This window comes from Cricetulus griseus, chromosome 6, assembly GCF_003668045.3.
Source record: "Cricetulus griseus strain 17A/GY chromosome 6, alternate assembly CriGri-PICRH-1.0, whole genome shotgun sequence".
Taxonomy (NCBI): Eukaryota; Metazoa; Chordata; class Mammalia; order Rodentia; family Cricetidae; genus Cricetulus; species Cricetulus griseus.
In genome coordinates, this window is record NC_048599.1 from 90,426,525 (window position 1) to 90,568,645 (window position 142,121).

Below are 142,121 nucleotides of genomic sequence, written 5' to 3' on the forward strand. Positions count from 1 at the left end.
GATAATGGAATGTCAATCAGGTGACAAAAAGACTAGCCTACACTTGGATATCTATTCTCTCAATCACTTTCTCCATGGAAAGTCAACCATCATATTGTGAACTGCCCTGCAGATAACACGTGACAAGGATCCGAAGTAGGCCCCCTCCAGCCAACAGCTGGTATGGGACTGAAGACTTTATTTGAACATCCTGTAAGAAGTAAATCCTGCCAATCAGACTCTGAAATTCCAGTCAAGCTTTCAGATGACTGCAGCTCCTTAGTTGCAGCTTTAGGGAAGTTGTGAGCCAGATACCCAGATGTACCACAGCCAGATTCCTAACAAGAAAAACTGTAAGACACAAGTGCCTGTTGTTCTCAGAGGCTATATTGAGGAGTAATTTGTTTCTCAATATCTGTAATTAAGACAGAAGCCATGCCAAAACCTTGAGAACTCCCTTCCTTTAATGACTAATAGAAGAATATGAGTTTCAGATAATAACAAACATGGTCCAATCCAGATGTGGACCACAGAATCCTAGAGAAGATCATGACAACTAAGAAAGGGATGAGTAGTCAGTTGTGTACAGATTTTCTGATAGAGCACATAATTGAGAGAAAAATACCAGATGGACAGCGAGACATGGAATCCCAGAGATCGGGACATAAGGGAATGTCTCAGGATTGGTGGGCCCAAGAAATGTTTTTGCTATGGTTAGAAGGAAAGGAACATTGTTTTCACTAGAGTGATGACAGTTAAAACAAGAAGGAAATTAAACACCCCCTACCGTGGTTTGGCAGATGTTTTCATTGAGATTGTTTGTAAGTGGGGGGAGGGGGTGTCTTCTAGAATGGCAGCCTGAGGACTTTCCCCAGGAAAAATTATAACCAATGAAGGTCCTTAAAGTCAATCAGGTGAAATCTCTAAAAATTGTTCTCAAGTCATAGAGCACCTGCAACCATTGCTTCAAAGAGCCAAATTGCTGTTAGACCAGCCAAAGGCTGTGGAGCTTGGATCAGGGCATGCTCACTCTCTCCTCCTTCTCCATCTCAGAAAAAAATGGGATTAGCTCCAGTCTGGGCAGATGTAGCCAGGAAAACAGGGATCCCATTTCCAGACAAAGGTATAATAATTCATTATGAGGGATATGCCATCCTTGTTTTCTTTCCCCAAACTCCCAAGTTGCAAAGGTCAAACTCCTAGAACATGTCAGAACAGAAAGAAGGGCTCACTTTCTCCACCTCATCCCCTAAGGAGCAGAGTGTGCCGAGCACAGCAGACTGCTAGTGTGGGATCTCCAACTGTCCTCACCTGGTTCATTCCAAGATGTCGACTCATGCTGGGACAGGCAAGTCAAAATGAGCAGAGGTAACCACCCCTGCCAGATGAATCAGGAGTGTCACTCGAAGAAAACTGGGCCACTGCCTCTGCCCAGCTCTGAAGAAGAGTTTGAGGTGTTGGTGAGAGGCACAGAGGGTTTCAGAGATCATGTTAAAGAATGTGGTTTTGATATTGGTCTATAAATGTTGAACTTAATTTTCTTCCATTCGTACAGGGGTAACGCACTGTATTAAATATATAAGGTCTTATCTACATGGGTTTGATCACAAAAACTAATACAGTATTCTCTAAATTAAAAAAGAAAGAATGTTTTTTTGTTTTTTGGGTTTTTTTTTTTTTGAAACAGAGAGTAAGCCAAGTCAAGGTCAAGGTCACTCTCAAAGGCAACAAAGATTTTGGAGCTCTTCAGAAAAAAAAAAAAAAAAAAAAAAACTAGCAGGTCCATCAGAGCCAAGGAAATAAGCCTTCTAAAATACCAGTCATAACCAGAATGAACCAGAATGAGAGACAGCTAAGGACCTGAAATGTCAGAACAAACCAGCCTTGCTCTTAACACATACCTTAATCAGATTACAGGGCAACTGATACCCCAGGATATCAGCAGCAAAAATGTGAAAACCCAAGTGAATTAGTAGAACTGAAATTTAAAATGATATTAGCAAGGGTAGACTTTAACAAAGAGATCAAAGAGTCAAACAGAGCCCCACTGAAGTCTGGGTGCCCAAGGCTTGAAAGACATCACAAAAGTGATTCAAGTCACTAAGAAAATAAAAGCACAACAAAAGCGAATCACAAAGAGAATCTGTCTGCCGAACTCCTGTGATATATTACATAGAATGTCTAAATCTTAACAAATAAAGTAGAAGACTGGGGAGTATGGGGTGGAGAATCAAACAAGAATCTAAAGGGAGAAAATAGGCCCTGGTGTCAGACTTGACAAAGGTGTCAAAGAAGCCAATATCAAATCTGGAGAGATTGCTCAGTGGTAAAAATGGTCTTGTGGAAGACCCAGGTTCAGTTCCCAGCATCCGAATCAGGTGGCTCACGACGGCCAGCTTAACTCCAGTTCCAGGTCATCTGATACCTTCCAGCCTCTGGATACCTGCATGCGTATGGTACATACGAAAACTCATGCAGGCACAGACACACACATATAAATAAAATAAAGAGATCTTTAATCAAAACAGAAAAGAAAAGCATAACCAATACCACCATTCACAGGATACCAGGAATCATTCTTTATAAAATAAAATGAGAACATCTCATCAAAGAGTACCAAGGTGCAGAGAAAGTAATTAGTTAATAAATGCTGACCACACAAACATGTTGACCTGAATTCAGTTCCCCAGCACCCACATTAAAAGCTGCCCATAAAGGACCCTAAGAGAGACATACATGTCCCCTGGAGAAGCAGAAAGTGTCAAGATCCCCTGAGCAAATTGAGAGCATGGGAAGAGGGGGGGAGGGAGCTACAAGAATGAGAAGGGAAGAAGAGGAAGGATGCAGAGGTCATGAGGGAGCAGAAAGATTGAGTCAGGTGACGAATAGAAGAAATGACATGTGATAGGTAGGGTTTTAGTTAGGGGGGGGTGATTGGGGAGGACGGGAAGGAGAACTGGGATTGGCATGTAAAACGATCTTCTTTCTAATTCAAATTTTAAAAAATCTGAAAAGAAAAAAAAAGACAAAAAAAAACCTGCCCATAAGTCTGTTGGTTGCTTTCCACAAACTGGGCGTGAGACCCTATTGCTGAAGATAACACCTATATATCTCACTGAACACAGAGAAACTGAACTGGTGCCTAACTAGAGTCTTTACCCCTATGTTCATGTACTGGAAAGTACTCTGCATGACAGAAGACAAATGTAAACACCAACCAGCTACAAACCCTCCAATCTACAATAGTGACCTGCCTGCATAAATACACTGGTGCTATAGTGGCACAAACTTAGAAGGAACCAAGTACTCTCTGATTAAATTTAAGGACCACTTTATCAGATGGAACCCATGACTGACACTGCTCGGGTGGCCAAAACCCTGAGAGTAGATAGGACAGGGACCTAGGGTAAAACCAAACACTATTTCTGCTAAAGGAACATGGCAATAAAATTATTCCTAATAGTGTATCCATAGATTAGTGTCTCACTCATCCATCATCAGAAAGCTTTCTCCTGCAGTAGATGGGAACTAACACAGAGACCCATAACTGGACAATATGGAAAGAATGATAAACCTTGGATCCCTCCGTCCTGAATGGAATGTCTTCATCAAACCCCTAAAGGCTCGGAAAACTCTATGGGAAAAGAGAGCCCATAGAGACGGTGATCTCAAGGAAATAGTGTCTTCCAGGCACAACAGGACTGACACATACATGAACTCACAAAGACTGTGACAGCACACGTAGGACCTGCAGAGATCTGACCCACATGCTGCCCCAGCACTGTGACGGGGAGTGGACACAGGGTTATATCCCCAGCCACTGATGAAGGAAAAATTAGTGTTCCCCAGTAGAATCTCACTGGGTGTATAAAACACACTTAAGGCCCCATGCCCAGCTGCTAGACAGCCAACACAAAATGAACTCAGTGGTATTTTTAGGAGATATTTTTTTCTCTTATTATCATATTGCTTTGTTTGGGGGATTTTTTAACCTTATTGGTCTTTTGCTTATACATTATGGTTTCCCATTTTATTTTATTATTATTATTTTGTTTTGCTTTTCAAAAAAAGGGTTTCTCTGTGCAGCCCTGGCTATCCTGAAACTGGCTCTGCAGACCAGGCTGGCCTCCAACTCAAAGATCCTCGTGCCTCTGCTTCCCACATGCTGGGATTAAAGGAGTGCACCACAACCACCACCTGTCTTTTCTTTTTTTAATGGAGTCCTATTTTATTTTTATTGGCTGTGTGTGTGTGTGTGTGTGTGTGTGTGTGTGTGTGTGTCTGTATCTGTGTCTGTGTCTGTGTGTGTGTGTGTGTGTGTGTGTGTGCACCTTTCTGTCTGGCTGTCTAAGTGTGTATGTTTCCCATGCTCTTTGTTTCATTTTTCCCTTTTTTTCTTTCTTTTCTTTTTGTTAGTTTATTCATTTTGTTTTATCCTTGTTTGACTTCTCTAGTTGACTTTGTTTTCTTAAGAGAAAGAGAAAGAAGGCATGAAAGAGGTGGCAAGGATCTAGAAGATGAGAGAGAGGAAACTGATCAGGATATGGTGTATGATAACTTTATTTTCAATTTTAAAAAGGAAATTTAAAGAAAAAGAGTCAGTAGCTTCCTGGGCCATTAGTCCCAGCTCTAGGAGGCAGAGGCAAGAAGACCTCTATGAGTTTGAGGTTTGAAGCCAGTTTTAAGTAGATTCCAATCCAAGCTAGCCAAGGCTACATAGTGAAACCCTGTCTTAAAATAAATAAATAAATAAAATAAAATAAGTTTAATGATTTCAGGTTCTCTTGCTTTCACAGCAAGAGCAAGAGCTCTTACACACTGAGGCATGGCGCCTATCTACATTCATCCTTTTTTTTTTTTTTTTTTTTTATCCAGTAGCTGCTAATGCCTGCTGTCCCAGAGCTTGTGCTGTGTGGATAGAAACATGGTCTTCCTGCCCTGTTCATTTTCAGAGTCCCCATACCTAGGTGGTGCTGTTTCTCTCTGCCAAGAGCACTATTCTGCTCTCTCTTGCTGCCTATTTCAACTGCTAAATTTCCTTCTAGACAGCTGTCAAAACCACCTACCTCCCATAGCTCCCCCATCTCGAGGGGAGCAACCTCTCCCTCATTTCACTCCTACAATCACCATTTTTCTATAAAGTACTTGTCAGTGAGTGACATCCTGCTTGGTAGCCTCTCTCCTGTATTAAATTATTTTTCTTTGTTTTGTTATGAAATGAGCTCATAGGAGTAGCATATTACTGAATGCAGGTTAAATTAGTTGAGAAAGTAAAATTCAATGACTGCATGTATAATTATGTCTTGCTCGTATTTCACCAGTTTTGATGTGGGAAAAGAGAAGTTTCTTGTTATTCCATCTCAGTGTCACTGTCCTGTGCAAATTAGTCAATAGCTTTGGAGGACTCTTCCTTACTTGGATTTCTCAGGGAGAATACTCATGGTCTGTCCTTGAGAGTCCCTGATCTCTGCCTTTTCCTTCATTCGCTAGGAAGCATCTTCCTCTGCATCTCTCAGAGGAAGTCTTGGTGACTCTGAGGAACACAGCAATTTCTGGGGCATCAGCCCCTTTGAACCTCCTGACTAAGTCCTTCCCTCTCTTTCTGCACTAGCACCATTTCCAAAGACCTGGCAAAAAAGAAGAAAAAAAAAAGAAAGAAAAGAGAAAACAAAAAGAGGAGGAAGAGGTGTTTGAGCACGGGCTATGTCCCAGGTCCATAGCCCAAGTGTCGCTTGTACAAACAGTCTTTAAATGCTTTAGGACAGGGACAAGGAGTGGGAATCAGTGGTGGGGCCTTTTGCCTAGTATGACCAGGCTCTGGACACCATCCCCAGCACCAATTAATAATTAAATAGCACATCAAGTGTAATTGCCTACTCTGGGCCTACACAAGACCATCACTATCAATAATCAGTCAAGGAAAGGGGAGGAGCTAATGGGGCACTACCCTTTAACTCTAGCTATTGGCTATCAATAGATTCTGGAGGGGGGGGTCACTTTCTTTAGTTCAGTACCCTCTGCTGAAACCAACAAGCTCAAATGTATAGTTCCCACCTATGGTCATGCAGATGGCCCTAAGCAATCTCGGTGAGTCACAAAACAAAATGAATATAGATACAATGTGAGAGATTTGTGGGGAGTGTAGACTGGGGTGGTGGGGAGGTGAGGATGAGCATGGTCAGTAAATTGTGACTTTGTGTAACTGTAAATGTCAATAACAAGCATTTAAAATACATCAATAAAATACACAGAGACACCTTTGAAAAACTTCTCTGCTCTTGCAGAGTACTGGATTCAATTCCCCGGACCTATGTGACAGCTAACAACTGTCTGTAACTCCTGGGCTAGGGTTTTCAATGAACTTTCTGGGCTTCTCGGGCACCAGGCATACACTTGAGGCACAGATATACATTACAAAAAAACACCCATACACATAAAATAGATTATTTTATTAAAGTCAGTGTCCTCCATTTCCCATATAAAGAAACAGGCTTCCACATCTTAAAAAAAAAAAAAAGAAAAAAAGAAAAAAAAAAAAAAACATGCTGCACTATGGTCATTTATCAGCTAGGGCCAGTGTCTCCTTGTCTGTGATCTCCATGGAGACCCTCTGATCACTAGTCTCTGGGAGTATTTGATAGTGCTACAAAACCTCTGGCAGTCACCCCCACCCTAAGAACTTTGTCTTTGAGAGATATGAGCTGAGTCCCAAGCACTGCCTTGCCTCTTCCATCTCACGGACAGAGAATGGCAGGAAAGGAGCTTCGCACACAGGCTGGCAGCCTCATTGGCACGGCTGAGCTGGCAGCAGGATGCTCATGCAGGGCAGTTGAATAATCAGCACTGAGGCCTGGGCTTTAACCACTATCATTTTAAAGATGATTATGTGCAGTTATTTCAGCTAATTAAACCTTGAGCATCAGCCAGCCTGGCTTCCAGCTCACAGACGATGCAAGCAGTTGGTACAGCTTCTGCCTCAGCTTCTCTCTGCCTAAATGGGGAAGCAGAACTGGGGGCTAATTGGGGCGCTCTTAGTGCCAAGAAGGTGGGGAAGGGAGAGTAGAGCAGGGTTGCTTAACCTCTCATCAGGAAGGTGAGCGGTCCACCTCCTGCCACAGGAAAACCCTGCTCTTTTCACCTCTCAGGAAAGGGCAGTTATGGCCCATTCTTTGTCAGTTTGTCAGGGGAAAGCCAGGACTGGAGCAAAAGCTGGGACTGTCACCTAAGCATTCAGTTGGGGTACCAGCTTTATGGATGGAAGCTGTGATGAGTTGAAGACTGCTTTGTCTCCTCATCTTCGATGCTGTCTAAAGTGCAACCTTAGTGAGGCAGCAACACAACTCAGTACTATTTCTATCCAACAAGGTAGACAGACACAGAGAGACATTTTTATTTCAATTAATTCAAGGTTGAGAATGTTGCTCAGTGATGCATCATATACTTTAGTATGTTCTGGGCCCTGAGATAAACCCCCAACTCCAAAATCAAAGTTAAATTTTAATCAGTTAAAGTTAAACTAGGGTTGCTGGGAAGAGGTCTCTGTCAGTAAATCCCTTGTCAGACAAGCATGAGGACCTGAGTTTGAATCGCCAACACTCACACAAAAAGCAAAGTGTGCTGGTGTACACGTGTAATGCTCAGGATGCAGAGAGCAATGTCTTTAGCCAGCTGCTGGAGGCATGAAAAGAGATGCCTGATAACATTAACCTCTGGCCTCTACTTGCTTGTGCACACACATGGGAACCTGTATAGATTCATACCGCGCACATGCATGCATGCGAGCGTGTGTGGGCGCGCGCGCGCGCGCGCGCACACACACACACACACACACACACACACACACACACACACACTACAAACAAAGCTGGGTTCACTATCCATCATCCACAGGGCAGCTAACAACCATCTGTAACTCTAGTTCCAGGGGACCTAGTGTCCTCTTCGAACCTTTGTAAGCATCAGGAGTACGTGTGATGCACAGACATGCATGCATACAAAACATCTACACACATTAAATAAAAATAGATAAATCTCCAAAATAATTTTTTTAAAAAATCAGTATTTCTGCCGGGCGTTGGTAGTGCATGCCTTTAATCCCAGCATTCGGGAGGCAGAGGCAGGTGGATCTCTGTGAGTTCGAGACCAACTTAGTCTCCAAGAGCTAGTTCCAGGACAGCCTCCAAAGCCACAGAGAAACCCTGTCTCGAAAAAACAAACAACAAAAAAAATCAGTATTTCAGGCATATTAGCCACATTTCAAGCACTCAATAGGGCTGTGCTATGGTTTGTACGTGGAATGTCCACCACAGGCTCCCATGTTTGAACACTTTTGTACTGGTACCTAGCTGGATGCCTGGTTGGGAAGGTCTGGGACTTTTGGGCCATGGATCCTATCTAGCAGACATGGACCACTAGGAACAGACTGTGAATGATGTGATCACACCCTGTTCCCATGCCACTCCTGCCTCCTGACCCACCAAGATGTGAAAGCAGCAACTGCACATTCCTACCACCATGAACTCCATCATGCTTCCCTACCGTGACAGAAACAGTGAATCAAAATAAATCCTCCCTCCATCCATCCCTCCTCCACCTGTGCTCCCAGACTTCCTCCCCCTCCCTCCCTCTATCCCTCCATCACCTGTGTTTCCAGGCCCCTCCTCCTTCCTCCCTCCCTTCCTCTCTCCTTTCCTCCGTCCTTATTTTTCCACCACCATGTTCCCAGCCTCCACCTCTCTTTTACTCTCTCTCTCTCTCTCTCTCTCTCTCTCTCTCTCTCTCTCTCTCCTTCACCTGTGTCCCCAAGACCTTTTTCTCCTTCCATCATCTGTGTTCAAGGAGAGATGGAGGTTATTAATCATTATGATTTATAGTTTACTGACTGTCCTGTCCCCATAAGCCTGCCAAGAGTGTGTCATAATCCTGTTTTATGGATGAGGAAAATGACACTCAGAGTGATTTTAAAAGCATCTAAAGTGAGTAAGCTATGACATTAAGGACAGTAAGCACTGCTCAGTTAAACAACAGGATAATTCATTCTATGTGTTTGATGGTGTTGTAAAATTAATATTTTCCCACATAGAAAAATGTCTCAATAGCTCTCTCCCTCTCTCTCTCTCTCTCTCTCTCTCTCTCTCTCTCTCTCTCACACACACACACACACACACACACACACACACACACAATTTCATTCACTTTTGAAGTAAAGTGAAGCCATTCATCAGCTGTCACATACCTACAAGTGTGGCATAAATCTTGGTCTTGGATCCACCCTCTTTGAGGAAGCCTAAGGCAGTTAGAGAGAATGGAGCAGATGGAAGAGCATCAAGATGCCAAACGAATCACTCAGTCTCTGAGACCTTCCACAAAATCCTCACAGAATTTTGAGGAGTGACAAACCCTGTGGCTTTAAAACATTCAGGTTGAAACTAGCTAGTTTTTCATCAATAGTGGGAGTACTGCTCGGAGGAAGAGGACCTATGAGGGTGATGATGGTCTAAGATAGATTGTGTGTGTGCATGTGTGTGTCTGTCTGTCTATCTGTCTGTCTGTGTCATGTGTGGGGGTGGTACCCACAGAGACCAGAAGGGAGTGTTGGCCCTTTTGGAGCTGGAGTTACAGACATCTGTGAGCCTCCCCAAGTTGATGCTTGCACCTGAATTCTTCCCTATGATGGAGCAGTAAGCATTCCTGACTACTGAGCCATCCATCTCTCCAGCCACAGGATTTAAGAACACAGGCTATATTTTCTTTAGGCTAGGAATGGGACAAGAGCCAGCAAGAGAATGTCTCAGTTCTTAGCTGGAGTAACCAGATCTACGGAGCTGGCTATGGCTGGCCTCTGCAGTCAAACTCCAGACCACTGCCCATGCTCTTTCTCAACTCCTCCCTTTACACATGCTGCTTCCTCTTACTATCCCATTGTTCACTCACAAATCCTTCCAGATGCCAATTCAAAGACACACTTATGGTTTGAGTATGAAGTGTGGCCCACAGGCTCATGTGTTCTAGTTTTAGTCTTCAGCTGGTGACACAATTGTTGAGAGTCTGTGGACCTTTTAGGAAGCAGAGTCAACTACAGGAAGAAAATTGCTGGGAGGGAGTCCCAAAGAGTTCTAGAACACCCTCTCTCTCTCTCTCTCTCTCTCTCTCTCTCTCTCTCTGTCTCTCTCTCTGTCTCTCTCTCTCTGTCTCTCTCTCTCTCTGTCTGTCTCTGTCTCCATCTCCATCTCTCTCTGTCTCTGTGTCTCTGTCTCTCTCTCTCTCTGTCTCTCTCTCTGTCTCTCTGTCTCTCTGTCTCTCTCTCTCTCTCTCTCTCTCTCTCTCTCTCTCTCTCTCTCTTCATGACTTCAACACACACCCCTATTCCCAAGACATTCTATCCATGCTACTAAGTGACCGTGAAAAGTACCCTCTGAGTTTGTGAGCCAAAAACAAACAAACAAAAATCCTTTCTCCTTTACATGGTTTATGTCTTGTATTTTGGGAGCAATGATGCAAAACAGTCAATACAAAAGTCAAAAATATCTGAGGAGGCAGTAGCCTGGAGTCCCACAGGGTGTTGCTCCTTCCTGTCTTAGCTTTACCTCACACTGCCCCTCCTTCCTTTGTGTTTTAGGCCCCATGACCTCCCTTGCTCTTTTCACATCCTTGCATGGAACTTTTGCAGCTGGTGTTCCCTCAACCAAAGATACCACCACCACCACAGTGGCTCCATCTGTCCCACTTTATTCTGCTACTCCTTCTCCCATCAGCTGAAGCCTTTCACCCTCAGAAAAGCCACCCTTGATCCCACAGCCGAGTCTTGTTCCTCCACCATTTGATTTGTAGTGTCATATGCCTGGCCTGCCTCCCATAGGTCACCCTGATAAGGCTGATGCCCCTGGCACCACTAGACTATTGGATCCTTGAGGTCAAGGACCACACTGTTTGTGGGAACTACTACATTGATAGTGCCATTATATGGTGCCCAGCACATTATATGGCATGTGGACAATGGTCAAAGGAGTCAAAGAGTATTATCCCCTCAAAATACCTTTGATTGACAGTCCTTTCCTGCTAATGTTCAGGCCTCCTTTTCTTCTATTATTCTTCATGACACTTGTCGTTATTTTCTTACTGTATGTTTTTCATTTTTTAGAGTTACTTATTTTATTTTCTGTGTATGACTGCTTTCCTTGCATGTATGTATGTCCATTATATGAGTGCCCAATGGCCTTGAAGGTCAGAAGAGAGTGCCAGATCCCCTGACCTAGAGCTACAAATACTTGTAAGCCACTAGGTGGGTTCTGGGAACCAAACTCCAGTCCTCTGCAAGAGCAGCAAGTGCTCTTCATGGCTGAGCCTCCTCTCCAGCTGCCTATCATTGCATTTCTTTTTATATTGTTTATTATTAATGGTATGTGTGAAGTATGAGTCCATGAAAGTTCACTTGCCAAAGTGAGCATGTGGAGGTCAGAGGACAGCTCTCGGAAGTCAGGAATCTCCTTCCAACTTATGTGCATCTGTGTGTGTGTCTGTGTGTGTCTGTGTTGTGTGCATCTGTGTGTGTGTGTGTGTGTGTGTGTGTGTGTGTGTGTGTGTGTGTGTGTATTGTGCGTGTCTGTGTGTATGCATGTGGAGGTCAGAGGACAGCTCTCAGGAGTCAGGAATCACCTTCCAGCTTGTGGAAGCAGGACCTATCTAGTTATTTCTGCCTCTCTACATCCTCCAGGCTAGAAAGCTGACTTCCAAGCATCTAGTAGATTCTCTTATTTCCATCATCCATCTCACTACAGGAGTGGTGCACAGAGCAGTCTCTCCTTCCCTCTGTAGAGTCCAGCAGCAGGAAATAAATACACATGGTGGGGTAATGCCAGGTTACACTTTACACGAACCAACTCTTGAGTCTCGGTACCTTCTGCTAGCACAAACTGTTGTGAACCAAGCAACACAACTCCATCCTACAGGTGGTTCCAACAGAGACAGGGAGAAACGGAAGAGAGGTGCTGAGCCCTCCATCCCTCTTCCTAGAGGACACACACGTCATGGCTGCTCACACTTCACTGTTACAACCTACACTGGTGAACATTTGATGAATATGTCTTATCTGTATCCCAAGCCACCATCCTGTACCTGTTAAGATCAAGAAAAGGTGAGGCTTGGGCATTTCAGCCCACAGGTACCAAGGTACCAACCGAGGAGAAATGAAGGCCAAGACCCAAAGTGGTAGTTGAGGAGTCAGGAAGAACTGACAAGATTCTAAGAGTAAAAGCTCCAGAACCTAGAGATCTCTCAGTCAGTAAAGTGTTGCCACACAAGCCTGAGTACATAAGTTCAAATCCTCAGTGCCCACATAAAAAAGCCAGGCATGGCAGTGTGCACCTGCAACCCCAGCATATAAGAGAGTGGGGGCAGAGTCAGGAGTATGGCAGGGGATGAAAGGCCAGCAGGCCAGGTGGAAGCAGTGAGCTCCAGATTCAGTAAGAGACCCTGTTTTGGAATAGTAATAATTTGAGAGAGACACCTGAAAGCCAGCCTCCACAAGCACTAACACATACAGGGCAGTCACACCCTTATACACACATGCTCACACACGCATACATATATATGTTCACATACATATACACAAAGAAATAAATACATAAAAGAAATACATTGTTCTTAAAGTGGACTCTAAACCCAGTGCTTGGGCGATACCATATTTTTGTTGTTTTGGGTATTGCTCATGCGAAGGGGTCAGCACTGAACTCCCTGGCTAAGACTCACATGTCCTATCATCTAGATTTGGGGCTGTTAATGACAGGATGTGACCTGAATTAAGTGAACAATGTAATAAGAATAACACCCTGTGACTTTTCAAAATGCTGGAGTTGACAAATCATACTCCCAGCCACAATCTCATCTGACCTCACAATAACCCTGTTAACTTAGTCATGTTGTCCCCATTTGGGACAGAAACTTCAAGGATGATGTAACTGACTAACGTCACACAAAACTTGGCACTCCTCTATGGTGGTTGTTTGTTTATTTGTTTAATTTTCATCTTGTGTGTGTGTATGTGTGTGTGTGTGTGTGTGTGTGTGTGTGTGTGGTTACAGGTGTTCACCATGCCATGGCACATGTGTGGAGGTCAGAAAACAACCTCAGACGTTAGTCCCTAACTCTTCTGCCCTGTTTGAGGAATTGTCTCCTGTCATCCACTACTGCCTTCCTTAGACTAGCTGGCCCCTGGGTTTCAGAGATTTTCCTGTCTCCACCATCCATCACCTCATGAATCCTGGGACTATAGACACACTCTACTGCGCCTGCCTTTTGTGTGGGTTCTCCTGCAGGAAGCCCTTCAGCCACTAAGCTGTCTCCACAGCCCTCAGTGCCAGGTTTCTAATCCATGCTCAGGGTTCTTTCTTCCGAAGGTAGCTACCTTCCATGCAAATTTTGATGGAAACTGACAGTGTGAAATGAGCAGTAGGCTTTGGGTTCCAGAGCTTAGGTGCTCTGAACATCAAAAAGGAGTTTAAGAGTACAGATATTCGAATCTGACATCTCTGCCACCTACTTGCTGGGTGGCCACTGGCAGTTTTATTCATCCAGATTCACTTTCCTTTTTGGAGACATAAAAACACACTGCCTAACCCTTAAAGTTATGGCTGGGATTTAAATGGATAAGGAATATAAAATGCTTAGCACTGTGCCTGGCTCAACATTAGCGCTTAATAAACATTGAGTGAATTTGCCAAGATCCTTCTTGGAGACAGAAAGAGGCCACTGTCCTTTCCTTCCTCCCCAGGGTGTGATCAGCCTCACAGGGTTACACTCTGGCCTTAGTCAGAGAACAGCCTGACCAATTCACCCGCTTCACTGCCTGTGAGAAAGGAATGTCCCTTCCTTTGTCTGAGAATCAGCACTGGCCACACAGCCCATCTACCCCCAGGCCTCCCTTTCAGTTTCCTGGCCGCTGGGTGGCCCTGCCATGCCACACCTGAGCTACTCTAGAAGTGTTTCTTTTAGGATCGTTTTCAGAGGAAACAGGAGGAGAGGAGAGATAGAAAAGATATCCAACTCCTGGGGGTAGGTGAGGCATGGGAAGGCAGAAAGAATCCCACAGCTGATGAAACAGCCCCTGTACTCTGCACCCTGAGACCACCTTTCTGCCATAGGGAAAACTGGAGAGAAGAGAGGTGGGGGAAGGGAACTGGAGGGCCCTGTCTGTCCCATTAGCACCAGGCTGGCGTGAGTTGTTGCCTCCATAGAGACTGTGCCCATGTTTGAGCCAATGTTTATTTTCTGTCAATTCTCCAGCCAGTAAACACAGGAACCAGGAAGTTAGGAAATGGCCTTTTCTAAATAGCCTTAAAAGTAATCCAACATGAAGGACGTGGGGTGGGGGGGAGAGGGGAGGGAGGATATGAAGAATTTACAACTCTAAATGAAAGGAAAAATCAGCAAACAGTGTGCATCGTTATTTCTCCAATGATGTACCAAGAGGTTGGAGAGACAGCCTGCCTGCTGTTCTCACCAGGTGCCATCTCACACACTGCCAATCTCAGCACTCCATCAGGAGACAGAGGCAAGGGAGTCTCTGTGAATTCAAGGCCTGCCTAGCCTACATAGTGAGTTCTAGTACTGCCAAGACTACATAATACACTAGAGGGTTTAAATGAGAGCAGCCCCTATAGGCTTCTATATTTTAATACTTGGTCCCAAGTTGGTGGAACTGTTTGGGAAGGTGTGACCTTGTTGGAGGAAATGGGGTGGAGGGCTTTGAGTTTCCAAAAGCCCAAATTAGCTCTCTACGTCATGCTTATGGACCTAGATGTGAGCTCCGAACTACTGCTTCCTTACCAGTACCTGCCTGCCTGCTGCCATGCTTCCCTCCATAATGGACATGGATTCTAACCCACTAAAACCATAAGCCTCCAAATAAGTACTTTGTTTTATAAGTCATCTTGGTTGTGATGCATTAGAAAAGTAACTAAAACACAGACAGAACCTGTCTCAAACACACACACACACACACACACACACACACACACACACACACACGTACTTGCTGCTCTTGCAGAGGACCTGGGTTCAAGTCCCAGCAACCACATGGCAGCTAACAACCATTTGTAATTCCAGGGGGGTCCACTCCCCTTCTCTAACCTTCATGGGTACTGAATGAACATAGTACACATACCTACATGCAGGCAAAACACCCACAAACATAAAATAAAAACAAGTACATATTTTAATAAAATTTTAATGGAGACATATAAAAAGCCTACAAGAAAATTAGAAGGTGGTCTGCATCTTTTAGCCTCTGATGAAACATGAAGACATAGACAGGCCAGCTGTGGGAAATCTGAACTCTACTGCTGGTGGAGACAGGAAAGTAATGCAACTGCTGAAAACCAGCCTGGCTCTAGGGACTAAAAGTAGAGTTCTTATATGGCCCAGCAATTCTACTCTCAGGTATATGTCCCAAAGACATCTATGTCCACATAAATATACACACAAATGTTTACAAAAACATACCTCTTTTTGTTTGTATGTTTGGTTGGTTGGTTGGTTGGTTGGTTTTTGAGACAGGGTCTGTCTATGTAGCCCTGGCTGTCCTGAACTTGCTATGTATATTAGGGTGACCTGGAGCTCACAGAGAACCTGCTTCTGCCTCATGAGTGCTGGGATTAAAAGTATACACCAACAGAAAAGCAAAGTGAAAGCAGCCCAAACCCCCACTAAACAGAATGCAGTGTAGTCATACTATGCACTGTTATTGGCAATATAAAGGTATAAAGCCATCAGGTGTGGCAGCACAGGCTGCTCAGGAGTTGAAAGCAAAAGTATTGGAAGTTTAAGGCCTGCTTGGGACACTTAGCAAGACCATTATTGGGGCCCATAGAAATGGCTCCACTTCATCTTGACTTAAAGTCAGAGAGTTCAAACCCACTGTTGCTCTCTTCAGGTTAAAGAACAGGATATGTGGTGTAAGAAGTAACTAATGGATGACTTACTTTGACAACAGGATATTTAGCCTAAGGTGTGACTATTGTCTATCTTGCCTTGACAACAGGATACTTGGTTTAAGGTGTGGTTACTTGATGTTTTGGGTATTGAGAATGTAATGATGCTTGCTTGTTCTTTGTATCTTGATAAGGAACTCTCTTTCCCTTCCCCCACTTTTGATTGGGGTATATAAAGACTGTGTGTAATAAACTTGGGGCTTTTTTCCCAGTATTCATGGGAGTGTCCTCCCAATTCTATTCTGTCTCTGTCTTTTCTTTAATATCTATATTTTTTCTAATTGCCATTTCTCAATCCACATTCCCCCTCTCAGGTACAAATCAGACAAGTTGGCTGGTTCTGAATGTAGCCACCCCCACACACACACACATGGGTTCATACAGACCATCTCAAAGTACATATTTTAGTGGTTGTCGGTGTAGCCTAGAGTCCTCGCCACCCATCATGAGCCAGTCCTTCAGTATCCTTTTACCTTCACCCTAGAAAAAGTAATGAAACACTAACACATTGGTAATGTGGCTAAAGCTTAGAATCAGGGCTGGGAAGGTGGCTCAGTTGGTAAAGGCATTTGCTGCCAGGCCTGACAACGACCTAGGTTCAATCCCAGGGAACTTCATGGTGGAAAGAAAGAACAAACTCCTAAAAGTTGTCCTCTGACCTTCACATGTGCACCGTGGCATGTGTGTACCCACATTCATAAACACATGTAAAATAAAATAAATAAATGTGATTTGAAAATTTCTATGTAGCTAAAAAATTTAAAAACTTAGAATCATTGCACTAAGCAAAACAAGTCACTAAAAACTAATATTACTAGATTCTGTATACATGAAGGTCTAAAATTGACAAGTCGACAGTGCTAGGGCTGATGGCAAGAAGGGAGCAGGGAAACGATTATGCTAAGAGGTATAAAATATCTTTTTATGAGATGATAAAGTGTGCTAAAATTGCTTTATGGTGACAGCTGTACTACTTTGTGAATATACCAAATGTCACCAAATTACACACTTTCAATGGGTGTTTTAGGTGCTATATTATTTCTATCTTTAAAAAAGCTATTTTTTAAAAAGATAAAATAAATCAAGTCCTTCTTCCCACACCTGTTTTAAGGAAGAGAAGCTTGCAAGCCATTCCCTCCCCACCCATGGGGATCACAGAAAGGAGAGTATCAAAGCAGTGCCCTTTGGAGGGAGGCCAGCTGTGCTGCTCTGCAACCACCAGTGTCCAGGGACTCTTCAGGGCTGCGGATGCTCCCTGGCCATCACCAACACACCCATACTCACTGAGACTGGAGGTGTGTCTCAGGGTGAGAGACACAGCTACACAAGCCTAAGGCATGGCTACGAGTCCAAGCAGCCTTCACAGTCATGCATTCGGAACCATAGGCAATGGCACAAAATACAGACAGAGTGAAAACGGCATGCACTTTGGTGATAGACATAAACTGGTACCACATGTCTTTTTCTAACAGCTTTGTGACCTTGGGCTTATCTTTGCCTGGTTGGGGGGGAGTGGACTGGGGAAATGGTTCTCTTGGTAAAGTGTTTGTCATGCAAGCATGGGGGCCCAAGTTTAAGTCCCCAGAATCTGCATAAAAAGAGCAGGTGAGATGCCACACACTTGAGATTACAGTGCTGAGGAGGATATGATGGGTGGATCCCAGGGGCTCAGTTTCCAGCCGACATAGCTGCACAGCAAGTTTCAGGTAAAAATCAGAGACCTTATCTTAAAAAACAAAGTGAACACATTGAGGGACAATACCAGAGACTGACTTCTGACCCCCCCCCGCCACACACATACACAAATATGCATAGCTTTTTAAAAGTTGGTAATAATGAAACTCAGGTTTCATTTTGCTTGGTCAACATGTTAATAAAGGCTGCACAGCTCTTAAGCAAATGAGTGATTTTCTCTGAGTATCTTCAGTACAGCCCTAGACACACCCAGGACTAAGATAACTGAAGTTCAGGGAAGCCAGACAACATCCATTGTCACACAGCAATCAAAAAGCCACTATACCAACCATCATATTATTCCATGTCTATATAGTGAAAATAGGATCTCATAACACAGGAAAAGAGGTGGACACAAAACTAGGCCCTCAGAAAAGAATTCTCAAAGCCAAGGTGTTGTAATTTAAAAAGTAGCACAAGCGAGAAAGACATCATGCGACAGAGCTCACGTGGAGGGGTATTTTTATTAGGGGAAAGGGAATGGGAAAAGGAGGAGGGGAGGGAGGAGACTGGCCTCTGGGGGACAGGAGCAGCAGAAGAAAAAAGACAGGCAAGGTGGAGGGACAGAGAGACAGGCAGAGAAGCAGAGAGAAGAAAGGAACAGATGGGGGGAGTGTAAGGGAAGAGAAGAGGTGAACTGGGCCCTTTTAAAAGGGAATGTAGTGAATGTGCACAGGTGGTGCTCTTAATGACTGCAGCTGAGAGCATATCCTGTCAGAACCCCAAGGACAGGCCAGTACAGATGCCTGAACACTAACACAAGTCACCAAGGGCCTTCTCCCTGAGTGATATTCCTGTCTAGGTGCTACAGAAAGGACATCTGGTGGCCAGAGAAAAGGTTGTCCCCCGTGGTTTGGCCAGCCTTCCCAGCACTGCATACCCAGACATCGCATATACCCTTACTTCAAAAGCTCTGTTAAGAAGGCAAAGACTTGTGAGTGATGCCTTCTGCTTCCAGGGCCATGAGATCAGAGGTATTCTAGTTACTCTCTCTTGCTATGACAAAACACTAAACAAAACCAGCCTGGAGAGGAAAGAGTTTGTTTTACAAGTCCCAGTCAAAACTCAAGGTAGAAACCTTAGCAGAGACTATGGAGAAACGCTGCTTTCTGTATTGTTCCCCATAGCTTGCTCTGCCTATTTTGCAAACAACTCAGGACACCTGCCCAAGGGTGGCACCATCCACAGTGAGCTGGGCTTTCTACATCAATCATTAGTCAAGAAAATAACCCCCATAGACACGCCCATGACCCAATCTGATGGAGGCAATTCCTCAACTGAGGCTCCCTGTTCCCAAGAAACTCTAGTCTGTGTCAAGTTTACAAAAATTAATCAATGCAAGAAGGTTGACTCGAGGCTTAAAAGTGATAAGAAACTCTTAGGAATGGTCAGAGCACCGGTGGGACAAGCAGACAGAAGACTCAGGAAAGCAACTTTGTTTGGTTTGGGGTTTTTACATCTTCTACCCAGTAAGAAGACCATGGCCCTTCTAGAAGTCATCCTCTTTCTATCCTATTATACACACGTCATATGCTACCCCAAAACTTAGCTACTTAAGACAGCCATTGTATTATGTACCTGTGTGCTGTGGATCAGAGGTCTGGGCAGAGTACAAGTGGCATGACCAGTGGGATAACATATCTCTGCTCCATCGTGTCAGAGACCAAGAGAATGGTTGGAATCTGGAGTTATGGTCATCTTGGAGCTTATCCATGAATATTCTAGGAGTCCCAAATACTGATACCTGCAAGACTTTTATGCATAACCGACATGTCCATGCAATTTATCTCACAGTATGGTGGCCTGGGAGATACTAAGGTTTCTGAGATGGCAGCTGTCTTACTCTGTTGTCACCATGACTAAATATCGTAGAGTGGGTAATTTATATTAAAAGATGAGGCTTATTTAGTACTGCCACCCACAAGGCGTGGGTCCTGGAATCCTGACTCGGGATACTGAGGAAATGGAGAATGAATAGATACATGAACAAAAAGCTGAGTTCAGGAAGGCTGTGTGTATTCTGATGGAATGGTAGGGGGGGTCTCTATAGGTGAGCAGTCTCAGGCTGTAAATACCCTGGAGGAAGAGGAAGCTAAGTTGATAGTTTTTGTACACACTGGTCACTTGCTTGCACTCAGACCCCTAAGAAAGCTTTTGCCATCCCTCTTATCATGCAAGGACCATATGGGGAATGACTTTGCCAGTCTCCCATGGGTTCAAGGCTTCAGTCTTTATTGTGGCTGTCCCCATGTCAGCAATACATATTCATCCAGGACTTCAGTTACTCGGGGCTTCTTCTGCTCCCAATAATTTAGCTCCGAGTTTGTGGGTCTGGGAAATCCAAGGGTGGGGTACCAGCTTCTGGTGAGGACCTTATTAGTTCATCCTTACATGGTGCAGAGCATCACGTGGTGAGACAAAAGAAGCATGATAGTTTGGGTCTCCCTCTTCCTTCAGATGCATTAATACCTTCAGGTAACCCTTCATGGCACCATCTAATTCCAGTCACCTCTCAAAGGCCCCACATCCAAATACCGTCAATAAATGAGTTTGCCATTAAGTTCTTAACATTGACTCCCAGCACCTTAAAACAAAACTGAGAAGTGAAAGAGTACCCACCAAGTGATTCCTTTATTCAGTATCCGAGGAAAGATAGAGCTGCCCCCTGAAGTACAAAGGAGGCAGCTTGCTGAGCTGCTGGTCTGTTCTAGATCATCATGCAGTGGTGGCTACACTACTGTATTTGTACGTGAAGACTCCGTCAAGCTCTGAACTAAAATACATGCAGAGTCCACTGCACTTTATACTTTAAATACAAGTGCTGGGGACATAGCTCAATGACAGAGCACTTGCCTAATGTTCAAGGCCCTGGGTTCACTCTTCTACAGAGAGAAAATAAAGCGAAGGTGGGGATGGGGGGAGTAAGAGATGCTACTGAAAGGAAGAATGTGATCAAAGTATATTACACTATTATGTGTAAAACTGTGAAAGAATAAATAAGTAAAACAAAGAATAAATGTGATTAAACCCAGTGTACAAAATTCTCAAAGAACTAAGAAAAACATTTTCTACTTAAAAAAAAACAAAATAGCCAACACACATCCCTGTCCATCCTAGCACCCAGCCAGCCTTTCATAGCTTAAGAAAGCAGATACCCAAGCCTCTCCACTTTGGCCAGGATATAAAATTTAGAGTGCCTCTACCCAGAATGGAAACATCTTCCACCACCATCACTTCCTCTTGGTTCAGAATCTAAATTTGCCTGAAGATCCAGGCCTTTAGTGGTGTTAGCCTGACCCTCATTTTATGGAGAAAGAAAACAGTATGCAGTGAGGCAGAGGGAGGAAAATGAACCCAAGGGCATTGGAGTGGGGCCTTGAACCTTCTGAGACATGGGAAGTTCACAAAAGGCAGAAGTCTGATCCCTGGTTTTTCTCTTCCTCTCTACACCCATAAAACTCTGCACAGCATGGGTGTTGTGTAGTCACGTAAGTTAAGTGGGAGTTCCTGGAAAGTTTCTGATAAGCTTCCAGGGCCCACCCAGCTGGGCATGGATCCCATAGAGTCCAGGCAGAGGGCCAAAACTGACCCTTCCTTGGGGCGTGGCTCCAGCGATCAGCCCTAGGGGCCATAAGCTTGAAAGATCATATGCCTCCCAGAATGATCACAGCATGGGGGACAGGAAGCTGAGGTTGTTTGCTTTCCAATGAGGTTTTCCAAGCCAAAGCCAGCAGCAGGCACTTTTAAGTCCTAAAGGGTGAAACCCAATCCAGAGAGCCAAGGTGTTCCCTCATCTAACTCTGCCCATCACTACCACCTAGGCCCACTTCTCCCTCTTCCACAGTCACTCTGCTAGAGGCTCAGTTAGGTTCTCCAAAATTCATTTGTTGCAGCCCCTAGTGCTTGAACATGAGACTAGATTTGGAGACAATGCCTTTAAAGCCATGACTCCATTAAATGTGGCTACTAGAATGGGCCCTCCTCCAGCCTAACTGGTGTCAGATTCATCCAGGAAATGTGGACACACAAAGAGACACTAAGTGTGCCCACATAGCTGGGCAGTGGTGGCACACGCATAGCTGCCTCAGGAGACAAAAGCAGGCAGATCTCAGTGAATTCGACACCTGCCTGATCTACAAAGCAAGTTCCAGGACAACCAGGACTGTTACACAGAGAGACTGTCTTGAAAAAACAAAACAAAACACAAAAAAAAACCAACAAAAGAAAAGAATGTGCATGTATGCACACACATAGAAGAGACCCCATGAGGTACAGTAAGAAATCAGCCTTTTGGAAGCCAAGAGGAGAGGCCTCAGAAGAGGTTCAACCTAGTGACACATTGTTCTTAGACTCCAAAGATCCAGAGTCACTGGGAAAGTAGTTTCTATTAAGTCCGAAGCATAGTATCCCTAACAACCTAACGCAATCCCTGCCTTCTGAGAATTATACATTTTACATCCAACCTTTGTATAAACTGAATCCCCTCAGGGAGCTAGTCCCTCCCTCCCTCTCTGATCTAATGACTAACTACTCAGTAATCCAGACAGTTGCTCTGATTAGGGTATAGTCATTCCCTCAATCCCTTATCCATGGGAACATATTCCAAGGTCCCTAGTGGATACCTGCCTGAAACTACAAGTACCACTGAGCTCTGCATCTTTTTGAATATGTACAGTAAAATTTGCAGGTCAAATGTAGTGAGAGATTAATAGCGATAAGTAATAACTGGATGATGATGCCATTCAGTGATAAAAGTATATTTTCCCTACCTCAAAATATTTTATTGCACTTTACTCAACCACCAACTTATGGCATCACAAATTAAAGGAATCATTTCAAAGCATATCTCTTTGGCATATCTAAACTGCCAGCATCACTAGTCTTGTACTCTGAGCTAGCAAATAAAATTAAAGATTGCTTGAACACAGGGAACGGATAGGTAGTACACAGTGTGGATATATTGAACAAGGAGGTGATTCCCATCCCAGGCAAGATGGAACAGGACTACACAAGATTTCATACTGTTACACAGAATGGTGTGCAATTTAAAGCTTATGAACTATTTACTTCCTAGAATCTCCCATTTGCTATTTTCAGACCACAGTCAACTGCAGGCAAACAAACATATGGAAAGTGAAACCATGGGCAAGGAGACTACAACACATATGTTGCCATTCTAAGCTCTATGACATCATATTTTAGTTTATGTCCTGTAAGCACCTCCCTTACTAGACATTGACTTTTGAGACATGACTGTATTTGGCTCTTTGCCATCTCCCGGGGATGAATAATTGATGAACTAATAAAACAATGTTGGACTGGCTTGAACTTGGGAGCCTGATGAGTATCTCAGCTTCTCCTGGCGAGGTTTCCCTCATTAGACCCCAGAGCATACCTTTGGTGTATTCATCTTCTTCCCACGCAAATTTTAAGACCATTGTAGGGTCAGAAGAATTAGTACTGCTCTAGAGACTGCATATTAACAAAACAGAAGCCCAAGGAAGAGCAGTACTTAGAATTGTGGCTTGTCTACGATGGCAGTGCAGGACACCCAGGCACTGAACATGCAGACTTAGGGGAGGCCCTTATCACCATCCCCTAAGGCTTGAGTCAGCGGCCCTCTCTCACTCTGAGTAAAGCTCTTCCTAATCACTACACATCTGTAGAACTGTGCTTGTGTGGTGATGTGGCATGCCTGTAACACCTGTAACATCAGTGTGAAGCTGAGGCAGAAGCACTAGTTTGAGACCAGCCTGAACTGACTATATACAGTGGGATGTCTCAAAAAAAAGGGGGGGGCGAGGATGGAGGAAGAAAAAGATGCAGGGAGAGAAAAGGAAGAAAGGAAGATAGAAAGGGAGGGAGGAAGAGAGGGGGAGGAAGGGAGAAGGGAAAGGAAAAGCAGAAAAGAATAGGAGAATGGGAAGAGGTGTGTGTGTGTGTGTGTGTGTGTGTGTGCGTGTGTGTGTGTGTGTGTGTGTGCGCGTGCGTGTGTGTGTGTGTGTGTGTGTGTGTGTGTGTGTGTGTGTGTGTGTGTGTGTGTGTGTGTGTGTGTGTGTGCTCATGCTGGCAGATGCACATGTCCCTTCAGGCACAGGAGCACTAGGGGAGAGTTGGGAAGAGGGAATGTTGAATCTTGAGGTGGGGCTAGAGTCCTCTGGGGCCCTAGAAAGCAGGAGGAGCAGCAGTATTGGAGTCCAGAAAGGCTGAGTTCAAAGCTTAGTGCTTTCACTGATGAAGTGGGCCTGCTGTTCAGATGAAAGGGTCTGGCATCCGAGGCTCCTGGTCTTTGGTGGGTGCTCCTCTTCCATGGGGCGCCACTCCTCTCTTACTCACGACCCCTACTGCTGAGCCCAAATCACAGAAGTCATCTAGTTAGGGCCAGTCTGGCTGGGGTTAACAGGAGAAAGGAAGCTGTTTCCCGAAAACAAAGGTCTGGGTCAATAGATCTACAAAGGCGAGTATTGATTGGGAGGGCAAAGGCTCTCAGGAGAGCCTCCAATGCCTCTGTTAGCCCCAGAGCCCAGCTGCTGGGCAGGAAAGGTAGACAGTGGCTGGAAAGGCCTGTTATAAGCATGTCCTGGGGCTACCATACTAAGAGTCCCTCTCCTCACCCTTCCATCCTAAGAGTCCCTTTCCTCACCCCGGGATGCCTCAGGGTCAGACTCACAATCATAGGGCTGGAAAAGATCTCAGGAACTCCCCCAGTTCAGTTCTTTATCTGGAGTCCATGTTAAGAATTCAGCTGTAAGGAAGGGGCTATAAAAGATTCACTCATCTCTTTCTAAAATTTAGCATTTTTTTCATATAAACCTAGACAACAAGACACATACAAAATTAAGAGTGAGCAACCCTTTCTCATTAAGAATAACAAGCTGGAAACCATGGCACAGACAGGACTGCACCCCCCAGCATTTGGCCTGCTGAGACAGGAAGTTTGTGAATTTAAAGCCAACAGGGCTATTTAGTAAAACCCTGTTTCAAAAAACAAGCCTCCCATCCCTGAGGGTATGGTGGCAGTATCTCAGAGGAAGGTGGGTCTCTGTGAGTTTGAAGACATCTTGCTCTACATATCGAGTTCTAGGACAGCCAGGGCTACACAGACAGACCCTGTCTCAAAACAAACAAACAACAAAAACAAGGCTGGGTAGTGGTGGCTCACACCTTTAATCCCAGCACTCAGGAGGCAGAGGCAGGTGGATCTCTATGAGTTCAAGGCCAGCCTGGTATACAGAACGAGTTCCAGGACAGGCTCCAAAGCTACTCAGATAAACACTGTCTTGACAAACCAAATCCAAACAAAGGAAAGAAACCAAAAGGATGGAGTTTATCAGGAATGGGGAAGGATGAGAGACAGCAATGGGGGTAAAAATTACCAAAATAAATCATATGCATATATGAAATAGCAAAAACATTATAACTGTTTAAAAATTAAGGAGGCTGGAGAGATGGTTCAACAGTTAAGAATGCTTGCTGATCTTGCAAAGAACTCATGTTTGGTTCTTAGCACTCACATAGCACTTGACAAGTGTTCAAATTTCCAGTTCCACAGATACAGCATCCTCCTCTGACCTCTGTAGGTACCAGGCATTCGTGTGCCACACATGCATGCATGGAGGCAAAACACTCATAAATAAATATAAAATAAATAATTCTCAAACAAATAAACAAAAGGATAATGGCAGGTATTTGATAGTTCATTACAGTCATTGTACAATTCTCAAAGCATCATTATTATCTCAAGGTTACAATTCTAGATCTTAGTTTTGTTTTGTTCAGTCTTATTACTGTGTACATGTACATGCTTGCATGTGCGTCATGGGAGCATGTGCTATTGCACACATGAGGAGGTTAGATGACAACTTGTGGAGTTCTCTCTGTTCACCTTTATGCAGATTCTGGGTATGAAACTCAGGTCACCAGGCTTGCACTTTTAAGCCTTCTCACTGGCCCTAGATCTTATTGTTCGATGTATTTGTAAATAAGTACATGTCTCATTACATGCACTGCTATATTCCAACTGTATCTTTTAGTATTTTGGGAGCCTTCAGTATAATTAATTTGTTGAAGTTTTATTAGCATGTACTTACTATATACAATAATGGGCGTCACTATGATATTTTCATACAGGTATACAATGTATCCTGATCATACTCACACCACCATTACTCTTTCTTGCCCCACTGTCACGCTCACTGACCACCTTTCTCTTCTTAGATAGCCCTCCTTCTTATGGTATCTTTTACCAGATTGACACACATGCACACTCGCAAAAAAGAAAAAACACAAAGGCTAAAAACGTCTACAGCTTGAAAACAGGCGGTACTGCTGCTGGATGGGTGGCTTATACACAGATGGTGGATAGATTAGTCCCTAGAAGTGCAAAAGAAAAAATGGCATAATAATAGCAATCCTCCCCATTGCTTGCACTGAACCAATAATCTTCATAACAGTCCTAGGAGGAGGGAACACCATTGTCCCCACTGAACAGGTCAGCAAACCTAGGCACAAAGACTTGACTTGTGTTAACCCAAAGCTGCGTTCACATTTGGAACTATTCTCTCAAGTTTCTGTGAACCTGTCTGTCAAAGCATATTTTGGTGCTAACCTCTGGGACTACAGACCAAGGGTTGAAGTCCAGCCTGACCAGTACAGACTGTTCGACTGACTTCACCACACACATATCACCGTTTTCAGCCCTAACCTGAAGGCGATAATATCACCTCCATCCTGGGGTCAGATGTGCCTGAATAAGGCATGGGAAGGTAGAACACACTTAGCACCCAGAAAGTGCTGGATAACTTTATTTTTAATGAGGAAATGAAGCATAGACCCATTAAGAATGACTATAGATGTCTATGTGAAATAACTACCAGAAATAAGAAGATTAAGGATTAAGACTGGAACCCAGGCCCAAACAATAGGCAAAATAGATGGATGCTGGAGGCAAACAGATGTCTGGTGGAATTTTGTTCCTTTGAAGAATGGTGGTGGGGTGGGGGGAATAGGTTCAGACTGAAAGTAAATGCATGAAAATATTAGCCCTTCAAAAAAATTTCTTCCTAACGAGTACAGAGTGGGGCCAGCAAGACAGCTCAGTGAGTAAAGGTGCCTGCTGCCAAGCTCAGTTGATACAGCACTTGCCTAGTATGCAGGGAGAGCTGAGTTGGATTCCCCAGAATCATCCAAACAGGCTAGCAGACATCTGCAATCCCAGCACTTGGGAGGATGAGAAGTTCAAGTTCATCATCTGTTATGTAGCAAGTTTGAGATCAACCTAGGGCACATGAGACACTATTACACACACACACACACACACACACACACACACACACACACACACACACACACGAATGAATGAATGGGACAGGAAGAATAACTTCACAGTGGAAAATATTAGCAAGCACTCCATAGGTCCACAGGCCAGCTGGTCAAGGTAAAGTCAACTGATAAATCACTGTGATAGCAGGTGACATTGATGGGAAAGATACAAGAAGAATGTCACTTTGCCTCTGACTCCAAACACTCATAACCCCAGTCTAATCAGGAGGAAAGTCTCTGACAAACCCAAGTAGAAGAACATTCTACTAATGCATCCAGGTCATCAAAAGCAAAGCAAGTCTGCAAGCCTGTCACAGTCAGACCTAGGAGACATTATATCTAAATTTAATGTGCTATCTTAGACAGGATCCTGAAACAATTTTTAAGGATGTTAGGTAGGGCTGGGAGAGGTCTCAGCAGTTAAGAGCACTGACTGTTCTTCTAAAGAACTGGGGTTCAGCTCCCAGCACCCACATGGTGGCTCAGTAATTCCAGTCCCAAGGAAATCTTTTGACTTCCGGGGCCACTGCATACTCACATGGTGCACATACATGCATGCAAGTAAAACACCATGCACATGAAATAAAAATGAACAAGTCCTTCCTTTTAAAAGGAGAGTGTGTAGAAAGTAAGAGAATGTAAATAAACTACACACTTCAATTAGCAATGATGTGCTGACATTGTTTTATTTGTTATAACAAATATACCATGATAGTATAAGATATTAATACCAGGGAAAACCGGGGATAGAACTCGCCTATCATTTCAACTCTTCTGTAAATCTAAATCTATTCTAAAATAAATGTATCATTAAAAAAAAAAAAAACACTGACAGCCGGTTTATTTATGCATGTAATTATTTACTTTGTTTTCTTGAGACACTATCTGGTGAAGCCTAGGCTGGCCTCAGACTTGCTATGTAGTCAAGAAAGACCTTGAAGCCCAGATTCTTCCGCCTCCACCTTCCCAGTTCTGGGATTACAGGTGCATTCAACTTCCCCCTGTTTACGTGATGCTGGAGATGGAACACAGGGTTTTACGTGTGTTGGGCAAGCCGTCCGCCAGCTGAGCTACATCTCCAGCTCGTGCAGTATCCTTTCTTAGTTCTCTGTCTGAGTGTTTCCTCAGTTGTCTACGATGAATAGACTAGAATAGAATGTGCTATTCACCAGAAAAATATTCAATAAATATTGCTTTAAAAAATTAATGAATGGAGGTTAGGACATCGGAGACAGAGTGCTGTATAAATAAAAGTATTACTAGAGTCATTCCTTGGGCTGCGATTAAAACTCCATCCTGGCTGCTCTGGCCACCAGGGCTTGGCACCCACAACAGGGTAGGGTGGAGTGACTATAAAACTTACCAGCATTTTTTGTCCCTGTGATGGGCACTGAATGACAGGGAGGGACAGGAGCCAGAGCAGCTTCTGTAAGGGCCGAAGGGCTTTACAGGTGAGCCACAGGGACCAGAAACTAAATCAGCTCCCGACAAAATCACATCCCCAACCTCCAGAGCAAGGATCAGCATTCTTAGCATCCTAGAACTTGGAGGCAGGAGGGCTGTACATCTTCCGCAGCCTTCGCTATGTGAGCCAAAGAAAAGGCAAGGACAGCCAATGCTTTGCTTCGGCGACTGGGTTCCCCTCTTTCAGACCTCAAACAGTCCTGTCAGACTAACACCCTTTTCACACCCTTTTTATTTATGCATTTTATGTTATATTGAGAATTTCATGCATGCACATGTGTTTTGATCAAATCTACCCCATACCCCCTCTTCACGTTCTCCCCATTCCTCCCACCACCACTTTTCCCTCCCAGCTTCATGGGCTCTTTCTGAAAATCCACCACATCTACCTAATACTGCCATTAGGTCCCTGGCATTAGGGCCATCTACTGGAGCATGGGTAGACTATTAGGGCCTAATATCCCTCAGGCAAACTGGCTCCTCTCCTGAAAAACCCATCAGTTGCCAACAGCACCTCAGCTAGCCCTGCCTCATCAAAGCTTGGCTATTTGTCTGGCTTGATGTTGTTCAAGTCTTATGCATACACTCACAATACTCCCTCGCCTCATATGTATATTTTGCTTGCATATATACATGTGTGCCGTGTGTGTGTGTGTGTGTGTGTGTGTGTGTGTGTGTGTGTGCAGTGCCCGTGGAGGCCAGAAGAGGTCATTGGATCCCCTGGGACTGAAAATACATAGAGCTGTGAGCCACCATGAGGAATTTGGGAATTGAACCCAGTCCTCTGGAAGAGCAGCCAGCGCTTTAACCAGTAAATTGTCTCTCAAGCTCTCTCATTTTGTTTCTTTTCTTTTCTTTCCCTTAAAAATTTACTTGGTTGGTGGTGTACACCTTTGATCCCAGCACTTGGGAGGCATAGGTAGATGGATTTCTGTGAGTTCAAAGCCAGCCTGGCCCACATAGTGAGTTCCAGGACAGCTAGAGCTACATAGTGAGACCCTGTCTCAAAACACAAAATAACCAAGCAAACAAAAAGTTTACTTTATTGGGTCAGAGAGGTGGCTCAGCTTTTAAGAGCATTTGTTACTCTCACAAATGACTCTGGTTTGGTTCCCAGCACTCATGTGGCAGCTCACAACCATCTGTAACTTCAGTTCCAGAGGTTCCAGCACCCTCCTTTAGCTTCCACAGGCACTGGGCATGCACATGACACACATGTATTCACGACAGAAAACTGTCCTATGCATAAAATAAAAATAAATACATTTTACTTTATTTACGGATGTGTGAATAGGTGGGCAGGTGTACACATCTGTGCTCGTGCAGAAGCAAAGACTAGAAGAGGTGTCAGGAAGCCCCATTTGTTACGTGCATGTTACATGTGGTTATAAGCTGCCATGTGTGTCCGAACAGTTGTCCCCGGGATAGAACAGCAAACACTCTTAACCACTGAGTCATCAGTGTCCCTACCTATTTTGCCATTTGAGACAGAGTGTCATCTAGCCCAGACTGGCCACAAACTCTCAGTCGACAATGACTGGCCTTAAACATCTGATCTTTCAGCCTCTTCCTCCAAAATGTTCTGTGTGCAGGCTTGCCCCACCACACCCGGCACATACCTATTACAAAGCTGAGCTCCGAGAGGGTTCCCAAGGCTGTGAACTTTGATCTGTTCATGACTCCTTCAGAACTGTCTGCGGTAGGGATGTGTTTTTCTTAACTAACTCTCAAGGAACAAGCGGTGACCACAGTAAATAGCTGGACCACATCTTGGAGGTGGGATGCTAGAGGGGAGGAAATGGCATACAATGTGCAGAAATCCTTCAGGTTTCCACAACACCCTGCCACTGCCACCACAAAGGACCCCAGGGTCAGCTTCTTCACACAGCAATGTCTAGATCTTGGGAATGTGGAAGAGCAGCAGAGACTCCAGTCGGTTCCAAGAGCATCTTCCACCATCCGGGAGACCAGTTCGTACATGCACACTCTTCTCTTTGGCAAGGGCTTCAGAAGCAGAGGAGAGGGAGGAGAGGTTTGAGGCATTTCTTATTTTAATGAGATTAGGACCACATTCCCTCTCTGCTTTATCAGCAGGAGCCCAAAGGAAGAACAGCCCAGCTTTCAACTAGTAAGAGAGGAACTGGTTGTTTTTAGAAACATGCTGAGCTGCTGCCTTCATAGTGACCCAGTGACTTCCGGGGCTCACTCAGCTCTCTAAACTCCCTAGAAACAATCTTCAGAGCCACCCTTGACTCTGATTGGTCAGCTTGCTTGATGGCCTAAAGTCTTCCCCAATATGAGTACATAAGGCCCTATGAGGCCACCCCTTGGAACCCCGGGCACTGTTTGAGAAGGTCTGCATGAAAATAGTAACATTATTTTCTTGGGAGCACTGAGACACCTGCTTTTATGCTGATCCCCCTTCCCTGACTCCTAACAAAAGCCAAGTTATTCCCTGCTACAGAAAGAAAGTTTGAGACTCTGCTCCAGGGGCTCCTGCCTTGCCTTTCTCCCAGCTCCCACTCTGGCGCTGGGATTGACCCAGGCTCCATTTGTTCCCCTAATGAGTCTTAAGTGTTTGACTTGGGTGCCTGCCAGTCCTGCTCCCACAGGGAAAAGGGGATGGAAGAGAATGGGACACAGCTCATGCCAGCTCAGCCATGCTGGACCCTGGGAAGGGTTGCCTGACACAAACCAACCCAGGAATGCCACCAGGCAACCCCTTTAAGGCACACTGCTTTCCTTTCTCCTCTACTTCAGGGACTTCCCCAAATGCACATTCCTTAAGTGTACTTCCCGGTACAGGTTGGAATCCTGGGGGTGGGCCCAGGAAGGTGCATTGTTCTTTTCCCACTGTCAGGTGTGTCTGTGTGGTGAGCATGCATGTGTATATAGCCAGCTTGCTCATGGATTCTGTCTCCACCTTTCCAGACTAGAATTACAGATGGAATACCAAACTCACCAGACATTTCAGTAGGCTCCAGTCCTCGAGCTTGCTTGGCAAGCATTTTAACCACTAAGCCACCTCCCAGTTCTGGAATGTGAATTTTTAATCAGCAACCCAGAAGACAGTGATAAACAGTGAAGATTAAGAATTAATTCTTTAAGGACAGGGGAGACAGTTCAGGGGCTAAAGTGCTTGCCACCAAGAAGACAGGAGTTTGGAGCCCCAGAATTGGGTGGACATGTTTGTAATTCCAGCCTTGGAAAGGAGAGACAGGGGATCCCCAGGGCAAGCTGGCTACTGAGACTAGCTTGTGAGCCCAGGAACTGACTCAAAGACCTTGCCTCAAAGAATAAGGCAGAAGAGCAACAAGGAAGATTCCTGTCATCAGCCTCAGCCCTCCATACATGCATACACGCATGCACCCACACATATGCACATGTGCCCTCACACATACCGACATGCATACACACATGCACCTGCACATACGCACATGTGCCCTCACACGTATCAACATGTATACACACATACACCTGCACATATACGCATGCCCTCACACATGCCAACACGCAAACACACATATGAGAAGAAGAAAAAAAAGAATGATGCTTTAGAAAAATGTGGTATGTAACAACCTAAGATAAATTTATTCAGTCACAAAGAAAACCTAAATCATGGCTTTTGCAAAGAAATGGATTGCAACTGAAAATCATTGCATTCTCTGGAAATAAGCCAGATTCAGAAAGACAAATACCATATCCTTTCTCTCAGATGCAGAAACTAAATTTAAAATGGTATATGTATGTATATATGCTGGGAGATGGCTCAGTTAACAGAGTGCCTGTGACATAAGCATGAGGACCTGAGTTCTGGCCTCCAGTAGCATGCATCTGTAATCTTAGTGGGGAGTGCAAAGATAGGGAGACCCCTGGAGTTGTTGGCCAGCTGTTCTCCTTGAATCAGTTACCTCCAAGGTTAGCTAGAAAGCTAGTCTCAAAACATAAGGAGGGGGCTACAGAAATAGCACAGCAGTTTAGAGCACTTGCTTTTGCAGAGGACTTAGGTTTAATTCCCAGCACCCACATAGTAATTCATAACTATCTGCAACCATATGGGCTTGAGAGATGACTCAGAGGTTAAGAGCACTGGCTGCTCTTCCAGAGTTCCTGAGTTCAATTCCCAGCAACCACATAATGACTCACAAGCATCCGTAATGAGATTTGGTGCCCTCTTCTGGCGCACAGGGATACATGCAGACAGAACACTGTATACATAATAAATAAATAAATATTTTTTCAAAAAAATAAAGAAAAGATACAGGCAGACAGGACCATCGGCAACTATGGTTCCAGGAGATCTGACAAACTCTTCAGATAACCTCCAGGACCAGGTACCCACATGATACACAGATACACAAGGCAAAACATTCATAACATAAAGATTAACAAATCTTTAAAAAGGTGGAGAGCAATCGACAGAGTCACTAATGTTCATCTCTGGCTCCCATATGCATACACACATGTGCGTCTGCACACACATGAACACATATCAACATTTCATATGTGCATGTAGGTCATGAAACTAGAGTTGGGATGACAGGAGAGGAAGAAGAGATCAATAATGGAGTGATGGGTCACAAGCAACAGGAAAACAGAAGGTGAGCACTAAGGAGAGGAAGACAGAAAACCAGCTGGAGCAAGGGAAGAGAGTAGGGACAGGGAAGGGGAGTGCAAAAGAACAAAGCAAGTGACACACATGCATGATGACGTCGTGATGAAACTCAGTATTAGATTTTCTTTAAAGAAAGACCACTACTTTAGGAAGTTGAAAGTAGGGATGCTGAGAAGTTTGTGACATTTTGTCTAAATGCATTTGTCTCAGTTTGCTTTCTAGTCCTGTGATAAAACACTGTCCAAGATGAACTTGGAAGGAAAGGGGTTTATTTGGTTTACAGGTCACAGTTTGTCATCAAGGGATGTCAAGGCAGGAACTCAAGGTACACGACTCAAAGTACAAAGCTGGAGTAAAGGTGGTTCTAAAAAGACTAGTGTGGGGAGATCTGGATGACAGAGACCTGACTGAGTGACGGTGCAGTGTCAGAGGTAGGGGCTTAGGTGAGAACAGACAATGCCTGTCATTCCAGAATGCCTCTCTAAAAAGAACTTGAAAGGGCAGAATGAACCAATTCTCTGGCAAGAAGGATGATTTTTCAATCATTATCCAGTCCATGCTCTTACATAATGAAACTACATTTCCCAGTTGTCCTTGCAGTTCCTAAGAGCCATGAGTTGAATCCTGCCCAATTCAGTCTAATCTAGGTCTTTACTAAATTCCAGATGTTTGCACCCCCTACACCCAAGATTCATATGTTGAAACCCAGATCTCCAGTGTCATGCTAGTAGGAGGTGGAGCCTTATGAGAGATGATTAGGTCACAAGGGTAGAGTTCCCCCCTCCCTGCCCATGAAGGGTATCTGTGCTCTTATCAGGGGCCCAACGCAGCTGCCTTGCTCCATGTGGGCCAAAGCAAGAAGTGAACCAAAAAATGGGTTCTCACCAGATATCGAATCTCTCAGTGCCACTGTCTTGTGCATTTTAGCCTCCCACATTCTGGGAGCTGTTGTATATAAGCTATCTAGTTCAGTCTTTTCTATAGCATGTTGTGATATGAGACATATGTATTGTGGCTTCCAATCACGGTTTCTGGTTTGTTGCTTCCTCCCCAAAATGGAAGTTCTGACTTCCGCCAGCCTTTCAGTGGCCATAAAAGTACTACCTATTTGCCTTGTCTAGTTGTAGGTCCTAAGAGCCACTTTACTGCAGAGATGCTGTGCTTTAAAAAAGGAATGCTGAAGAATCTTAGAAGGTGCTGCTAGCTTTCCCCAACCAGTCCATTAGCAAAACTGCCTATACAATGAAGTCTCCATAAAAAAAAAAAAAAGGCAAAATAGGGTTTGGAGATTCTGGACAGCAGAACTCATGGAGGTTCCTAGAGGGTAGCCATTATGGTTTGGATCTGATATACCTCCAAAAGCTCACACACTGAAGGATTGGTCCCTAGTGCTGCAGTATTCATAGGTAGGACCTTTGGAGGTGGTTAGATCATGAAGGTTATAGGCTCATCAATAGATTAATTCATTGAGGTGTCCATGGCTCAATGGGCTCCTGGAGGACAATGGCAACTTTAGGAAGCAAGGCCTAGTTGGAGGAAGTAGGTCAATTAGGGACAAGCCTTTAAGTGTATATATTGTTTCCACCCCACCTAAGCCCCCTTCCCTGTGTGTGTGTGTGTGTGTGTGTGTGTGTGTGTGTGTGTGTGTGTGTGTGTGTGTGTCCTCTCTTCCATCCTCCTCCCGGTCCACCATGAAATAAGCTATCTGTCTGTCGGTATCTCTCCGCTCTCGTGTCCTGTCCACTGTGAGACAGGCTACTATCCTCTGCCACCCAACCACATCATGATGTATTTGATACCTGGCCTCGGGTACTAAAGCAACAAGCCAAGTGACAATAGGCTGAAATCTCCAGAACTATGAACCAAAATGAATTATTTTTGTTGTTTCAGTCTCAGATATTTGGCATAGCAATGGAAAGCTGGCCAAAACAGTAATGCAGAGAGGACAAAGAAGGTCCACACTTCTCCACACCTCAAAACAGGCACCTCTTTAGTGATGGTTTTTATAATATCCTTCATAAGAAATCAGAAGTATTTCCTTGACTTCTGTGAGCCATTCAAGCAAATTCATCAAACCTGAGGAGAGAGTTGTAGTAACCCCACCTGGCAGCTGGTTGGTCAGAAGCATAAGTAAAAAGACAGGATATTTGCATGAAGAAATCCTAAGCAAAGTGTTGAAGATACAAGTTGTCTTTTGCTTAATACATATAGTAAAATACAGAAAGGACTTAAGAATAAAATTTTAAGGCAGATGTTACAGTTTTTAATCTGAAATGTAACCCCCAACCCCCAACCCCCCTCCCCCCCCCCCCCGCCACCACACACACACACACACAGAGTTGTGAGCACTCTGATCCCAGCTGTGGGCTTATTTTGAAGGCTTGAAGCTCCTGAAATATGGAGCGTGAATCTGGTTCTGGCTCTGGCTTAGCTGTCCTTCTTCCAGGTCTATTCTATGTAACAAATTTGCCACCAAACATTCCTGGCACCATGGGCCCTGCTGCTCTGCTTTGCCTTTCCCAACAGGATAGGTTGGACCATATGAAACCATGAGGCAAATTTAGCCTTCCCTCCCTTGATTCTGTCACAGTACACAAAGGCATGGTATGTTTAGGAAAGAACACCAAGAGTGTGGTCAGGTGATCACCTGATACAGACATTAGTACAAACCAGCCAAGGGCTGCTCATCTAGACATATGGGAATAAATACTGGCCTGCAGCATTTCAGAACAGGACCAACCCTTCCACTGTAAGCCAAGCATTTCAGGGCCTGGGGGGCAGAACCTCTGACCAACCAGCTGCCAGGTGGGGTTACTACAACTCTCTCCTCAGGTTTAAGGAAGGGTTCAGGAGCACCATGGGGTGTCAGCACTCACGGCACAGTACCACTTTATGGTTCTACTCACTTCAGCACTGAAGTTGCTTCTCCGGGTTCAGCTCCAGTGGGTCTGAACCCAGTGCTGGGTTTCACAGCAGAAAGTTCAGGTGGTCCCCTTAAGTGCATCTGTGCAGAGCCATCTCAGCTGGTGCACAGAGAACAAGCCTTGAAGACAAGGCTACCTTCATTATCTGAATGCCAAAGGATGTCCAAAGGTGTCTCAGGACCCAGAAAGGGAACAGTCAAGGTATAGGCTTAACTAGTACCCCATGGCCCACTAGGACCATGCCCAGTGAGTGTAGCTATGGGCTCCATGGGACCGTACAACAGAAAGGTCATTAGTGTATAAAGCCAGTGTGTGAGCTATAGGGATACAACCCCGAGAGCCACAAAACCCAAACCTCAATGCAAGACCACCACCCAAGAACTTCTAGAAGGCATGACCTCTACTCCAATGAGCCTGGAAGGCAGCTCCTCAAGACCAAGCTTATTTTCTAGCTGTAAGATTTTAGACATGTTGGGAATGTTTTATTCCTGCCTTCTTGTCTATTTCTCCCTTTGGACTGGGAATGTCTAGCCCATGGCTGTCCTGTAGTGTATTCAGGAAGCATATAAAATGTTTGGCTTTATGGGTTCACAGCTGGAGAGCAATGTGCCTCAGGATAAACCGCATCTTGAACTGTCATCCCTATCTGATTAAGTGACATTGAAAAAAGATCTTGAGTGGCTGGAATGCCTGTCACCAGAATGTTGCAATCCTAACCTCCAAGTTGATGATGTGAGTGAGGAACAAGGGGCCTTCTGGGAAATGACTGAGAGTAGAGGCATCGTAAGTGAGATCAGTAGATTATAAAAGAGCCTTGGAGCTGCTTGGTCACGTCCACTGTGTCTGCACACAGTGGAAAGGTATCATTTATACACCATAAATTAATTCCACACCAGTAATGGAATCTGACAGCACCCTGATTTGACTTCCCAGCCTACAAATCCATCAGAAATAAATTCATTTATAGGCCACTCAAAACCTATTGTATTTTATTATAGCAGCTCAAAGTGACTAAGACTGACTCTCTCCTCTGAAAGTCTGGCCCTAAGAATGGCCAGCCTACAAGAGAAAGGACTTTGAACTCCAATAACTGAAACACAAGTTACTGTACTACCAACCCACACTGGACTATACCATAAGAAATAATCTTTGTGTCAAGTCACTGAGATGGGGTGGTGGTGTTTGAATCAGCAATAAACCCACTATACCCTCCTGTAGAGACACTAAGCCCTAAGAGTGAAAGGGAGGTGACATGTCTGTCTCAGTGAGCTCCTGGTAGCCAGAGTATGGTGGTTAATGCCATTGGATAGAGAACAGCCTAGATTAGCAGCACACACCTCTGCATGTCTGGGGAGGCATTCCCAGAAAGGGGAAGGAGATTTGACCATGGTAGAACCCATCGGGCTGGGAACCAGGTAGAATTAAAACAAGAGGGATGGCCACTAGTACAAAAACAAAGGGGCCTCTCTCTGCTTCCTAGACTCCATGTCTCTGCTCTGTTCTACCCTGCCCACCCCACAATGATGGAATGAAACCATAAGAAAAAGTGAAATTTTCCTCCCTTGAGGTGCTTATTCAAGTATTTTGTCACAGAAATGACAAGTAAACTAACACAGGGGAGAAGCAGCATTTTCCAAATGCGGTCCCAAACGGGGAATCTGAATCCCGCCACATACCACAGTCTCCTGGACAACACCAATTCCCAAAAAACTTTATTCATTGTTTCAAGTGGTAAAATGTCATTGGTCTCTGTGGGACATCTGGCGGTAGGGAGGGAGACCTGGGGTGGGGATTGGGATGGGGTCCACCCATTACAAAAATCAAAGGCTTTTATAAAAAATGCTATAAATTGGTATCAAAAGAAAACCCAAGGGAAGCTGAAGAAGGAAGCAGAGAGGGTGAAGGGAGGAGAGTGAGAGGACCAAAACCTCCCACCGCTAGGTAAGGGGAGCCGGCTGCAAAGGTGTGGGAAAATTTGGGACTGTGATACAAAGTGCATACATGTGCCTCCCAGACACTCCTCAGAAGCGGAGGGGAAAGGAGGCTGCAGTGTGAGCCGTAGTGGGGCTCCAGCTGTCTCCTCACTTGGGGACCCCACAGGAATGGCACTGCCTGAGACTGCCAGATGGAAGGACCTACATTGGGAGAGAGGACAAAGGTCAGAGAAGAGACAAGGCTCCTGCTTCTTCTGCCCTGTGGCCATCCTGAGTCCCTCATGGGAGCCCAGTGCTGAGGCTACTAGGAGCCCTACTAGGACCTCCAGTTAGGATCTCTAAACTGTATAGGCTAGCTGACCATACTAGGTCAACCACAGCAGTTGGGGGTTGTCCTAGCACACAGGGATACAGGTCAGGATGGAAGTCCCTTAACCTCTTCAATCCCAGGGTATATTCCAGCTCCATGAACCAAGGGACTTAACCAGGTCTCAGTTTGGCTTCACCTGTTTCTTTCCAGCCTCACAGAAAGAGAAACACTAAAGACTACAAGAGGGCACAGGACAGGGCCTCCCAAGTTCTCCACATCAGGCCCTACTCTCACCCAAGCCCTTACCCTTGGCCCCTGATCAGATCTTTTTCTTCTTTAGCTTCAGGGCTTGTAGCCAGTTGGGCGATGATCCTTCTGACCTGGAAGGCAGAGTGCAAAGGTCACAAAAGCAAAGTTTAAAGAAACTGGCTGTTGCAGGCCTGGAACCCCTAATTAATGTGAGGCAGCTCGACTTCCTCTCACAGCCTCAGTTTTCTACTTCTCCAAAGTGGGTTTCCTACTCTCAGGATAATACCTGAAGTTCAGGGGATACCTGGAACTCAGTGACTTACCCTGAGGATTTTTCTGGCTTGGGGGGTAATGTGAGGGGCTTCCCTAGCCCTGGGACCTTGCAGGACTTAGAACGCTGGACGGAGGACTCCTTCTGGCTTGATTTGCTCTCTGTCACCTCCCCCTCCTCAGCTGAGCGATTCCGGGAGCGCAGCTTAGCCTGGGAGATGCAGATGAAAGATGAACAGGCAGTAAGATACACAGGCCAGGCCTTTACCAAGAGGATGCAGCCCCCAGAACCAGGCCGGAACCCCTCTATCAATAGAAAGTCAAAGGTCTGCCTCCCTCAGAGCTGATCCTCATACCTTGAACATCAGAAAGATATTGGAGGAATAAAATTCCATAAACTAGGCTGAACAAAGAGTGATAACTTCCCACACCTATGCTTTTGCCTGTCTATCCTTTCTGCAGGCAATGTCCTTCCCACCCCAGAGCCAACTCCTGTGCCAACCTCAAGGCTAAGAGAAATGGCTTACAAGAAACCCTGCCCAAGCCACCTCCCATTCCCAGCTACAGTCAGGAAATAACTTCTTCAACCAAACAGCCCAGCCCATGGCTGAACTCCCCCCATTTATACCTACACATCTCTCTTCACCAGAGACACTCATGGGCATGGACCATGCCCACCCACCCCCAACCCCTAACTAATATGGTGGAGGCTATGAGATGAAAGAACATCCTGTTTTTTCTTCCAAAAAACTTGGCACACTGAACAAAGTTGAGCAGGGAACAAACGGAACCTTCCAGAATCCTCCTTAGCACAATAAGAAGAGATGGAAGAAGGGACAGATGGATAGATGGATGGACGGATGGATGACAGATAGATGGACAGATGGGTGGGTGGATGGACAGAGAGATGGACAGACAGACAGAAATGCTGGGTGGGTAGATGGATGGACAGACAGACAGATGGACAAAACAGATGGAGGACAGACAGATAGAAAGCAATGCTGGGTGCAAGGCTGGCAGGCCAGATGGCTGATTGTGTATATTGAATGATCAGATTGTACCTTCAAGGCTGATGGGCTCAGGCCAGGAAAGAGGTTGACTTTCAGCCCTTTGGTGCCCAAGGACATCCGTGTCCGGCGGCTCTGAGGCTCCTCCACTACCTCCTCATCTGAAGATGGCACCCGAGAAGTCCTCGGCTCTGCAAATGTCAAGGGGAGGGTATCACAACTTCAACAATATGCCAGAAACCACCCTTACCCACAACCAGACATTGACAGACTCCATTCAATTAATACACTGATCATACCTGTTGAATCTTGGAACAGCCGAGTATCCGAGTCTGCTGTCTCTGACAGACCCAGGGTACCCCCAGGCCGTATGGCTGGGGCCCGGTGTCCCCGCTTACGCCCTAGGTTGGCACGACTCCGATACATAGCACTATCAAGGATCTCAGTGTCCTGCTCAAAAAAAAAAAACCACCAACACCATTTACTATTGCTGAGCCATGCCCTGCTTCACCCCACAGGAGCCCCTCAACACTGAGGAGCTGATGGCTACTGCAGTTTCTTATTGCCATGAGGCACCCGCAGCCTGTGTCCCATGACTGTTCAGAAAAGCGCTGAGAATGGGGCTTTGACCCCATCATCCACATATCCTGACTCCTCCAAAAGCTCATCCACCACCGCAAGTCACCCTCCACTGACCTCTATGAAGGAGAAGTCCTCACTGGGGCAGCTGGGCAGAGGTCCTCTGGGAGGCCGCTGGGGGGGCAGAGCTGACCCCTGCTCATCTTGCCTAGCTCCCCCTGGAAGAGTCCAGGTGCCATCCACCTCTTCTACCTGGCTGGCTTCACCATCGGGCTGAGGCCTCGAGGAAGGCAAAGGGTCTCTGCTAGACTCCTCGGGCTCCCTTTGGCCAGCACCTGCAGTGGTTCCTTCCTCCTCCAACAGAACCCTGAGGCCTGAAGCTGATGATTCCCTTGGAGTAGTTGTCTTTGAGCTACTGGCTGTCATTATCCCTTCCAGAAGGCTCTGGGAGCCAGAAGGTGGGGAGCGAGCCAAGCACCTGCTGGGGCTGCAAAGGGGACAGGCCAGAAATCAAAGTCATTCACCAACCAGTGAGACCTCATTTCTCTTCCCTGAAGCACACAGCACACAAAGCAAGGGCTGAGTCTGCTTGGCTGCTTGGGAGGTCACAAGCTAGGCTTTCTCACATACTACAAGCTGGGTGTCCTTTATCTAAATGCTTGGGTCCGGTTTCAAATTTTAGACCTTTCCAAGTTTTGAAATATTTGCACATGCATAAAAAATGAGCTCTATTTGTGTGTCGATGCATAGGAGTATGTGTAGTGAAATGAACAACCTCAGACACCATTCCCAGTGCACACATGTGCACACCAGTGTGTGTGTGTGTGTGTGTGTGTGTGTGTGTGTCCAAGGACAACTTCTGGGAGTCAGTTCTCTTCTTCTACAAAAGATCAGACTTGGATAGTCACACATTGACAGTAAACACTTTTACCTGCCCAGCTCCCTTTTTCTATTGATAGGATCTTTCACTGGCCTGGAACTTCCATCAAGCAGGCTAGGATGGCAAGCCAGGAAGTCCCAGAAACCTTTCTGTCTTTGCCTCCCCAGCACTGTGATTACAAGTGTGCACACTACCACATGAAGCTTTCCTATTGGGTTCCAGGGACCAAACTCAGATCTGTAAACACTTTACTGACAGAGCTCTCTCTCCAGCCCCATAAGGAGCTATGTGGATAACAAAACCTAAACAAAAATCTCTGTGTCTCATATTTACCTTACACATGTAGACTTAAGGTAATTTGATGGTAATTTTGGTTTACCTGTACTTTGTGACCTGCCACTGGGGCCAGATATGAATTTCTGTGTGATATCATGCTGTGCTCAAAAACTTTCAGATTTGACGGAACTGGAGAGATGACTCAGTGGCTAAGAGGACTGAATGGTCTTCCAGAGAACCCATGTTCAATTCCCAGACCCCACAGGACAGCTAATTCTAGTTCCAGGGAATCTAACACCCTCTTCTGACTTCTACAGACACTGCATGCACATGGTACCCAGCAATACATGCAAACAAACCACCCATACACATAAAACACAAACAAACCACCCATACACATAAAACAAAAAGATAAGTAAATCTGCTAGGCAGTTTTAGCGAATGCCTTTGATCCCAACACTCATGAGGCAGAGGCAGACAGATCTCTGTGAGTTTCAAGACAGCCAGGACTACAAAGAGCAACCTTGTCTTGGGAAAAACAAACAAACAAAAAACCCAAATAAATAAATAAGTAAATCCAAAGAAAATTTTTTTAGAGTTTCACATTTTGGGTTTCAGATCTTTGGGTTAGGATAGATGCCTGTACTTATATCCTTGCACTGTAAATACCCTGTGTTTCTCTACGGAGTCACTAGGGAAGGAAAAAATAAAGACTGTCACCTGTCAGCATAGCGCCCAGCACTCAGGACATCCCAGAAATCACACATATTACTGCTGCTCTAAGTTACTGCGGTTCAAGCCCCATTCAGGAACATGTGCCTAGATAGTCACACTTCCTGGGATAAGCCAAGAGTCAGCCCATCTGCCTCCACTCTCATCTCATCTTCATACCTTAACTCTTTATCCCCAGCCTCACAGATCCTGGGCTTTCCAGAACACACCTGGGCACAACACACGGCCATCTTGGAACAAGTAGCTCCTTGCCCTGACCTGGAAAGTTTCTCAACACCTGTACTTTGATAGCCTCTGCAGAGCCCAGATCATCCTCTGAAGCCATCTTCCTCCCTTCCCAAACTCACACAGCTCTTCAGCTCTGAGAGCTATGGCTATAGGCGCCAACCTACACCGGTTCTAACCTAAAGCTCCAACCACCTTCGATCCTGTGTGTCTACCTCTACTGCCTGTCTGGGAGCTCCTCAAGGGCAAATCCAGGCTCCTTTTGTCTTTGTGCCCCCAGCATCTCTGGCCCAGAGATGCAACCACACAAATGTTTGCTGAATGACAGGTAGCACAGCAGTGCGGACTATACAGCACAGCAGTGTGACTTCTGTTCAATGCTCCCTCGGAACAAAGCACAAATACCAGGATGGCACCACCCACACCATATCCAGCTGCCACTCCCTAAAGCATGCTCACTCATCACACACCTAGGGCAGACCGGGTGTGTGCTGGTACCCACCACACTTACACACAGCTCAAAACCACACCCTGACACACGCAAGGGTAGTGAAGGCTAGCGGGCAATGCCTGGAAGCCAGACTACTAGGTAACTGGAGATACTGTAGAAGGTAAAGAATCATGGCAGGTGAGTCAGTCCTGAGCAGGAAGATGAGACAGGGACAGGGAGAGATGTGTCAGTCTGTCCTTCCATAAGCTGCTGACAGACAGGAATTAAAGCAGCATGGGAGGGAGAGAGGGAGGGAAGAGGTGGCAGAGGCTATACAATACAGGAAGACAGAGGACTCGAGAGCCTGGATGGCAGCCAAAACCAGCTCACCCTGAAGCCAGCTTAGAGTCAGGGAGGTGGCAACAAGAGGGCAGCAATGGTATCCACCCAGTCTGGACAAGAAGGCAGTTGAGATGTGAACCAACTGAGAAGGGATAGAAAGATTACACTCAGCCCACTGAAGGCAGAAGGTAGTAAGGGGCTTCTGAGAGGGCTCTCGGGATGGCATGGAACATGGCAGAGCCCTAGGAAATCAGTGTATACCCACCCAAGGGCCTCTGCCTTCTACATCTGAGAAACTTCCATACTGAGAGCCCAAGGCATCCACATCCTAAGGGCCTCCTGGCAGGACAGGAGGGACAGGAACCTGGGTACTAAGCCGACTAGGCCTACAGAGACTTAGGTTCTACCCTGAACCCATGCCAGCCTTGGCCCAAATTGCATGCCCAGTCCAAACCTCGGTTTCTTTATCTGTTAAACGGGAATCAAAAAAGTCCCAGAACTTCACTGGGCTTACTGGCAGAAAATAAGTGCTTACAATACGGTTGATACGTGAGAAACTACAAAGAAATTACAAAGATGGTCCTCGTCATTCTGATCAGAGGTTCCTGGCCTGAGAGGATGCCTCACCTAAACCTTCCACAAACATCACCCTATCTAAGCACCACCCAATCTGCCCAACGCCACCTTCCACCGATGCTTCACATGCAAATTCTGGGGACGCATCTGCCACATGTCCTGGTGTTTAAGGCTCAAAGACCTAAAATGAGGGGGCACCAGCGCCGGAGCTGGGATGATGCATTTGAAGGGCAAAGTTGGCTTTGATAACCAAAGAGAAACAGGGAAGGAACTTAAGAGAGGACAAGGAAGTTGGGACCCACAGGAACAGACAGGAACTCACAATCTCACTCCCACTCTGGGCCCCGGTATCTTCATCCCTGAAATGAGGTGCCTGGACTCAGTGATCTTTGTGTCTTCTTGGAGCTTACAAAGATTTCCAAATGGCTGTGATGATTTTGCATTGTGGAGTCCAAAGGACAGGAGCAAGGGATGGCCAAGAGACCAGAAAAGAGAGGATCCTGTGCCAGTGCCATCAGACTCAAAAGTACCACTGTCACCCTCTCACCAGGGTAAGATGGCCCTAGATCCAGAACAGCTCAGGCTCCCTTCAACCACTCACCTCCATGCTAGTTTGTCATAGTTATTCCTGCTAGCAATCCAACCAATGACCATCAAGGATATGTTTGCTCAACATGAGGTCCGAAACACAAATGTCCCCGAGGGACCTCCCTTTATGGACACTTCACATGCAAACTTGCAAAACAGATGCAAATGCAGGTATATATATATATATAATATATATATATATATATATATATATTTTAAAGCAATTACCACAGGCAACAGGGGTTTGTATTAATCACTTTACATGTGTTAACCTTCCTCATGAAAACTGCAAGACAGCCTGGAGTAAATTTCAATTTACATATGAGGATATGGGTCCTGAGAAAAGGCCATTGCTTCAGGTCACTTGCCCAGGGTCACAGAGGTGGGTAGAGAGAGATTCAGAATCAGCAGATGGGCCCCAAGCCAGATTACTCTGACCCATTCTTAAGGACTTCCCGATACAAAGGAAACCTCCAAATTTTTCCTGGAAGATAAGCATTCCACAGTGTATTAATTTCCCCATGTCAGATGCTCACAGCAGCAGCTCGACGGGCATTAGTCAGGGAAGTCTGGACAACTTGGTTCAAGTCCTAGATATGCTATCAGAAAAACACTCAGTCCCATGCATGGCCACCGAGCACACAGCTCTTTCCAAACACAGGACTGGCTTACTTCAGAACATGTCAGAAAACACGGCATCTACACAGGCCCTCCCAAACAATGATTTCCTTCCAGCTGTGGAAGAAACCTGTTTTCTTCTATACAACGAGGCTCTGCTGCCTGCATTCTGGCTAAACTCTAAGCTCAGGTGACAACACCAGATGGATCATGGTAGCATGTCCAAAAAAACATGGGTTCTTTGGGGTGTGGAGATTCAAGCAGCCTCCTTATCAAGGCCGTCCTCATGCTGCCCTGTCCTGTAAGGCTGCAGGGAGCACCCTCTCTCCACCCTAAATAACAGAAAAGAATGCCCCTCGCCCTCCTCAAGAACCAACCCCAGTGGGGCAGAGGGCAGAGCCCCACTCCTTGGTAATCTGTTTTGAATATAGTGGTCCTGCCTGAAAGCAGTTGATAGAAGGAAGTCAGAAGCCCATACTGCAGTCTCTGTGACCTTAAGCAGGTCACACCATCTCTCAACCTAACAAAAGGACAGGCTCAAAATCACTCTCTTGCTGCAAAGAGCAGTTGTGAAGATCAATGCACAGCTCAACACTGAAGCAGAGAGGCTGAGTCCCGGGAAGGGAAATGAGGACAGGCACATGGAACCCGTGCTCCCTCGTGCCAGGACTGCTGCTGGAACCCTGGGCCTCCCGGGTTAATTGGTAGCAACAGAAGCTCGGAGCCCAAACACTAGTCCAGGCTCACAGGAACCTACCCCCAACATTTAATTCTGCACATTCACACTCCACGCAGACTGCACTGCAACCTCAATCATTCCCTGTCTCCTTACCCAGTCACCTGAGAACACCCTTCCTCAGCTTCCCTTCCTAGCCCTATGCTTTCTCCCTCTTCCACCTCCATGACAAATGTCTCTCTCAACCCCCACCCAGAGCCTCTCTAGCCCCTTCCCAGTCCCTCCTGCTCTCCTCCCACTGCCATCTGCCCTTCCACTTAGAACAGCCCCCACCCAACACCTCCCTCTCCTTCCCTTCCCACAGGCCTAGTAGGAAGCTCCCACTCTGGGACTGCAAAGGGTAAAAGTTCTACACGCTAAAGAGAAGAAAACCAAATCTCAATGGATGGAAATGTTAACGAAAGACATGTGATGCCTTTTTCATGCCCTTCCCACAAGGTGTGGAATCACCTCGGTTGGTTTTAGAACACCCATGAGACAGACTGGTTGGTTCTTACCAGCCTACCACCCAGGAAAAGTTCTCTTTCTCAGGCAGTACCCCTTTAATCCCAGTACTCGGGAAGCAGAAGCAAGTTGAACTCTGTGATTTAGAGGCCAGCCTGGCCTACATAGCCAGTTTGAGGTCAGCCAAGGCTACACAGAGAGCCTGTCTCAAAAAAAAAAAAAAAAGAAACAAAAAACAAAAACAAAGAAGGAAGGAAGGTTAGTTGGTTTGTTTTCATTAACTTGGGGTTGGGTGTCAAGGTCACAGGGCTGGGACTTGGTTCTCAACAACTTCAGATTCCTTAACCACGGCTTTTCTGGGTGCTATGACAGAGCAGGTTAGATCACCTAGGCCAGACAACCAGTCATCACCCACAGGTCGCCTTCCACTACCTATATAAGCATTCTAGGAGCTCATTTGGCATCAGAGCTTGTGGCCTACAGAACTCACCAGAAACTAGGCTAAGAAGATAGCTCATTCGAACACTTGAGTACAATCCCCATATCCCATGTTAAAAAAAAAAAGTCATAGTGGTGTGTGCTTGTCATCCCAGCACTGGAGAGGCGGAGACAGGGTAATTTCCTGGGGCTCACTGGCCTGCCAGCCTAGCCTACTTGGCAAGTTTCAGAGAACTTGTCTCTAAAAACAGAGACAGGAATGATAGCAGAGGTAGTCATCCTATAGGCAGATAAGCTTGTCTATGTGCTCACACACACAGTGCACTTGTACATGCACACACAAAGAACTCACCAGAAACCACCAAAGATGTGACAGATTCTACTTCTCCTAGACAGCCATAACTCAGTCGTAGAGAAAGCCCAAAACATTAGTTGCAAAATGGCACCTCAAATTTCATGTCCATCCCCCCAAAAAACAATGCATCTAAGCTTTGTGTAAGTTTAACATAAAATGTAAAATGTGAAACTGCACATTCGCAGCCCTAAAGGACCCTGTTTTCCGAACATCACAGTGCATAAGGAAAGCTGGTTTTCCCTCCTCAGAAGGGGTACCTCTCACGCACTCCCTCCCAGTCCCCAGATGGAGCACCTTACCTGGCTCCCAAGCCTGGGGCTTCTCCTGTATCCATTCCAGTGTCTTCAGGGTGGGCCTCAAAGGAAGGTGATGCACTGTCTTCACCCTGTGTCTCTGGCCCACTTGTTTCCCCCACCCCCAGCTCCCTGGCCTCCAAGGGGTCTTCAGTCTCCAGACCAGGGGAAAAACTGCCACTGTTCTTAAGATCTGACTCTAGGCCAGGGCCCACTCTCCCCACCCCACACTCCCTAACTTCACTTGGGGCTCCACAGAGATTGAGGTTCCGGAGTCCCAAGTCCTGGGTCCAGTCCATCTGCCCAACTCCACAGCCCCGAGAACCTCCCGGCTCTAGGTCACAGGACACCTCCAAATTCCTCAGACCTAGATTGTCACCCCAGTCTACCTGACCCACCCCAAGTTCCCTGGGCTGTCCAGGGCTGCAGCCTGCCCCCGGGGCTATGTTTCTCAATCCAAGATCAGGTGTCCAATCTGCCTGTCCAACTCCTCGCTCTCTTGACTTGAGGAACTCTCCAGCCTCCACACCTGACCAGTCGGGCTGCCCCACACCACTCTCTCTGGCCTGGCTGTGCCCTCCTACCTCTCCCCGGCCTGGCAAATCTCTGCTTCTCACCTCAACATCAGAAGTCCAGTTCTTCTCCCCAACTCCCATCCCCCTGGACTCTTCAGAACCTCCAGTTCCCAAATGACTGGCCAGATCCCCATTGTTCAAAGCCAGGCTGTTTGACCAGCCCATTTGTCCCACAACGTTCTCTCTAGCCTCACTTGAGCACCCGGAACTCACACAGCTAGACACTTCCAAGTTCCTGAGACCTAGCTGGTCTGTCCAGTCCACAGCCCCAGCCTTTGTCTCTCCAGGAGGCACAAAGTCACCACCTCCCATCTTCTCAGAGGGGCCGAGGCCAGCACCACTTACTCTGTCATTGCCGATGATGCCAAACTGATAGCTACTCTCAGGAGCCTCCATATGTAAGTCCCTGCTCCAGTCCTGATGCCCTGGACTAAATGCTGCCTCCGACTGGGCTGCAACACCAAGGCTGAATTCCCCAGCCCAGCCTCGCTGCCCTATCTCTTTGTCCTCCAAATCAACGTTGCTCGGGCTCTGACTTCCTGCCTGCATTCTCCCCTGCAGCCCTGTGATCTCCTGGCTGGAATCACCATCTTGCCAGTTGCCCTGGTCTTTCTGCCTGTTGGTGCCATCTAGCAACTTAGGCATACTGGGGCTCAGCAGGCCCCCAGATTCTCCTTCCTCCAGCTGGCCTGTGTCCCTGCTGGCCTCATGAAACCGGTCTTCACCACTTGGGGTCTTCTTCTCAAACTCCTCGTCCTGCTGCTGAGCTTCCTCAGGGCTGAACCCAGAGCTCAGAGTTCGTGCCCCAAATCCTCTGTCCTGTGAGCTGAGGGCCCTTGAGCCACCGCCACTGTAATCCTGTAGCCAAGAACTCGACCCAAACTCCTGATCTTGCTGGGCTGAGGCCTGGCTGCCACGGATGTCAAGTAGAGAATCACGCTTCTCAAACTCCCGGTCCTGCTTCTCAGCATCTTGGCTGCTATAGCCACTGGAGAGGTCCTTCATCCCTAATTCTTGACCCTTCTCATCTGCATCTCTCTTCTCAAACTCCCAGTCTTGAAGGCTGGCATTTCGGGTGCTGAAAGAACCCAAGGAGTCTCTCTTCCCGAACTCCTGGTCCTGGAGCTCTTTGTCATGGCTGGAGTAAGTGCTCTGGGAGTCCCTCTTCCCAAATTCCCATTCCTGTGGATCAGCCTGCACGCCCTGAGTGCCAAGCTGAGCTGGCTTGCCCACTGCCCATTCATGGACAGCCACTTCGTTCTCATCCTGGCCAGCACTGGCTCCTATCACCTCTTGGCCAACATTGCATCTGCTGGCCCACTCCCTATTGCTTCCCTCCCCAGATCCTTGCCCACACTTGCTACTCCAGTCTCTACTCCCAAGGCCTGGGTCTCCACCAGGGCTCTTGCTTCCCAGGCTGTAGTTCTGAGGAGCATCTTGACACCAGCTAGAAGGACCAAAACTGCTGGGACGTGAATCTGCTGCAACCCCAAATTCACTCTGCAGGTCTTTCTGGGCCCAGCCAAGGAGTCCCTGGGGAAGGGAGAAGGGGGGAAAGAATGCTTAGAGTTAATTGAGGAGGGAGTCAATCCAAATTGAGAATGATGGCTACCTAGAGAGTGCCTCAGAGCCCCACTCTGGCAGAAGAATGCTGTCTAGGTTTCAGCTGTGTGACCTTGGGCAAATCACTTAACTGCTCTGGGCCTAAAGATCCTCAACCTTAAACAGATAATTTCCACTACATGTGACTTCGTGAGAGGATCAATCAAGAGCATTTAAACAGCCTGGCCACATGAACACTGAGTTGCACAGTCCTGTGATCATGTTTACAGCCCTTGGGCAAGACCTGGCTAGCTGCCAGGAGAAACCCTGCCTGAAGGAGAGGCCTAAATAGGAGACTGGAAGGAGGGGGCACACTGTCAATGAAGGGGAACTGATTTGCCACTTACGACCACCCAGAGCTCTTCTTAGCCCCCATAGCACCCAGGCCCTTCTTCCCCTCTACACAGCCTTCCCCAGGAAGACTCCGCCCAGAAAACTCAGGGCACAAGGCTCCCTGCACCCCCACCCAACTTTCCCTGACTCACCCCAGAGGGCGGGCGGGCTTGGGGCTCAGGGCTTCGGAGCCTGCCAGCCTCGTCCCGAAGTGCCGCGTTGGCCAGTAGCCGTTCCAGGACAGACATACTGGCTTCCCTCTCCCCAGGCCAAGCCATGCCCCCCACCTCCCTACTGACCACCCTGGGGCTGCTGGGTGAGCCAGGTACCAGGACAGGGCTGGGCTGCTCCCTAACCAAGACCTGTCCGACAGCTCTGGCTCCCTCCTGTCCTGGCGCGGCTCCCCGACTCTGGGAGCAGCTGCAGTTCTGGCAGCCCCGCCCAGAAGCCAATTGAGTCACTCACATCCTGGGACAGACACACCTACTGCAGGAGTCAGTGTGGTGTTAACCCCTTCCTCCTCCTCCAAACTCCAGAGGGGCGGGGTGGGGGGGCGCTCCTCCTTGCCTCCAGCTCCACCCCACCCAGTCCAATCCAGGGTTGAAAAATGTGTCTCAAAAGCCACCTGGATTCTAGCCCTTAAATGCAGAGGCAGCCTGGTATGAGAAAAGGCACAGAGCCTACAACTGGGCTGGTCCTGGCTTAGGCCCAGCTACCAACTTGCTGGGTAACTCTGCACAGGACACCACTTCCTCTGCGCTTTGGCTGCTGGTCTACAAAACAAATCTTGAACTCAACTCAACGGTAATTCCAGTTGTAAAAGCCAACACTTATAAACTTTATAATGAGCCCAACACTATCCTCAGTACTTTACATGTCTTAACTCATTTAATCATCTCATTCTCTGAGGTACAGCCTATCACAGTCATCACCATTTTACATACACAGAAACTGAGGCAGAGGGTAGAAGTGTATCTGATTCAAGGTTACACCTGGGTAAAGAATTAGTAGTGCCAGCTGAGCATGGGTAACATACCTATGCTATCAGATGAACCCAGGCCCTCACAGCCTGCCCAACTTTCCCTTGCATAATATTCCCAGGAATAACAGGCTACACATTGCCTGAAACTGTTTCTCCATTTCATTATAGGGAAGACGGCTATATCAGGAAAGTGCTGACAGCACAAGCTTCAAGCACACAAGCTTAGATCCCAAGAGTTTTGGGCACAGGGGCAAGGGTCTATAATCCCCGAGATGGGGAGGCAAAGACGGGAGGATCTCCACAGCTCACTGGCCAGCTAGCCGGCCTAGGTAAATGGGTGAACTGTAGGGCACAGTGAGACCCGTCTTAAAAAATAAGGTGGACAGAGATGCCTGAAGTTGGCCTGGCTATGCACGCACGCACGCATACCACTAAGAAAGGACAAAGTTTACAATTAAGGTTCACTCCTAAGACTGCTCAGCTAGTGCATGCTGGGGTCAGGACTAGAACTCAACAGCTAAATTGTAAGCACTGCCCTAGGCCGCCCTGATAGAGGCTGCAGAAATAGGAGGTGTGGGTCCATAGCTGGCTTGTACTCCAGGGTCTCCGTGTTTAAAGAATGAGGGCAACCCAACCCCTACACCTGATGCCTCATCCCTCCCTATGTCCACCTTACCTCGGAGCAGGTGCTTGGTGACTGTATATCCTTTAGCTCAGATCCAGCTGCCCGCCTTGCACTGCCTGAGTTGGGTGGTGGTGATGCCAAGAGATCATCCAGCCATCGTGAACTTCTTTCAGGGCCTGTAGGCTCTGGGGACACCCTACATGGGTCCTGAGCCTCTGTCCTGGGTTGGGTGGTCTCTGCCCAGCCTAGGGTCACCACCTCCTCTTCAGAAGGCAATGCCTGCCCGGGATCAGGTACATCAACAAAGAGGATGCAGGGTTGGTCAGGGGGTGTCGGCTGCTGCTGTCCCAGTACTGGCTCTAGCATAGGCAGGGCTGCTTCCTTGGTGGCCAAGGCGATAGGAGACTCTTGCCCAGCCAGTGGCTCCTGGTCCTCACAGCTCTCTTCTGCCTGCCTTAAGGTTGTTCCAGATGGGCCCTCAACTGGAGGGGGAAGAACAGCCGGGGACTGGGGCTGACTCTCTACATCATCTCTCTGGGGTAGGGAAACACCTGGATCATTTCCCCTAACCCCAGAAATGGGCCCTCCTGGACTCTCTGGAGCCAATGGGGCTCCTGATCCCTGCTGGGACACTCCTTCTTCCCTGCCAGATACTGCCCAGTTGCCAGCCTCAGCAGCCTCCGCAGCCTCTGCAGCCTCACTGGCTTCTGTAATGGGGGATGGGGGTGGGGAATCTAGCCGCCACACACCCAGACCTGAGGGCCTTGTGGGGAAGGTCCACTCAAATGACTGTGACAAGCTCCAGTTAGACTCTGTCCCACTTCCAAAAGGACGATCTAAGGCTGACTGGCTCCCCTGGTCTTGGGGCAGAGCAGCCAGTGAGCCTCCCAGCTTCTCTTGGTCCTGGCTAGGTGGCCGAAGCACCCCTTCTGAGAATCGGCGCTGAGCCAGGCTGCTGGGACGGGGTTCTGTGCAACTCCTGGCTGCTGCCTCCTCCCCACATGGGAACGTTCGTGTGAGGTCTGGCAGCTCAGCCCCCTCAATCAGGGGTTGAGGCAAGACAGCTGGGGGCTGCTCTGGGCTGTGGTGCCCTGAGACTGTCTCCACAGGAGAGCTATTGGGTCTGAGGGTTTCTGGGGCTGCCTCAGCAGGTAGCTCTGAGCTAGGGGAATGACAGGGATGCTCATCAGGCAAGGATGCTGGAGTCACAGGGAGGCAAATTGAAGCCTCAGAAGCTGCAGGACTCTGAGTTTCTGGAAATTGAGAATGGTGGGGAGAACTCTGGTGGCTTGAAAGCCGGGGAGACTCTGAGGCTGGGACGGAGACGTTAGCAGGGAGTACTGTGCTGGTACAGCCTCCATGCTCTGAAACAGAGTCTGGACTTGGGGTCTTGGAAACCTGCAAGAGAAAGATCAAGAGTTGATACTCACTTCTCAGCTGGGTCCAAGCTCATAAAGACCTCGGGTCAGCTGGGAAAGTCCCAGGAGGTGAATTAAGTAGAACTCCTCCACCAGGTCATCTCCCCAGAAAAGTTACCCAGCTCTATTCACTTGGCATCATTATTAACTATTTCAGTGGTTCAAACCCAACCCAAGGCTCACCTAAGGATCTCCTCCAAGAGGCTACAGTTTGGGGGCAAACAACACATGCTGTATAAATGGAAGAAGAAAGAGGGAAATCTGACCATCTAGCATGAATGAACGGGAAAGGGCTCGCCTCAGAGGACTACAAGTCTACTTCAAGCCCAGAGCATCTCCCAGGAGCATCGTCAAGTAGAGGAATAAAGTTCCATTCTCTGCTCTGGGTTACCCACGGGCCTCAGCACTACCCAAGGAAGCACAGAGGCTGTGTGCTCAAGCAAAGAATGATGGAAGTCTTCAAAGGCACATGGCTTCTAGGCATCCCAGTACTGACTACCTCCTGTAAGCTGAATGTCCCCTTCCTACAGGGTCTCGGGTTCCCACCTGTGCTCTTGGGCTGATGCCAATGTCCACCTCAGAGTTAGATAAGGATTAAAAAAGATTTGTGAATATGGGCCCTGGGTATTAAGAAAGAAAGAAAGAAAGAAAGAAAGAAAGAAAGAAAGAAAGAAAGAGAAAGAAAGGAGGGAGGGAGGGAGGGGGGAAAGAAAAGAAAAGAAAAGAAAAGAAAAATCCAGCTGTGGTTCCTGAGAGCAGAGAGAGGGGATGACACCAGGGAAAGGAAAGGGGTGGGGACAGAGGTGGCACCAAGCCCCTGATTCTCCAACACTGTGCCATTCTGCCTGCCCCCCCCAAAAAATTAAATGAATACTGATATACTAACACTTGTTCTGGTTTCTGTGCCCTACCACTTGATATCATGACCCCTAGCCACTGCCGCCAATGTCACTGCCTGGTGGATCTGTCTGACAGAAAGAATTCTACTTCTTCTCTATCCCCATTCTCCTTCTCTAAAACAATCTAGTTCCCAAACTGGTGCCTTTAAACTGTACCATTAATGCCCCTCTTCTTTGTCAGTCGTCTGAAAGCCACTTACTCCTTGGAAATAGTAGCCCCTGGGTTATTGAAAGCCTCCCAGTACCACTTTTACAGTTCACAGTGGTTTCAAGAGCCGAGTCAACTCTTCTAGCATCCTGATTCCCAACGCTTTGATTCATTGCCCTACATTCTTCTGAGGCCATACATTTAGCCCTGGTCCTTCCCAAAAACATCATCATCACTGCCTTCAGTCTCAACTTGAAGTCTGCTACCAGCCCATCCCATTTCCTATTTGTCCTGCTCATTCTTTTCATGTTCCCAACTCTCATTCTTCAACCCCTTTGGGAAGCAAGGGTCAGTAACCCTACTTCCTTCTCGCAGCTCCATCCCTCCTCCTAGTCCTCAGTTCTCTTGTACCACTATCCACAGTTGCCTTTTACACAACACAAACCTCAACACCCTCACTCTCTGCATCATACTGTTTTAAGCTGTTTAAACGCAGCTCTCCGCCAACCCTGGCACCCGGGCAGCTAGCTGTGGCTGGAGGAAAACACAGCAATGACAGCTGGCCTCACCTCAGATTCACCACTGACCTCCAAGTGCTTCCAGAGTGCCCACCAATCCTAGTGTAGTTCCTTTCCATTCACCCAACAAACAACTTATTTATAAGTCTCTCCTCAAACCTCCAACACAGCTCTCAGCTGCTGGCCTTGCTTCCTGTTCCCTCAGAACAGAAAAGAACACCCACATTCTGCACTCCTTCCTATCCACCACCAGAAGCAGGGAAGCCTAAGGACTTGGTTCCCCTTCCATGACCATGCAGTGTCCTTGCTCCAGGCTAAGGACAACCCCTCTTCTCTCAGCCTGCATCATTGATTTCTCCCTCCCCACTCAACCAATCCCACAGCACACCAACTGCTCTACTTTCTTCTGTCTTAACAGAAAACAAGAGAGAGAGAGAGAGAGAGAGAGAGAGAGAGAGAGGGAGGGAGGGAGAGGGAAAGGGAGGAGAGATCACTTCTGGCCACACCTCTCTCTCTAGCTACCATCTGTTTTCTGGAAAGCAAGCACAGCTTACCTTCACTATACACAGCTCCTCCTGCTCCACCTCTCCTAGATTCACTCCAGACAGGCTTTGTCCTTCACACCTTGCACCTGACCACTTGCCAAGGTCACCGAGGACCTCCCTTGTAGCTAACTCCAATTGATGCTAACCAGAGGCAGCCCAGGAGAGGAACTGGCAGCCTGCTGGCACACCCCTGCAGTCCTCCCTGCCTCCACTGCTGTGCTTCCTTCCAGTATACCACTTACTTCTGTGGTGACCTAAGTCAATACCACCACCATCTCCACACTGATAACCTCTAAGACTTCCCTTCTCCTAAATGTCATCACACTCTATCCAATCATCCAACTGACATTTCCATTTGGATGTCTAAAGAGCATCATGAACTCAACAAACTCAAAAGCAAACTCCTTATATGTCTCCCAGCTCTGCTTTGCCTTTAAAAGCCCCCATCTTATTAAGTGGTAACCTCATCCTTCAGTTGCTAAGGCCACATGTCTTGGGGTATTCCTACAGTCTGCATGTTCTCTCCCTTCCTCCTCAAAAAAGACTCTGACTGTCCCTTCTCTATCACCTCCACATTTCAATCCAGATCTGACCACTTCTCACCAGCTCCAACAACTGCCTCTAGGGCCCAAGGCATTACCATCTGCATCTCACTGATCCCTGCTGCTATTCAGAACTTCCCCGAAGGCCCCATCTCCACTTTTTTGTTTTGTTTTGTTTTTGTTTTTTTGAGACAGGGTTTCTCTGTAGCTCTAAAGCCTGTCCTCGAACTCAATTTGTAGACCAGGTTGGCTTTGAACTCACAGAAATCTGCCTGCCTCTGTCTACCGAGTGCTGAGATTAAAGGCATGTGCCACCACCGCCTGGCCTCTGCAGCTCCTTCTTAACCTAAGAAGTAAGATGTGTCCTTACAACTGTGTCCTCAGAAGCAACTTTCTCTAACTTCAAACTGTTCAGTGGTTTCTTCTCTTTGCTCAAGCCAAAGTCCTTGGCGGCCTCCAAACCTCGCCATGTTGTACTTTTGCCTCTTGAGCCTCACTATTACCCAGTTCTCCTCTCACTGCGGGCCACCCCCCCCCCCACTTGCCCCAGACTTCTTGGCTTCTTTGTTTCTGCATATGCTGAGTCCACTGCCAAGAACGCTGTTCCTCACACACCACACCGCTCACTACCTGAGCTACATAGGGAGGACTTCCCACTTCCCTCACCCAGCAAGTGACCTTCCCAGTTCTCCTAGCATGTTTGCAACACCTTGTATATCTGCCAGTTTAAAGGATGTCTACCTTAGCGTCTGACTGGCTCCCTTTGGAAGGTGAGGTCCTTACAGCAGACACAATGCATATTTTGTTCTCTGATGTCCCAACACATAGCATACAATTACACAGAGTAAGGTCTCTATTCTGGGGCATGTGGGACAGCCTCTAGCTGACAATGGCTCTCTATTCGAGGGCCATTTTTGACATGGTTTGCTCAGGAAATTAGGCTCCATCAGGGAGAAGAAGGAATGAACAGGAAGCCCAGACTTTCCTCTTTCTGAACCCAGAAGTAACGGCATAGCCAGGGAGGATTCTAGAGTCAGACACTTCAGGTCCTGCTTAGGGCCAAGTGAATTACTTAGCCTGAGTCCTGGAATCTCAAAAGGGGCTTAAAGGCCCTACTAGCTAGAGTGACCAAAAGAACTAACTTGGCTAATATTTCTAGGACATGCCCAGCACACAAGAGGGGCTTAGTCAGTGCTATGGGTGTCATAAGCACTGCTCCTAATCATCATGATCAACCATACTTAGCCACCGTGACGACCAGGAACACTGGCCTGGGTCTCAGTTTCCCCATCTAAACTCTGAGAGCACAAGAGGTGATCTTGACTCCCCAGCTCTGCTTTACTACAGCTGTGTTCACAACACGATGACAACTCACATGGGTAGGTGGCTCAGAGCTAGTCAGCTTAGCCAGGTCCCCGTTCATTGCCAGGCTAGAAGTCAGGCTCCTGGGAGGAAGAGAGACAGAGGGAGAGAGAAAGAATGTTGAGGTCTGACACAAAACAGAAAAGGGGGGGGGATTTGCCCAAGCAATTTTAACAGCACCCAAAGGTTAAACACCCCAGGGCTTACTCCTGAGGTTGGCCTGGAACCACTTGGGATAAGGAAGTTAGGGAGTGCCCAAATGCCCAGAACATAACTCCCACTCCCTTCCTGCACACACAGGTTTAAGTCCCCTCACCCTCCTTTTAGGAACAGTATCATGTGTGTCCAGATCAATGAGGGATCCCCAAGAAGACAATGTCTCCCTCTCCTAGTCCCTAAGGGGTTAAAATCCTTCTCTGGCCAGAATGTAGCTAGTCCTGGCAGCCCTACTGATATTTCTTGAACGATAGCAGGAGGGAGGGGATGGTGGTGATTTTCCAATACTGAACCCTTCATGGATGGAGGGATGAATCCAGTCTGGGAAGCAGCATGGCCTCCAAGTAGCACCGGTCCTGGATATGAAAAGGTTAATCTCCCAGCCCAACCACCAGGTGTTTTCAGGTGAGAGAAGGGAAAGCTGGAGGGTAGGGCAGGGCAGGGCAGGGCAGGGCCTTCAGCTACTGGCTCAGCCCAGACCACAACAGGCCTAGCCTCTACAGTCAGGAGACAGAAGGCAACCACTGGGCCTAGCTGTGTATGCTTCAGGCCGGTGCTCATTTGCCTGAAGCCTTGGGTGACCAAATTCCTCACCTCCCTCCCATGCCTTGTGTCCACTAACCCAAGAAGCACCTCCCAGCCAGCCTTCCTTTACATGCAGGTGGGCTATGGATAAGAAATACATGATGGGAAAATGTCTCCAAATAGAAGAAATCTCTATGCAGAAATTAGCTGAAGCTGCATTAAGACCTGTTACTGTCTCATTTCTCCCATCCCACTCCTCAAAGGCTAAAACTGTGCCCTACAGATCATGAGAGCCAGCAGTTAAGATCACAGGTTTTCAGAATCACACAAAGCTGAATTCAAACTGAGAGACTGTAGGAAGTCACTTTGGAGCCTTGGTTTTCCAGTCTCTAAAATGGACGTAACAGTCCCTTCTTCCAAAGAACATGGGTATGTATTCAGTGACTACAAACTGGTCTACTGAACCCGATGACTCTTTGGCACAATGTGCATCAGCTCTTTATAAAGAGAATTATGGTGGGCTGGGGATGTAGCTCAGTGATAAAGCACTTGTTGACACTCAAAGAGAGAGCATAACACCATCATTTGCTACAGAGATGCTCTGGGACACAGACTGGGTTGATCTGTGTTCATATAATTAATCTAACAGTGAAGGCAAACCCCTAAACTGGAGCCCACTTGCTCCCTAGCCCCTTCAAAATTTCTTACCTCTCCTTAGCCCTTACCTCTCCACGGGAGTCTTGCTATGTTCTTCCTGGCATTCTGCTGGAGACTCTGCTGTCCCTTCCTGGGATGGGGCCTTGGCAGGGGTCTTATCATCCTCTCTGAGTCCAAGGGTACCATAGGTCCTGGGGCCATATCGAGAGCTTCCATCATGATTAAAAGTGAGGCGGGAGCCCCAGAGGCGGTCAGGGCTAGCAGGGATCTCCTTCCGAGGCTGATCCATCTTAGCCAAGATCTCTTCTACTGTACTGGCTGCAAACCGCTCAGAGGAGGGACGGAAGGGGGCAGGGGCCTTTCGCACACCTCCCAGGGCAGTACACCGAGCTGGGGGTGTTAAAGGAGGTAAGTCTTCTTTCCCAGCGTCCTCTTTCCCAGACTCTTGGGTAACTTCTCCAGCAGGTGCGTCAGCTGTAGGCCTTGGTGCAAATGGGAAGGGACGCTTGCTGACACCATAGGGCTGGGGTCCTGCCAGCATGTTCATCTTCCTGGCAGAAGGCAGCTCAGCCAGGGGACCCCGAGGAGGCCGAGGCCCAACAGGAACCAGGAGGCTAGGCTTGGCAGGCAGAGCTGGCTTGCTGGATAAGGCCCGGGGCTTGGGCTTAACAGGGGGCTTGGCCCGAGGGTCACCTATCAAAAGGAAGGATTCATTGGAACTGTCAGAAGAATCATGAAACAAACTTTGGTGACTCCTGTTGCACCAAATCTCCAACCCTCCAACCTCACAGGGTGTCCTTCTAGGTTCTAGCACGCACTGCTTGTTCCATGATTTTTTACATCCCAGATGTAGCCTACCTTTTCCAAACTTACACAATGTTTACAAGTTCCCCTTCTTAAAAGCTATTTATGGGGGCTATAACACCTTCTTTCTCTAGCATCCTATTTTGTACCTAGCACAGGTTCCCATCAAATAAATGAGCAAATGAGTACATTCATCGGCCTGACCCTAGGAGGCAGTCAGCCTGGGAACCCAATTTAGCCCTATTTCTTTATAGGGCCCTATGTACCGTATTTCCATAGTGAACTGTTGATCCTAGCTGAGCTCCCCGTGTCTCCCTGCACACTCCCAGGCCACCTCCTCAAGGTCATCTGGTTCATGATCAGGAATGCAAACTTATTATTGACCTATGTCAAACAGAAGTAAATCTACCACAGGAAGAAATGGGGGGGGCAGAAGTCTACCTTCTATATAAGGCATTCTAATGCCAAATAAAAGACCTTGGGAATTACTCATGGCCACAACCCTTCTATAATAGAATCCTGTATCACCCACTCATTCAGCTAACCATTAAAAAAAGTCTAGACAGGGAGAAAGAAATGTAGTCCACCTCTCCTGTGCCTCAGTGTCAGCTTCTCAAAGAATTACTGGACCCATCTCAAGGATTCTGCTTTCATACCGGCTGGAGATCTATCTCACTCTCACCAGGTCCCAAGGCCCTTCAGCACTCATCTCACACTGGCTGCCTCTCACCTCAACACAACTGTCACTCAACTACCTGGCAGGACAGAATAGGGGTGCAGCCTCTACCCTCTCCACCCTCCCAGTCACCAGCCCCACCCTGCACCCATCACCCATTGGTACCTGGCTCAGAGCCAACAGGCGCCAGCTCCTCCCCCATCTCCGGGGGCAGTGGGGAAGCCATGGCCGTGCTTTCCCCGACTTTCATCACATGTGGCAGACCCTGTTTGAGAAAGGAGAAGCAGTATAAGTTGGGGTGGTTGTCGACCCAGGAAAGGGGGAGGTGGAGAAGGAAAAGAGCTGGGCGAGTCAACAGGCTTAGCCAAGGAAGTCTATTTCTAACCCAGGCTGTGTGGGACAGGAAGAGAGAACTCCAGGAGGAGGTCGGGGAGGTCCCCACAGGCGGGGTGGGGAAGGACCCCACAGCCACATCCTTGCTACAACTCTCCAACTCTTGGCTCTGAACCTCAGAGATCTGGAGCATGAGAGCCACCTCACTCACAACATCCCCAAGCACCCTCCTGTGACACCCTACTTACAGTTCCCAAGACACCCTTCTTGGTCAGGCAGCCCCACTAGAGGTATCCACTCCAGGCGGGGTAAGAGGGCCGGAAAGTCTCAAGTCTCGGGAATCACCTCATGGGAGACGGGAAAAACCCGCTCCTCCCCGACCTGGGGCTCCGCCCCACTGCCGCCCCCCCCTTCCCAGTCTCCTCCCTCCCTCTATGGGCTGGGAGTGGCTCCCTACCCCCTTCTCCCCATTCTCCTTTCACATCCCTGCCCCCTCCTCCTTCTCTCAGAGCTGTCTCATCCAAACACGGGGAAATAAGAAATAAAAAGTAAACATCTGGAATACATTTTTTTCCTTTAATTTCTCAATCGTTTTGGCTTCAGCTTGGAATTTGATGAGGTAAAGCCAGGGCCTAGTCCTGTTACCATAGCAATGGCCTCCCACTGGATTTCCAGGGCCTAGCCAAAGGGAAGGAGGAGCCGGCCCAGGATGGGCAGGGAGAGGACAGACTGGACTTGATTGGGGGGCGGGGGGTGGGGGTGGGAGGCTTGACTTGGAGGAAAACTCCTCAGGGTCCAGCCTTCCAGGACAGTCAGGGAGGGACCTGCATAGACTGTGAAATAGGAATATGTGTGGATCACTAGCCTGGAAACGGCCAGAAGGAGTTTTGAGGGACCAGAAGAAATTAAACCAGATGACAGCCACATAGTAGTAGCCTGTCACATGAGCTTCTGAATCTGATATTAACAGATTTAACAGCTAAGTGGGTCTACCATTTTAAAGCTGTGTGACTTTTCCCTATCTGAAAAATGGGGTATTAAGACTTGAGTTTCAAGCCAAATAATGCATGCAAAATACCAAGCATGGAAGTGATAAGTAACAGTTGGCCACTATTAATGTGACTACATTCGGAGTCACTAATGAGCTAACTAACATCCTTGGTAACCACCTATAACTCTCCCCCTACCCTAGGCTGCATTCCTAGACCAGTCCTTCATGACCCCAAGTCATCAGTTCTTCAGGCACTCCACCTCCTCAGTTCCCACCCTGGGTGCTGATGCACCCTCCCACCCACAAGGCCCCCTCAGGCTCTGCTACCTGATGAATAGCAAGCACTGCCCCTGAGGTTCAAAAGCAAGGGAGAAGCTGCCTAACACACGGAATGCACACAACCCTGGAGGGGCAACCCAACCCTCACTGTGTTGCAACCTCAAAGTCCCTTTCCCACTCCAACTGGTCTGAGAAGATAGCTCTCAATGCTAAAAACGACCTGTGGTGCCCAGTCTTTGCAAAAGGCATCCCCATCCCCTTGACCCTGTCCCAGCTTATTTCGAAGAGGGTATGGAGAGAAACTGTGACAATGTCAATCTCTGATCAGCCAATTACCACGGGCTGTGCGTGGGAGAATAACGTGTGTGGGGGGGGAGGGGGTGACAGGAAAAAATAAAATTAAAAATACACAAGATTGCTTCCTTGTCCTTGAACATTATTACAAGGGATATGGTGTGGGTGGTTAGAAATGAAGAAAAACTAGTCTAGAAAAAAAAATCCTCTCACCTGTGGGCTTGATGGACACCTCTGAGGTTATAAGGGGCTGCAGAGATGAAGACAGAGGAGGTGGCTACAGTAGAGAGGCCCCAGCCAGGAGCCCCAGGAAACCAAGGCCATGGCCTCAAGCTGCAGAATCGCAGTGCCTCAAGAACTCCGCACCCTTAATGGTCTAGGGAAACCAGACAGCCTTGGGAGTAAAGGCTGCCCCCAAAGGATGGGAAGGCACTAGGCAGCCTCAGTCCTGGGCAGGCAGGCACCCTAAGGGCCGGCAGGGTCGTCCCTAAAGGTCTCCTGCTGAATGTGCGACTAGTGCGACCAGGAGGGTTAAGTGTTGGAAGAGGGAGGGCCAACAGGAAGGCGGAACAGCCCAGGGCAAGGGGCTGTTTGGAGGGCCTCCGTGGGGAGCTTACGGACATCGAGCGGCCAGGCGAAGAGGAGGAGCAGATGAGGGTGGAGGAGGAGGGGGCGGCAGCAGCGGGGACAGTGAGAGATGCCAAGCAGCCCGCGAAGGAACAGACCGAGGACTGGCGAGGAGGACTGTGAGGGCGGCCTGGGGTGGCTGGGGGCGTGCCATGAGAGTTGAGGAAGAGGGCCGGTGAAGGCAGGAGGGGGGGGTCCCTCGAGTAGCTCCGCCCGCCCCCGGCCCGGCCCCGCCCCACCCTCGCCTCTCCCCGCTTTCTTCTGGCTCCCGGCACGAGTGCTCTCCACCCCCGCACACACGCTCCAGCTCCGCAGCGCCCCCGCGTCCCCAGGCCCTCGCAAACTTTCCTAGTGACCCCCCCACCACCATCGCCGCCGCCCCAATCTGAGGTCGGGACTGCTAGGCGCCCGGTTCTTTCCATGCCCTTCCCCGCCCCCATCCCCGGACCCCGCCCCCTCCGGCCGTCGCCGCACACTCACGCGCTCCCCGGGACGGGCTCCGTTCGGCTAGGCACCCCGACGCCAGTGACCGCTGCTGCCGCTGCCGCCACCGTCACCGCGGGACCGAGCCAGTGCAAGCCCCGGGGCCCCTCCCATAGCCCCGCCCAGGGACACGCCTCCATGCCGTTCATGAATATTCATATAAGAATCCGTGAGAGGGAAGCCGAAGCTGAAACAGAGTCCGGCCCACGAGATGCAAACAAGCACAGCTCGCACATAATTATTCATGACCTTGTAAATGAGGAGCCGGTCCTGATTCAGACTTAGGCGAAACTGACGCAATTTTACCCCAGCGCCACCGAGATGACTGCCTAGAGAGGAAACCGCTCTGGACTGCTTTCCCTAAGCCTACACTGATTACAGCACCATAGAGCGCGGGCAGCACGAAGGGAACCGCTGGCGGACTGAACAGGCTTCCTGTTACACCTGAGTCTTCCTGGGAGCGCAAGCGACGTGGCCACCCGTCGTGTATAAATTCAGATTGAAAGCCACAGTAGAAAGTGGAGTAGCTTTTTCCCTCGTGTTATCTGTTTAAGAGCTCTCTTAGATACACTTCCCAAACATGAAATTTTGTAGCCCTCCCTTCACACACTTAACTTCACTCACACACTACTCATCCTCCTGACTCAGGTTTCCACTCCCTGCACTAGAAAGTCGATCCTCATTCTATTACCTCAAGCCTTATAAGACCCTTGTCTCCTAAAGTGATTAAGGATGGAGCTGAGAACCCCGCCCCCTCCGACTCCCACCCCTGTGCTGGCTAATGGAGTGGAACTCTGAGAGGCTTCCTAATCAGATCAGCACTCATTTCTTGACTCTCAGGTGGCATTGTTCACAGACAAGGGTGAAAACCAATGCTTGTCCAGCCAGGAAGGACAGGATGTGCTTCAAGACTTGCTTCCCAGCTGGGCAGGAGGGCCCTGCAGAGTCCGGATAGAAGGGTAAACACCACATGTAAAGTGGGAAAGGAGACATAAGGACATGGTTTCCAAAGTCAGTTCCATTTATTAAATTGACTTCACAGACCAGAAATACAAAATAAAAGTAGAAATAGGCCCCTATTAGGAGCTACAGGCCTGACTTCACATGACCCCTGATGCAGCCACTTGAATAAGACAGGAAGCAGCTTTATCCCTACAGTCGGGCAAGTGAGCCGAGGACTTAGATCCTTCAACGCACTGTGAGCAGACAGAATGCACTCCTACCCAGTCTTTCCCCAGATTACAAGGAGCCATTCTTGCAAAGCAGCTGAGGTTAGATGTTTCCCTTGATGCCTGCCTCAGAGAAGTGGAAGCCACCAGGAGCAGTTACTCAGATGGCACAGAGTCCAAGAACTATGTAGAAAGCCTGGAGATGTGACAGGGCAAGGACAAGAATTTTCTTCCTCTACTCATCAGATCCTGAGGCAGAGTCCTCTGAGCTTGGAGGAGTGCTGGCTAGTTCCTCTTCTTCAGAGTCCTGAAAAACCAGAGGTCTCTTAGGTAAAGGTATAATGTCCCAGACACTTTTTGGTGAAGGGTCCCTAATGCCCAGTTCCTCCTACAACTGCACTCACCATAACCTCAGAAATCCACCTGTCCACTCTAACTCATTACTCTTACAGACAAACCACAACCCTGTCTTACCCACCCCAGACTCAAATGCCCCTCAACCGCCCAGACTTCCTGCCCCACCTCGCTCCGCCTCCTCTTCTTTTTGCTCTTGTTCTCTCCTGAAGAGCTCTCATCACTGGACACAAATTCTTTGCTCTTGAAGCTCTCACTTAGCTGCCTTGATGAAGACTTGGATGATGAACTCCTAGAGGGAGTGGATTTTTTTTCCATCTTTGCTTTTACTTTCTTTTTCTTCTTAGACTTGTCCCTATATTAAGAAAATGGAAAAGACGCCAGGCCATTAGTCTTCCCATATTATCAGATAGGCCACATTTCTCCTGGCTTTAATGAGGACGTCTCCAGTAATGGCCATATTATTCTCACCCTGGCAAATATAATGTCAGCTCTGTAGCCCAAAGTACACCAAAGGAGAGGATCATACGTGAGTACCTGAAGAGCCAGGGTCACGGCCTGAAGCAACTTATGCAAAACTTACCTGGCACTTTTGTTTTGTTTAAAAGTTCATATGGATTTTGAATTAAGCTTCACAAAATACTTTTTTCTAAACCCTCCCATTATTTATTTGAATATAAAACTGATCGAGGAAAATGGGCCATATTTATCTCCTAACTCCATACAACACCTATACTCGGCAATGGCATAAGCACTATTTTACTGCTGTCAAAAATATGTACCACAATTCTCAATTCTAACCTGGAAAAAAAAATCTGCTAAAAAGAGCAGTTATTGGGACCATTTTGTTCCTAACACTCACCTTTTAGAAGATTCACCTCTTCCTCCTTCATATTCTTTCATGGCTTTTTCATATTCCCTCCTGGCATCCTCAGCCTTTCGGTCCCACTCCTGTCACAAACAGTCCTTTAGACTGATGCAAGCAAATCTGTATCTACAGATGGATGAGTGACACACCCTGCACCCCCACAAAGCCCTTCTCACCACCACTCCTTTCCACTGTTACTCACCTCTTTCTTCTCTTTGGACATTCCCTTCCAGATCTCGCCTGCCTTCTTAGAAAGATCTGTGATGCTGATGCCAGGATGGTCTGACTTGATCTTCTCTCGGCTGGCATTAAGCCACAACATGTATGCAGACATAGGCCTCTTAGGGGCATTTGGATCTTTACCCTTCTTCGCCTACATGAGAAAGAAACCAAATGCCATCAGCCATCCATATTTCTCAACTATCCTAAGTTTCCCCAAGGAAACCATCTGGGGAGGGGGAAAATGCAGGGAGAACTAGATGGAACTGGGTACCCAGGAACAGCTCTAAGGGCAGGACTAGCCGCTTTTTCCTTCTCCAAGAGATGCCCTGGGCAGAGGCAGGATGTCTCCTAATTCAGATGCAGAGACTCACATCTGTCATGGTACTAAGAACAAGTTACAAATGAGTGCTCAGTCCTAAATGGAATATCTCTATCACCAAGGCCCAGGGAATACAGCTAAAGAGGTGGGCAGGAAGAATGCAAGAGCCAGAGAAAAGGGAGGAGTACTATGAAACACTGCCATCCAGATACAGCATGGCTGCTGTGACTGTCAACAGCTATGGATACTTGCCCAAGGCCAATACAAGATTGGGTCCTGATATTCTATCATAGATAGGAGAGGCAACCACGAGGGCTCACCCTTCCTAAGGTGCTACATGCAGTTAACATGCAGTTGCTAGGAGAAGATGAGTCATTTTCTTCAGCGGGGCAGCCACTGGTAAGGTCTTACACATGCTATACAAGCAATCCTAATTAAACTCATCAGATACAAACCAAAAAGACAAGACATGAAAGCAAAAGATGGACTAGTTCAGGAGTTGAAGGAGGGGAACAGAGGGAAAGGGGGTATGAATAAAATCATAGTACATTGAATGTATGTTAAAATTGTCAAAAAATATTAAAATTGGACAAACAAACAAAAAACCCAGATCTTCTAGAAACAGTATCTCAGGGCCAAAAAGAAAACCTAGACGGTATCTACCAAAGCCACACTCACCCAAAAGGCAGCACAACCAACAGGACCTGCTGCGAGTGGAGAGGAGAAAGAAAACAGAAAATGGAGACGCACACACTCACTCTCCCAATCTAGAGGTGAGTCTGTACCTCTGAAGACTTCTTGCGGCTCTTGCGATCCTTGGCCATCTTGGCCCTTTTGAGCTGTTTCCGCTTCTTCTCTTCTCGGTCACTGTCCCCCTCATTACTGGAGGAGCTGGCAGAGGCATTGCTGTCAAACCTGCCAGAGTAAGGCTTAGACTCAGGAAAGGAAGGCAGGATACAGATCTTTTCTTTCATTTTGAGATAGGTTTTCTCTGTGTAGCTCTGGCTACACAGAATTGGAACTCGCCCTGTAGACCAGCCTGGCCTCGAACTCACAAAGATCTGCCTGCCTCTGCCTCCAAGTGCTGGGATTAAATGCTTGTGCTACCACTGCCCAGCCAGATGTCTTGAGAAAGTAGTAAAAGGAATCTAGACATCTGCCCAGAAAGGGCCAAGGGAGTAAGTCCCAAGGACAGGCTCCACCACTAATTGCCACCCCAGCTTCCTGCCTTTCACTAAAATGATTTCATATCCCTTCTCCAGACCCAGCCACCACAAAGGCTTATTTGTTTATTCAATCAATAAAAAACCAATGTTTCAGTGGGCTCTTCTGCTCTAAGCCAGGTAGGTTCTATTCCACTCCTGCCCTTCAATACTGTCTCCTGCTAGCCTGCAGCATACCAAGTCTACTTCATCACTCCCTTTGGTTAAATCACCTTAGTTTATACTACAATCTTCTGCTAAAGAAAGACTGAAAGGGAGGAAACCAAGTTTCAACTGAAGCCAGTCCCTGTGTCTGACTCTCCCGTCCAATAAAGCGCATCTCCTCTGGACACACAGCTGCTGGTACTTGCCTACTACTGAAAGGCTCCCGAGGCAAGTAATAAGCATCTGTGCCTTATTAACCCTTGCCAGCACAACTAGTGAACTTCTGAAAGACGGTCAGTTTGGTTTTGATTTTGCTGCCCCACCTTTCTACATCAACAATCCCAGTTTTCTGTAGGAAAGGAGCTCATTCTAACTGCAGAGTCTAAGGTGGTTCTGCTCCATTAGAGCCACAAATATATTATCTCAAGGTCAGGAAGGCAGTTGACCAGAGACAACACTATCCACTGTGCTGTTCACCAAGAGGTGCTTCTGGGTGTTAAGCTATCCACATTAAACCTTCCTAGACCTGAGGGACATAGAGCAAGCTTTCTAAGAATAGTAAAATCAGAAGCAGATTCCTCACAACTTCTGAGCACTGAGATCCAGTAGTACCCATGGTCAACTACATTCCTGAACTCTCCAGTTACATAAACTAAAACAAACAAAAAAAAAAAACACACACTTAACCCTGTGGAGCCAGTGTGAGCCTTCTTACTTTCTGAAAAGGACAATCAGAAGTCTTGACTGATATAGCACAGGGGTACTACTGTTATACTGTCACTGGCAAGTGAGGACTCCCAGCATGCATAAGCACTAGCTCTCATTCCATTCTTTTTCCATTTCTCTGGGGGTTTTGGTTTTGGTTTTTTGAGACAAAGTTTCTCTGTGTAGCTTTGTAGACCAGGCTGGTCTTGAACTCACGGAGATACACCTGCCTCTGCCTCCTGAGTGCTGGAATTAAAGGAGTGCACCACCACCACCGCCCGGCCCATTTCTCTAGTTTTAAAGCATGCCATGCACTAATAAATTCCTTGACACCTTGACAAATACTTTCATGTCTCACTTCACTGGAGGTCACTTTTCCATCTTGGACCACTGGCTAAGACTGGGACAAGATAAATACTCAGAAACACTTAAATTTATAGGCCATAATCTTATTCCTGTGAGGTCCAATCAAAACTCACTCCTCTGCCACATCGTCTTCCTCTTCACCAGGGTTGAAGGACTCATCTAAGAAAGAACACAGATGGCATCAATTTCTACTCCAGTGGAAGTCCCATCTCTTACCCAGACACCCAGCCTAGACCACAGGGTACAGCCTGACTGCCCCAGGTCCCAGCACAGAGGCTAGCCCACCAGTTTCTTCTCCTGAGTCATCACTGCTGTCATTGGCATTCTCCTCCCGGATCTTGCCCTCCTCCTTCATCCTCTCCAAATAGGCATCATGCTGGTCTTCATCAGAGTCAGCATAATCATCATAGCTTGGGTTCATGCCCTAGCCAGGGAAGAGATGAGTGTCAGCCACCACGTTCAAGCCAGAACTCCTCAGCACTCAAAAGCATTTCCCCACACCTGTGAAATCAGACCAGCAGTTCCCAGGAGCCCCTGAGCAGGAATGTTCACACAGCCAACATGCAGGGCCTACTAAACTGAGTTAATCCAAGCCCCTCCCTTTCCTGGCCCCACAGGGCTCCTAAGAGGCTGCATAGACTGATCTAAGGCCATGCAGAGAGAACCTGCTCAGGAAGGGGAAGGAGCCACACGCACCTCTTTTTTCTATAAGGGTAAGAAGAGAAGAGAAAGAGTGAAAAAGAAGCCACCAAGTCTCCGCTCCTTTCTCCTCTACAGAAAGAACAGGAGAGGGGCACATCCTTCCCACAGATACCTCTTTCAATCCTCTGTTTTTGATGTTGAGTTTTTTTGCATTGACAAAATCAAACAGCTTTCCATATTCCTCTCTGTGAGGGGAGACAAACATCATCACCAGATGGTTAGAACCAACTCAGGTAGACTAAATGATGTTCTGATACCAACAGCTGGGTGGAGCTGGAGCTCATGGCTACACTACCCAGGACATCAGTAGGTTAGACACAGCCCTGAAGAGTTATGGGGCACAAAAGGCAGACAGGGGTATAGCTAGTCACCAAATAGGACCAGAGCAAGGCATTATGGGAAGTGAGGTTTTCATCTTTTTATTGGTCTGCATTTCACCCTTTGCTGGGCTGTTACGAGAATTAAACACAAAGATATTTGTAAAATGTTTAGCTCACAGCTGAGTATACTCAATAAACATTAGCTGCTGTGTTCCTGGGCACAGAGCTCATTCCAGGAAAGAAAGAGATAATATTTCCACCATGGGGGAATGGAGGAGAATAAGCTAAAACCAATACACACAGCTTTCATAATATAAAAAATAACCTATCAAAGGACAGGGGAAAAAAAGACAGATACATTTCCAGAGTCTAAGTACTGGAAAGAAAATTCAACTCAGCTAGAAAAGTCCAACCATGAACTCAGAAAGGACCCAAGGCCAGGCTGAGCTTCCCAGTAGAGATGGGATCAAGATCAGGATAACCAGGAGGTAACCAGAGGAAGTTCTTACCTCTCAATGCTGCTGAAGGTATACTGAGTGCCCTGCTTGGTCTCAATTTCAAAGTCGAAGGAACGAGTGGTTGTGGTGCCACGGGCAAAGTTGACAAAAGAGATCTCATCAAAGCGTATGTGCACAGGGGGCTTGTGCACATAGATGAAGCCCCGCTCCAGTGGGTACAGGAGTCCTGAGCTGGCCTTATAGGAGCAGGTGATACACTGGGCCCCTGAGTGCCTGACGGAGGATGCAGAGAGTCTGGTCAGCACCAACCACAGCAGAGCCAAAGGGCACATGTAGCAACACAAATGCCCAGGCCCTCAGAAGTCATTCCCACCAAGTGGCTTTGACAGAGGTGCTGACAACTACAACAAGAAGTGCACCCAGGCTTCTACTAGAGGGTACCCATCACAGCAAAGGTTTCATTACTAAGACAACAGGACACTTCCCACCCACACCACCTCAGCAGCAGGACTTTAACCCACATTCTTACCCTTGGAAGTTGCCTGGGACTGTGATTTTACGGTTTACAAGTGCTTTCATGACCCGGCTGACCATCTCATAGAGGGATCCAGACATGTTCTTGGTAAGCCGCCCCTCAAATCGCTTCTCCACTTCTTCCCTATAAACAAAGCGAGACAGGTCCACTGGCAGGCCTACTCCCTGCCTGGACAGTGCCAAGAAACAAGTCCAGGAAGATACTTACTCATTCATGTTGAGAGTCAAGGAGATATCCTCATCCTTGGAGAAGAGGAGGATCAGGAAGTGGTAACGGGTTTGGCCCTGCTTGATGGGGGGATCCAGGCTGATCTAGTAAGGACAATAGACAGGCTATTGAGACCCAGATAACTAAACAATACTGAATCCTAGGCATCAGTAACCTCTACCTACTGAAGCACCCCAGGAATTTTGCTCACCACAAAGAACATCTGTCTCTGATCCTTGTGGGGCAGCAGGAAGAGACGGAGAACTGTAGTATAGGGGATCTTGTAGTCAAAGGTCTTGCCATGCAGGTGTAGAAAGGTAGGGTAGATCCGGATATCATAACGGCCACGAGGAGTCAAACACTGCAGCTCCCGGAAGATGCAAATGGCATCTCCAGTGGCCTGGATCACGTCTGCCTTTGACAGAACATTCTGGGCAAAGGCCTACAAACACACACGGGTAATCACAGTGAACCTCTCAGCTCCTAGGCCAGCCAGCCAAAGTCTACTCAGCAGTATCCAGGAGCCCAGCAAGCAGAAAGCTCACCTCTACAGGGTCCACACCATCTTCTTGGGTAGGAGGGACATAGAAGCGCACCTCCATGAGAGACACTTCAGCATCATCATTCTGGTGGAACTCCAGGGTCACCTCATTCTTGCCAGTTGTACACTGGGACACATTGCTTAGGGGTATCTCAAAGACTGGCTGATCACCAATGTCAAAAGAAAGCAGCTGTCCTGTGAGGAAAGGGTTATTCAAGCCACAAACTCCTCCCTGAGTCTGCAGAAGCATTCCCACCTGCCCCAAGTTCCCAGAGGACAGAGGACCAGAGGAACCTTGTTCACACTATACCACCACCAGGCACCATGCCTGATACACTATACATGCTAAATAAATACATGCTAAATAAATACATGCTAAATACAAAAACTGGGATTAGAAATTAGAGTAAAGAGTTAAGCAAGGTACCATTTGAAGCCCTTCATCCCACCTTCTCCCCAAATGTCAATCTTCCTCACTCACCACCAAACTTCACTGTCCCCCAGTTCCAGCCCTTCACACACAGATCCTTCTCCATTAGCTCAAGGCGATAGTGAGTTTTGAAGAAATCAGAGAGTTTTTCAAACTCCTGTAAATTGTAAGGAGAAAGTGCAATGCCAGTAAATCCTCTAGACCTTATCACAACTTAAAAGTCCTGTTCTCTAGATCAGAAAAAAGTTCAGCAATGTATCCTTTATCAGAAACCATAGTTAACTGAGCATGTCAATTCAAAACCTTTAAAAAGCCAGGCAGTGGTGGTGCACACCTTTAATCCCAGCACTCGGGAGGCAGAGACAGGCAGGTCTACAAGAGCTCGTTGAGGACAGCCTCCAAAGCCACAGAGAAACCCTGTCTCGAAAGAACTGTTTAAAAACAATTTTGCTTTGTTACTAGAGGCTGTTTCTGGGACCCAGATGCCCTCAGCCATGCTCTCACAGATGTCCTTAATCTTTTTTGTTTGTCTTTGGAGGCAGGGTTTCTCTGTGTAACAGCCTTAGCTGTCTTGGAACTTGCTCTGTTTACCAGGAAGGCCTTGAACTCACAGAGATCTGCCTGCCTCTGCCTTCCCAGTGCTGGGATTAAAGATATGAGCCATCACCGTCTGGCTGCTAGCCACATGATGGCTCCATGGTTAAGAGTACTTGTTCTCCCAAAAGATTGGGTTCGCTCCCCAGCACCCACATGATGGTGGCTCACAACTGTCTGTAACTCCAATTCCTTCTTCTGAGCTTTGAGAGCACTAGGCATACACATGATACACAGCCATACTTGCTAGCAAAGCTCATATACATAAAATTAGTTTTGGTGTTTTGTTTTTTTTTGTTTTTGTTTTTTCAGACAGGGTTTCTCTGTGTAGCTTTGGAGCCTATCCTGGCACTCGCTCTGGAAACCAGGCTGGCCTCAAACTCACAGAGATCCGCTTGCCTCTGCCTCCCAAGTGCTGGGATTAAAGGCGTGTTTGATGTTTTGTTTTTGCTTTGTTTGTTTTTTTTTTTTTCAAGACAGGGCTAATCTGTTTAGCCCTGGCTGTCCTGGAATTCGCTCTTAGACAGGTTGGCCTGCCTCTGGAGTGCTGGGATTAAAGGCATGCACCAACACCGCACAGCAAAATAATTTTTTAAAAAATAAAAATATCTTTTTATACCCCCCCAAAAAAAACCCAGGTTGGGAGAGGAGTAAAGGAACTTCCAATCCCAGATGTATGAATCACCTTGCTGAGTTTTTAAACTCTGTATAGGTGCTCTTTTGATGAAACTGGATATTAAAAACAAGTAACTCAAACAGCTCAAAATGGAAAAACAAAATCTCAGAGCTAAGATTCTGAACCAGGACAGAAGGAGCAAGTGGAAACCACTATCTAAAACAAGATGTGAGAAAACCTGGAGTCCGGGCACAAAGAAATTCACAAGATAACATTTGCAATGAAAACAGACAGTAGTGTTTTGTTTAACAGTCTCCAGTTGCCCTGCTCTGAGGAGCCCAAACCAGCAATGACATGATTATCAGAACACCAACTGTCTGTAGAAGATTAAAAATAAACAAGACAGGGCAGTTACAAAAGGAGAGAGTCATGGCAACAAGATCTCTCACCGATTCTCGGAAGCCATCATACTTGTAGACATGGCCATTTTTTGTAAGCAGTTTAAGTCCATGGCCCAGTGCTACCCGGCGCCAGATGCCTTCTGTCAACTCCCCAGCCTGGATATTGTCCACTTTGCCGGTCTTGCTGTTCTTAAAGATGATACCCTGGCGGCTCAATCGTAGCCTCCCATCATTCTGTCCAAAATACAGAGCCAGATTCAGAACAGGATACAGTGTTAGCAGGTCCACTTTACCCCTCACCTGTGTGGTGCTGATGCAGGATGGCCAGATTATCAATGGAAAAGCAACAGTTCAAGTGGTGAGAGTGAGATCAAGTCAAAAGACACAAGAGACCTCAAATCAAGACCGAAAGCTTGGCTCTGGTACCCGCAGCCTTGTTAACCCCAGTTTCCTGGTTTTTAACACAGGAGTTTAGGATAGATCTACACGTGCAATCTCTTCAAACTGAAGAGCACAACTCTTGAGACTCTGCTGCTGCTTTTGCAGATACCCTATTTCCAAAACTGCAGTCAGGGTTAAGCTTTTCTTAATGGACACGAACTCTTCCCGATTTCTACATTTACTAAAAGACCAAGTCATTCTCACCATGGACCCTTTCACCTCCTGGAAGATGTCGTTGAACTCCAGTGTCTCTGCCATATTCACCTGTCTTGGTGGCCTGAGCACAGAGCCCTAGGCTGCACCAGAGCAAACGAACCCTTTTCTGGGAGCTGGGCCCCAATTCCTGGTGAGGTGTGTAGATGTTCAGCAGGGTGGGAATCTGAATTCAGGAAGGAGATTGATAAACAAGTAAAGACACCACCTTACCCCGCTCACCCATGGATAGCTGTGCCTAGACTGGATCGTCTCAAGTTCTCCAGCGCCTGAGGACCTTACAGACCCGGCTCTGCAGCGTTCCTGAGGCCAAGGCCCAGGACCCTAGGTGCAGAACCAGGCCTGTAGTGGCGCTTACACCCCAACCCGACACCCTCTCGGGACGTTCCATCGACAGTCCACGGCAACAATCGGCGCAAGCCCGGGACCTGCTCAGAGAGCGCACCTCAACTCGCTCGGAGAGTAGTGTCCCGACCCCAGCGATCCCACACCCCGAGACCCCCTGGACCCACGTTTCTCCCCCTCCTTTTAATATGGATTCGCCCACTGCCGGCGAAATTGAACGCGGAACGATCCATCTCGAGCGTCCCGCGGGGGAGCAGGGCCCATGCACACCCGGGACCCGGGATCGCGACCACCCACCTCTTTGAGCTGCAACCTCGCGACGGCACAGCACGGGCGGTGGGCGCAGGGGGACGCGGGGGAGGAGGTAGGGATGCGGGGGAGGGGACGCCGGGGAAGCTTTTCCCGCGTGCGCGGTCCCGCGTCCCGCCACCGGAAGTCGCGCACAAACCATAGAGAGGAAGACCTGGCTAGAAAGACACCAGCCGGGCGGACCAACGGGACGGTCTCCTAGAGCGTCGGTACCTTGGGCTAGTGACGGTCTTGCTGTGGAATCCCACGCGGCTGAATTGTTAACTAGGAAATGGGAGCTCTCTTTAGAAAGTTGCAAACCCTTCTAAAAAGCGGAGATTCTGAAGAGAAACTATGAAGTTTTATCAGGCTTTCAGGTTTGTTTGTATGTTGGAATCATTCATGTCCCTCTCTCCTGTTAAAATAGTCGGGGAAGGAGTCTTTTGGAAAGAGAAAATGCAGACCTATGGCCAAAATGACGCCCCCACTAGCCGCAAACGGAATGCGGGTGTCGGTGACTGTGCTTGCTTTCCAGCTGTATCCTGGCAAGTGGATCGGATCCTTTCTGAAATGAGTTCACCTTCCACCCCCAACATCATCCCATCCATATCCCTAATATGTGGGTTCTCAGGAAGAGCCTGGCAGATGGCCGCATTAACTTCCAAGTGCTGGTGTCAGATTTACCTTTGAGCTAGGACTTACTTGAAACCACATCAGCCTGAGTTGGCAGAACCCGGATGCCCTCACATAGCGCCAGGGTACATCTTGCAAAATCTGAAGCCGGGTCTGAAAGAGATGCTTGAGTTTATCTCGCCCTTCCTCATTTTACAGATGAGAAAATTGAAACACACAAAAGATTTGCCCAGGGTGTAAGTACATTGGCATCAAAGCTAGAGCCCGGAATTCAGATTCCTTAACATCAGCCTTTTATCATAACCATGAGGGTCCAACCTTTAGAGTAATTGCTAGCATGTGCCCTGCATAAAGACAGAATATTTAAACTCACGGTTTTCCTGACAATCACTGCACTGATTTGCTAACTCAGTCCTGGGATGTGAGACAGTCAAAATGCAGTCTTGCCATCTAGAATTTGTGGCTTTAACCCCTGGGTTAAGCACTGCTGTTTCTAGCACTATTTAACTGAGTCAAACTGGGTTTAAGACATGTAATGAGAGCCTATTGTTAAAGCATCACATTTCTAGGATTTGAGGAAACCATTGAAGATGGTTAAAACAGTCCCAACCTTTCAGGAGCACATACCCTAACCAAAGATTCAAGTAACCTGGGGGTAAAAAAGAAAATTCAGAAATTTCTATACAGCAAGAAGTGTTTCAGCCACTGCTGCCAACTGCAGTTAGAAGTAAGTGAATTTCCACTTTGCAGTGGTATACACCACTCCAGGAAATTGAGGCAGGAGGACTGTGAGTTTGAAACGTAACGACATAGCAAGTTTGAGATCAGCTAGGGACACAATGAGATTCTGGAGGACAGAGAAGAGGGGATGGTAGGAAATACGTGACCCTTCCTCCCAGGAAACCCAAGAACCCTTTCTCATGCTGTTAGGTAGAAATCAACAGACACAGAAGTGGAGTTCTTGGCTCACACGGATCAGCTAACTCAGGAATGGGCCCTTGCAAGGGGCTTTGGAGAATACAAAGCAGCTGATGAGCTGTGGTAGAGACACGGCATAAGAGAGCAGAATAGAAACAGTAGACAGAGTGCAGATAAAGCATGAGTCCCAGAGGGCCCTAGCCAGCTGCATCCCAGGCAATCTGGAGCCCGAGATTGGAGACCCCACCCCTGCTGTGACATCACAGGGGAGTGGAGTGAAGACGAATAAAAAGGTGGTCCGCCGCCCTGGCCCTAGACTGTTGGCAGCAAGAGTGTCAAGAGGAGAGAGACTGAGCACTGACTACAGTTGCCTGGCTTACAGGATCTGGCTCTATTCCTCAAGTCCCACTAAGTGGCCAGTTCAAACCTTGATCTCTTTCTCCCTGTCCTGAGGTCATCTCCTTGGGCTGCCATCTATAGCCCTTCTGAGTGGCTGGGAGTACATCCTCAGTATGAACTGCATATCAGACTTCTTCACCTACGAGACTACCAAGTCGGTGGTTGTGAAGAGCTGGACCATTGGGATCATCAACCGAGCCGTCCAGCTGCTGATCATTTCCTACTTTGTGGGGTGAGTCCATGGTCCTACAGTCCCAGGACGGGAGGGCCACCTGATGTCCTTCCCTCTCTCTCCCAAGACTGCTCTGCAGCTTCTAGAGCTTCTCCTCTGAGAAACACTTTGATCTGTGAGAGCCATGTCCTCGGCATTGGCCTCTGCCACTCCCATCCAGTCCCGTCCTCAGGTGGATTTTTTTACCCAGTAACTCTTCCAGGGCTGGAAAATGATTTAGACACATGTTCCAATAATAGGTGCATTCCCTGCACAGGAAAGGACCCATATGGTCCTTCCCCCACCCCCCAAAAAAAGACAGACCCCTCCCTCACATTTTTCCATTCCCCTCAACCGAGTCTTTGGAGTCTGAGATACAGGAGCCCAGGAAGGAGGCACTGAAACCAGGGAGATGGGTTGGTGTTATGTGGAAGAAGAACTGGCTGGGGAGGAAAGGAGAACATTGGGTTTCATTTAGAGTAAGGAATTCCTTCCTGCCATGGGCTAGATGGTGAGAGGTTAAAAAACCAAGACAACCTTGTTCTTGGAGAGTAGGACAAAGGAGGGAAGTGACCCTCAAGATAGAGAGAGGCATAGGCATAGATACATTCAAGGAAAGAGTTGTCAAAGAGAAAAGTACCTTCTCTGATTTAGTGTGGGACTCTTCCCCCAAGAATGTAGAAATGATACCCATTGTTAAAAGGCATAAATCTGTCCCTCTACCTGTCTCTGTGCCATAAGACTCATGCTAGGGATTGCTCAAGGGCCAGCAAGATCCAAACACACACACACACACACACAAAGGGACTCCAATAAACAATAGCTAGGAGGAAAACACAGGTCTGTCCTTCTTGTGGTCATTTTCTATACACTGGTTGGCACCAGGAAATGCAGGCAGAAACCTCAAGGGTTTTCTTTTCTGGCTTTCGGGTCTGTGGTCGCTTGCTGTTCCTTGAGACAATGAGTCTGTTTATGAAAGACAGCAAGCCACTGACTAGGTCATGAGTTAATTCAGGAAAATCAAAGAATGCATCCTGTGTGCCTGTGGGCTGGAGCTGAAAGGTTGCAGTAATGTGGAGAGGTTGATGTGTGGAGAGATGGGCAGATGTGGTTTGGTTTTTTTTTTAAGTGATTTTTGTTTCATGGGTTTGATGAAAGCCGGTAGACTTTGGTATTCCAGTGTATAACAAGGCTTTATAGCCTCGTGAGGACATCGGAAGGAATTCAAGCTATGGAGTAGAATTGAATGGCCTTGAAACTACTTTCCTGTGCTGTTTTGTGAGAGATGTTTAGAATGTTCCATATCCCTGTCTCCAAAGTTTGGCTCAAAATTGGTTCCTTTTTGATTGGCTAGTTTGCTGGGTTTTGTTTTTTTCAGACAGTCTTATGTATCCCAGACTGTCCTTGAACTTACTATGTAGGTGAAGATGACCTTGAATTCTTAATCCTCCTAGTGCTGGAATTACAGGTGTGGGCCACCACATCCAGTTTATATGGTGCTGGCATGTTGAACCCAAGGCTTTGTGCATGTTAGGTTGGCACTCCACCCATTGAGCTACATCCTCAGCCTCAGAGTTAGTTCTTAAGTCTTCTGTGTTCACACATATATTCAGTGCCTTAATTGCTGATCCTCACAGGATGGTATATTGGTCCAACGAGTACAAAAGCTGTTTCAGCACATTCTTAACCTGGCCCGGCTTTCCTGGCTCCAGGCAGGATATTGATGGAAGATAGAGACAGCCGTCTCTTGGACTAGACCCCTTAGCCCTACACTGCCCTTGGCCACCCCTCATAAGAATCAGATTGAATCCTCTAGTGCTGGGGGCTTGAGTCCAGCCTGCTCAAGGGAGCAGGAGAGAGGCTCTTTGGCATCTTGATATGCAACCCCATCCATCTACCAGCCTGACAGATCCCCGTGGAACAGTGCCTTACAGTTACATCAGCATACTCAGCAGCCCAGCCCCCTGGCCCAGGCTGTTTATAGGAGCCCAAACACCATGTGACTTCATGAGTCCATTGTGATTAATTTAGCAAAAGTGCATCAAGCATCTCTTCATGCCAGGCATTGTGCACTGAGGGTAGAGCAGTGGAACAGAGCAGACAGGGTCTTTATCCTGTGAACATCACACCAGAGAATGTGGCAGGAAGTGGATATTAACCCAATGATCCCCACAAACAAATGCTAAGTTTTAACAGTGTCTAAAATATGCACAGCACCAAAAGCTGCCACTGTAGAGGCCCTTGACTCCATCTGGAAACCAAAGGGAGTTTTCTGGAAATGCCATATCCAAACCAGGTTCTGAAGGATGGGTGGAAGCAACCAGATGAGAAAAAGGAAAGACGAAGTCCCAAGGCAGAGAACCCACCTCTGTGGAGGGAAAGAGCCTGATCTTGGGGAGGAAGAAAAGAAGTTTATGGGAGTAGAGGCTAGAGTGTGGAAAGATCTCTGGAAGCAGAGGTCAGACCTGGGGTCCCACAACAGCCTTTGTTTTCACGGGAAAGTAAAGGATAAGCCGGAAGTTACTGACACTGCTCAACCTGTCTGTGTGGCTGAGACTGAGGAAGAGTCCTGTAATGAGATCTGAGCTGCCTTATGTACCCAAGGATTAAAGGGAATAGAATGGATGTGGGGAAGCCTAGAGGAGAGAGATAACACTACCTAGACTCAAGAGAAAGGGTTTTAATTTTTTTTTTTCATTTTATGTTGCTCGTTTTGTGGGTTAGTGGAGCATGGGTATGTGTAGAGGTAAGAGAACAATGGAGTTGGGGGTGGGGCATCAGCTCTCTCCTTCCGCCAGTAAGCTCCAAAGATAGAACTCAGGTCCTCAGGCTTGACAACAAGTACCTTTACCCATTGAACCAACCTGCCTCTGTCCCTTGAAAGGATATTAATGGAATGCTGTGGTGTTGGCACTTACGTGGTACCTGAATCTTTGCCCTCTTATTTTCTGCCAGGGAGACAGTGTATGATTTCCATGACTACAAAACAGGACACACAACTTCACCTAGGAAGTGTGTAATGTGAACCAAGTCTTCATCTTATACACTCACAGCAACACACTACCAAATCATCCAGTCTCCAGCCTCAGCTACCTGCTGTGGTTGATACCACTTCGAGAGATTCCTTCACCCACTCTAGGTATACCAAAAAAACTGGGGATACCATGCTTTTGACCCCCAGGTAGCACCCACAGTTCTTTGTCAGCACACTCAGTGACATGCTGGGAGGATTAGTTGGAATCCCTCATCGCCTAGGTACACCCACTCTTGCCTGCACCACAGCCTCAGGATGAAGGAACTACATAGTGTGACATCCCTGCTTTGACACCATCCTGACACAGACCTGTTAGTCTCAGTCTAGGAAATGGGTGTAAGAGTGTCTCCTGTCAGGGTGTTCTGGGACAAGAGATGACACAAGCTAAGTGCCTCTCCCAGGATAGTGACTCAGTAATATTAAGTTATATGTGGTAACTATTGTTGTTCCTAGACTCCCTGTTGTGCCTCGCTCTTTCCCTCTGCCCAGCTCATACCTTCCTAAAAAGACCCCTCTCCTCTGACACACAGCTGCACACATTTCATGCTCACTCCCTAGCCTCCTCCTCCTTTACTCCTGGGGGTAGACGGGAGGGTGTTGGGATGCTGCTTGGGCCTCTTTCCTGCACATCCCACCTGCCAAGGAGCTGCCACCGCCTTCCGCTCTATAAATAATAAACCAGAAATGCAAGGGAAAAAAAAAAGAAGTCAGAGCAGCAGAGTAAATGCCAAGAATCAGAGGCTTAGTCCTGCTGCATCTCCTAAGCCCTGGCCTCTAGAGACAGCCTCAGCCCCTCTGTTCTGGAAATGAAGCAACCCCTCACCTCCCATTGCTAGCTACCCTGATGATGCTCTCAGCCCCATGGGGCCACTGAAATTCTTCCATTTGTTAACTCAGAGAGAATTCTAAAGTGGCCTCTCCTCCCTACTAGGCATACAGGAGTCTTAAAGAAAGAGGAGGAGGAAGAGGCAGACTGGTTAATTGTTTCTCTATCCCAAGCCCCTTCCCCCTGAGACCTTCCTGAGTTAGGGGATGCTTTTCTATCAGTGAAGCTGGGGTCTGACCTGAGATATAGCTAGAGACCCTACAGTGGTGTGGCTGGGAGTGGTCCAGAGCAGACTGCTGTGTGAAGCCTACCTCCCAGCTACATTACTCTGGGCAAGTCAGCACACCCTTTTGTATCTGTTTCCCTGATTGTGGCACAATGGTCATGATACAGCTGTCTCACGAAGGCTTTATGGACTGGGTCAACATAGCGTCATAGTCTTGGTGTATGAGAAGACACTCTGAATGCTCTTTGCATCTACAAATGTGCCTTGACTTTAAGGACAGGGTACTGGTCTCAAAGAACCATTTCCTTAGCTCAACACCGAGAAGCACGACAGTCCTGTGACAAGGCACCCTGGAGGTCCAGAAGTCTGTTTGGACTGTGGCTTACTCGCTGATGAGTATTCAGTAGCAGCCACCATCTTAGCTAAACTGGAGTCAGGCCCCCAGACCTCATTCCACATCATCCCAGAGGGCATAAGGCCATGAGCTAATGGTGCTCTTTCGGATCACTTCCTTGGGTTCTGTAACAAGATGCTGCCTTCATCTCTATTGGACCATAACATGGTGAATGAGACCTTAATGAAATTCCTCCCCTTCAAAAATAAAAAAGAAGAAAAAACAAAAAGAAAAGAGGAAACTATTGCAAGAGTGGTAAAGCAAGGAGCACTGCAGACTTCTGTAAAGGCGTGGTGCTCAGAAGACCATTTTACAAGCATGTGGATAATGCTTAATGGTGCATTAATCAACTTGCTGGCTGCTACAAGACAGCCACAGTAAAGCAGGTAACAGGTTCAGAGCCATTTGGCAGAGCTGCAACTCCACCCTCTTTCTCTCATACAAGAAAGCATTCAGAGTCCAAGTGGATGATGCTACAAAAAGAAGCAGATAAATATAAGAGATGGTTATGCTAATTCATTTAATAGACTCAGTCTATAATGTATACATGCACCAAAACATTCACATTGTGCCCCATAGATACAGACAATGATTTCTTGCCAATTAAAAGTTAAAACAGTGGTTGGGGAGATGGCTGAATGGGTAAAGTGCTTGCCTTGCAAGCACAAGGACTTAAGTTCAATCGCCACAACTTGTGTGAAAGAGAGCTGGCATTGTGGCACATGCTTCTAATTCCAGTGCTGGAGAAACACAGACTGGGATTTGTTGGCCAATCTAGCTTAGTTGTCGAATGTCAGGCGAAAGTGAGAGATCTCATCTCAGATAGATAGATAGATAGATAGATAGATAGATAGATAGATAGATAGGAGACCCTGTTACAAATAGATAGATGATAGATAGATAGATAGGAGACCCTGTTACAAATAGATAGATGATAGATAGATAGATAGATAGATAGATAGATAGATAGATAGATAGATAGATAGGATACCCTGTCACAGATAGATGATATATGGATAGACAAATAAATGATAATAGATAGATAGATAGATAGATAGATAGATAGATAGATAGATAGACAGACAGACAGACGGACAATAGAGGAGTAAGAGAGCCTTTGTGTAAAGCTACCTTCCATCAAGCCTGGAAACCTGTGTTCAATCCCCAAGACCCACAGAATAGAAGAAAACTGGATCCCACAAGTTGCCCTCTGACCTCTCCATGTATACCATGGCATACACATACCAACTCCCACAGAATTAATTAAAAAGTAGCTAGCTTCTGAGGAATTATATACACAGCACACACACACACACACACACACACACAGAGAGAGAGAGAGAGAGAGAGAGAGAGAGAGAGAGAGAGAGAGAGAGAGAGAGAGAAAGCTATAAAAGTAAAGGAAAAAGAACTTGAGTAAGTAAAACCCCCTCTATGGGGGTGGCACTGAACCACGAAGAGGCCTCCCGAAGATCAGCCTGTGCTTGCTGTAAGCGAGACTATGTCTATCCTACAAGTGACACTACCTCCCTTAGTGGTTGAAAGCTGCTTCCTTCTGAATCTTCTAACAGTGTAGGGACCTCAAAGGTCAAACAGTCTACCCTCCACCCGAGAGAAATATCTCCTCGGCATACACAAAGCATTGAAGAGCAAGCTCCCCAGTCTTCCCAGCCATGTGGTGTCCATCACTTTCTGAAGCAGCAGTTCACAGCCAACTCAATGACAGGAGTTCCTGTGCTGGACACTCACTGCCTCCTCTTAAAGGCCTCATGCCTGCCCAACCCAAGTACTGCCTCTGCAGCTGCCCTGCCAGGGGTGCCCACAGCAAAGTATTTTCTGAGCTAAACTGTCCCAGACTCCTTCTGTCATCTTCTGATGCAGTTTCCCAACCTTTGGTAGAGGCGGAAAATGACATTATCCCAGCCTTTCCAAAGAATGCTGCTCGATTCTGTCAATGGTCACGAGTTCTCTCTCCCAAACTGGCTTCTGTGATCCAGTAAGATGAGCGGGCTTGGAAGTTTATCTCAGTGCTGGAGTGCTTGCCTAACATTTGTGAGGCCCTGCATTCCATCCTCAGCACTGCTATACAATAGCCATAGTAGTGGTAATAATAACGATAAGGTTAACAAAATTTAACGTATTACTAGTTTGTTGTATAGAGAGTGCATCTTTCCCCAAACGTATTTGATAGATTTTCTCGCCTACAGAATAATGACAGTAACTGCATTGACCTTCCAGTGTGCCACCAGACAGGGACTGAGTGTCTTGAACCCTGAGGGCTGTGGTGGCTTGTTTTACACGGGAGGCAGTCCTTTACTGATGAGCAGTGTCGGCAGTCTGAGGCTCTTCCTGCTGCCAGGGATGTCTAGGAGGATCTGTAAAAGCAGGTGGGAATGGAAGAAAGGGATTCCTGCCTTACTTAGCTACTTGCTCACATAATGGTTTAAAACTATGGGAAGACAGGTAATGACCACTAGGTGGAAGCACAATGCAAGGAATGAGATTAGCATCCCACCTTCCCAACAGTATTCACCTTCCAGACAGAGGCACAACCACTGCCCATACCCACTTCCTCCCGCTGACTCTTGACGGGATGAAGACTGCCAAGTAGCCTGCTCCAAGGACCTTTCATCAGTTTCTTTCTTAAATGTCTGCTGTCTTCCTGGCACACAGGGCACAAACATGAATAAAACTTGGGACATACAGTGTCTGCAGCCTGGAACCTTCTCTTCCTTCTCCGTGGGGCCTGCTAGAGGGGGGACCTTGTTATCAGCAATAGTTACTTTTGGCCCACAAAGGGGTGGAAATTCCTTCTTAGGAGAAAAAAAAAAACAAAACAAAAAATCAAAACCTCAATTTTTGTATGTATAAATCACAAGTAGGCTGGGACTATAGCTCAACATTGATAGAGCACTTTCCTAATATTCTAGAGTCCCTGGTGTAATCTTTTAATAAACAATGTGAGGCATGGCAGTGTATACTGGTTACCCAGTGCTGGTAGGTGTAGATGGCTAGATAGAGGGCTCACTGGCCAGCCAGTCTAGCCAGCCACTGAGTACCAGGTTCAGTGAGACCTTGTTTCAAAAAAGATAAGGTGGACAGTAATAGAGGTGATGCTGGAATGTCTATCTCAGTATCAACTTCTGTTGTCATGGTGGCACACACCTTTAATCCTGGCAGAGACAGATGCATCTCTGTGAGTTCAAGGCCAGCCTAGTCTACAGAATGAGTTCTAGTCAAACCAGGGCTACACAGTGAGACTCTGCTTCAGAAATTAAAAAAACAATATCAACTTCTGGCCTCCAAACATGTACACATAACTATACACCACATGACACATGCTGGAATATTAAGTTTTCATAGGAAGATAACTAGAAGAAGAAGCCCAAAAGTGCTCCTCAGAGGTGGTTACAAAGACTCACTGAACTAACCAAGGACTCATCCTGGTTTCTGCCTGCAACACATGTCCCTAACAAGCATACCCATATGACGCTAATGGTGGCAGGAGGGAGAATTTTCCCAGCCCCTGTCTCATGAGCCTGTGGACCCTTTCTCTGTTTCCCTGCTCTTCTGCTGCAGGTGGGTTTTCTTGCACGAGAAGGCCTACCAAGTGCGGGACACAGCCATTGAGTCCTCAGTAGTAACAAAGGTGAAAGGCTTCGGACGCTATGCCAACAGAGTCATGGATGTGTCAGATTATGTGACCCCACCCCAGGTATGGACCCCTACCCTAGGGACATGTGCATGCCTGCATCTGGGGAGAGTACAGACAGAGGGGCAGGCATCCTGAGCCAGCAGCTGCAGTACTGTTGGGGGAACAAGAACCTGCCCTCCAAAGTGCAGAACTGGACATAAGGAAGCTGGACTCCCCGACCCCTGACCCTGTCATGCCTGTGCTTTCATAGAGAGCAATACAGAAGGAGCAAGAGGGGCCACCAGGGTGGTTAGAAAACATTGGTTTGAATGCCAACTGTGCACCTTGCTAGCCCTGTCACCTTGGCCAAATCATAGGCAGACTGGGACTTCCTCTTCTGTAGAGCTGAAATCCCTTCCTGACCTGCAGATTGGAATGGGCTTTTTCCTCTCCCTTCTCCTCCCAAGGGCACCTCTGTCTTTGTCATTATCACCAAGATGATCGTTACTGAAAATCAAATGCAAGGATTCTGTCCAGAGGTGAGTGGAACAGGTCACGGAAGCGTATTGGCCGGAGCAGGGCAGGTGGCATGAATAGAGGCCCATAGTCCAGCCTTGGAGCTGTGACTGGACCTGCCATCCACCAGAAGCCGTAGCCACAGGAACTTGTGGGAGGCTATGGGAACTAATGGGTTGACCAGGGCCAAGGGAAAGCCCTTCATACACCTGTGACCCTGTCCCCCCACAGAATGAGGAGAAGTACCGCTGTGTGTCTGACAGCCAGTGTGGGCCTGAGCGCTTCCCGGGTGGGGGTGAGTGCAGCCCTTTTCTCCACCCCACCCCCAACTCCAAGCCTTCCTGGGACTCGAAAAGGCAGTGAATTCTCCCCGGGGATAGTCTATTTCAGGAAAGGGGGTCAGCCTATTGTATGGAATTCTGCCAGTGTTACAAGAGGTTTGCTGGGTGTCAGAAGCAGTCAGAGCTGTGGAGGTGTATGGTTCCTGCCCCAAGAGTTCACTCTAGGCATTGCAGTGACAGAATAGCAAGTGGGATTAAGGAAACATAAAGGACAGTCTCAGGGGAGGGAACAAGGACGATCCTAAGAGGTGGCTCCAAAGCCCTCATGGAGGTGGCCTGAAGATGAGGAAGATTTAGCAAGATGGAGGGAGCTTCATGAAGGGCATTCTAGGCAGAAAGGATATCTCAGCCTAAGAGGCAAGGAAGAAGAGTCCTGGGGTGTTCAGGACACCTGCAGTGGATTTGCTTGACTTGCTCACCTGCCAGGGGCCCTGGTGAGGAGGGGGATTGGAGTGGCAAGGGGCAGGATGCCACCCGGTCATGCGGCTCCACCCTCCAGGGATCCTCACTGGCCGCTGTGTGAACTACAGCTCTGTCCTCCGGACCTGTGAGATCCAGGGCTGGTGCCCCACCGAAGTGGATACCGTGGAGATGTAAGGCTCTGAGCATCCCCAAGCATATGGAGGGCTTTGTGTGTCCCCAGCTCATGGTTTTTCTTGGAGGTGGGAATGTTACCTCAAGGTGTCATCTCCCCTGCCCTGCCTCTGCCTTTTACCCTCGCTCCCACAGGCCCTTGGTCTATAAGATGTCCCCTTTCAACAGGCACCCACAAAAAATATTCCTGAGAAAAGCCCTGTCTTCCCTCTTCTGGAGAGCTGAATCTCCGTTCTCATCCACAGGCCTGTCATGATGGAAGCTGAGAACTTCACTATTTTCATCAAGAACAGCATCCGTTTCCCTCTCTTCAATTTTGAGAAGTGAGTCCTCCATTGTTCCCTCATTTAGCCTGCCATAGAGGTCCCCATGTTCTCTCCATCTCCTCATCTGTCCAGAGCTCCTATCCCAAACGTCATGTAGCCAATTTCTCTGTCAGTTTCCTGCCTTGGAGCTCTGAACCCAATCAAATAGGAGTTCTGCTTGGAGCTGGGAAAAGACAACATAGCCTGGCTGTGGACACTGAGGCCATCTGCAATTGGAGTCTGAAGTGTTTGTCACTTTTATTTCTTTCTACCTACAGCCCTTGAGTGGAAGGTTTTGTTGTTGTTGTTTTGTTTTGTTTTTGTTTTTTGTTTTTTTCTTGTCTTAGTTTGCCCAACAACTACCTAGTGGCATGTGCAGAGCACCCTGCCAGGCACCATGGAGATGCACAGAGCCCAGCCTGGTAGTTTGGAGACCCTGGCCACAGACGTTCATAGCCCTGTCATGAGATGCAACACAATGAGGGTTATAAAAGCATACAGGGAAAGAGGGGCGGTAGATGAGGAGGGACTGAGAGATGGTTTGAGTAGATGTGCCTACCTGTGGAGGGCCAGAAGCATCCAGAAGACTGGAGAGAACTTAGGCATAATTATCTTTACTTTCATTCTGGGCCTCATCTCTCTCCTCTTTCCTCCCCAGGGGAAACCTCCTGCCCAACTTGACAGCCAAGGACATAAAGACATGCCGTTTCCACCCTGAAAAGGCCCCATTTTGCCCCATCTTGAGGGTAGGGGATGTGGTTAAGTTTGCCGGGCAAGATTTTGCCAAGCTGGCCCGCACGGTGAGAACCTGTCTCTTCTCCATGACCCCCCACACCTACCTGGAAAGCTCAGTTCTCCTATAGACTTCAGGGATAGACACTGGGATGCTGGGCAGGAGCCACAGCAAGACAATGCCACCTGGTGGAAGCATCCCAGACCTGCAGATCCCTGGATCCATTCCTTCCTCAATCCCATCCATCTCTCCCCCAAAAATCTTGCCTCTACTTCCCCAAGCCTCAGTTTCCCATTCCTATCATCCCACCTCACCTCAGAAGAGGCCTTTGGTCTCTTAAGCACCACACCACAGGAAAGCGATCTGCGGTTGCATCCTCTGTCTTGTGTTGTAGCTCAGGGACTTTGGGGTTCAGGTTCCTCCCCTAAGGACACTCCCCTCCCTACCAGTGACTTTGTTCCCTCCCTGCTGCCACCTCCCATGTAGAGAAGGGAAAGAAATCACTCATCACAATTCCTCAGCCTGACTGAGCACAGGGGAGAGCTCATATCTGGCCCTTTCTTCAGGGTGGAGTTCTGGGCATTAAGATCGGCTGGGTGTGTGATCTGGACAAGGCCTGGGACCAGTGTATCCCCAAATATTCCTTCACTCGACTGGATGGAGTTTCTGAGAAAAGCAGCGTTTCCCCTGGCTACAACTTCAGGTAAACCTCTCTGTCTGAGCAGAGGCACAGCTCACAGGCTCCAAAGATGCCATCGAAAGCAGAAATTCACATTTGGAAAGGAATTCCTCATGTCTCTTCTGGTCCCCATCAGGTTTCAGTTCAAGCTTAGGGAGGACTTCTGAGAGTTGGCCATCCCTGACTGGCGAATTGTGCTGTTAAGGTGTGGATTCCTGGCAGCAAAAGGGATCCAACCACCTTGGATCTGCTGAGGACACAGTAGTTACACCAGATGGCCCAGGTCTCCTGAAGTACTCGATTCTATAATTTTTTACTTGTTTTTAGCTCTGTACCTGAAGCTATAATGTGCCTTGTTCATGTCCAGCTAGCTCTAGTCCCTGCCCTGTGCCTGAATTTTCTAAGGCTCTTACTTCCACAAAGTAAGTACAATATCTGGCATTGTTTCTTTTTCCCAAAATGGTAAATTGGCACTTCTTTCTAAAACCCAGAAATCCTGTGATTCATGGACAGCAACTGTAATGATCAGTAGTTCTTTCATGCTTTTATGGGGAAAATGGTTTTTAAAGATCATCTATTGGTGGTGCATGCCTTTAATCCCAGCACTCGGGAGGCAGAGGCTGGCGGATCTCTGTGAGTTTGAGGCCAGCCTGGTCTCCAGAGCGAGTCCAGGATAGGCTCCAAAAGATCATCTAGTTGATATTCCAAATAGCTTTGAGGCCTAAAGCGTTTTTATTTTGGGGGGTTTTCCACTAGGCAAAAGGAAAAGTGAGGAAGCACTGGGGGCAGACTTGTGGAATAGCAGGGGCGTTGACCAAGTCCTTAACCTCTTCTCTGTGATGTCCCCATCTGTGAAATGCTGGTAACATGCTAGTATGCTTATTTCCCCGAGGGGCCTACTGGCTAGTACATGGATTCCTTGGGCTTTCAGTTTTGTTGACACACACCTCTCTCTCTCTCTCTCTCTCTCTCTCTCTTGTGTGTGTGTGTGTGTGTGTGTGTGTGTGTGTGTGTACAGAGGTCAGAGAACAAACTTTGTTCTTTGTCTTGTTTGAGGCAGGGTCCTGCTGTGTGTGTGTGTGTGTGTGTGTGTGTGTGTGTGTGTGTGTGTGTGTGTGTACAGAGGTCAGAGAACAAACTTTGTTCTTTGTCTTGTTTGAGGCAGGGTCCTGCTTGTTCATTACCACACAGCATAGCTGGCCTATGCTCTTGTGATTTTCCTGACTCTGCTTCCGGGATTACAGATCCCTGTGCCACTGCATCTGGCTTTTACATGTTTTCTGGGATCTGAACTCAGGTCTCCAGATCTACACACGGAGTCATTTTGGCAAATGAGCTATCTCCCCAGTCCTTCCCTTAACTTCTGAAAATCCCAAAACTCCTGGAAGGGCCCTGATTAAGTACACAAATAGGTAATGAGTATTTGTTACGTATTTGAAGAATTGTTACTCAGGCTTCCCTTTGTTGTAGTAGTGTCCAATGTAATGTTACATTATGTATGTGTTAGTTATTCTTTTTGCTCCTGTGAAAAATTCCACATGAAAGCCATTTAAAGCAGGAAATTTTGGTTTGGTACAGTTTGAGGGTGCATTCCACCATGATGGGGAGTCATAGCAGCATGAGCATAAGGCAGCTAATCACACGGCATCCTCAGTCAAGAAACAGAGAGAGATGCTCCCCACCCTTTCTGTTCTTCACTCACTTGAGACTCCAGCCTGTCAGATGATGCCATCACATCCGGGGTGGGTCTTCCTGCCTAAATTAAACACCCCCTCACACAGGGATAGAAATTTGTCTCCTAGGTGAATCTAAGCCCTGCCAAGTTGATAATCAAGATTAACTATCGCAAGTCTTCATTTTATCAGCTTGACACCCAGGCATATCATTTTTAAATCTTAGCATTCCATCCCTGATCCCTAAAATCTCATGTTCATTTTATAATGCAAAATACATTTAGTTCATCTCTACAAGTCTCCACTATCTGAATCTAAAAATTCAGAAGTGTAAATACAGTCTCTTTATGAGATTTAGGAAATCTCTTATCCATGAGCCCTATAAAAATCAAGCCTACAAGTCATGTACATCTCATATACAATATCATGAAGGAAACATTCTCATTCCAAAAAAAGAAGGAATGGGATAAAGCAAGCAAAGACTCAGCCAATGCACGACTGGATCACAGCAGGGCAAACACCCAATCCTGTAGTTCCATGTCTGGGATCTGGGGCTCTTGGTGGCATTATCTGGGCTGCAGCTCCCTTGGGTTGCTGCAGTCCTCTGGTTCTGGTGCCTACTGTGCACATAGACTCTCTCTTGACCCAGTTGAACCTCATGCCTACAGTTCTCGGAGCGCAGTCCCCATTACTAGCATGTCCAATATCCTGGGGTCTCCATTGCAACTTGGGCTTCACCTTCTCAGCCTCATGCTCTCTTAATGCCTCCTTACGGGGAGTCTGACCTGACACACCTACATACTGCCTGGCTTCAGTAGCTTCTAGAACCCTGGTGCTAACCTCTGTGACTCCTCTATTCCTGTGTCCTCAATGCCTGCAAAACCAGTGCCACTTGGAAAATGCTTCCAAGTTGTGCTGCCAGATCAAGGTGTAGCATAACCCTCTCAGACAACAGTTATAAACAACCTTTGTGTGCCTTTGAGGCAGACCCCGGGAAAACACTTTACTCAGTGGCCATTTGGGGTGAGCCTGTCCTCTGGCTCTAGTCATGGCATTCTTAATGTAGGCTTTCTATTATTTTTCAAATGAATTTACGTTTTTCACAAGTTGGAGCTTTTGTGTGAGGTCTTGCCCTCAGGATACCTTTCCTGTTGTCCTAGAGTGCCAGTTTCCTTTTCTGACACTGATTTCTTCAACAACTGTAGCTGCTTCCTGCTTTGTCTCTGGCTTTAAACTTGCTGTACTCCTTTCTCGTCACACTGCACACTTCGTGCTTTTCCACTGGACTGCTGCTCTCCATCATTGCAGACCTGCCACAAAAGTGGCCCGCTACTCTCTTCTCATGTCATTCTAGGGCTTCTCTAGTCCCGAGCTCCAAGCTCTTTACCTTCCTCTAACAAACTAGCTCCCAAGTGATTATGATTATCCCAAACCCAAGTGATTATGATTATCACAGCAGTGACCCTGCTCCTGGTACCAATTTTTTGCATTAATTACCTTTCTGACTTCTGTGACAAAATACCCAACAAAGGCAACCGAGGAAGGAAGGATTTACTTTGGCTCATGGTTTGAGGGCATAATCCATAATGACGAGAAGGCATGACAGCAGGAGAGTGAGGGGACAGGTCACGTGGCATCCTCAGTCAGGAAGCAGAGAGAGGTGAATGCTGGTTCCTCTTGCTTTCTCCTTTTTACTTGGTGGGGACTCCAACCTATGGTACCGTCCACATTCAGGGTTGGTCTTCACTCCTTGGTTAGATCTCTCTGGAAACAGTCCTCAAAGACATACCCATAAGTTGGTGTCCCAGGTGTTTTAAGTCAAATAAAGTTGACAATCAAGATTAAGCATCACAATAATCCACTTTCTTTTTCACCTTAGAAAATAATGGCCCACTCCATTAAGCTTTACATCTGATAGTTTAAAATATATATATGTATGTTCTCTGGAAAGAAGAATTTTTAAAAATTGAAATTGCTTTCATAATCAACTCCAGAGTTTTAAAAACCATAGGAAACAACACATATTTTAAAGTAGTTTAAAAATACTGTTTGGCTCACTGGAAGAAATTGGCATATTTATTCAGTCAGTTCATCACACTGAGATCAATACAAAGGATATTTGTATGGTAGCTTAAAAATAGTAATATATTTTAATAAAATTCTCACTCTGAAATACAGGTTTTCATACTGTAACTCCCCTTTGGCCATTAAAAAGTCTTCAGTTCTCCAAATGACTCATTTGACAGAAATGCCTCTGAAGACCATGACTGCTGTGAAGAACAGGTCTGCTATGAACGCCCCAGCTACTGGTATCATGCAGTTTAGAACAGTACCCTTCATTTGAGAAAGAACTTCTTTGGAGTTCTATATCTCCAGTTGATTATGCAGTGACTGTGTCCTATCTAAGCACAGGAGATACACTTAGTTCAAAATAAGCTTTGATTGAGGATATGGATGTAGCTCAGTTGGTAGAGTGTGTGCCTAACATGTTAAAAGCCTGTGGTTCCAGCCCCAGCTCAAGAAACCACACAAAACCTAAAACAAGGATTGGTGGCACTTGCTTGTAACCTCAGCACTCAGGAGGTAGAAGCAGGAGGATCAGGTGAGGGTCATCCTGGACTACATAGGGAGTTCAAGCTCAGCCTGAGCTATATGAGTCACTGTCTCAAATAAATTAGCTTAGATTGTTTACTTGGACAAGACTGGAAAGAGTATCTCCAAGGACTCTGCCAGTGTTACAGTCAAGATCTAGGGGAGCCACCTGAGAAGTACAGTCTCCTCTGAGGAACCTAAATAACTTACTCTTGTAACAGAGGCAGGAGTACAAGGCAGGCAAAACTTCCCAGTTGGACCCTGGGTAAAATTCTCAGAAAGCCCAAAGGAAACTGCCATCAGGAGACATCTGGCATCCATGCCAAGCAGGGCCCTCTGCCTAAGTTCTCTCACATACCTCCACCTGGGTCCCCACCACCACTCTCATGCAGCAGTAGATAGACAGAAACTCAAGGCCAAACTGGTGCTGTGTGGGGGAGGCCACAAAAATCACCTTTCTGAATGCTCAGATAAGAGATGAGGGCACTCACTGTGGTTTCCATGACATGGTGATTTTATGCTGTTGTTTAAATCCCACAAAGCTACTTAGCAGTAGGACTGACACTCATTACCCCATGTGCATAACATCTTGTATCTTTTGTCTAATGATTCCTCACTCCTCCTAGGAGGTGGACCCTACAATCCCTCCACCGTCCTAATGAGAAAAGGCAGACTCCCTGAGTCCATTCACTGCAGTGTCACACACCCAGTGCATTCGGGGACCTGGATGTGAATAAATATTCTTGAATGATATCTACCACAACCAGGAAATCTAGGGATGGTCACACGTGTAATCCTCAGTAAAGTATGCATAGGTGGTTACTCTCTACCCTGCTGCAAAACAAAGAACCTGAGTTCCCTGGGAGTGAAAATACTAGCAGATGCCAGCGGCACAATCCACAGCCTGGCCCTTTGCCTCCCAAACAAGTTCATCCGTCTCTCCCTCCAACAGAAGCCAGCTTTCTCACCACTTTATTGTTGCCGTTTGCTCTGGAGGGTGGAATTATTCAGACAAGATTGGCCTTGCTTTAAGCTGTGCATCTGATACCCAGGGGCAGCTAGAGACCTGCACTTCCATCACTAATTACTCCTGCAGCTCATTTCCATGCCTCCACCTCCCCACTTTCTGCAGCTCTCTGCCTGCAGAATCATCGATTTTGAGATTGTCTAGGTGCTACAGATCCCGTGGGCACATCTAGGCAAAGCTGTCCCTTTACAGTGAGAAGACCGAAGCTCTGAAGGGACAGTTATTTGTCTAAGATCATGAGAGCATCTTAGTGTAGCCTTAGAGGTCATTCTGTCCAATTTCCTGGCATTTGTTTCCCTAAGACACCACCCCAAACAAAAGGGTACTTGATAAGGTGTTTGCATGGTCAGATCCAGTTACTGGAAAAGTAGCCTCAGGGTGCGTCTCCCTTCAATTCTTACCTAATGGACTTGGTTCTCACTGTCTAAATTAGTTTTTGTGTGATCTCTAAAGGCTTTTGTTCTTTCTCCACCTGCAATTTAGTTGAGAGAATATTTCGTTTTTACACCTAGGTCTGTCTATTCTGCATAGTTAGATATCCTAAAGATCTTTTAACTTAATGGTTTTTTTGAAGCTTTTTTTCCAAGCATATTGAGAGTGCAGTTGCTAGGGTTGTCTAGATTTGTGGTGGACCAAGTGTAGCCATATCTAAAAATAACAACTAGCAGCTCAACAGTATACATATAAAAGACCCCACCACCACCACCACCACCCAGAGGTAGGAGGTGGCACCCTGGGATCTGTGAGCACAGGTTTACCCTCAGTTCACCTCAATTCACTCAATTCAATACAGGATTTTAAATTGGGCCAATTGTTGTATGTGAATATGTAAGCATGGTGAATTTGTGGGAACATACATATGTTTGTTATCGATTAAATGTTTTAGGCCAAGTGAAAGGAAGTCTGTGTGTGTGTGTGTGTGTGTGTGTGTGTGTGTGTGTGTGTGTGTAGGCATTGATGAGTTAATGACAGATTTATAACACCGTATCTATCAGGGCCTCCGCAGGAAGCAATGACAGACTCAAATTAGGTAATTTGAGGAGATTTTAATAAAGGGGCTGCTATGAAAGTGTGGGCAGGATGCAGGGAAATCACAGGGCCTGCAGGAAGGGGCTGGAGATATAGAGACACAGGTGTGTGAGGAAAGGGAAGCCCCACCAGCAGCCAGAACAGAGGCAAAGCAGCCCACCAGGGAGGGAGAAGATTGGACCAAGGGACACATGTGAGACCAGCCCAAGTCCTTCTGCTACCTTGTGGAGGTCTCTAAACCCTTTATGCCCCTAATGAAAGTGTAAACCATTGCCAGTAAAAGAGTATGTACTCACAGACACAAGCAATTTTGCAGGCAGTTTCTTTTTTGTTCTTAGAGGTGATTTTATCTACAAATGTAAGTTTTCTTAAAAGATGCTTTTTTAGGCTAGGGATGTAGCTCAGTGGTAGAGCACTTTCCTAGCATGTGCAAGGCCCTGGATTCAGTCCCTAGCATGCCTCCAAAAGATACTTGCCTACAAATATAAGACCTACATGGAATATTGATGCAGGCTCCTTTTCTCTCATACAGTCCTGTTCCCCTCAGTGGAAATTAACATCCTAGATTGTGGCAGGGAGGGTGTCTTTCTGGTCAGTTATACATTTATGCATATGCAACCTAAAACTCCATGTCTTTGAAGACCTCAAAAACACCTCTGGTCTTCATCTAGAGAGATGGTTCAGCCATTAAGAGAACTGGCTACTCTTCCAAAGGACCTGGGTTCAATTCCCATTACCTACATGGCAGCTCACAACTGTCTGTAATTCCAGTTCCAGGGGATCTGGCATCCTAACACAGACATCCATGCAGGCAAAACCCCAAGGTATATAAAAATAAAAGGCCTTTTAAAAAGCCCTTAATGTTGAATCTGTGAAGCCCTTTCACACCTATGCTTTGACCTCATTCACAAACCACCACACCCTCCCAATCAGAAAGGTTTTGAAACCTGCCAGAACCCGACTTCATCAAGGCTCAAAGCCAGAGGCCTTGTCTGTATTCCTTTCTTCTAGCATACGTTCAACCATTATGTGACTTGCCTAACAACACATACATAAAGAAGCCTAAGAGATATGCCCAGTGCTGACTACCGGAGGGGAAACAGACGAACTTTTAATGATGTCTGATTTTTCGGTTCCCCTCTGAGAGTTCCTAAGACAGGATTTCTACTAAAAGGCAATGTGGTTTTGGATTTCCTCTCTTGGTTCATCTGCTAGATACTCCTCGTGTGCTAGGTGTTTCCAGCAGGCGTTCCATGTTGGAAACACACCCATAGCAGCTTTCATAAAGCTCAGGATTTGGCTTGGCTCCCCTTCCATTTCACAGCGTGCAGATCACCAAGCTCCTAGGCCAACTGACAGAGCTGAAGTGGGCCCTGGCATTCATCACTCTCTACAATCTGGATTTCCCCTCCTCCTTTCAAAAGCCACAGAGTATGTTTTAAAGGCAGCCACTTCTGTCATTTTCACAGAAAACCATGGTTTGGGAAGGCCTCTTCTATGGGGTATGTTTGCATGCCTCCATGGTCCTTTTTCTTCCTCATCTTCTTGCCATGTCAGCAGGAGAACCGCTGGTCCCAGGTGCACATAGCCCTTTTTAACATTCTTGTCCAGCCTGTCAGCACAGAAACCAATGTTATTAGTAGAAAATATAATCTGAAACTTGTTGGGTGCTGACAAGTAGCCTCTTCACCTCTGAGAAACTCTGGACTCCGAGGTTCTCATTTACCTGGACAAGGCCACATACATTATACAGTGCCAGAGAAGACATTCAAAGGCTGGCAGCCTAGCCCCACAGCCTGCACTTGCAGCTACAAGTAAGCTAGTAGGACCAGTAAGGTTTTCCCCCAAACCCCTGCTTCCCCGTGTGACCCAGACTGGTCTGCAGCTCATTATGCAAGCCAGGCTAGCTGTTAACTCACAGTAACCCTCCTACTCTCCTGATGCTGGCATGACAGGTGTGTACCACCACAGCCAACTAGTGACATGTTTTTTTAAAAATCAACAACTTTTTAAAATGGCTGTTCTTGCAATTTATCAGGTCCATAGACTCTAAATAAATAAACCTGGCTTTGGGCCTGTCTCTCGGGGAGGAGTCCCAGCAGGCTCTAAGGATGTGGCCCCCGTCCCAGATGCAAAGAGACTGCCAGGCGGTATTTTCCTATCGGTACAGAATCAACTGTAAAAGTGTATATCAGCTGGCAAAATTACTTCCCAGCAGGCAAAGCTTTGCTGAGAACAGCACCTCCTTCACAGAGAAACCCAAATCCCAGGCCCAAATTTTCCCTCCCAAGTCAACCCAGATCCCGCATGTTTGTTGCTGTTTTTCCTGCTGGTTTAACAGTTTTGGGTCCTGGTTTAGGAAGGAGTTTCCACTACTCTATGGGAGGACAAATCATTTCTGAACAGATATGAGTGCTTCCAAGGGATCTGTGCACTGTGATAAAAAAACCCTTCTCCATTCAGCAAACATTATTGAATGTCAGCTCAGCATGGGGAAGCCCTTGTAATGGCTGGCACTACTCAAAGCTAAATTTGGCCGCATGCTTCCCTGCACAGGAGTATTCAGGCCTCGAGAGTGGAAACTCTTGTGGATAATGAGGGGATGGCTTTGAAGGTCTTTCAGCTTCTGGTTCTATCACATGCTGAGCTTCGTGGCTGACGGAGAGTGGGATGAGGCCAGGTCCTGTGATCAAGAGAAGGATAAACCTCAGCCCAGGTAGCAAAACTGTTTATACATAAAAACGCAGGCAGCTCTCCTTAGCTGTGCATTCTACATCTGTGGACGCAACATAGCTCAAAGGTATTTGAGGAAGCAATTATACCTGCCCAAAGAGGAGCGGGTTTTGTTTCCTTCCTTGTTACCTCAACAATACAGCATGGCCACTATTTGCACAGAATATGCACATTGTTAGGTATTATAAGTTATCCAGGGAAGGTCTGCCACATGCAGGGCAATGTGCATAGTGTATAGACTAATACTATGCCATTTAATATAAGGTGCTTGAGCCTTATGTAAAACAGGTCTTGGTGTCTACAAGGCTCCTAGAATCAACTTCTTGGGACTACTGAGGGATGACTAAGAATAATTAAGCTAAGAATAATTAAGATGAAGCTGGGGATGTCACTTGGTTGTAGACTGTTTGCTTGGTATACACAAAGCCCTGGTTTCTGATGCCCAGCACAGAGTAAAACCAGACGTGGTGGTGCACACCTGTAATCATTTGGGAGGTAGAGGCAGGAGGATCCTAAGTTCAAGGTCATTCTCAGCTGAATACTGAGTTTGAGGCCGGGCTGGCCTACAGAAGACAAACACAAAGAGCAATCAGTCTGCCTTTAAACCTAGCACTTAGGATACAGAGGCATGAAGAACTCTATGAGCTAGAAGTCATCTTGGTTTATATAGTGAGCTCCAGGCCAACCTGGTTAGGCTACACAGTGAGACCCTGTCTCAATAACAGTTGTCATCATCATCATCATCATCATCATCATCATCATCATGAAATACATGTGAAGTAGTTAGAGCCCAGGATGTGAATTCAAATCAGGGACACTTGGTGTGATTGAGGGCAAGTCTCAACCCCTCTGTGGGCCTGTTTCCTTTTCTGTAAAATGGGCTGTAAAGTCGTTTTAAACTCTTTATGACAGCCTAAATTAACACACGTAGGTGTCTAGGGTTGGAGGCCAGGGAAGAGCTTTGGAAGCTGGGCTGCTGAAGTGTGCACCGTTATTTATAGCCTTGTCACACTGGGATGGAGCTTCAACCCTGCCCCACAGAAGCACATCTGACAAATGATTTATTACAGCAATTGACGTTTGTACTTACTCATCCTTTATCTGTTCTTGCTAATGGCACAAGGGAACATGTGTGAAGCATTGCAGTACTGTCAGGCCTCAAAATGGCTCAATTTGGTCCAGGGTTGGGGATGTTCTGTCTGGTCACAGAACAGGTATCTCTGTGAAGGTCTCAGTAAGAAGGCACATTGAGCCAGCGTTTGGGCAGAAATGCACACCCAAGGAATCAACATGGGAGGAACACAAAGGGCCATTGCCTCCCTAGATTTGCAGTCACTGTGGGAGGTATAGGTGCCTAGATTTAAACCAGTATCCCTAACAGAAGCAGTAATTACAAACAGACACAGCTACTAGCAAAACCAAGATGGGGCTGGGAAGCAGTAGGCAGAATAAATACCCACCTTTTCCTCCTGCTTGCCTTCTTCCCCAGCCAGTAGCTCCCATCAGCCACACCTCCAGAAACCAGAAGGAAGGCAGCAGACCCTAAAGAGCAGAGACTTGCTCTAGTCAGTGGTTCTCAACCTTCTTAATGCTGCAACCCTTTGACACTGTTCCTCATGTTGTGGTGACTTCTCAGCCACAAAATTATTGTATTGCTACTTCATAACTGTAATTTTGCTATTGTTATGAATCATAATGTGAATATCTGGTATGCTACTTCCGTGAAAGGGTTATGCAATGCCCACCCCCCCAAAAGAGGTCGAAACCCACAGGTTGAGAACTACTAACATGAGAAAAGAAAATAAATGAATTGCTTTATTTGAACAGTTTTAGGGAACATAATAGTTTAATATTCAGTCCTTTACAGCCTTATTTCCAGTGCTGTAGAGGCAAGAGAGGAGTACCACACAGAGGCTTCCTGCTTGTGTCCGGCATCAGTAGCCTTTCTAGGTTGGCCTGGTAGTGATGCCTCTCATCCCTGACAACTCCAGCCCTGTTTCCTCTCTTCCTCTTCTCAGCTCAGTACCAGCAGCTTCTCAGGCTATCTCCCTCACACTTCAGCATCATCAAGTCACAGATGTGGGGTGCTTCCCTCAACAGCTGAGGTGCTGTTGGACCTAGTTAACAAGTTCCCTGCCTCTTCTGAGGCTGCAATCAACTCCCTTTTGGTTTCTATCTTAGAGGAATAGAAGATTTTGGATTTGAACAAGGCTGAGTTCCGATCTCAGCCATGCCCTTTACCTGATAGTATTTGTGCTTTTCTGTGGCTTGTAAAATCAAAGAGATCCTGGGTGTGGTGGTATATACCCTGTAATCTCAACATTCAGGAGACAGAGATGGGAAGACTGCCACAACCATCCTAGTCTACATAGGCCAGCCACGCTTCACAGTGAGACTCCATCTCAAAAAAACAAACAAAGAAAAGAAGCAAAAATAGACAGGCTACCCACAAACACACGCACAACCTACTGGATCAACTTAGTGTCACTCATACATATATGTGGTTAGGGGTGACCACTTAGAACTGAACAACATCAGGGAACAAATTCCTGGAGAAAATTGATTCATCCTCTCTCAGCAGCCATTGGCTACTTGTAACACTTCGTCTAGGGGTGAGACCTTGTCTCCTTCATTGACATTGGCATGTCAACTGGTGTTGTCCTTGTTCAGGTCTTGTTTAGACAACTATATTGTTGTGATATTGTGCATATTGCTTCCCTATCTAGAAAACAGTATCTAACAACAGGAGTCCTGGTCCTCTGGCTCTTACATTCTCTCCCTCTTCCATGAAGTTATCTGAGCCTTAAGAATATATAAGGGCTGTGTTGTAGATGTATCAGTTGGGGATAGGGACCCCACAGTTAGTTGTTCTTTTATATTTTGATTAGTTGTGGCTCTCTGTAATGGTTTCTATCTGTAGGCATACGATTAGTATTTAGAATATAGTTAGGAAATATACTGGCTTAGGAAAGAAAGTGTAGTAGGTTCTCCTCTGAAATCTATCACCTCATTAGCGCTGGGTGATTGGATAAGTTTGCAGTATGAGCCATGATTTCCTTCCTGTTCAACAAACCTTAAGTCCAATTAGACAGTTGTTGGTTACCACCAAGATATAAGTATCACTATTACACCTTTAGGGATATCTTGCCATGTTGGTCATTGTTGTGATCATAGGCATTACCGTTTGATAGAACTATTGATTGTCTTTCTCCTTTGGCAGCTTGTATAGCACTTTGGATACTATGAGAGCCAGTCCTCAGGAAGGAGGCTTCAGGTCATTTCTAGCTTAATTCTTCCAAGTTCTGAGTTCAAAGTGCACTAGGGTCTTACTCTCATGTTCTAGAATACACCAAGGACAATGACAGTAGCCTCTTGGACTCCCCTAACCAGCAACTCAAAGGGAGGTGTCTCATGCTGGCACTGGGGTTATTAGATAGTCTATGGCTCTTGTGGGAAGCATTGCCACTCCATTTAACGTATATAGTAATATGTTAAATATGTATTTTTAAGTAAGCTTATAAAACAGTGTGTTAACCTATCGCTTAAAAATCCTTAGTGTTATTTATCTCTTCTTTCTCCCTCTTCTGACTCTCCTCAAGTATTCCCCTCCCTCCCCCATCCCTAGTTAATCCCCTTAACCATCTGATGCTGTTGACTCTACCTTACAGATAGGGAAACTGATTGGGGGGGGTCCCAAAATTGTATAAAGTGCTGCAAGTAGTGAAGCAAGGATTCAGACCCTAGGACCGCTCCCTGTCTAAGTCCCTATGCCACCCAGGGCCATCAGCACCCTGCTTGCTGAGCTGTTGTGAGACTGAAGGTAGTCATGAGTGTGACGCCTCCAGGCCAGGCTGAGCGTGTATAAGTAAGTGCTCCACATACATTATGTCCTCTCTCCTCCCAACTTGTCTCCCGCCAGTGGCACCTACCTTCCCACCTAGCCAGCTGCTGGATCTAAATGTTTTCTGTTTGAGAGAGAAAACAGCATGTTGTTACCACCATCCTGGTTCCATCTGCCAAGTTGGGAGAATCTGGAGAAGCCCAGCCCGCAGAAGGATGCCCAGAGGCTGGCACTGAGAAACTCAGTCTTTGAGGGGTTAAGAATCTGAGAAATTCATCTGCTGTTCCAGTGTTTCCTCAGCCCCTTACTGTGATCATCAGACCATTTGATAAGCACAGGTGGTTATATAGGCCTCATAGCCCATAGACTAAGTACCAGAATCCAGGTTCTACACGAGTGGGCTTGGGTCCTGATGGAGATGAGACAAGTAGGGCAGAAGCATTTCACAACTATAGCTCTCTGCCCTGAAGTCTGTTCTGGGGGGAGGGGTGACAGGATGCCATTGTCCATAGAGTGACTATCCCACTGTGATCAAGCTACAAGGGTAAACTCACTGAACGTGGGATTGGAAATAGACAGACACAGTCGGCTGTCCACGCCAGAGCCGGTAGACCTGGCCACAGTGACTTTAGTCATGTCTACTTTCCAGTCAAGCCACACTCTTAAAGTCTCCAAAAGCACCATGTCCTTTCCCATGACAGAGCCTGCTGCCCTCTTAGCCAGGAATGCTGCCTCCACCACTCACCTACTCCTCCAGTTTCAGTGTGCTGTTGTCACCCAGAGCTTTGCCTGAAGTTGAGTCTAGGCCCAAAGTCTTCACTGGCCCCAGTGAATGAGAGGCTGTCTGAGCTTGGACCCTAATGAATAAGCATTCTCGGGGTAGAGAGGGAAACAGTATGAGCCAAAGCTCCAAAGTCTTGTCTGGAGCATGCTCAGGACTTGCAGGAAGGCAGGCATGGGCTGTGGGAGGGAAACAGTGGCTCATGTTAGGAGAGCCTGTACTCCACTGTTCTTATCACCAACCCTGCTTCCCAGCCAAGAAATTTAAAACTAGAGGGATCAAATGGGGTTCTACAGAGGTCAGCCTTTCCCTTTTCAAATGAAGGGGTCCCTTCTTCCCACTCTGAGTGGCTCTCTTGTGTTTCCTGTGCTAGTCCTAGTCAGTGACATCAGGTGTCCAGACACCAGCAAATGCAATAAACCCTCCTAGCTACAGAACTGACAGTTCTGCTCTAAGTCAGGACCCAAGAGAAATCAGGGAGCAGGAGAACAATCTAGAATGCTAGATATCCTATTCCATTTTCTGTTACTAATAACAATGCCATAGCTGGGTAAGGACAAAGAAAGGGGGTTTATTTTGACTTATGATCCTGAGTCAAGGTAGAGGGTAGAGACCACCTGGAGATGGTCTTCTTGCTGTTAGAGTCCTAAGGCAGCACAAGATATCACATAGTGACAGAGGTAGCATTCAAGACACCCACTGGGCCTGCTGTTACAGCATGCCCACTCTTTGTTTGCTTGTTTTTGTTTGTTTGTTTGTTTGTTTGTTTGTTTTGAGACAGAGTCTCTCTATATAGCTCTAGCTGTCCTGGAACTCATTGTGTAGACCAGGCGAGCCTGGAACTCACAGAGATCCACCTTCCTCTGCCTCCTGAATGCTGGGATTAAAGGCATCTGCTACCACCCCAAGTCACACTTTTTTGGAAAGTTGTATTTATTCCTGTTTCATGTATGTATGTGCACCATATGTGTACCTTGTGTCTGTGGAGGTCAGAAAAAGAAGTCAGATCCCCCGGAACTGGAGTTACAGAGAGTTATGAGCCACCATGTGGGTGCTGGGAATGGAACCTAGGTTCTCTGCAGGAACAGCAAGTGCTCTCAACTGCTGAGCCCACCTCCTTAGCCCAGAACATCCACTCTTGCTTTAACTCTTTAACACATTTATCCATTAATCACAGGAACATAGATTCATGAGGAAAGGGCATGATCACCTCGTAAAGACCTTGTCCATCCACTTCTTAATGTCTTACCATGGAGATTCCGTTTCAGCATGCTTTTCAGAGGAGACTAACCACAGCATTGACTAAGAGTGTGGACTCTGCAGCTGGATGGACTGGGCTTGGAGTCCAGTTTCACTCTCCTGACTATTGGCTTTTATAGCTTAGACTTATTAACCCCTTTGATCCTGCCTTCTCTTCTGTAAAGTAGGGAAAGCAACAGGCACTTAATGACATGGGGTGGTTGTAAGCATGAAGTGAAATGGCACTGTGTACAATGCTGGCACCTCGTACTTAGGATATGTTGGCAGCTACAGTATTATAGATAACTCTGTGAGTACTATGTACTGTGCACTGCATAGTAAGAACTTAGTACATGTTGGCAACAACCGTTAATAATGTTATTATCTCCAGGAGCAAGAAGAGTTAAGGCAAATAAAGACATTATTCTTTATCTTGGCCTCAGGATAAAAAGCTTAGATCTCGTAATTCATTATATCCACCACCACCACCACCACCACCACCCTTTTCAGTAAAGGTAAAAGTCTCAGAGAGGTTGAGTGGCCTGCTCAGGGACAAAATGCTAGTTTATAAGAAGAGCCAAGTAGCATCCTTGGATCTCGGGCCTTCTTAGGAGCTTATGCCTAGGACTTTCGCCATTTGACCTAGTCTTCCTCGACTCTAACTCATTCTTTGTCCTTTGGAAAAGCACTTCACACTGTGCCTCAATCTTCTCAGTGATAAACTGGTGGGAAGGGCTGTAACAGTCAGGATATGTATTGATAGCTGCTGTAACAAACAGTCCTCTCGTCAGTGATTTAACATCATGGGTCAGTGATATTGGAGAGCTTTGTGCAGTTATTCTGGGCTCTAGCCTGCTGCCATCTTGACTCGGTCTCCTCTAAAACTGCGTCATCAGTCTTCTCTGGTTTCTAAAAAATGAGTCATTAGATGGGGGAAAAAAGAGAACACAGAAGGTACACTGCACTGATCCGTCTCAGGCCAAGGTAACAGACGTCACTTCCATCAACATTCCACACAAGAGCCAGTGATGGAGCACCGGCTAGGTATGAGGGACTGGGAAGTAAGGTCCAACTGCACCTCAAGAGAAAAGATACCCCCAAGCCCCTGTGACTTGAGCCATCCCCTGCCTCTCAGATCAAACAGCTTCTGTGACCTTCTCTGGCTCCACTGGAGCAGTCTGGACTCTGCAGAGTCTGGCCCTGTCTGCAGCCCAGACCCTCTTCCCTGAGCTCTGAAATTCCTACCTCCCAGCAGGAAAAGAAGCCTTCCCTGCCAAGCCTCCTTGAGGGTGGGTGGCTGGTGAGATAATGATCTTACCACGCTTATTGCCTCTTGGAAGGCAGGTGCTGGAAGAAAACCAAGTCCCTCTGATTTTTCTCCCTGTTCCCTTCACATTCCTTCCCAGGATAAATTTAACCAGTGGGGCCTAGGATGCCAACTTCTTGTTCTCTGAGTCCATGTCAGAGCGTTTGTCATGGATGCAGCCTCAGGCTTTATGTGAAGGCTGCAGGACCACAAGACAACCCCTGCCCTACCTCAAGCATCTGTGATCCATCCCCTCTCCCCTTGCCCAGTTGCCATGAGTACATCTCTGTGACAAGCATCTTCAGTTCTCCAGTGGTGTGAGAAAGTAGAATTTAGAAGGGCTCTAAGACCTTGCACTGGGATGCCTGCATTCTTAACAGCTAGCTAAAGACAGATGGTTGAGAGATTCCAAGTTTGGGCTGTGGAGTCATAGAATCAGAAGTCATCAGAATCCTGACTCAAGCAAGTTACCTGCTCTTCTCTCTCATCCATAAAATGGGTCAACAACAGTGCATTATTCATGAGGTTAACTGAGGTATTCTGAATATGTTTCTGGGACTTTATATATAAATAGTGGGTGTTGAGATGGTCATGGTCTGTCTGGTCTACATACCCTCAAGGCAGCCTGAAAGCCATAGGTTTCTGAAATCTTCTGTCCATTTCAAATACTTCTTTGAGATATCCCTGGAGGTCGCCTTGAAGATCCAGGCTCTTGGGTCTCAGCATGGATGTAGAACTGTTACCCTTCCTGCAGTCCATTCCATCCTCCTGCTGCTGCATTGGAATTCTCTCTGCTTTGCTTTGACCTGTAGAGAGTTCTCTCCCTGTTACCCAGACATTACTTACCAGATTTAAAGATAGTCTCATTCATCACACATTTTTCTTGACCTCCAAGCCTTCCTATCTACCTGATCAGGGGCTGTTCTTCCTTCGGCATCCTCTTGTGTCACTGTCATTTTTTTCTGGGTCTCACTCTCTGGAGAAGACTCTCCTGCCTTCCCTCACTCTGTCCCTTCAACTTCAGAGCCCACAGGAAACACCTTGCATCTGGCACCCAAGAATGCTTCCACTGAATGGTTCTCAGCCTTACTTCATGGCAGGTTCAGCACCCAGGCCTTGCCCAGACACCGGTAGAGGAAGAAGTCTGCTACCTAAACTTTCCTGTACTGCTTCTGATGGCTGAAGTATCTGGGCCTGAACTTCCTCATCTGGAAAGTGGGGCAGTTAGGGTAGGTGTTCCAAAGGAACATGCATGGCCTCAAAAGGTGTGATTACATGACGAAACATTGCACAAGGCTATACATGGGACAAGAGGAGCCAACCTATGTAGGTGGAGTTTTCCCATCTTGGGAACCACTTCCAAATTACCACACAGAGGCTTATGTTGATTGTAAATGCTCAGCCAATAGCTCAGGCTTATTACTAAGTTTTACTTTTAAATTAACCCATTTCTATTAATTTTTGTTTTGCCACGTGGCTCATGGCTTTACCTGTCCTCTAGCACATCTTGTTCCCCTCTGTGGCTGGGTAGCATCTCCAACTCCACCCTTCCTCATCCCATCATTCTCAGTTTGGGTTTCCCACTTAACTTTATCCTGTTAAGTTATTGGTCAGTCAGCTTGTTTATTGAACCAATCATAGTGACATATAGTCACACAGTGTACAAAAGGAATATTTCTCAGCAAACCTTGGTTGGTGGTGAAGGACCCCAAGGCTAGCTGCCCATGGAAGCTGTTATCCCAGGGCTGGCATGAGCAAGCAAAGGGAGAAATCATGAACTCTAGATCAAGCCGAATCTGCTCTGTAAGTCCTCGGCCTGTGTGGGATCTAAGCCAGCTGGAGGCTAAGCAGACTGAACACCCATCCTTTCCACTCTCCTGTTGGTACTTCCTTTGGACGAACCCACCTAAAAGCCAAGCAGACTGCTTAGCAGAAGCAGCAAGAGACAGACTACCCAGGCCAGAGCTGGACAGAGAAAGATGGTGTCCAATGGAAAGAATGTCTGTTGTAGGATGTTAGTAGTACCCAGAGTCGGCTCAGTGAGTATTCACCGGCTGCTGCTAACAGAGCTTTGATAGGACAGGAGCACCCCTATCTTTATAGACATGGAAGCTGACACCCTGGGGGCTAAGAAACATTAAAGGCTACACCATTTGCAGGTGATAACCATAGCATCTAGACTCATTTCTACCTGAGTCTATAGAGTACCCCAAAGGCAGCCAGAGCAGTGGCCAGCATTTTCACCCTGCCTTCCTGCCACACCTGTGGTTCTCCAGCTCTGATCCTCTTAGGCTGCACACTGCCTCTCCCAGTGTCCAGGTTCAAATGTGAATGTCCCTGGGAGAGAGATGCCACCTCAACCATTGCATTCAGAGAACAAAGTCAACACTGGATGAGAGCAACTTTGACTTTACATGTACAACTTTCTAGACTCTTTTATTTCCATCACTACACTTAATCCTAACATCAGGAACCCACTTTACAGCAGTGGGATTTTGCTCAGAGAGATTATACTGTGCTGATGTTAGAGGTTGGCCTGTGATAGGCAGAACCATACAGGGAGAAGTGCATTTGATTCAGAGTCCAAACAGTCAATGCAATTCCAACCCCAAGCCCAGCACTTAAGATCTACAAAGCCACAGGCAGGTGCCCTCCCTCCCATAGGCATCTGCAAATCGGGGTGTGAATGCCACCTTCTGTGTGGGCATCACCTGAGTCTGGGAAGAGTGAAATGTGATCACTCCTATAAGCCCCCTGCTCATCACAAGGCACCCAGCAGCCAAAGCTGAGGAACAAAAGGCAAAGCAAAGGACTTGGGCAAATGTAGTGCTGAGTTTTCAGCACTACAGTGCGGAATCATTCACCCCCTCCCTATTGGGTGAATCATTTAACCTCGCAGAGCCCCAGAAAATATGAAAGTCACTTCCCTCTGCCATGGGATGGAGGTAAAGGTAAAATGAGGTGAGGTATGAATTAAACTCTTCTCAGTTACTGTTAAACTTATTTCTTCAGCAAATAACAATGGCCAACACCAGTATGTTTCCTGTGTCCATGGCTGTTCTACCACACTGACACGTGTTTTCAATTCTCATGGCAACCACATAGAGCAGGACTGTTTTATCATTGCCATTCAAGATGTGGCTACTGAGTCTCAGAAATGTTAAGTGGCTGCTACACGGTTTTGAGTCAGGCTTTGAGCCCAGCAAGGTTAAAGTCCTACCCAAGCAAGTAGAACTAAAGAAGCCTGGGGCCGGTTGTGGTCAGCTGTAGTTCAAGCTTTCACAAACATAAAACTCATGGGGAGAGAGGTTTTCAGAGATGTGTCAGTGGGTAAAGCGCTTGCTGCTCAAGCGTAGTGGCCTGGGCTCCATCCCCAGCAGTCACATTTTTAAAAGCCACACATGTGTGTAATCCCAGCGCTGAGACAGTGGAGATGAGGGCTTTCCAGGCTCTCATTAACCAGCCCATCTAGCCAACTGATGAGCTCAGGTTTAGTGAGAAACCCTCCCAATGATAAGGTGGAAGGCAATCAAAGAAGACATCTGATGTTGACCTCAAGGTACACACAAGCATAGGCCATTACATTCACAGTCATGGGCTCACTTGCACGCACACACACACACACACACACACACACACACACACACACACACACTACTCACCAACAAAGATGCTGATTCTGTAAGTTCTAGGTATGACCCCAGAATCTTTTTTTGAAGTCTCCGTATCAGTGCGGGAAGAACTATGACAGGCATCTTACCAACTGTCAACTGTTTGATTAATGACTATTGAGGGCTAGAGAACCCTAAGAGTTCAGACAAGAGAGTTCATAAGCAGACCTGTTTTCACCTCTTGCCTCCAGGTTTGCCAAATACTACAAGATGGAGAATGGCAGCGAGTACCGCACACTCCTGAAGGCTTTTGGCATCCGCTTTGATGTGCTGGTGTATGGGAACGTGAGTCCTGGGGATCCAGCATATGAGGGGACAAGGGAGGTTTCCCATGCCCACACTTGGGCCTTGAAGAGGCCATCAGGGGCTGGGGTCTTCCCCTGGCCAACTGGTCACCTCCCCCATCAGCTCCTTATACTATATAGAGTGGAACTGTCAGACTACCCGTAAACCCTTCAGGTTCTACTGCCTCTCTAACAGGAACCCAAGTTTAACCTCAGCCCTCACCCCCTCCCTATTGGATGCTCTGTCTACATGTCTTTCTCCTTATACATACAGGCTGGCAAGTTCAACATCATCCCTACCATCATCAGCTCCGTGGCTGCCTTCACTTCTGTGGGAGTGGTAAGTCCAGTCTTTCCAGGCTCTTACAGGGCTGTTGGGGTGGGGCCCAGCCAGGCATGATACTGTCCAACAGCTCAGCTAAGCCCTCCCTCTGGCCTCCAACACCTGCTGGTAGCCAGGTGTTGGGCATCTGGTAGCCCTGGTTTGGGCATGTCCCATCATTACTTCCCAAGGCCCATGGGCTCCAGAGACTGCCTTCCCCCTTTTTCAGGTAGTTCTGTCTTATAAAAAAGAATTCCTGCATCCCATCATGAAGGGAGGGGAGACTCCATGTTTCCACAGTCCTAAGATGTCTTAGAGAGGAACAGAGCCACCAGGCAAGGTGGGGACAAAGGCCTACTGCCAGGGACTGCTCCCCAGCTCCCTCTGCTTCTCCCTTCACACTCTCTATGCTAGTGAGCCAAGGGCATTTCTCAGTGGCTAGAAGGAGGGCCATCGAGGACCCTGAAGAGCCTCTGGCAATTTTCTGAGAAGAGCGGTACAGTCAGACTCAACCCCTTCGTGTCCGACCCTCCATGCTTCAGCCACCTGTCTGCTGAAGGTAGTCCTGGCCAAGAATTGGGCAGCGCAGGGACCATTTGAGCCCTGCCCATGTCAGAGTAGCTGTTTGAGCCTGCACTGCCCCTCTTCCTCCTCCAGGGGACTGTTCTCTGTGACATCATCCTGCTCAATTTCCTCAAAGGGGCTGATCACTACAAAGCCAGGAAGTTTGAGGAGGTGAGTTGGGAGAAAGAGACTGAAGAGCAAAGGAAGCAGGGCAAGGAGGGCTGCTGGACCCTGGGGACGCTCAATGGCTTAGTGCCCACGGTGTTCTGAACTCAAGTTCAGTGGGCCTCTATTAGTATGTGGGGTCCAAGAGAGGATTGGGCCAAGAATGGACTCTGGAGATTTCAGGCTGGGTGAGGCTCAGGGGTCTGGTGCTTACCTAGCATGCACAATGACACCAGCCCTTCCCTTACAAGAAAAAAATTGGGAGGGGGCAGTTCTGTGGGTAATTGTCAACCTACGCATCACTCACTGACACTTGTCCATGCCTGGGGCTGGACAGACCCTGCCTGGAGATGGCTTGGATTACAGTTTTCCCATGGGGTGCAGGCACAGTCCTGGGCTCTCAGAGACTTACTCTACCTCCTCTAATGACCAGGCAGCCACACCCCACCCCGCTGCTGATTCTGTCAAATGGGTCACATTGGAAGATTGTGCCCCACATCAAACATGACAGTGCCAACTCTTGTGCTTGCAGGTGAATGAGACTACACTGAAGGGCACCGCCTCTACCAACCCAGTGTTCCCCAGTGACCAGGCCACTGTGGAGAAACAGTCCACGGACTCCGGCGCCTACTCCATCGGCCACTAGGGCCTCTTCCCAGGGTCCCATGCTCACCCTTAGGCTGCAGAGCCTCCAATGGGCCGCTCTGTCTGGGCAAATGGGGGGTGGGATGGGGGGGGAGAGGGACTCTCATTTCTGCTGCTCACCTGAAAGACCACAGGCAGGTATCTAGGCCCTCACTGTTCAGCAGACAGGTAATACTTCCCACTAAGATCTGAATCTTGCCTTTTCCCCTTGCATGCCTCCCATCTGCTTCCCTGGGTCCTGGGGCAGCAGTATCCGTCCCTTTGCAAAGGATAGAGAAAATAGTTGCTAGGGTAACACCCATAGAGGCCTAACAAGTACCAGGCACTTCCATACACATTATCTCATTGAGCCCTTAAAATAATCCTATAGGATATGTTTCTGATTTTTGTTTTTGAAGAAAAGCAAAGGCTCAGGGAGACTGAGTCATTGCCCTAGGCCATGTGTTCAGAAAATGGGAATTATACACAGGTCTAACTCCTTTGCTCACATCTGTGAGGGAAGAATGAACTCCCTAGGCATATGCCCTTTGTGTCAGTTGCCTTTCCCTGCCTTTCCCATGACTAGCAACAGTGGGCTTTCTTAGGAGTGCAGGCCCTACCTTAGGGGAGCCCAGTGAGATGGAATATAAACTCTCATTTCTGACTTGGCCAAGTCCAGCTTCAGAAGGAAATAGGAGGTATGTCTGTCAGTGAATTTTTCCTTGCCTCACCCCATATCTCAAGCCCAAGCCGAGGAATAGACCTTTATTCTCCAGTTAAGCTCTCACACACCTGGACCCTCACTCCAGAATCCAGATAGAATACACACAGAATACACACACACACACACACACACACACACACACACACACACACACCACATCAGCTGTCCTTGTTTAAACATTGTTGGAAAAGCCTCAGTTAGGGGCTAGGGATGTAGTGTTTGGTATAGTGTTTGTTTAGCATGTATAAAGAAAGCTCTAGGGTCAACCTCTAGCACTATATACACCAGGTATGGTAGCACACACCCATAATCCCAGCACCCAGGAACCCAGGAGGTGGAGATGGGGTCCAGCCTGGGACCCACAAAAATGCCTCAAAAAAAGGAAGTGAGGATGCCCAATGAAATCCAATACCCTGTAAGCATTCAGCCAGGTCAGCCGGGCCAGTTCCATGTGATCCTAACAGGTGATGAGTTAGAAGTGGGGTACCTCTGAAATCATCATGTCAAACCCTCTTGCTTACAGATCATCAACACTGAGTCCAGAGGGAAAATGGCTTGTCTTGTGCCTTAGTGAGGGGACAAGAGAGAACACAAGTGTCCTGTTCTCAGAACAGAAGTTAAGTCTACCTTGTCTCCATTGGCTCAGATGTCCTATCTTCTTTCTGGGCTTTTAAAGAAAAGGGGAGAGGGAGAGGAAGCCCTAAATCACAGGGGTCAAAGCTCAGAAACAGATCAGGGTTTGAGGAAGATGCAATTTGAGAGGTTTTTGTTTGGTTTGGTTTGGTTTGGTTTGGTTGGTTGGTTGGTTGTTTTTTGATGAAAAGACTTTGCCATGTATCCCTGGCTGGTCTCAACCTTTCCCCAGTGTTGAGATTTACCGGCAAGTGCTATCATCCAGCTGGGGGCATCTGTTTAAAAAGAACACAGAATTAGGTATCAGAGAGGTTCATGCAAGTGAGTGGGCCTGAGGTTTAAGTTTCCTTAGTGTCAGGGCCAGTCTCCACTGGGAACATGGGTGTGATGATGAGGTCTTAGCAGAGTTAAGCATACATGTAGACAGAGGGCTGGCCCCTCACCAGAAGGTACAGAGAGATGAGGGGAAGGGGTAGTCTGGAGTACTTTGGGGAGGCTTCTACAGGAGTGCTTGAACAGACACAGCCCCAATGACCCCCACCCTGGGGGAGAAGGAGTAAAAGTCCTCCCACCAGGTTCATCAGTCCTTCCCTCACTCTGCTTGCTCACACCCCTGTCGCTACGGGCAATGGGATACTGTCTCCCCAGCACCCACATCAGGTCCTGGGTAGTATCAGGAGACCTGGCCAGGCTTCATCTCTCCAGCAGAGACATCAGTTAGGGAAACAGCACATCTTCCAATAAGGAGGCACACAGCCCACTTTGAGCTAAGACTGAGTTCACAGAGATGCTTCCCAGGAGATGGAGGCATTATGTCCTGGAAGGCAATGGTACCCCAGACTAGGACAATCCTCCCCCAGGGGCCTTAGCCTCTTCTGGACCTTCCAGTAAGTGTGTAAACCCCATTCTCTACTCCCTTTGTCTGAATCAAGTCGTAGGTGTAGGCTAATAGCAGAAATTACAACAGCCAGCTTATATCTGATACACTGTGGTTTACTCAGCGCCGTCACCAACATGGCCACACGGGCCCTGACCACACCTGGGGAGGTTTCTGTGGTTTGTTATTAATTTTATTTGGTAGAAAAACAAATAGACAGTTCTTGGAACTAGAGCTGGAAGCTGTGTTCACTCTCAAGGCTACATTGCTCAGCGTACAAGCTGTCGGTCAGTGGTGGAGTGGCTCTCCATTGGCAAGCTGTGGCCCAAATGTATGACAGGCATTGCCCAATTCAATCTTCATTTTACTAAAGAAACTGAGGCAGAGTAAAATGAAGAGATTGAAGGCAAACTGACTTGAACTAAGAGATTTGTGATGCTGGAGTATAAGTTGTCAACTTCTGTGGTATATCCATTGGGGGAAATTCAGGAAATTTGTTGACTCATCTTTGATCTATATATGTTACCTAGGCCAAGCAACATCTTGCTGTGGTAACTAGTGAAATCTAAGTGAAGTAGCTAGGCAGGATGAGACACACTGACTCGCCGTGGCAGGCAGATGAAGAGCTGGAGAATTGTAAGAATCATTTGGTGCCCAGGCCTGCACTGGCCAGAAGCAGGAACAAGTTACAGCGCCAACTTACTGATGGAATACCAATGAAGAGGACACTGTGACACAGCAATCTGTTTTCCTTCCTCCTCCCAGGTCCCCGCCATACCCTGACATCCCATACCCTTTCCTTCTGTGTTCCTTCTCACAACACCTTGTTCTCAGCACATCACCAGTCAGCCTCCTGGGGGATAGTAACTGGTAAAGTTCTGGGGACTGTCTTCTCACCATCATTTGCCTTTTAGTCAAGAGCTAAGTGAGAGTCGAAGGCTTTAAATAACCAGCACAGTTGCTACATAAGGGCAGAGTGAGGTACTCAGAAACAGGACCAGAGACTTGAGGAGCCTTCCAAGACCTTAGTGTGCCCTAAGGAAGCTTTAGTTGGAGAAGCTTGTCATCATCGTCGTTGTCATGCCCACCCCACCCCCCACCTCCCGACCCCTGCCTGTGACTCTGATCATCAGGATTTTGGGCTGCTTAGTTAGATGCCATTCTCTGTCAGGGAAAGAGAGGAGGCAGCGAGACAGAGTGAATGCATCAGGAGTTTGATGTACCCTGAAATGTCTTCCTTACTGCTCATCCTCCCACCCCGGCAACAATCCCACTTTCTCTTTAGAGGCATTGAGTCAAGAGTCCACTTACTGCAGTGTTTGATGCAGGGACCTACATGGCATGGCACCCACTCCCAGGCAGCTCCACCTCTTGACAGGGTGCTATGCCATGATTAGGAGCTGAGGGAACAATCCCTCTGCCAAGACAGACCTGGGCATCCACCATCAATGAGGTGCTATGGGTGCCAGGGCCTATTCATCCATGGCCAAAGACCTCCATGTTCCAAAGGCTTATATATACTGTTTCTCCTCAACCCGCTGTCTAGGACTCTGCCCCATCCCTGTCCCATCCAGTAGCCATAGAGATAAAATATGTGGGATACCAATATTTTTGCTCCTGAAGCCATATTGCATCAGATGCATATATAAACATAAAACTGTACAGTCACACACTGACACATATACATGTCTATGACCAAAGACACAGGTAAATCTACATGTATGTGTGCAGAGACTTGGGTACATAAAGGTGTAAAGTTACACAAACACATCTATAGACAAGTTTCCACAAATATGCAGAGGTGCAAAAGTGTGCACACAACATACCAGTACAAACACATGTGTTCACACACACACACACCTATGTAGGTTCACAAACAGATATGCACATCTGTGCATACACAAAAATACAAGTGTGCACATTTATAAGTACATGCACAAATTCTCTCACTATAAGCACACACACGTACAATTTGAGGTTCTCTCTATACTCTTTTAATACCCAGCCTCAACTCTGAATTTCCTGTTCTGTCTACTCCAAATCCTTTTTTGAAAAATCCTTCTAGCCCAGTGTCCCAGCTGGCATACAGTTAAAAGTAACAATGATATTTCCCCTCAGTCTCTCCAGGTCTGAGAAAGTGAGTGAAGGAACGCTGATGCCCAAGTTAACAAAACTAAGGGTGGGATCAATGCTGTTGCCAGTCTCTTGCCTTTGGCTTCTGAGTGCAGGACAGATCCCTTTAAAACTGTGGCCTCTTTACAGAAATGGTGGGTGATAAAGGAGAAGAGGGACACCCTCTCTCAAGAGGGGGCTGGGAGAATTGGAAATGAGAGTCATTGCCAGATGCCCAAAAGCATTTCATTAGAGGAACAGACTTCTCGAAAAGAAGGTTTTCAGGTGCAGCCACTAGGATCACTGACTGCTCTTCCAAGCACCCACATGGCAGCTCACAACTATCCATAACGCCAAGATCTGACACCCTCACACAGATATACATGTAGGCAAAACACCAATGCAAATAAAGTATAAATTTAAAAAAAGAGGGCTTTCACCCCATGCCCTCAGGGTCCCCCCACATTCAATCTCAATATTGCATACCAGCTCTTGAGTAAGTCCCTTCTGTTCCATTTTGGAAAGCCACTCAACTCCTCAGAATGATGCCCAGCCAAGGCAGGGCCAGCTTCCCAGCAGACAGATCTTCTCTGCTTTCCTCACACTGGATAGAAAGGTGGATTCAGAGCCCATGAAGAAGAGACTGCAGAGATCATTGCTCAGCTTCCGGGTGACGCGGTGCTGCCACCACTCAATGCCCCAAGCTCTGTCACTGCTCCCCACCCCATCTTTCACTTCCAGGATTTTCACAGCAAGCAGGAATCTCCAAGAAAGGACAGTGATGAAACAAGACTTATTGGGCTTGGTGGCGCACACCTTTAATACCAGCACTCGGGAGGCAGAGGCAGGCGATTCTCTGTGAGTTCGAGGCCATCCTGGTCTACAGAGCAAGTTCCAGGAAGGAAAGAAAGAAACAAGATTTAGGGGATGGAGTGGGAAGCGTGACTTTATGACCAGGAGAGACAGGGAACAGAACTAAATGCCAAAGGATGGGATGACTGCAGCCAGGGCCGGAGGTTCCAAGGTAGGGTCTCCCTCCAGCTTAGAAGGAGCAGATGAAAGGCAGGCGACTTTTGCATGAAGCTCTTCGCCAATGGCCCCCTGCAGCAGAGAACACAGTGATATAAACTGACTGGGGTCTGCATTGAGTTCCACCCCACCCTCATCAAGCGCCTCTATATCCCCTTTCATGGCTATCATCATCTTCATAGGAGGAGATTTCTGACAATAACTTGTCATGTCATAGCTGTTAGGCAGCAAGGGCATGCGAATCACAGCCCTCTTGCTCTAGTATACATTCAGCCACTACACTAAAAGTGCCTCACATCTGCCACGCATGCTGTTCCTCACATCTGCAGCTGGAAGCTAGCATCCTAACGCAGCCATCACCAGTTTCTACATCCACAGCTTCCATCACATCTGCTGGTCTCGCTGATCACTTAAGTCATTCAGGTTTGCCAACCTGGTATTGGAGAAGGCAAAGGGCTCCTAGCTACTCTCTCTACAAGGTATCCCATCATCTGGCCTTGTCCTGAGAAGTCTACCCCTCAGCCCTCCCCCCAGACCAAGTTTGAGTTCTCCATGTGGAGTGAGTAGGTTTGAAGAGGTGTGTCCAGGAAGCTCAAAGGAACGGCAGCCAAACGTCTACTTTATCAATGCATCCCCTTGTCTGGAGCCTATTCTCTTACCTGTGGAGCATAGAGTCACACAGTGCCCTCCACCATTCCCAGGCTGCCCTGGGGCCCAGTATCCAAAATCCCAGCAGCTCCCATCAGTCCACCTAAACTTCTTCCAGAAGAACTAGAGAAGAAAGAAAGTGGATCAGAGAACCAAATAAGGCAGGAAGATCCAAGCCACTGCTACTCCTCTCACTGCCTGCCTGGAGAGAAGCCAGCTGCTCTCACCTCCCATCTCTCGGTGTTTGCACGGGACGTAATGGAAAATAGCCCCATTGCTCCCAGACACCACACAGGGCAGATGTCCCCAACTGTACTGATCTTACTAACATGCAGGTTTAGATTCAGGAATTCAGGCAGGGGGCCCATTATTCTGCATCTCTAGCAAGCTACCCTGTGATGCTGATGGTGACGACCCATGGACCACTCCTCTAGTACTAAGCATAATTCATTCATCTACAAACTTAGAATTACCACTGTAGAGAGAGATCCCTGTTTTATAGCTGAAGAAAAACCAAGGATCTGAGAACTCTCCTCAGCTAGTAAACAACTGAGATGAGCCCTGAGTCAGTCTCCTGGAATCTGTCTCCTCAATTCAGTTTTGTACAATCACATGTTCCAGAAACCCAGCTCTGAGGACTGGAGAGATGACTCAGTTAGTAAAGGGCTTGCCTGAGTTCAATCTCTAACATTACATTAAAAAGCCAGGCATGCTCTAATATCACTTGTAACATCAGTGTTAGGTACCAAAGATAAAAGGATTCCTTTGGGGCTTGTGGTCAGCCAGCCTAGCTGATCAGAGAGCACCAGGTCCCAGTGAGAGACTCTTAAAAAAGTAAACTAGGCTGGGCATTGGTGATGCACGCCTTTAATCCCAGCACTTGGGAGGCAGAGGCAGGCGGATCTCTGAGTTCGAGGCCAGCCTGGTCTCCAGAGCGAGTGCCAGGATAGGCTCCAAAGCTACACAGAGAAACCATATCTCGAAAAAAAAAAAGTCAACTAGATATCTCCTAAAGAATGACACCTGAGTTGGCCTATGGTCTCCACATTCAGGTATACACAGAAAACATGCGCTGCGTGTGCACTCTCTCTCTCCCTCACCATCCCTCCCTCCCTCTCCCCTCCCCTCTCTGTCTCTCTCAGGAATGATGAGAGAGAAGGAAGAAGGAACCCTTACTGTAACATGTTCTAAGTTTAATCTGAAGTTCCCCCCAAATACCATGTGTTAAAGACTGTGTCCCCCAACTCATGATAGAACTGGACGTTAGTACTCTTAGGAGGTAGAGTTTACTTAGAGAAAGTGAGGTCATCTGGGGCATGCCCTTGAAGTGAATTCTAGGACCCTAAGCTTTTTCATTTGTTTTTGCTTCCCTGTCACCAGAAGTAAATTGTCTTCTTCTGCCACACACTCCCACCATGACATACTGTGTGTCAAGTCCAAACCAACACCTTCAAGTGAGTGTAAACTGAGAAGCCTCTGGAACTGTATGTCAAGATCAGCCTTTCTTCCTTATAAGTTGATTCTCTCAAGCATTTTGTCACCGTGACAGCTGACTAACCAGTAACAGTTGTCAGTTTTCTTGGTGTAAACTACCATGGCCAATTTTGAGCTACACACCTGAAGTAATTGAATATGGAATTAATGAGAGGTATAGGTAATCAAGTCTCCCAAGACAGTACAAGGCAACTCCAGCATCCTATTGCCTATTATTTACAGGACACCTTAACTGTAGAGCCAGCAAATGATCCCTCAAGACAATGGAACCTTTCTATACTGAGCTGGGTCCTGACTTACCCATCCCCTGAGGATGCCTCCAATCCAGATGTGAGACTGGTTGATCTTCCTGGCCAAGGACTGAATTTGGAAGTTGAAACTGTAGCTGTGGATGGAAGCAAGGTTGCCTCGGTAGCATCTCCTGCAGACACTCTGCAAAGGATAGAGATTTCACTCTCTTTTGCCCCAAGATCCTGAATCTCCAAGAAAGATCCCTACAACTATTCACAGACTCAATATAAGGAATCCACTTGCTTCCTTCAAGTGGATTTTGCTTATATTTTGCTTCTTTATCAGTGGTTGGGAAATGGCTCTCCTAATTATAATTACAGCCACCATTTACAGACTGTTTCACATGGTAACTCAAATGCATAGTCCCCTCTGACCTTCACTACAATTAAAAAACAGTGGAACTGACCAGCCTGATCTACAAGAGCTAGTTCCAGAACAGCCTCCAAAGCCACAGGGAAACCCTGTCTCGAACCCCACCCCACCCAAAAAGACCAAACAAACAAACAAAAACAGTGGTACCATATGGTCAGCCCTCCATTGCTGTAGGTTTCTTGCCCACATATTCAACCAACCATCCATTGAAAGTATCTGCTGTGTGTTTGTATGTGGGACTCTGGGAGGAATACATTAATGTGAGGGTGCAGATGCACACATGCAGAAGCCAGAGTAGGACACCAGGTAGGTGTCCTCTATCATGCTCTGCCTTGCTGCCTTGAGACAGGCTCTCTCACTGAAGCATGTTGCTTGAGAGAGGCTGCCTGGCCAGTGAGCTCTCAGGATCTGCCTGTCTCTGCCCCCTAGTGCTAAGATTACAGACATGCACTGCCATATCCAGATTTTTCAGCTGGTGCCAGAGATTTGAACTCAAGTCCTTATGCTTGCAGAACAAGCTCATTTACCCATAGAGACACCCCCCTGGCCCCTGAAAGTGTATATTTTTAGTTATGTTTACACTGAACAATACTCTTTCCTTTGACATTAGTCCCCAAATAATAAAGTATAAGAACTATTCTCATGACATTTACATTGCAGTATTATAGATACTCTAGAGATGGTTTAAAGAATAGAAAAGGGGGTAATGAGATAGCTCAGTAAGTAGGTAAATGAGTTTGATCCCAGGTCATACATGCAGGAAGGAGAAAGCAAACTCCTGAAAGTTGTCTTCTGATCTATGTGCATATGTCACAATGTGTGCACCCCCACACAAACACACAATAAATAAGCATAAAAATTTAAAATACAGGAGAATGTGCAAGGATTATACGCAAATACTATGCCATTTATATGTAAGCACCTTGAACATAGGTATTGGTATCCACTGGAGGGTCCTGGGACCAATGTCCCATGGAGACTAAGGGGCAACCATATATCTTCATTTGGAAGAGCCTGATCTCTGAAAGGTATAGAGAGTCACCCAAAAAACAATAGCCAGTGAAAGAAGGCAGTATTTAACACAGGGGTTTCTTTTCTTTGTTGAGGTAAGATTACTCTTTTAAAATTTATTTCAGTATGGTTGTCCAATCTTGAGGTTTCCTAGTTAGCAAGTGCACGCATGCACGCGCGCACTCGCGCGCGCGCGCGTGCGCGCGCTCTCTCTCTCTCACACACACACACACACACACACACACACACACACACACACACACACACGCAGATCCCAGAGTGACCACACAGAAGAATTAGGTGAGGTACAGAAGGATAGGTCTGTCATTTTGAGTCTTCCCTCTTATGGGAGGTTTTTTTTTTAATGCTCTATATGGTTTAATATGATATTTTATTTACTCTGAGATTCTCATACATTCACACAATGTGTTCTGATCATATTCATCTCCCCATTCTTTCCTCTAGCTCCTCTGAATTACACACATATCCTCTTTCCAAACTCACATCCTCTTATCAGTAATACATGACCCAGTGAGACTAATTAATGCTGCCCATACTTTCATGACAACAGTCAATCTACCAGTGGCAACACCCCTAAAGAAAACTGACTTTCTACTAGCAGCCATCAATTGCCAGTAACTCCTCATCTAAGGATGGTGTTTATTGGCACTATGGAATGTTGACTGGCTTGATCTTCTGCAGGTCTTGTGCAGGCAACCACAGATGTTGTGAGCTCATGAATGCAACAGTTCTGTCCAGAAGACACTGTTTCACTTCACCCCAATCCCTACCCCAACCTCTGACTCTTACACCTTTTCCATCTCCTCCTCCATGAAATGAAAGTATCTCTGTCACCAAAGTGTTTTTATGAAGACTGGTGGTTCTAAAAGTGCAGTCCTCAGACCAAGATCTCTATTACCCGGGGCTTTATTTCAATCCTCAGAATACATCCTTGTCCCAAGCCTCTTGATCCAAAGACTGTGAAGATAGCGCTGCCCATCCTATATCTTAACAAGACCCCCAGGCAGTTCTGCAGTTTTGAGAAATATTAGCCTAAATGAATAGAGAACAGAAGTTTTAACCCTTGACCTTTTCACATTGTCTTCCTATCACTTACCTGGGCTTTATAAAATGTCCTGGGAGTCCTCACCAGCACATAGTGGCAGCTCTTGCACCCAGGAGTTCCCTGCAAATGAGCTGTGTCCTCTTTGCTGGGGCATGTTGAGTCCTTGTCTAAGGCATCTGGGTCGGACTCCTCATCCTCAAAGGTGTCTTGATGTTCAGCACCATCAGCCTCCTCTCCCTCTGTTTGCATTGTCTTTGTCTCTTGGGTCAGAACCAAATCGCCTCCCTGGTCCCTCGAATCACCTGAATCCTGCCACAGGTCTGGCTCTTTCTTTGGGTTCTCCAGGTGGGGATGAGTAGTCTCTAGGAAGAAGAGGTAACCTGCCATCACATGAGAGGCTCTCTTCCTCCAGCACCTCGGACAGCTCCAACCATCCACTAGCGCTTTCCTAGGATCTAATCTGGAGCCACACACTAGGAAGGAACTCCTTTAGGTTGGGTAAAAAGAGATGTCTTACACCAGACTCATAGAAGAACAACAGCCTGAACATTGGCTGACATCACAGGCATGCATATGGGTGGGAAGACCTTGTGTGAGAAGCCTGGAATGATCACTGGCTAATCATTTTATGGGTGCTTTGTTTTTGTTTTGTTTTTTGTTTTTATTCGTTTCCTTCTGAAGGAGCCAATTCTGGGTCTGGGAGATGCATAACTAGAGATATGTGAGCAACCCAGAAAGAACACATTGTGACCTTGGCCCCATGATAACAGCAGCAATGACCAAAAGAGTGGGAGAGGAGAAAAGTGGGGGGGGGGGAGATGGATGAGAATAAAAGGGAAAGACTTACCCAGATGAAAAGCAGACATTGTCCCCAGCAGGAGAAGGGACAGGATCAGGGGCTGTTTCATATCTACTTGATCTTGTAGTGGAGGCAATTCTGCCTTCGTCCTCACAACTGTCCTTTTTTGTGTCCAGCACAGCTTCTGGAACATGGTACTTGGTCAATTACCTGATTAAAGGAAGGGCCAGAGAGCCTCCTCTTCCCTCTTTCCCTCCTCCTCTGATGGACAGACCCTGAGCTGGAAATCTGAAACAGGAGTCGGGGTGGGCAAGATGGGCACCTGAGCTGCAAAGGTCTACTCCTAAGATCTCCATGACTGTCCTCTAGGACCACACTACCCAGATTCCAGACCTGCAAGGACAGTCAGCCCCTGGCCAGAGCTGACTTCACTTACATGGGGAAAGGAGAGGCAAAGACAGTAGCTGTGACGGGCTCCCCAGCTGTTTTGCTTGTTCATGTTACCTCCCTGACCCTGGCCCCGTGCAGCACTCACCTTATGAGGTTCTGTGGTCTCCACTCTCAGTGGCTGTGGCGAGCACACACTATCAGTCCTTATACTGGGTTTTGGGGGAAGTGGGAAGAGGCCAGGGTGATTGCTCCAGGCCAGGCTTGGGGATAATGAAACTGATAAAAAAAAAACTGTTCAGTTTTTTTCACCCCAGACCCTGCTCTCTGTTAACAAGGCAGAGCCCTACCCTCTGGGGCCTGCTGCCCTAAGTAGAAGCCCATTGCTGCCAGCTTATTTGAGAGGTGTGTGTAACACCATGATGTAGTTTGTATTAATTACATCAACCAGATGTAATTAGTATTAATGCCCCTAAGGTGCCCAGCATGAATGATACCCCTTAATTCAGAAGCAGCCTTCTGAAGTCACTGTTCTGGAAAGTGATGTGCAAATCCTAGAAGCAGCTAGGAACCATGAAGAGGAGGAGGGGAGGGGGGCTCAGCATCCACATGAGGTGATTCACAAACAGCACACCCCTGGCCCACCTTCACCCATCTCCACTGAGACTATAGACATCCTGGCTTCACAAATGTAAACAATAGGATTCACAGAAGGAAAACTCGCCAAGCTTGTGTGATGTCCTGGCTAGTTTTTATATCAACTTGAAAAAAGCTAGAGTCATCTGAGAGGAGAGAAATTCATTTGAAAAATGCCTCCCTAAGATCAGGCTGCAGACACGCCTAGGAGCATTTTCTAGTGATTGATGGGGCAGGGTCCAATCTATTGTGAGTACTGCCATCCCTGGGCTGCTGGCCCTGGGTTCTATAAGAAAGCAGGCTGAGCAAGCCATGGGGCGCAAACCAGTAAGCAGCATCCCTCCATGGTCTCTGTATCAGCTCCTGTCCCCAGGTTCCTGTCCTGTTTGAGTTCCTGCCTTAACTGCTTTCAGTGATGAACAATTATATGGAAGTGTGCACTTTCCTCTTCAAGATGCTTTTGGTTATGATATGCTTTTGGTTATGGTGTTCCATCACAGCAATAGAAACCCTAAGATTCATAAGAAGTCAAGGAGCAGGGATTTCTAAGTCCTAAACATTCTCACATTCTCACACATTCTTCCTCCCTCTCCCTCTCTTTCTCCTTCCTTTCTTCCTCCCTCCCTTCCTCCGTCCCTTCCTGCTTCTTTCCCTCCCTCCCTCCTTCTCTTCCTCCCTCCCTCCCTCTTCACAAACCAGGCCCTTCCTGGTTCTCATGCCAGTTCCTGATTATTTGCCATCCCTAGAAAATACACACATAGTAGGCAACAGTCAAAACCATTTCCACACATTTCATTTCCTAATGGCCTTTGGATCATTTAGAGACCACTGGCCTAGACTATATCATTTCAACCATTTTGCCATTCCCACTCTCACTGACTACCTCCCACCAGCCCTCTGACATTATCAAGGTTAGGACTAGGATCAAGCAATGAAATGCTCATCTCAGACCACAAATTTAAGAACACACTAAAAAAAACTTCAATATTAAACATAAGTAATATTTTAGTGCAAACTTTCTTAAAATCAAATTGAATGCAAATATATTCACAATGATTAATTTTATTTAAACAACCAAGCTCCATTTCATTCACTGTTGCCTAAAGAGAAAATAGTGCATGTATAGCCTTGGCTTTGCCACATCTTTCTGCCAAGAGCTTATGGATTGCTGGAAGTGAGGTTGATGCAATTTGGAGGTGTTCTGTTGGGCAGCACATACTTGTTATTTATATACTGGAACACACCTACAAAGAAGCAGATACAGGTCATCTAGAGGACCATATGGCCTGAATGCCCTGACTTCCTCTGCTCTCCCAATGGACCTATAATTGGAGAAGAAACTGAGAGGCCACTTCCTGGCCTGATTTCAGAGTAACGGTCTTAGCCCTTATCTCTCTGCCCAACAGACCAGACTGTCTGCTTATCTACCTAACAGTGGGAAGGTTGGTCAATTCCACTACCCAAAACTTAGTCTCTAAGTTTCAAGTTTGAGGTTGCACCAGAGAGAAAAGGAGAATCATAGTTACCCTTCCCTATTGCTCTCCTCACCCTGGGGCCCAGGACAGAGGTGACATTTCACTGGATGGCTTGGATGAGTCCCAGGGATTGTTGTTCTCATGAGCCAGTACCACCATAAGCCTTGCACACATAATTTCTCTTTACAAATCTCCAGGTGCTTAAAGGAGTTCCCCAAGATCCCATGGCAAGTCAGAGACCAGCCTAAAACCCAGAGTTTCATGCCCCTTATTCACCCCATCTTGGTCTTCCTCTCTTAGATGTCTGTCTTCTCTAACCTATTCACTCATTCACGTAAGTCCTGCTATGTGACTTATGTTAGGGGAAAAGGGCCATTCAAATGGCTTCAGTAACCTTGCTGATGGTCACAGTGACTCCTCTTTAATTAAAAACCAGAAGTAATACTTTTGAAGCTTTTCTCTAGACCAGGCACTATATTTCCATGAGGTTTTGGTTTTTTTTAACAACCATTTTACAACCATCCTAACAAATTATCCTACAAATTGGGTATTGCCACCTTAGCTTTACAAATTTACTGAAAAAAACTAATGGAGGTAAATGGCTATTCCAGTTGTCACAGCTCACAAGTCCTTGTTTCCATCCAAATGAGTTACCTTGACAATCTAGCTAATGTTGCCACTGCTTCCAAGTCTCAGGGTCACTGATTTCATTTATGTTCAAATCGGCCTCTTGTTCCAAGGCTCAGTCATACCCCGAATTACCCAGGGATAAGTTTCATCATGATGAGAAGCCAGCAACATATGTAATAAAGTCACAAGGCAACCACTCCAAACTGAGGACAGTGACAAGGTCTTCCTCTAAAGAAACCAGCCAGGGCAGAGCTGTCAGAGAACTACCTGGTGTGCGGAGCCAGAGTGTCCTTGTGAGATGAGGCACTTCAAGTTTCCCATGGTCCTTGTCAGGAAACTGCCCTTGTCAGTGAACAAGTGATGCACTGTACACTTGCTCAAGAGGCTGAGTGTCTACCCTATGCTTTGGATGCTACAGCCCCTCTGGACATCCCATCTAAAGGAATGATCCCTGCCGCATAGAGCTTGGTCATCTGGAAAGGAAGAATGTTCACACAAGCTATCCATTGGGATACTTTTTTTCCAGAAACAGGGTCTCATGTAGAACAGGCTGGCCTCAAACCCACCATGTAGCTGATGGTGATCTTGGACTTCTCATCCCCCTGCCTCCACCTCCCAAGTAGTAGAATTTCAAATGCGGGCCTCTACTCCTGTTCTATGAGGTATTGGGGGTAGATCCCAGGCCCCGATGCATGCTAGGAAGCACTCTGCCAACCATTCCGCATCCCTAGACTTTACTTCAAAAATCAGTTTTATGTATTAATAATATATTCATCTTTCATGTGGGTTTCTAGATATTCATCTTGTCCTAAAACTCAGTCCAACTTCATATCACCCAAAGGTTGATCCTCAACACCGCGCGGTGACAAGGAATGAAATCACAAGGTCAAAGCAGCGTGTAGGCGCTCAGCCTCCTGAGCAAACACAGTGCATTGCTTATTCACTGGGAAAGGCACCTGAAGCATTTGTGAGTGAACTGGGCTGGAAAACTACAGTCATGGCAGCTATACAACTACAGCCAAAGCTATGCACAGAACATAGTAAAGTATGCTGGAGCTTCCTCCTGCCACCTCCTTGGCATTCTTTAAAGAGACTTCTATGCAGCAGGTATCACAAGGCCCTGTAAGAGAGCAATTTCTGAGAAGCAAGACAAAAGAAATCTACCTAATTCTCAGCCTGGAGTCCAGAATGTAGTAAAAGCCTAGAAAGCGGTGGGGAGTATCTTGTCTTATTCGTGCATTTATTTATTTATTCATTCATTCATGTTAGTGCTGGAATCCTATTCAGGGCTGCACATGTGCTAGGCAGCTACTCTACCACAGAACTGTGGTCCCAGGCCCTCATCATCTTTATTATCAATATTAAAACAAAAAAAAAAAGCTGTGTGGTTCCACAGCAGAGGAATAGCATCATTGAGGGCTCGTGGTGACAGCTCTGCCTCAGCTACATACTCATAGCACCCACCACAGAGCCAAATGCATGGAATTTCCAAAACTCACCATATATAAAATCAACAGCTCATATGGCACAGTGGCGGCAGGAACCAAAGTGTGGCTCTGTCTCTTTTTTAGCCTACAGAGTAACTAACCTTGAACAAATAGCCCCCTCACAGATCTTCTTTTGCTTCCCCTCCTGGGACCCATATAGAATTGGAAACCCCCTGAAAGAAAAGGGTTCAGGCCACTGAGCCCTTTTGTCCTGCTTATCTGCCTGGTAATATTAAAGCAGCTCTACCCCATCTTTAACTGGGCTTCTTTGCTCCTAGATGGGTTGAGTTTTATGTCCCAAGGTCAAGAGCGGAGGAATTCAGTCAAGACTTCCAAGCATGGAAACGACAAAGGAGCGGGCTTTGGAACTAAGAAAGTCAAATCTCGGCACCGGCAACATCCAGATGTTCTATCTTGAGCAAGTCTTTCCTCATCCAAGTATAACTTCTCCGAGCCTGTTTCTGCATAGCGGAGATAATGATGATGGATGGTGTAGTGTGATCTGTGCAAGGCATTTGCCACAGCAGGTGAGGGCTCAATAATTGGTAACAACTGGCACGTGTTCTCTCTCTCTCTCTCTCTCTCTCTCTCTCTCTCTCTCTCTCTCTCTCTCTCTCTGTGTGTGTGTCTGTCTGTCTGTCTGTCTCTCTCTCTCTCTCTCTCTCTCATACACACACACACACACACACACACACACACACACACACACACGTGTTTTAGATTCCCAGACCTCATTGAGAGTCTGACTCATAATAAAGAGTTTAATACTGGGCTTTTTCCAAAGCAGAACCTGAGACAAGGACTTGAGTACACATCCTATAGTTAATTTGGGGAAGTGCAGAAACATTGCTAGAGGAAGAAAGGACTCATCTGGGGGTGAGAGAAGTAGCCAATAAAATACATGCTGTAATGCCAGCCACTTTAATAGGTAACAGAGAAATGGTGCCTCGTTCATGCTGTGTGTTTGTCCTACTTGATAGATGTGATGGTGAATATTGATCGTTAACTTGATAGGTTTTGCAGTTACCTAGGAGACAAGCCTCTGGCTATGCCTGGGAGGGGTTATCTTGATTAGGGTAATTGAGGTGTGAAGACGCATCATGCCCTGGGATTGGATCCTAGGTTATTGGAAGAAGTTAGCTGCATGTGAACTCCTAACTATGGATACCTGCCTTGAGTTCCTCCACCAGAACTTCCCTACCATAACAGACAGTACCCTTGACCTGTAAACGCAAATAAACTGTGTCTCCCTGAGTCAGATACTTTGCCACCGTAACACGAAAAGCAGCTAATGCAGTGGGAAGGAGCCCTGGTAGGTGAGAGTCTACCCAAACCTTCACGTGTCTGGAAGCTGTTGGCGGGGTCCTGACAATACCTGTACACACGTGCTATGTAATTGTGTCTTCCACCAGCACTTTAGAGCCACCTGCACAAGTTTCCCTATTGCCAGGATGCTTCATAAACCCCACAGCACCATCATTTCTTGAAGCATGCTAACTTTATGGCTCCTTCATGAAAGGCATGGAGCTCAAATGAGCCTGAGCTACCAATGACCACAGGAGAAAAGGAATCTATTCAATAAAGCGGCTTTATTGTAGGGAGGTGAAAGATGGAGACATTTTGCTGGAAAGGAGAGGCGGTTACCCAGGAGAGGATGAATTTAAACTCCTGGCTGGGACGAGCTCAATACGAACAGATGAAGGGACGTCTCTGGGCACAGTGAGACCGACGCCAGTGGCCTCCTGTGAAAGGAGAATAGGAGAACTTCATTACTTTGTCTACCCTCACATGACAGCAGGAAGATCGTAGTTCCCACCAGCTCTATAACTCATCTAGAAAGCTTCTCACTGAGTGGCCAGACTCACTTCCTGGCACTCTTCCTGAGTCTCCCTCGCCTTCCCTTCGTTCATCTCCAGCCAGCCTCACCTTGAGTACACAGGGTCACACATCTGCCACCTCCAGGGCGGGGCTGGCCAGCTGCCCAATATGCAAAGTTCCAAGAGCTTCCATCAACCCATTGAAAGCGTTTGCAGCGGCCCTAGAGAAGGTAGAAGGCAAAGGGATAGAGTGGAGGGAAGGTGGGTGGTGGAGCCAGCACTATCCCTATTAACCCCTAAGGTCCTGGACCACAGGTCCATAATGGATACTGGCCAGCTGAACTACTGGTCCACAGTAATCATCACCACCCCATTCTCCATATCTCCGCATCTCTATAATATGATCATCCTGTTTGCAACCTAGAGGTAAGGAAACAACCCCAGATCACAAAGATAGACAAGAGAAGTTGGGAGAAACTTGAACTCAGCCCCAGTTCTAAATCCTTGGTGGCACCTCAGTGTCTTGTCTGAGTGGCCTTCTGTCCCCAGCTCTTCAGGGGACAGTAAAAGGGAAAGACAGACAAAACTGTAGCAAGGTTGATACTGGATGGGTTCAAGAGCTGCTCCCTTTTAGTTCTGGTATCTCTCTTACCCAGCCCACGATTCTGCCTCCAATCCAGACTTGACCCTGGTTGAATCCCCTGACAGTGGAATAGATTTGGAAGTTAACGCTGAAGCTGTGGATGGAGGCAAGGGTGCCCCGGTAGCAGCGCTGGCAAACTGACTGCAGAACAAAACAAAAGAGGAAGAAAGGAATGTCCATCACCCCCTTGGCAAAAGTTCCCATGGTCACAGTCATGGTCCCCAAGTCTCCAAAATCCATCCCCTTCCTCCCTCCTACCCTCTGTCCTTTCTTCTTACCGTCTTTCCCCTCCCTCCACAGCTGTAGCCATGAGAAAACAGGAGAGCAAAGTACAGCATGTTTCCACGTGACCTCCTCCCCACTCAGCATCTCTGAAGCTTCCCCCTCTGCTAATGCTCCCCCACAGCCCACAGAGAGAGCAAGCATTAATGCAGGAAGTGGAGACATGTCTCCTGGCTGATACCCTCTCAGTCTCAGCCGCAGGCCACTTACCTGAGCATTGCCAAAAGGTCGAGGGTTCCTCACCAGCAAGAAGCGACAGGTCTTACATCCAGGGTTGCCAGGCAGACTCATTGTGTCCTCTGCCCTGGGACACTGAAGGTCTTCATCTGTCATATCCTGGCCCGAGACAGCTCCCTCATCCCCAGAACCTTCCTCTTCCTCCAGCGGTATTAGCTCCTCCCCAGGAGGACACTCTTCTACTTCTGGTCTTGAAAGCTCCACATCCCTAGGTAAGTTCTCATCTCTCGGTGAGCTTTTGAAGTCAGAAGTTTCAGACCCTGGCAAGTAGAAAATTCAAGTGTCCTTTTTTCCCACACATTCCCCTACTCTCTCCCCAATACAGTGGGCATCTCTTGCCCCACTCCCTGAACACCAGTGTGAAAACCCTGACTGAAAAGAAAGGAGGTCAAGATGGCTAACCATAGTAGCTTAGAGCCCAGTCTTTGTGGGTCTGGGTCCTGTACTCAGCAATTATCAGCTTTATTTCTTTGTTTGTGAAATTGTATACAATCCCGGGTACTTCATGAGGGTGCTCTGGGGGATCAAAGGACATAACATGCAGAGAAAATGCTCTGGAAACTCAAAGGAAAAAAGAAGCCCTTCTTACTATGAGCATCGTTAGAATTATGGAGAAAGGACAAAATTGGAAATGCCACAAAAGAATCAAGGCTACAGACTTAATAGATCAGAGTCCCCACACCCCTAATGTACAGGAATTCTGAACTTGGGAATGATCAGTGTCGGTACTGGTTATGTGATTCAGACCTCATCTATTATACACAGGAACAAAAGAGGGAGAGAGAGGCTGAAGGAACTGATGACTCACTCAGATGAAGAGCAGATGCTCCCCCGACTAGAAGAGCCAGAAGTAAAGGGAATTTCATCTTGGTTTTGTCCTGGAATAGAGAACACAGATGTTACACACACAGACACACACATACACACACATACACACACACACACACACACACACACACACACACACACACACACCACAGCCAGACTGTTTTGGACCCATGGGAAGGGAGTATAGAAAAAGAAGGCAAGAATTTAGGATGAGCCAGGAAAGCTAAGGCGGAGCCTAGCCCATGCTGTTTCAAGGAACTCATTTGTTTTGCTTTACTAATGACAAGGTTTCATGTAGCCTAGGTAGCCTGGAACTCAATATGTAGCTGAGGATGCTGTAGAATTCCTGACTATCCTGTCTCTGCTTCCCAAGTGCTGAGATTAAGGAATGTACCATCATACCTGGTTTATGTTTTGTTGGGAATAGAACCCAGGGCTTGGTGCATGCTGGAAAGGCACCCTACCAACTGAGCCCCAGCCCCAGCTCCAGAAGTCCTTTCTGAACAAAATGAAGCAGACCATAAGGAGCAGCTCAGCCAAGCTTTCCTGTACACCCGTAAGTAAAATTAATTAATTAATTATTTATCCATTTACAGTGATGAGCTTGTCAATGCCTGCAATATGAGCAAATGCAGGAGCAGTGGTCGTTGACCTTGCTAGGAATGCACAGCACTTAAAACGTGGGTTCCTTTCCCTAAGCCAGATATGATTTTCCTTTCCTTACCCTTGCCTGTCACTCAGAAGCAATGCTCATTGCACTAGCACCAACACAGGCTGAAAGCCACATGAAGCCCTGTCAGACTTCTAGAGAGCTCAGCCTAGGTCAGAGGCCTCCCCAGAGGCTGGCCATCCCCAGTAGAGAAAACACTTACAGGCCTTCCTGGGTTCTGTCCACTTCGAAAAGCTGGGTCCTCCTTCACCCCATCTCACAGTGGCATTTATAGGGATACCTTAGAGGAAGTCTCCTGAACAAAGGTGGGTTTGTCTCATCCAGAGGGGGAGGGTGGACTGATAAGAGCCCTTTCTTCACTTCTCTGAGGAGTCTACTCCTTAGCCACCACACGTGGGGGAGGGGAGCCTTGAGTTCTTGTTCTGAGCTAAGAGTTCTTACTCTGAGCTCCATTTCTGACTCTCCATGGAAGCTTCCCCCAAGTCATGCTTTTCTTACTTTACCTAAGGCATTGGAGGAAGCATTTTCATTATCTGTTAGAGTTAAATATTCACTTCTGACCAGTTTCCCTCTTTGTAGACTGTTGTTTTAGACAGACAAGCACCCGTATGTAGGAAAACTTTTACCAAGTTGTTTATTGGTTGATTGGTTGATCAAAACAACTGGGCTACTACCCACAGGACAGTGACTAAAATGTGTCACATCTCTTCTAGAAAGTGTCCTTTAGCTATACCTGTGCCTCTGATCCTGAGTGCCAAATCAGGAAGGGAACATAGCAAGACAGACAGGAAAATATTGGAGAGGTTTTTGTTTGTGTTTCTCTGTCTCTTCATTGGCTCTGTTTGCCTCTTTGTTTTTTACTTTTTGTTTTTGAGACAGGGTCTTGTCATGTGGTCCTGGCTGACCTGATACTCACTATATAGCTCAGGCTGTTCTGAAACTTGTGGTAATCCTCCTGTCTCAGCTTCTCTAGTGCTGGGACTGTGGGCATGTGCTACCACCACACCCAGCAAGAAAAGAAAATATTCAGTGTGAAAACACAATTTTACAAGAAAAAACCTTGGGCAGCTTCTTCCTGTGAGTTATCATGGAGACCATATTTAGATGTGTAAAGAGTTCACACCAGCCTGACGACCTCGGTGGCCTCCATGAGTGAGAAGGGAAGTCACTGTTCCTTCTTTTATTATCTACATGTCTTCAGGGATTACAGTCTGTGTGCAAAAATCTGTAATTTGAAGAGAGACTTTATTAAAGATGTTTTTAAAACATGTAAGACCCTACCTGGGAAATTCTGATTGGTTAGTTTTTCTGGAGTAGAAAGCAGAGATCTGCGTTTAATGTGTGCAAGTTCTGGGGGTAAAAATGGGCCTGGAAATCCCTGAGCTGAGGAGCTCAGTGAACCGGGAGTATTTTAACGCACCCTCAGAATTAGAGCCCTTGGCTGGCCAATCTACCGCCTTCATAATCATAAAGTTTTCTGTACGTGCTTCAATACTGTGTGTGGAATATCACCTCACTTAATCTTTGTGTGCAGTATATGCATGTACATATGTTCATAAGTGTACACATGTGTGTACATGTGTGCTCTACCTTATTTTTTGAATCAAGGTCACTCACTAAGTCTGACACTCGTAAGTGGGCTAGACTAGCAGGCCAGGAGCTCTGAGGAACTGATCCCACATTCCTCTCTCCTGCACAGCATTGGGGTTACGTCTGTGTGCTGTTTTGGTTTGGTTTTGCTTTGCTTTTTTCTAAACCCAATCCAAACATAGGTCCCCATAGATGTGCTGCAAGCACCCTACCCACAGAGTCATCATCCCAGCCCTAATCCTTTAATAAAGAGGAAGAGAGCTAGTGATTATCCCTTCATCTATATATCCACACATCCACACATGTACACATACAAACATATATGCACTCAGACATACAAAAAAGGGTGTGGAAGAAACCAATGTCTACATCAGTGCCAAGGACATAAATTAGACTGGCTGATACCCATGATGCAGGGGTGGGGGGGTGCTTTTCCAAGCCCTTTGAGCAGAACATTCTCTTCCTGAATCACAAGCTACAATATGATCAACTGGCTTGTGGTTTGCAAGAGCACACACAGAACCGGAGGGCTTGGAGGCCAAAGTCTTCCAGCAAGAGGCTTTGATGACCATCATGAAACTCTGATTTGCTTCCTTCCCCAAGAAGTGGTAGATCTTTGCAGAGTTCTGAGACTTTGGAGTTCCTGTTTCAGGCCTCAAAGTTACCTTAGAACTTATATACGTTGGGAAGAACTGAATGTCCCAAAGCATACCCAGTCCCCATCTGAACGTCAGTACCCCATGTAGAGCCTTTAAAGACAGCCCTTGCATTTAGCCTCATAATGTCTTCTAGAGAACAGTATACCTTCAGGCTTAGCACCTCCAGTGTCAACAAGCAGACCAGATAGTGAAGGCTCTGCTCTGATACATTGTGGGCTATTGCTATTGCCATATGTGTACCAGACACTGAATAAAAGACACCTTAGCCACTGTGCTCAACAGTAAGCAATTGGCCTACCTCCCTTTCACCCTCATCCCCCAACCACACAATAGCTTAAAAGTGCAGCTCCAGATACTAGCGCACATTGTATCTCAATCAGCAGCATCATCATGCCTCTGCTGTCCCAGTACTGAATAATGTTCAAGGAGCCATTAAGTGTACAATCGTAGATAATTTGTGTGTGATGTTTCTAGAGCAGGGATCTAAATCACTAGTGAGGTTCTTTTATGACCTATCAGAAGTCTAAAAAAAAAAAAAAACTAACTTTATTGAATGATTTGTTCCTCAAGAACCAGAAATGACTTTCCAGGTTCCTGTGAAGGAATCCTATGATTCTCTCTAAAAGTCTTCACCATTCCTGCCTCCTAGTATGTATATTCTACGTAATCCTTGGGACTATATGTGGACTTTCTTCCTGTGGTTGTGTTATAAATTTCTACAGCACAATTAATTTTAAGGTTGGGATAGGGATGGGATTGTGGCTCAGTGGTGCCGAGCATTTATGAGGTCCTGGGTTCAATTCCCAACATTAAAGGATAGGAGGGAGGGAAAGGAGGAGGGTGGGAGGGAGGGAGGGAGGGAGGGAGGTGTAGGAAAGGAGCATGGAGGAGAGGAGACCCAAAGAGATGAGAGGAGAAAAACCAGATGGGAGGAGAGAGAAAATGGAGGAAAGGAGGGACAGGAAGACAGAGAATGACTAAGTGGGGAGAATCGGCCTAATCAAATGAAGCATTAAAAGCAACTCAGCTCTTCCTGAAATCACAGATCCCAAGTGTTAGGATATTCAACCCAAGGACCTATTGCTGGCTTTTAGAGTGGAGGACATCATGACAAAAACTGTGAGCAGTCTTGAGAACCTAACAGAGGCCCCTTTTTGCAGCCAGTAAGGAATCAGGAACCTCAGTGCCATACCCACAAGAAACAGAATTTTACTACAACCTTATGAGCTCAGAAATGTGGTCAAGCAACATTTTGATTTCAGCCTTAAGAGTCTCCAAAGAGAAACCCCAGCCATGCCATGCTCATATCTCTGATCTACTGAACTGTGCTGATAAATGCTATGGCCTGACATTGCTAAATGTGTAGCAATATGTCCTGTGGCATGGATGACTAACAGCCTCAGGCCCATCTCCCTGCCAGTTGGTGTACTTAGTAGAGGGAGTGGCATGGACAATTGTCCTGAGAAATGGGCCTGAGGACCTGCTAGAATAGAACGCAAGGACAGAAGAGCAGGCAATGGACAAGAGAGTCCCTTCAGACCTTAAAAAGACTGTAGTAGCTTCTTATAGACTCAAGTTCTGCTCAATTGGACTCCCCAGCCTCATAAAAAAGATGGAGTCTGAATCTGACCAACCGCCTGCTGGCTGGGCTTGGCCAACATTCTTGTGGGTCAGATAAAAGGTGGTGCAAGGGCCAACAGAGTCCCAGTGGCGAGTGGCCCAAGAGATAGGGATGAAGCCGTTTCTCTGTGAAACCAGTTTTGACAACAGCTTCCCTGGCACTTCCTCATTTAGATGCCCCAACAGTTGTTATAGATTAAGATGTCCCGAATTCCAGAGCTGTAAGAGATGAGCCAGTCCAGCCTGCAAGTGTCTAATGTGGAAAGGCCAGGTATCCCGATTCCTTCCTGCTCCCTCTCCTTCTCAGCTGCAGCCTCACAGGCCCAAGCCACCATGACTGGTGATAAGCAAAACCCATCATGTCCACGCTTCCCATTAAAAGTCTCTCTGCTCACATGCAAGTTACTTGACCTCATTGCTGCTGCTTGCAAAGCTGTCCACTGACAGGGTCCTATACACTGATCCAACTTCACTAGAGCGATAGACCCTCATCATATTGATCCCAGCTTCTCTGACCAAGCTAAAGCCTCTGTTTATCTGATAGACCCCAGCTAATGGTCATCCACTCATAAAAGCCTTCTCTAAGAGTAGTCTAGACAAGCAAACACACCCCACAATCGTAGCCAGTTACTTTGCTCCACATCATTCTATTTCTTTTTGCATTTCACTTTCACTTTTGAGATAATATAATTACATTTTTCCTTGCAATTTCCTCCCTCCAAATCGTCTTCATGTTCTCCTTCAAATTCATGGCCTTAAAAAAAAAAACTTATTGCATGTGTATATGTGTGTGCATACGTTTGTGTGTGTGTGTGTGTGTGTGTGTGTGTGTGTTCCTAAATATAACCTATTCAATCTGTATAATGTGACTCCTATGTATGTTTTCAGGGCTGTCATTTGGCCCTGGACAACTAATTTGTGTGCTCTTCCCTGGGAAAGTTCGTCTTTCCTGCTCCCATCTTTTAGCAGTTGCCTATAGTTCTTTGTGTAGGATTGAGGCTCTGTGAGCTTTCCAATGTCTATTTTGGCATGTCCTTTGGTGTCATCTTTGTTCAGCTCATATATGGGCATTCATGTTGATGAGACTTTACAGGTGTACCTTCTGACGTTGTTAGGAGAAAAAAAAAATCTTACAAAAAAATCCCTGATCCTCTGGCTTTTACAATCTTTCTGCTCACCCTTCCTCAATGTTCCCTGAACCTTAGTTAGGTGTGAGAGTGTTTTGTAAATGTGTCCACAGGGACTAGGCTCCACAACTCTGCATTTTGATTGGTTGTGGTTTTCTGTAGTAGTCTCTGTCTGTTGCATTTAGAAGTGCCCTTAATGAGGGATGAAGGCTACACTTATCTGTGGGTAAAGAACAAATGTTTATAGATTGTTATTAGGGATTATGCTGGTTTAGTAAAGTAGTAGTTGTAGTTTCTCCACCAGTAACCATTAATTCACTACCACGGAGTGGATAGCTAGGTTTCCAGTGCCAGTGCCAGTTAGCTAGGTGTTCCTCTTGTTAATTGGGTCTTAAGTCCAACTAGAGATCTGTTAGTTGTTGCCAAGGTATATGTGCCACTATTGCACCCTTAGGGTTATTGTGCCAGGCTGGTCATTGGTGTGGTTCACAGGTATCATAGCTGGGTAGGACTGTTGGTTGCCTCTCTCCTTTGGAAGTTTGCAGTGTCTTCTGGTACTATGGAAGCTAGTCCACAGAGAGGGGACATTCAGTTCAGTCCCAGCCAAGGCATCTCTGGGACCCAATTTTGAAGTTTATGGTGTTGTCAGCATAGGGACTTAACTTCTATTTCTGGGATGAGGGGAGGGGAGTAACAAAGGACAACAACAATAGGTTGGGATAGCCCTAGCCAACAACTCCAAAAAAAGGCTTCTCATGCCTAGTGTTAGGTTTGTGTTAGGTGGTCTTTGGCTCTTAAAGAGAGCAATATCAGCCCAAATGAGAAAAGTGCATTAAAACTCTGTGTGTGTGTGAGAGAGAGAGAGATTATGTGTATTATAGGATTGCTTTAGGTTAATAGTAGTATAATTTCTTATGGCTTTTCCAGACATCCTTGTTTTTGTTTTGTTTTTGTTTTTGTTTTTTGAGATTTTATTTATTTATTATGTATACAGCATTCTGCTTCCATGTATATCTGCACACCAGAAGAGGGCACCAGATCTCATAAACGGATGGCTGTGAGCCACCATGTGGTTGCTAGGAATTGACGTCAGGACCTCTGGAAGAGCAGCCAGTGCTCTTAACCTCTGAGCCACCTCTCCAGCCCAGACATCCTTGTTATTTTTCCATCCTCCCTCCTTCTTCTGTATTTACCTCGCCCTGAAGGACTCCTCTTTCCTGTTTCCCTGAGCAGATCACTTGTACCTTGCCATTCCCCTTTCTATTGTTCCTGTCCCCCCCCCCCCCATCCTGGCAATGATCCTGTTTTACTTTCCTGATTTTTGTAGTTCCTATAGACTACGAACTCAATTCTGAAGATTTGAAGGTAGGAGTCTCCAATGAGAGCAAACATGTAGCATTTGTCTTTCTGAGTCTGGCTTACCATACTTAAAAGGATCTTTTCTGGTTCCATCCATTTACTTGCAAAGTTTGTGATTTCATTTTTCTTTACAACAGAATAATAAGAATTCCCTACTATATACGTGTACCACATTTCCATTTTGAGAATTCTCCATACTGATTTCCATAGTGGCTGCATCAGTTTGCAATCTTACCAACAGTGAACAAGGTTTTTATTTTCCCCCCAGCCCCCCAGCATTTGTTTATGGTTCTGTTATCTTTGCCATTCCAACTGGGGTAAGATGAAATCTCGGAGTTGTTTTGATTTGTACTTTCCTAATTACTAGGGGTGGTGAATATTTTTAATACATTTCTTAGCCATTCGTTTTTTTCATTACTCTCTATTCAGGTTTCAGACCCATTTTTAGTGGGTCATTTATATTTTTTTGACTCTCAGTATTTTGAGTTCTTTGTATGATCTGTATAGCAATCCTCTGTCAGATGTACAAGTGAAAAAGATTCTCTCTCATTCTGTAGGCTTCCTCTTCACCTAGTTGATTATTTCCTCAGCTCTGCAGAAGTATTGTAATTTCATGAAGTTCCACTTATTAATTTTTGGTCTTAATTCTTGGGCAAATTGAGTCCTATTCAGGAAGTCCTCACCTACACCTATATCATGTAGGGTACCACCTATTTTTCTTCTAGCTGTTTCAGTGTTTCATGCTTAATGTGTAGGGTTTTTTTTTTATCAATTTGGAGGTAGTTTTGTGTAAGGTGGTAGATACAGGTCTACTTGCATTCTTCTGCATGTAACCGTCCAGTTTTCCCAATGCCATTGGTTGAAGAGCCTTCCTTTCTCCTTTGTCAAATATTAAGTGGCTGAAGTTACAGTATTCATTTTGGGTCTTCAATTTTGTTTCATTGGTCTACAAGACTGTTTTCATGCAAGTACCATATTGGTTTTATTACTAAGGCTCTGTAATATCTTAAGAACTGGAATTGTAGTCATTTCAGCACTGTTCTTTTACTTCAGGGTTATTCTGGATGTCAGGGTCTTTTGTTATTCCACTTGAATTTTAGGATAGTTTTGTGGTTTGGGGGTTTGTTGTTGCTGTTGCTTTCTAATTCTGTGAAGAATGAAGTGGGGATTTTGATTGAGATTTTATTGAATCTGTAAATGGCTTTTGATAGAATGGTCATTTTCACTACATTAATTCTACCAGTCCACAAGCATGGGATGACATTTCCAGTATCTAGAGTTTTTCTCTACCTCTTTCTTCAGAAGTTTAAAGTTCCATCATAGAGGTCCTTCACAATCTTAGTTCAGTTTATTTCCAGATGGTTTATTTTCTTGGAGGCTATTATAAATGATAGTGCTTCCATGATCTCCTTTTCTGCATGTTTGTTGGTGGTATACAGAAAAGCTATTGATTTGTGTGAGTTGCTTCTCCTGTCCTTCCTCTTCCCTCCCAGCCTTTCCTTCCTTCCCTCTTTCTTTTTTTCATTCCTCCCTTCCTTTCTTCCTTTTTAAGAATGGCTGGATATCTGAATATCTGGTAGAATTCTTCTGTGAATCCATCTAGTCCTAAACTTTTTTTTTTCACTGAAAGTCTTTTTATTACTATTTCAATTTTGTCATTTGTTACGAGTCTCTTTAGGTTGTTTACTTCTGGGATTAATTTTGGTGATTTGGTTGAATCTAGAAATCCATCCTTTTTTTTTTTTTTTAGGTTTTCCATCTTAATGGAGTTCAGGCATTCCCTTACAATCTGTATTTCTTTGGTGTTTGTCATAATATTTCTGCATTCATTTCTTATTCTGTTAATTTGGGTCCCCTTTTCCTTTCTTAAAGTTAATTGGGCCGAGGGTCTCTTAATCTTATTTCTCAAAGAGAAAAAGGGTCTTAGATTTGTTGACTATTCATATTGTGGTTTTTTTGTTTCATTGATTTCTGCTCTGATTCTTATTATTTCTTGCCATCTACTGGGTTTAGATTTGGTTTGTTCTTGTTTTTCCAACTATTTGAGTTGCATCACTAAGCCATTATTGTGCTCTTTCTGATTTTAATGTAGGCACTTAAAGCTATAAATTCCTCTTGTAGGATTGCTTTCAATGTGTCCCAGAGGTTTTGTTGTGTTGTGTTTTCATTTATCTCCAGAAAGTTTTTTTTTTACTTCTTTCTTGATTTCTTCTTTGACCCATTTATCATTCAATAATAAGTTGTTTAATTTCCATGAGTTTGCATGTTTACGGGAAATTTGTTTGTGTCAATTTTAAGCCATAGTGTATTGTAGTCAGATAGGATACAAGCAATGCTTTCAATCTTTTATAATTTGGAAAGATGCGTTTTGTGTCCCAGGATGTGGTTTATTTGAGAAAACTTCCATATGCTGCTGAGTGGAATGTGTTTCTTTGGAGTCTGTGTAGAGTATTCTGTTCATATCTGTTAAGTTCCTTTCATATGATGGCAATTCATCCTGATACTTCCATTTACTTTTTTGTCCAGATGACCCATCTACTGGAAAAAGTAGGGTACTGAAATCACCTATTTATAATGGATTGGTGTGAATCTATGTTTAAACCCAGTAATCATTTTTAATGAAATTGGATGGCCCAGAATTGGTGTTTGTATACTTAGGATAGTAAGCTGATGTCTTCTTGGTTATTTGCAGAGGACCTAGCTCAGAACCATATAAGTTCTATGATTGTCACTTCAGTCTCTGCGAGCCCTGCTTAGATGGATCTGTGGGCTATGTTCTCCTGATGGCCTCAACCCCTCTGGTTCCTACAACCTTTCCTGCCCCTCTTCTGTGGAGTTCCCTAATACACCAATTGTTTGCCTATGGGTCTCTGCATCTGCCACCATCAGTTGCTGAATGAAGCCTTTCTAATGACAATTGGGCTAGGCTTCAATTGATGCGTATAGCAGAATCATTTAATTGACTTTTTTCTTTTTCAGCCAGTTGCATTTGGTTCTATCCAAGGTCTCTGGACTATTTAGCCCCTGGTTCCTAGCCATCCAGGCAGAGTCAGATGTGGGCTTCCTCTCATGGTGAAGGCCTCAAATTGGACCAGTCATTAGTTAACCATTCCCACAAGTTCTGTGACATCATTATCCCAGCACATATTTCAGGCAGGACAAATTGTAGATTGTAGGTTTTATAACTGGGGTGATGTCCCAGTCCCACCATTGAAGCTTTGCCTAGTTACAGAAGATGGCCAGCTCGGATCCCATATCTCCCTGTTACTAGAAACCTTTTCTGGGGTCACCCTCATAGATTCCAGAAAGTTTCCACTGCACTAGGTTTCCACATCACTCCCCAAATGTCCCCAGTTCCAGTCATTTCTCCTACTACTCTCTCCCTCCATCTGTTCTATTCTATTTCCCCTTCCCAAGGAGATCCATGCATTCCCCCCATGGTCCCTCTTTGTTTCTTAGCCTCTCTGGGTCTGTGGATTATAGCATAGTTATCATTTACTTAGTTGCTGATATCAACTTATATGTGAGTACATGCCATGTTTGTCTTTCTGGGTCCGGATTACCTCATTTGGGATGATTTTTTTCTAGTTTCATCCATTTGCCTGCAAATGTCTTTTTCGTTTTGTTTTGTTTTGTTTTGTTTTGTTTTTTTCACAACAGGGTTTCTCTGTGTAGCTTTGGCTGTCCCGGAATTCTCTTTGTAGACCAGGCTGGCATCGAACTCAGAGATCATCCTGTCTCTGCTTCCAAAGTGCTAGTATTAAAGATGTACACCAACACCACCCAGCTTGTGATATCATTTTTTTACAAGTGAGTAATACCCCATTGTGTAAATGTACCACATTTTCTTTATCCATTCTTTGGTTGAGGGACATCTAGGTTGTTTCCAGATTCTGGCTATTGTTAATGAAGCTGCTATGGAACATAGTTGAGCAAGTGTCCTTGTGGTAGGATGGAGCATCCTTTGGGTATATGCCAAGAGTAAGTAGTATAGCAGGGTCTTGAATTAGATCCTTCCCAATTTCCTGAGAATCCACCATATTGATTTCCATAATGGCTGTACAAGTTTGCACTCCCACCAGCAATGGAGGAATGTTCTCCTTGTTCCACATCCTCTCTCCAGCATGAGCTGTGACTTGTGTTTTTGGTCTTAGCCATTCTGACAGGTAAGATGGGAATCTCAAAGTAGTTTTGATTTGCATTTTCCTGATGGCAAAAGATGTTGAACATTTCTTTGAGTGTTTCTCAGCCATCTGAGATTCTTCTAATTTTCATTCTGTTTAGAGCTGTTACCCATTTTTAATTGGATTATTTTGTTTGTTGATGTATAGCTTCTTGAGTTCTTTTATATTTTGGATATTAACCCTCTGTGGTACTTAAAATATAATTGGCCCCCATAATCTTAGGGAGTGGCACAATTAGGGAGAGTGACCTTGTTGGAGGAAGTATGTCACTGTGGAGGCAGGCTTTGCGGTTTCCCATGCTCAGAATACTGTCTAGTGTCTCAGTTTGACCTCCTGTTGCCTGCAAGATGTAGGACTCTTAGCCCTAGCACCATGTCTGCTTGCATGCCACCATGCTCCCCACCATGATGATAATGGACTGAACCTAAGAAACTGTAAGAGAGCTCTCTCAATTAAATGTTTTTCTTTATATGAGTTGATGTGGCAATGATGTCTCTTCACAGCAGTAAAATCCCAAACTAAGACACCCTCTGTCAGATGTGAAGTTAGTGAAAATCTTTTCCCATTCTGTAGGCTGCCATTTTGTCCTATTGACAGTGCATTGCTTTACAGAAGGTTTTCAGTTTCACGGTGTCCGGTTTATTAATTATTGATCTTAGTACCTGAGCTATTGATGTTCTGTTCAGGAAGTTGTCTCCTGTGCCAATGTGTTCAAGGCTATTCCCCACTTTCTCTTCTATCAGGTTCAGTGTATCTGGATGTATGTTGAAGTCTTTGATCCATGTGGACTTGAGTGTTGTGCAGGGTGGTAGATGCAGATCTGTTTGTATTCTTCTACATGTAGACACCCAGTTAGACTATCATCATTTATTGAAGATGCTTTCTTTTTTTCCATTATGTATTTCTGGCTTCTTTACCAAAATCAGGTGTGTGGATTTGATTTTATTCCATTGATCAACCTGTCTGTTTTTATGCCAATACCATGTGGTTTTTATTACTGTAGTTCTGTAGTACAGCTTGAAATCAGACATGGTGATACCTCCAGAAGTTCTTTTATTGTACAGGATTGTTTTAGCTATCCTGAGTTTTTTTTTAAATAAAAACAAATATATTACATTTTAGAAGAAAATTGTTGCTTGCTCAAGACTTTGTTTTAAATGGGGGAAATTTAGAGGTGTGTCAAGCATAAAATGTGTAGCCCAGGCTGGCCTCGAACTCGTGATCCTCCTGCCTCTGCCTCCTTCAGATAATCCTATCGGCGTGTGCCACAACAACCGACCTATCCTGAGATTTTTGTTCTTCCATATGAAGTTAAGTATTGTTCCTTCAAGGTCTGTAAAGAATTGTGTTGGGATTTGAATGAGGATTGCACTGAATCTGTAGATTGCTTTGGATAAGATGGCCATTTTTACTACTTTAATTCTACTAATCCACAAGCATGGGAGATCGTTCCATCTTCTGATACTGTCTTCAATTTCTTTATTCAAAGACTTGAAGTTTTTGTCAAACAAGTCTTTCACTCCCTTGGCTAGAGTTACCCCAAGATATTTTATATTATTTGTGGCTACAGTGAAGGGTGTTGTTTCCCTGATTTCTTTCTCAGTCTGTTTGTCATTTGTATATCGGAGAGCTACTGATTTTTTTTTTAATCTTGTATTCAGCTTCTTCACTGAAGGTGTTTATAAGCTATAGAAGTTTCTGGTAGAATTTTTGGGGTCATTTGTCATATCTGCAAATAGCAATTCTTTGACTCTTCCTTTCCAAGTTATATCCCCTTTATATCCTTCAGTCATCTTGTTGCTCTAGCTAGAACTTCAAGCACTATCTTCAAGCCTTGTCTTGTTCCTGATTTTAGTGGAATTGCTTTGAGTTTCTCTCCATTTAATTTGATGTTGGCTATAGGCTTGCTATAAATTGCCTTTATTGTGTTTAGGTATGTC

The 142,121-nt window shown here is 46.6% G+C and overlaps 5 protein-coding genes across 15 annotated transcripts; 1 reads left to right on the plus strand and 4 right to left on the minus strand.

Annotated features, from left to right (window-relative positions):
- Positions 1 to 37,718: 37,718 nt before the first annotated feature.
- Positions 37,719 to 62,868, minus strand: Tnks1bp1 (tankyrase 1 binding protein 1). Of its 3 annotated transcripts, none has more exons than XM_027422640.2 (12): positions 62,737 to 62,868; positions 59,898 to 59,997; positions 58,321 to 58,945; positions 56,868 to 56,937; positions 51,474 to 52,820; positions 47,312 to 49,413; positions 40,490 to 40,859; positions 40,093 to 40,243; positions 39,848 to 39,984; positions 38,840 to 38,997; positions 38,574 to 38,647; positions 37,719 to 38,158 (listed from the first exon to the last, which is right to left on the minus strand). In XM_027422640.2, exons 2-11 carry the CDS (start codon positions 59,980 to 59,982, stop codon positions 38,587 to 38,589), a joined length of 5,106 nt encoding a protein of 1,701 aa, XP_027278441.1. In that variant the 5' UTR covers positions 59,983 to 59,997; positions 62,737 to 62,868; the 3' UTR covers positions 37,719 to 38,158; positions 38,574 to 38,586. The 3 variants fall into 3 exon arrangements, with proteins under 3 accessions (XP_027278441.1, XP_027278442.1, XP_027278440.1); XM_027422641.2 differs by lacking the exon at positions 62,737 to 62,868 and adding an exon at positions 61,843 to 62,226; XM_027422639.2 differs by lacking the exon at positions 62,737 to 62,868 and adding an exon at positions 60,314 to 60,466.
- An 874-nt stretch (positions 62,869 to 63,742) lies between these two features.
- On the minus strand, positions 63,743 to 74,343 carry Ssrp1 (structure specific recognition protein 1). Its single transcript, XM_027422642.2, has 17 exons — positions 74,210 to 74,343; positions 73,559 to 73,733; positions 72,962 to 73,147; positions 71,354 to 71,459; positions 70,877 to 71,067; positions 70,543 to 70,773; positions 70,332 to 70,435; positions 70,119 to 70,247; positions 69,641 to 69,862; positions 68,924 to 68,996; positions 68,395 to 68,533; positions 68,223 to 68,268; positions 66,457 to 66,586; positions 65,333 to 65,503; positions 65,125 to 65,213; positions 64,431 to 64,617; positions 63,743 to 64,215 (listed from the first exon to the last, which is right to left on the minus strand). The coding sequence occupies exons 2-17, from the start codon at positions 73,610 to 73,612 to the stop codon at positions 64,144 to 64,146; spliced, it is 2,130 nt and encodes a 709-aa protein (XP_027278443.1). The 5' UTR covers positions 73,613 to 73,733; positions 74,210 to 74,343; the 3' UTR covers positions 63,743 to 64,143.
- A 67-nt stretch (positions 74,344 to 74,410) lies between these two features.
- Positions 74,411 to 110,186, plus strand: P2rx3 (purinergic receptor P2X 3). 9 transcript variants are annotated; one of them, XM_035446208.1, is made up of 14 exons: positions 74,413 to 74,577; positions 75,403 to 75,560; positions 76,205 to 76,382; positions 84,421 to 84,556; positions 84,943 to 85,014; positions 85,223 to 85,286; positions 85,832 to 85,925; positions 86,172 to 86,249; positions 86,890 to 87,031; positions 87,531 to 87,667; positions 107,727 to 107,820; positions 108,094 to 108,159; positions 108,799 to 108,876; positions 109,403 to 110,186. In XM_035446208.1, exons 3-14 carry the CDS (start codon positions 76,264 to 76,266, stop codon positions 109,514 to 109,516), a joined length of 1,194 nt encoding a protein of 397 aa, XP_035302099.1. In that variant the 5' UTR covers positions 74,413 to 74,577; positions 75,403 to 75,560; positions 76,205 to 76,263; the 3' UTR covers positions 109,517 to 110,186. The 9 variants fall into 9 exon arrangements, with proteins under 9 accessions (XP_027278446.1, XP_027278455.1, XP_027278445.1 ...); XM_035446209.1 differs by having other exon boundaries at positions 75,451 to 75,560; XM_027422644.2 differs by lacking the exon at positions 75,403 to 75,560 and having other exon boundaries at positions 74,412 to 74,585.
- Positions 110,187 to 114,644: 4,458 nt separating this feature from the next.
- On the minus strand, positions 114,645 to 120,659 carry Prg3 (proteoglycan 3, pro eosinophil major basic protein 2). The gene is made up of 5 exons (XM_035447021.1): positions 120,599 to 120,659; positions 119,803 to 120,113; positions 117,312 to 117,443; positions 115,529 to 115,640; positions 114,645 to 114,941 (listed from the first exon to the last, which is right to left on the minus strand). Exons 1-5 carry the CDS (start codon positions 120,657 to 120,659, stop codon positions 114,883 to 114,885), a joined length of 675 nt encoding a protein of 224 aa, XP_035302912.1. The 3' UTR covers positions 114,645 to 114,882.
- A 6,095-nt stretch (positions 120,660 to 126,754) lies between these two features.
- Prg2 (proteoglycan 2, pro eosinophil major basic protein) lies at positions 126,755 to 129,027 on the minus strand. Its single transcript, XM_035446951.1, has 5 exons — positions 128,953 to 129,027; positions 128,118 to 128,404; positions 127,635 to 127,766; positions 127,092 to 127,203; positions 126,755 to 126,907 (listed from the first exon to the last, which is right to left on the minus strand). The coding sequence occupies exons 1-5, from the start codon at positions 129,008 to 129,010 to the stop codon at positions 126,849 to 126,851; spliced, it is 648 nt and encodes a 215-aa protein (XP_035302842.1). The 5' UTR covers positions 129,011 to 129,027; the 3' UTR covers positions 126,755 to 126,848.
- Positions 129,028 to 142,121: the final 13,094 nt, after the last annotated feature.

Coding starts and splice junctions, on each gene's coding strand:
- Tnks1bp1 (XM_027422640.2), bottom strand. CDS start 59,982: ATGAAAGTCGGGGAAAGCACGGCCATGGCTTCCCCACTGCCCCCGGAG. Junction 40,244..40,489: donor AGGACTTCTCCTTCATAGAG/GTCAGTGGAGGG, acceptor TTTTTTGAGCAG/GACACTGAGATCCTTGATAG. Junction 38,998..39,847: donor TGAGCCCATCAGCCTTGAAG/GTACAATCTGAT, acceptor TGCATCTCCCAG/GCTAAGCTGCGCTCCCGGAA.
- Ssrp1 (XM_027422642.2), bottom strand. CDS start 73,612: ATGGCAGAGACACTGGAGTTCAACGACATCTTCCAGGAGGTGAAAGGG. Junction 68,997..69,640: donor ACCTTCAGCAGCATTGAGAG/GTAAGAACTTCC, acceptor CTCCCCTCACAG/AGAGGAATATGGAAAGCTGT. Junction 64,216..64,430: donor AGAAGAGGAGGCGGAGCGAG/GTGGGGCAGGAA, acceptor CTGGTTTTTCAG/GACTCTGAAGAAGAGGAACT.
- P2rx3 (XM_027422644.2), top strand. CDS start 74,555: ATGAAGTTTTATCAGGCTTTCAGGTTTGTTT. Junction 107,821..108,093: donor ATGTGCTGGTGTATGGGAAC/GTGAGTCCTGGG, acceptor TTATACATACAG/GCTGGCAAGTTCAACATCAT. Junction 108,877..109,402: donor AAGCCAGGAAGTTTGAGGAG/GTGAGTTGGGAG, acceptor TTGTGCTTGCAG/GTGAATGAGACTACACTGAA.
- Prg3 (XM_035447021.1), bottom strand. CDS start 120,659: ATGAAACAGCCCCTGATCCTGTCCCTTCTCCTGCTGGGGACAATGTCT. Junction 120,114..120,598: donor AATGTCTGCTTTTCATCTGG/GTAAGTCTTTCC, acceptor TCTTCTTCCTAG/AGACTACTCATCCCCACCTG. Junction 114,942..115,528: donor TGTGACTCTATGCTCCACAG/GTAAGAGAATAG, acceptor TCTCTGCTGCAG/GGGGCCATTGGCGAAGAGCT.
- Prg2 (XM_035446951.1), bottom strand. CDS start 129,010: ATGAAATTCCCTTTACTTCTGGCTCTTCTAGTCGGGGGAGCATCTGCT. Junction 128,405..128,952: donor AGCATCTGCTCTTCATCTGA/GTGAGTCATCAG, acceptor TCTACTTGCCAG/GGTCTGAAACTTCTGACTTC. Junction 127,204..127,634: donor GAGGCAGAATCGTGGGCTGG/GTAAGAGAGATA, acceptor TACCTTCTCTAG/GGCCGCTGCAAACGCTTTCA.